Source organism: Capricornis sumatraensis, chromosome 6 (genome assembly GCF_032405125.1).
Source record: "Capricornis sumatraensis isolate serow.1 chromosome 6, serow.2, whole genome shotgun sequence".
Classification (NCBI taxonomy): Eukaryota; Metazoa; Chordata; class Mammalia; order Artiodactyla; family Bovidae; genus Capricornis; species Capricornis sumatraensis.
Window position 1 is genome coordinate 70,998,004 of NC_091074.1, and position 143,362 is coordinate 71,141,365.

At 43.7% G+C, this 143,362-nt stretch overlaps 4 protein-coding genes and 1 pseudogene across 5 annotated transcripts; 3 read left to right on the forward strand and 2 right to left on the reverse strand.

Annotated features, from left to right (window-relative positions):
• The first annotated feature begins 6,769 nt into the window (after positions 1-6,769).
• LOC138080644 (ribosomal protein eL22-like) lies at positions 6,770-7,137 on the forward strand (annotated as a pseudogene).
• Positions 7,138-30,624: 23,487 nt separating this feature from the next.
• On the reverse strand, positions 30,625-41,161 carry TRMO (tRNA methyltransferase O). Its single transcript, XM_068974549.1, has 5 exons — positions 41,086-41,161; positions 38,840-39,014; positions 37,848-38,005; positions 34,255-34,896; positions 30,625-31,037 (listed from the first exon to the last, which is right to left on the reverse strand). The coding sequence occupies exons 1-5, from the start codon at positions 41,159-41,161 to the stop codon at positions 30,778-30,780; spliced, it is 1,311 nt and encodes a 436-aa protein (XP_068830650.1). The 3' UTR covers positions 30,625-30,777.
• A 3,466-nt stretch (positions 41,162-44,627) lies between these two features.
• On the reverse strand, positions 44,628-55,375 carry HEMGN (hemogen). Its single transcript, XM_068973520.1, has 4 exons — positions 55,297-55,375; positions 53,345-53,443; positions 47,380-48,483; positions 44,628-44,734 (listed from the first exon to the last, which is right to left on the reverse strand). The coding sequence occupies exons 1-4, from the start codon at positions 55,373-55,375 to the stop codon at positions 44,628-44,630; spliced, it is 1,389 nt and encodes a 462-aa protein (XP_068829621.1).
• Positions 55,376-88,613: 33,238 nt separating this feature from the next.
• ANP32B (acidic nuclear phosphoprotein 32 family member B) lies at positions 88,614-112,675 on the forward strand. Of its 2 annotated transcripts, none has more exons than XM_068974052.1 (7): positions 88,614-88,964; positions 98,399-98,548; positions 101,498-101,620; positions 106,928-107,117; positions 109,777-109,880; positions 111,143-111,218; positions 112,175-112,675. In XM_068974052.1, exons 1-7 carry the CDS (start codon positions 88,911-88,913, stop codon positions 112,219-112,221), a joined length of 744 nt encoding a protein of 247 aa, XP_068830153.1. In that variant the 5' UTR covers positions 88,614-88,910; the 3' UTR covers positions 112,222-112,675. The 2 variants fall into 2 exon arrangements, with proteins under 2 accessions (XP_068830153.1, XP_068830152.1); XM_068974051.1 differs by having other exon boundaries at positions 88,618-88,964; positions 109,768-109,892; positions 112,154-112,672.
• Positions 112,676-125,852: 13,177 nt separating this feature from the next.
• NANS (N-acetylneuraminate synthase) lies at positions 125,853-141,730 on the forward strand. Its single transcript, XM_068974361.1, has 6 exons — positions 125,853-126,078; positions 128,970-129,185; positions 136,070-136,169; positions 137,157-137,311; positions 139,555-139,821; positions 141,521-141,730. Exons 1-6 carry the CDS (start codon positions 125,947-125,949, stop codon positions 141,728-141,730), a joined length of 1,080 nt encoding a protein of 359 aa, XP_068830462.1. The 5' UTR covers positions 125,853-125,946.
• The last annotated feature ends 1,632 nt before the right edge of the window (positions 141,731-143,362 follow it).

A 143,362-nucleotide genomic window follows, 5' to 3' on the forward strand; every position in this document is an offset into this window, starting at 1 on the left:
TTCTCTAATTTCCCAAGGCTCGTTAGAATTCGCCCCAGAGCTGTAACATTTATTTTCTTTCAAATTAACTTTGCTTGCAATTAAGTTTAAGAAACCAGCAACAAAAGGAGTCTTGGCCCGAGGTCGTTTACTACGAAAACGGATTAAGGAATCTTCCCCGGTTTAAGGGGAAAGATTCCTGCAGCGCTAGGGGAAGCGTTCCCACAGCAGAGGCCAAGGGGGTGTAGGAAGCTGCTTTCCGCGGCTGTGGATAGTGACGGCATCGGCTTCCTCAACTCGACGACCCGTGCGCCTGAAAGAGTAAGGGTAACCTCGCTGAAATGAACTCGTGAGCGTTTGGGCTGAATTCCACAGTCATGACATGAAGCTGCTGTACACAGTTATAGTTTATCCAGAACACTCATAAACATAATCTCATTTACTAAAAACTTTGTGAGAATTTTTTCATTAAAATCACGTTTTTATTACAAAATTGGTACACTTTCATTGTAAAACACACACACACACAACAGAAAGAAGAGTCAAAGTAACATTAATTCACCTAGAGAAAGCACGGAAAACACCTCAGTGAGTATCTTTTCTGGTTTTTGTTTCTCCTTTGCAAGAGGCCTGAGTCCCAACTTTTGTCACTGAAATACTTCGAAATCTTGACCGAGCTTGCACCAGCCTATGTTGCACTATCTACAAACCTAGGTGGCAGGTCCCCTTTCACCCTCACATTCTTGAACTCCTCTTTTGAATGCAGGATGCTGTTCTCCAAGAGCCAGTAGAAAAGCTGAGTGCAGGCTTGCTGTCCTTGCTCTTCTGCACAGGAGACAAAGGCTTTGTGCTCTAAGTGTGGGCCATAGGCTACCAGCATGGGCATCCCCTGGGAGCTCAACAGAAATGCAGACTCTCAAGCTCTACCCAGATTCACTGAAACACAAACTGCATTTCAATGAGACCTGAAGCGTTTCTCTGCCCTACTAGAGAGGCAAAGCTTTAGAGAAGTGTGGGGTGGGGGGGGGGGGGGGGGGGGTCAGTTGTCGATGAGGGGTAAAGTGTTCCATTGTTGATCAGAGACCCCAGAATAACTTCCAGAAGCTTCCTGTTTCTGAGCAAGAACCCCAACCAGAGATGGCTGGGGTAGAGCCCTTCACCTCCACCCTTGGGTATACTTTACAGTCTTGGAATTCTAAACTTTCGCATGCATCTCATGTTCCCTGTCTGATGGGTGTGACTGTGACAGTGACTTCAATCAGAGTGTATCTGAAACCATTTTGAAAGCTGGGGTGTCAGAGCCTGGCCAGGAACCCAGGCTCCTGACTCCCTGCTGAGCCACTTTGGAGACCTTGGGCTCTGATCTCTGTGTCCTCTAAGCAGCAGTCATTTACCTAAATACGGATTAAGCTTGGCAACTCTAACCCCAAGTCTGGGCTAGTTGGGGTTTAGGAGAAAAATAAAGCTCACTTTTCAGGACCCAACAGCCAGCAGGAATAGCTGAAGGATCCTCCAGTAAAGCAGTTTAAGGGTCCCTTGAACGGCCCAAGATTATGGGTGCCCTAGTGAATCCACCCGCCCCCCCCCCCCCCCGCTATCCCCACAGTCCCCCCATCCCCGCCCCCAATACACACAGCTTTCTAGAGAATTTAGTTTCTGTGCTCATCCTGTTCCTGGGAAGTACTGACTGCTGGGGCTGGCATGACAGAATAACTGGAGGTGGGGTGGGGCAGGGGAGGTCTCTGATGAAAAGTTTTTCAGACAAGGGGCATGTACCAGACTGGATTTTCTTCCCAGGATCACAGAGCAGCTTAGTGGAAGAATCAGGACTCTGATCTCAGTGCTCACATGAGTTTTTAATAATAGGAATAAATAGGAATATGATATGTGTGTATAGAACTTCTACAGACCCAAAGGGACACACGACTTAACCCAGATCTCATAGCTCTAAGTGTCCAAGCCTGACTAAAACCTATGCCTCCCTCAAGGGAGACTACATTTGATTATCATCCTCATAAAACGCAATGTGGAAATGGAGGTAATGGGGGGGGTGAAGGTGGGGGTTGAAGGATGGAGAAGGAGTGCAACTGGGTGGGGAGCCTCCATTGTATGCATGGGTAAAGTAAGCCTGCTGCTGCTGCTAAGTCACTTCAGTCGTGAGCCTGGGATCAGTTAAATACATAGCTTAGAACTACCCAGAGGGAAGGCAGTGTTGCTAGTGCTTTTCGGCCCAAACTGAGCAGTGAACTAAAGAAAAAGCAGGGCAGACAGGTAAGGCAGAAGGAGGATGGGAGGCCCTCCCTCTTCTCTCCAGGTAGAAGCCAAAGCTAGCAGAGCTCCTGGGATGGAAAGGACGACTGCTCTCTGTGGAGCTCCCCATACCCCTCTGCCAGCCCCACAACCCCTCTGAGAGCTGAGGCTCGGATTTCCAGCTCAGCCTAGAAGGGTTAACTGGGTGCAGAGGCACGCAGTCAGAGAGGCGCTGGGGATCAACTGTCAGCCCCTCCCAGGGTGAGGAAGGGACTGGGAGCCAGAATCAGGGTGGATCTCTGCCCTGGTCAGAACACCGGCTTATCTCACTATCTGAGAACTTGGAGCGGCTTCCCAGCTATGATTTTTCACGCATGGAGGCAATCAACAACCAGAGATGAAGTGTGAGAAGCACAGCCTCATACAGCCCAACTCTCTCTTCTGCTCTCAGCCACCTGTAGCCAGCCAAGCACGCCCCTGGATGCTGTTACCTCCACCCCTCATTCTGCCCACACTGCCAGCCTCACTTCCAGAAGCTGAGCTCCAGTCCTGTGGGCTCAGGCTCCCTTTCGTCTGTAGCAGAGAGCCCAAACTCTCACCTGGCATTTGGGGCCCTCCATGATCCTTATGCGAACCCTCTTCCTGGCCTCATCTCCCACAATTGCCCTTCCTACACCTCTAGGCTCCAGCCAACACCCCACTTGCTGTTCCTAGACAACCCTATGTGTTCCAGTCACCCCAAATTTGCTTTGATCATTACCTCTCCAAGAACCACCTAATCCCATCTTGCACCTCCAAGGACAAAACCCAGCAGGAGCCTCCATTATCCCTCTCCTGGATCACAGCATCAGCCTCACACACAGAGCTCCCTGATCCCTCCACTGCTCTCCTCACTCATTCCCCACAGCAGCCAGTATGTAACTCAGCTCAAACACGAATGGATCATGTTATTCTGTTGCGGAGGTCCCGACCTCAGGACAAGGGAATGAGATTAGAAGCATGGTGTGTTCGTGAGCAGCCCTGTGAAGGGTTTCTTTTTTAAAATTTATTTACTGATTTTTGGTTATGCAGGGTCTTTGTTACTGCAAGCAGGCTTTCTCTAGTTGCAGCAAGCAGGGGATACTCTTCATTGCAGTGGATGAGCTTCTCATTGCAGTGGCTTCTCTTGATGCGGAGCACAGGTGTATGGGTTTCAGTGGTTGTGACACACAGGCTTAGTTGCTCTGAGGCATGTGGAATCTTCCTGGATCAGGGATTGAACCCATGTCCCCTGCACTGACATCAGACTCTAATCCACTGTGCCACCAGGGAAGTCCAAGGGTTTCTTACACTATGAGAAAATTATTCTTAATATGAGCATTTTCAAAATGTCCCCCTCCCATGTAACACTTTCCTTTTATCCTAAATTTCATCCAAGCTTCATGCAACTACTCAGCATTGGGGTGTGCTCACGTTTTCTCTGTACTGGTGCTCAAAAGAAAGAACAGTGCCCTATCAAGGGAACTGGACAAACGGGTCTTTATGGTAGAGCTGAGATGCAGCATACTGAGGACAATTGAACAGTGGGCAACCCTGGACAGAAGTAGAACAATACGTTCTCTTTCTGGCTTATTCAATAAGAAGGTGTGCCAGATAATGATAGTTGTCTACCCATTCATTCTGCCCCCTCTCTGCTCACAAGACTCTGATTTTGTTCAGGTTGCAATTGGTCATGTGTTGTAGGGGATGTCTTACCCACTGGAGTGCCCACTGGCTCAATCTGGACTTGTCTAAGGTAGACATGGTGATGATTCCATCACTCCTGCCAGTGATTATTGAGAAACAGGCCCAGGATACTTTTCAGGCCAGTGAGATGCCCAGAAAAGTCTGCTCAGGACTTCTGGGAAATATTTCCTTGTTTTTAAAGCAACAGGGGGAAAGAAATAGCCATTTTCTTCCTCTTAATGTTGTTAGAGTGACTCCTTCAAGTGTGACAGACATGTTGGGCTCGGAGGGTACCAGCCTAAGAGAACAAGCCAACCTGCTGAGGATGGCAGAGCCAAAAGGTGGGAATAACCTGGGTACCTAGTGACATCACTGAGCTACTGAAAGATCCAACCCTGGAACAATTCATTATACCTGTGTGCGATAACAAACATCCTGCCATTTAAACCTCTTCTCTTTGGTCTCTCTGTTACTTGCAGCCAAATGCATGCTAACTAAAGAAGGTGACCCTTTTGGAGGCAGGAAAAAATTGATTCTTGGTTTTCCCATTGAGATTTCCTTTGCCATTCTATATTAAAAAAAAAAAAAAAGTACAGCTGAAAGGTAATCTAATCTTACCCCTTGATTTATAGAAGGAAAAAACAAGGTTGGGCTTTCTCAGTGGCTCATCAGGTAAAGAATCCGACCCCAATGCAGGAGACACAGGAGATACGGGTTCAACCCTGGGAGGGGAAGATCCTCCAGAGAAGGAAATGACGACCCACTCAAGTATTCTTGCCTGGAAAATTCCACAGACAGAGGAGCCTGGTGGACTATAGTCCATGGGGTCACAAAAAGTCAGACCCGACTGAGCACATAAATAAAGAAGGTGACTTTCCACAGCTGTACAAGGAGCTAACATCTTAGATCCTTGCCCAGGGCTCTCAGCACACCATCGCTCTTCCCCAGCTTCAAGTGGCTCAGCCATGGCACAGCTGACTAACATAGCTCTCACATTATCCATGAGTGGCTTTGTTCATGCTGTACTAAGAACGTCCACATATGCTCTCCTTTAGATCTTCACAACTGCCCTGGAAAGTAGCAGGTTTCAGGTGCATTTTTTCAGATGAGAAAAGTAAGGTCCAAGAAAAGAGGGCAAGCTCAAGGTCACAGACCTTTGTCTGCAAAGGATTCAATCCAGGTGTGACAAAGTTCACAGCAAAATGAATCAAGCATGTGAGGATTTGTGCTCCTTGGATATGGGAACCTGGAGGCTTGCCAGTTGGTTTGACTGCAGCTTGGGGGAAATCCTTTCTCGTTGAGTAGGGTGGATCCTCCACACGCCCCTGACTTACCTCCACGGGGCGTGTGAGGCTTAAAGATAAAGTTTGCAAAGTGTGTGGATCTGCTTGCTCCAGATCCTACAAAGCAGGATGGTTAGTGCCAAAGCTGAGGGGGACGTGGCTTTAAACGAGCTCTACCATCATGGGCCTCTTTTCACCCTCCTATCACCCCACCCTGACCCACCCAGCTTCAGCCAGGATGGTCCCACCAAGGCAAAGGCTGCAGGAGCAGGCCTGTGGTTTACAGAACACCTGGGAGAGGCTGTGGGCAGCTGGGTGATTTCCAAATTAATTGTAGGAGAAACCTAACAAAACAAACTGCAGGCTAAGCGTCCCGGGAGCTCTGCATGAGATTGACAGCCTGGAATCCAACAAGTACAATGCAGCGACCACAGACGGGAGGGCCTTTCCTCCTTGAGGGGAGGAGGGCCGACTTCCTTCCAACAGGGGCCCGTCTGGGCCTGCAGCCGGCCTGATAGGAGAGCAAAACCCCAGAACTGAAACAGGCTTTCCACCCAAACCCCAAACTATAATGAACATAAATGACTTTTCCGAAACACTACTACAAGGTTGGGTGGCCAGTGAGTTACATGCCCTGGCAGACACCTCGCTTCTCAGTAAGTGGCTTTCAGGTCTCTCTCTCTCTCTTTTTTAAAATTGTATTTATTTATTTATTTTGGCTGTGCTGGGTCTTCCTGCTGTTGAGGCTTTTGTCGAGTTTCAGTGAGCAGGGGCTACTCTCTAGCTGCAGTGCGTAGGCTTCTCATTGCGGTGGCTTCTCTTGTTGCGGAGTATGGGCTCTAGGGCATGAGGGCTCAGGAGTCGTGGTTCCCAGGCTCTAGCGCACAGGCTCAACAGCTGTGGCGCATGGGCCTAATTGCTCCGTGGCATGCGGGCTCACTCCCGAGGGATCGAACCTGTGTCCCCTGCATTGGCAAGTGGATTCTTTACCACTGAGCCACCAGGTAAGCCCTTTCAGGTCTCAGTTTGAAGATTTCCTCCTGAATCTATCCTCAGGAAACTTGGGCTGCCCCCCACTACACACAAATGCACAAAATGAATCTAGAGTCTGATATACTGTTAGTAAGGGTCAAATCTGAACACTGTTTGGTACTTTCCTATTTTCTGAGCAGTTGCCCATCTTTGTCACAAATGCACTGGTTCAAATCCTGGTTCCAGTACCTGTGCAAGTCCCAGCCTCAACTTCCTCAACAATAAAATGGGCACAACAATGCCTTCCCTCTCTGATACCAGTCACAATGGCTAACATTCAGTGAGCTGCAGTGGGGGTTGGGGCGGGGGGTGGCGGGCACTATCTGGTGGTTTCAGTCTCCACTCACTCCTCTGAAAGGTAGTGACCGTGAACTAGAACAGGAGGAGCAGTTTGGAGCCAGGCAGTTGGGGACCAGAACCTCTAAGTGATAATACTTTGCATCACGAGCTCCTGGGTTAGAGGAGCACTAGGCTAGAAGTCAAAAGACTCAGGGCTGCTCTCTGCACGGCCACCCTTCAAGATGGTGCCGAAGAAGGACAAAGGAAGCCCGAGAAGTAAACCTGGAAGTTTAATTTGGATCTTAAGCATCCAGGAGAAGATGGAATTTTTGATTCTGGAAATTTTGAACCATCTCTGTGAAAATGCTAAAATGAATGGAAAACCTGGAAATCTTGGGAATGTTGTTTGCACTGAATGCTTCAAGAATAAAATCATGGTTTTTTCTGAGAAACAGTTCTCTAAAAGACATCTAAAATATCTTACCAAGAAATACCTTAAAAAGAACAATTTTGGTGGCTGGCTTCAAGGGTTGCATCTGACAAGGACACTTATAAACCTCGTTACTTCCAGATTAGTCAAGATGAAGATGGATCTGAGTCTGAGGAGTAGTGAAACCATCCCTTATAGGGCTTTGCTTGCCAATAAAACAGATGAAGCATACAAGACAAAGAAAGATCCAGAAATTTACTTAGTTTATCAGTGAATGGAAAACATTGTACTCAATATGTTTCTAAATAGTCCATGGGTAAAAGAGAAAGTCTAGGAGTGGGGGGAGAAATTAAACATGGAAGTGAATGAAAATGAAAATACAGCATACCAAAAATTGTGGGAAATAGCAAAAATAAAATGCTGAGAGAAATTTATAGCACTAAAGGCATGCATTGTGAAAAAGGGAAAATCTCAAGTCAATAACCTAAGCTTCCACCTCAAGAAAATAGAAAAAAAGAATCCAGTCAGTAATATTACAATTGTATGGTGACAGATGGTAACTACCAGGGTCATTATTTTGTAACATACAGAAATCTTGAATCACTTATATACCTAGAACTAACATACTGTTGTAGGTCTATTAGGCTGGAAGGAAAGAAGGAAGGAATTGGGGAGGGGTGGGAGGGAGCAATAAAGAGTCAAAATCATTGAAACTGAAGACAGAAAAACAACAGAGAAAACCAAGGAAATAAAGAGCTAGTTCTTTGAAAAGATGAATAAAATGGACAAACCTCTAACAAAACTGATTAAGGAAAAAAGACACAATCACCAATATCAGGAATGAAATGGAAACTATCACTACTACCCTACAGATATCAAAGTATAATAAGGGAATTCTACAAAACAACTAAAAACACATAAATTTGACAACTTAGATAAAATAGACCAATGTGAAAAAACAAAAAATACCACAACTTACTCAATATGAAATAGATAATTTGACTAGCCTTATAAAACTCTCAAAAATATAGGAACAGAAGGGTTCTTCCTCAACTAGATAAGGAATGTCTACCAGAAATCTACAGCTAACATTATACTTAAGACTGAATATTTTTCCCAAAGATCAAGCTCAAGGCAAGATGTCCATTCTCATCACTCTTATTCAACATAGTACTGGAAGTTCTAACCAGGACCAAAAAAAAAAAAAGGCTAGAAATTAAGAGTTACATAGAATGGAAAAGAAGAAATAAAACTGTCTCTATTTTCAGATGACATGACTGTCTGAATTAGGCAAACAAAAAGTTCTTAGAAATGACACAAAAAAGCACAATGCATAGAAGAAAAAAAATTGCTAAATAGGACTGTTAACGTCACAAACATTTGTCTAGGAAAGACTTTGTTAAAAGGAAGAAAAGACAGACCACAAACCAGAAGAAAGTATTTTCAAACCACATATTTGACAAGAGATTCCTATCTAGAATATATAGACAAATCTCAAACTCACCAGTAAGGAAACAATCCAACTACAAAGTGGACAAAAGAGATATTGCATCAAAGAGGATACACAGATGGCAAATAAGCACAAGAAAAGATGTTCAACATCATTAGTCAACAGGGAAATGCAAATTAAAACCACAATGTAATATTGCTACATACCTATCACAGTGGCTACAAAAAAAAAAAAAGTGACAACACCAAATGCTGGCAGGGAGTTAGAGAAACTGGATCAGTCATACAATGCTGATGGGTATGTAAAATGGTACTGCTGCTCTAGAAAACAATTTGGCAATATCTTATAAAGCTAAATAGGTAACAGTCATACAATTCAGCAATTGCACTCATGGGCATTTATCCCAGAGAAATAAAGACTATGTTCACACTAAACTTCCTATGATAACAGCCTCAAAACTAGCCTCCTGACTTCTAGTCAAGGGCTCATTCCTCTACACCCAGATCCACAGCAGAACTGCCTTTAAGTTCCATTCTCTTGAGCATGACTAGTTTGTTAAATGTGACACGTGAAAGTCATTCAATCCAGTGCTGCCTGGATGTGCAACTCCAGGGTCACCATGCACATAGTACGATACTGTCAACTCTCATCTCAGATGTCTGCTTTCACTCCCAGAACATCCCCTTCAAGGCACCCTGACATCCAGGCCAACTAACCATGCCTCTTACAAAGCCAGGAAGGAGCAGAGTAGGGAAAATCTTGTCTACAATGGGTTCTCAGCTCAGCATGTCCACCCCATTCCTTCTACCCTTTGACAGTAGACAAATGGCAAGAAAGGAGATGGGACCTACTCAAGATGACCCACCAAGTCAGTGGCAGTACAGGACTCTGAGCTGTCAGCACTAACCTGGTGGCAGTGGGGCCCATCCACCCATCTTGCATGGAAGCAGCCCAGGGAATTAGCACTGATGCCAACGCCCCATTCTGGAGCTCCTGACACCTCTTCTTGGACCTAGGCCCTTTCAAAAGGAGCATTTCAAATGGAGCCATCAACACTTACAGAGGGTGGGTCTTAATCCATAGAGGATCACTAGCTTCACCCAAGTGATGGGATATCCATCGGCACCTCCCATTCTTCTACCAATTATCTATCTGCTAATTATCTCGGATTAAGACTTGACACGGAGCAACAGGGTCATTAAACACATATTTGCACGGCTTATTCATGTTAGTGGGGCTGCTCAGTCTAACTGGACACGCCCACAATGCTGCACAACACATTTACATCTGGATGGCTGTCAACAGCCAATAAAGGACTGCAGGATGTGTTTCCTTCCAAAGTGACTTGGCTCTCAGCAAAAGCTTTCTGCAGGCAAGCTGGGTATCTTGGCTTTCTGGCAGTACTGACTGAGGCTTAACTCAGAGCATGAATTCAATCACTTGTCAGATATTCATTAGCTCGAGCACTGTAGCAGCCACAACACTGGCTCCAGGAGATTTTACAAAGGTGAACGAGACACTGTTCCTGCCACCGCAGAGTTTACCACCAATCAGGAAAACAGATGTGAGCAGAGAGCTAAGGGCCCTGAGAGAGGGGAAAACAGCATGCTGTGTGAACACAAGCCCAGGAGAGATCTGTTTGGCCTAAAAAATAAAGGGAGGCTTCATAGAGGAGGTGGCATTTTCAGCACAGAAACAGATAGAGAGAGGAACTAGAAAAGCAAGGGCCCAGAGATGTGCCAGCAGAACGGGGTGTGACTCCGTGTGTATGGCACACGTGCCATAGGTGGGAAGGAGATGCCCTGGGTCGTCGTATCACAGAGGGCACTGAATGTATTGCTAGGGTTTGGAAATGTTTCTGCTGGTTATGAGGAAAATGGAAGGAATTTTGCTTTGGTGTGTGGGTGGGGGGAAGGGTGTTGGTAAACTTTTAATTGAAGTATAGCACACATACAGAGAAGTGCAAACATTTTCACAAACTGACCACACCTCTGTAAACAGCATCCAGCTAAAGAAAGAAATCATTACTAAAAACCCAATAGCCCTCCTTCAGGAACTACCCAATCACAAGAGAAAATAGTATCCTGATCTTAACACCATAGAACAGTTTTCCCTATTTTATTGTATTTGGCTTCTTTCACCAAACACAATGTTTTCAAGACTCATCCATGTTGCCGTATATAAAAGTAGTTTGTTTTTCATCTGTATGTTAATATCCCATTACATGAAGATATGATAATTATTAATATTAATGAGCATCACCTGGTTTCCAGTTTGGGGCTATAAAATTTCTTGCATCTGACTTCTGGTACTTTCATGGATGTCCATCTGTTTGATACATATCTAGGAGTGGAATTGCTGGGTCATAGGGTATGCATGGGCTTCCCAGGTAGCTCAGCTGGAAAAGAATCTGCCTGCAATGCAGGAGGTCCCAGTTTGATCCCTGGGTTGGGAAGATCTCCTGGAGGAGGGCATGGTAACCCACTCCAGTATTCTTGCCTGGAGAATCCCCATGGACAGCAGAGCCTAGAGGGCTACAGTCCATGGGATCAAAAAGACTCGGACATGATTGAAGTAACTAAGCACGGGACAGGGTATACATATGTCTACTTGAATAGATACTACTAGTCTTCTACAGTAGTTTTGTCCATTTACACACCCACCTAACACAGAGTGTAGTCCTTAGAAAAGGGGGAGCTGGCACACAGGAACCAGCCAGGAAGCCAAGCAATACAGCCCTGGGGAGGCATAATGAAATCAGTTGCAACAGAACTGGAATTTTAAAAGGCCGATAAAAAGAGGCACTATAGGGTGGAACACATCGGATATGGAGGCAAGGGAGAAGTGTACTTGAGAGAGAAAGATAAAGTTCCTGTATAGGGAGGGCTGGTTGGGTGAGGGGTGTTAGGTCTGAGGGCAGGAGAAAAACATCTCAGTTTGGGACACATCGTGTTGAGATGCAGGGCTGATGAGATGATGATGTCCAAGAAACTGCTGGCTACCTGGTCTGTTTGCTAAAGGATGAGATCAAGGCTGGAGACACAACATTAGAATTTATCATCACAGAGATAGTAATTGAAGTCAGGGGTGTGGCTGAGGTTTCCCAGGAGGGCTGTGTGGAATGCAGAGGAGGCTGAAGACCAGCCGCCCACCTTGAGGGGATGAGCAGAGGAAGAGGAACGAGAGACAACATCGCTTCCCTCTGAAACGCTGGCGGGAGCTCTGAGGCGTGACTCAGGCCCTCCGAGCCCCAGCAGCATCCTGGGGTTCGACTCACCAGCCACAGTTTCCTCCTGAATGAGCTTGCATCACTAACCTCAAGGCTGCGTTTCGAAATCCGCATCAGATTGCGTACCTCTGGCGGCGTCCTAGGAACAACGGGCACCAAAGACTCATAGCATCTCGGGGCTGGGAGTTCTCTTCCCACCACCACAACGGCTCTGCCAAGATGGTATCCAGCACTCCAGGCAGGAAACTCAAACTTCCCACGGCAGCCCATTCCACAGTTGAGCAAGTGAGACTACAAGAAAAACCTTCTCTTATAAATGCCATCTCCTGACACTGGAAGTCAAAAGAAGAGAAAACAGCAACCCTTCAATGGTGAGAACCCTGGATAGAGTAAGATGCAAGAGGCTTTGTATTCCGGAAAATCTTTCTACTAACGTGTCCATGACCACCTTCCTGTTGGGGTCATGGAGCTCCACTCCTCACCGGAAGCTGCAGTGATTTCACTACCTCTCACACCTGGGCTGGGTATGCGCTCATCCGCTGCAGGCATTCCTCTGGCTTCATCAAGCTGTGAGTCCTGCCCTGGATGGTGGCCAGGCTGTCAGGACTGAGGCGGTGCATGCCACGGCACAGATCCACCGGACTGGACACGCAGAGAGAACGAGCGGTGGCTGGCAGAGAGCGAGCCCACTGCGAGCACAGCGGGCACCATGCCATGCGGTTCAACATTTTTTTCTAAATATTTACCTGCACCCGCTCTGCGTGGGTCTCTGGAGAAGAAGAAGGAAGTCAGATAGGATTAAGAAATGACTTCCCCCATTCCCCGTCTTGGGGTGAGCCGTACAAGAAATGGGTATAAGAGACGAGACGGTGGCTGGAAAAAAAATTTTTTTGTTGTTTTGCTTTTAGAAATTGTCAAAATACCCACCTAAGCAACCTCTGCATGATCTGAAATATGGAGATTTGGTTTCTGGAAAAGACATTAAAGAAAAACTGCCCTTGAGCCTTGAAAGAGAGGGTCTCATCAGCCACTATTAACTGACATCATGAACCTCCAAAGTGTTATCCTTGGATAAATGTCCACCAGCTGAAAAGACATGCCTTTCTCCCGACTACAAACCATCCAGTCCATCAGACCACAGACAAGATTCTTAGGAATTTTCCAAAACTGGCAGACTTTGGAAGTGGCTAACTTCTTCCAAGTTGACAGAACAGGATTAACTTTCAGGTTCTACAGAATCCTTTTTCTTTCCCTTTGCTTTATATAGACACTCATCTTGCCTATTATACACTACACCCTCTGTTTTCTCAATACGCTTCCCATTATCGTCATCCTATTACTTTGACCCCCTATGGGCATGCTGCTGCTGCTGCTGCTGCTGCTAAGTCGCTTCAGTCGTGTCCGACTCTTCGCAGCCCCATGGACTGCAGCCTACCAGGCTCCTCCATCCATGGGATTTTCCAGGCAAGAGTACTGGAGTGGGGTATCATCACCTTCTGTGCCTATGGGCATAAGAATTGCCTAATCCACAGGCATGAAATTCCACCCAGCACAGTATATGACCTGTGCTGGGTCATACTTGTAAAAGTGGTATGGGGATGGCCCGTGGTCATGGGATGAATAGCTTGATAATCACCTAATGAAATTGGAAGCAGCCAGCCTCACAGAATACTGAAACGCCCTGCTAAAGGCACAACTGATGTACCAGGCAACATGCTGAAAGAACAGAGTGCCATTCTTCGGGATGCAGTGCATTTATTAAATCAGAGACCTCTATAGGTGAGTGCACCCCAGCAGGAAGGACAGGTGGCCTGGGAGGCAGCAGTGGCTCCACCATTAGGCCCAGTGCCCTACTGTATGCATCTTTGTGCTTCCCAGCCCAGCACCTCTGGGCTCTGCAGCGTCACGCCTGCTCAATCTCATATGAAGCTACCAGTATGGGAATATATATTACAGTTTAACAGTTGGACTTCTTGATTGGAACTTGTTTTACTAATTTTCTCATCTTCTTGATTGTGGTGGTGGTTTCACTGGTATATGCCTATGTCAAAACTCATCAAATTGTACATTTTAAACAATTTTGCCTCATAAATCTGTTAAAAAAGAAAATTTGATGATGTGAAATGCATGATCCCAAAAGAAAAAAAAATGTTGAGATTATTTCAATAGAGAGGGTGGTAAAAATGTAAAAAATAGATGAGAAAAATCAAGAAATCCTTCATGGAAGAAATAACCTTAGGCATGATTCAAAATTGAAAGAAAGTGAAAGTTGCTCAGTTGTGTCCAATTCTTTGCAACCCCATGGACTACAGTGCATGGAATTCTCTAGGCCAGAATACTGGAGTGGGCAGCCTTTCTCTTCTCCAGGGGATCTTCCCAACCCAGGGATCGAACCCAGGTCTCCTGCATTGCAGGCGAGTTCTTTACCAGCTGAGCCACAAAGGAAACCTGATTCAAAATTAATAAAATATATTTTCATGTGTAACTCCAACTACTGCCTTTAAAAGTTGAAATGCTTAAAGAGAAGGCCTCGCCTACTCTTCAAATCAGGATGGGTTTGCATATGCAGGTTTGGGCAGGGCTTTAGGAGAGGGGAACTGCTCTGTGTAGTAAGGGAGAAGCATTATAATGCTGGGAAAAGGGGAGGCACCTGGGAGAGAGGAGGGAGGGACCAGCAAGGTGGACACTGCAGGGGTGAAGGAGGGAGAGCTGAGAGCGCTTAGAGGTACACTAATGCAAAGGGATTTTGAAAGAAAGGGAATTCATCAGAGAGGATTTTTAAGTTGTTTACTATGGTGTATGTTTATGGGCCTGTCTCCCTCTGGTCACTCCCACACAGTCTTTTAAAAAAGGCTGCATTGCTAATTCTTTTATGTGTAAGTGGATTTTTCTGAGAATAATGAAGGGAGCAAAGGATGAGTTGTGTGTCTGTGTTGATGCAAGAGCAAAAAATTCCAGAACTGAAAGACCTTCAAAGTCTATGGAATTGATGAAGTTCAAGTTGAGATTTCCCAGGGGTAAAGAAGGATCCGGTTAATATCTAGTTCTAGGTGGAAGAAATAGGAAATAGCATAAGATAAATGATATGATGAAAATACGGAGTGGAGAGTAAAAAAGACCCAGAGAAGACTGGAAGAATTTAGAAAAGCTTGAGGGACTGCTAAGCTGAGAGGCTATCCCCCCACCCCCCAACCATCACCCTAGAGAAATAGAAGATGAGCCCCCAGCAGAAATTGAGGGTTTTTCTTTCCTGTGCCTCTTCCCAGTTTTCTAAATTAACTATGTTGGCCCAGAGAAACAACTGAGATGGGAACTCTCATGAAAGAAGACACTATCATCCTTGTGGGAGAGAGAGGCTAGAATAGAGACTAGTAGGGCCTTTGTCCAATACCCCAGACCATCTGTTTGGTGTTGTAACTGGCTCTGGGAAAAAACCCAACCATGCAATTCAGGGGCCATGGATAGGATTATTAAGAGAGTTCAGAAAAACTGAACAGTCCTCAACACTGGTTCATCAGTCATATTCCACCCCAATCCTACATCCAGGTGTCTTGGCCAAGCCTTTCCTTTGTGTTAGAGCTGATCTAAACAGCAATACTGAGCCTCTAATCAAACACTGAAGCCACAGTGCTGTCATGGAGCAGAACCTCACCTTCTAGAGCAAATCATGTCTGAGAGTTTGTCCCTTTGTTCAGGAGAGGTCTACCAATGGAAGAAAATCAACTGGGAACCCCACACAGACAAATTTTGAGATTTAAAAAAAAAAATATATATATATATATATAATCCATTTTATAAATGAAATAGAAACATAGAGCTCTGTTATGCAATGTAGAAAGATTTATCTGTGAATAATGATTTGCCTAAAGAGGGGAGAATAAGAATTGAGTCCAAGCCCCTCATTCTTTTCTTGTTTTTCCGCATCAGTGTGGAGGGAGGAAGTGGAACAAAGAGGGAGCATGTGGCAGGTAAGGTTCTGACTATTCAGTCCATAGCACTCGAGGGTTAACCTCAATCTCTCCTTTTCCTGAGACCCAGGTAGACATCCACAGTCCAACCCTGCAGCTCAACCCTCTTAGAAAACAAAGCCCTCATCGGAGAGAGTCACAGGAAGGAGCACACTTCGCTGGTTCCCTGCTAGGTCCGTCGGTGGAGCTGGCCAGTGGGTCTTGCCCACCAGGTGGCAGTGTGAGACACAGTGGAATGGATATCTATAGGCAGGCCTTTTGGGTCCTGATTCAGGACAGATTGTTTTAACTTTCTAAGGCTCAGATTCCTCCTAGAGATACACTTGACCTTCATCCCTCACAGCTATCCCATACCTGAGCCTGTCTATTGTTATCACTGATTGACCTTGCATGCTAATGCTTGAGGCCCTTGAAGTCTAGTCTCCCAAGAGCCTCCCTCAAAGGGCAGTTTTTTTCCCCCCAATCATTTATTCATCTATTCTTTGTTCCTTTGTTCATTTACACAAAATTTTCCCTTTAACAAAAACACCAAGTATCTGCGATACATAAGCCACTGAGCACAGAGCTGTGCTAGATTCAAAGATGCATCAAAAGCCTCCTCAATTATCTAGAAGACTGGTTCATTTGGTTTTGCTCAGTCTCCTATAAGATTCTTTGCTTCTTTCTTCCCTACATGTGACCAAGTCTTCTGATTTCCTAGGGGAATTTTCCAGAAAGGAGTGCACATGACAAGGGACCTGCTTGCTCTTTGGGAAAGCAGGTATTGACAAATCTCTTTTCTTGTCCCCCTCTTCCTAGCATGGATTCCGTGATTGCAGGGCCCCCGTGCAACAGTGCTTGACATGGGAGGGTAATTCTACAGGGAAGGGAATGTGAGAGGAACCCTCCTTAAGAAATAAAAGTAGCATCTTCAAGTCAGTGATATGGAGAATGTGATTCCTGCCCAGCCTGCTGAGCCCTTACATCCCCGTCCTGCTCCCAACCGTAGTTTATACATCCTGTTTTTGCAGCCACCTGGGCAGGCTTCTTGATGAGGACAGTTTGTGGAAGATCCCTGCTGGGAGCATCTTGACAGGGTGATTGTTAGCAGTCACCTTCCAATGTCTGGGAGGTTGGGAAGTTGCAGTGGCCTCTGCATTCCTTTGCCTTCCACGGTTCAAAGCCCTCGCCTCCCTCAGAGGTTCCTTGTTGCTGGGGAACTCAGCCAGCAGGTGTGCTGAGGTGGTAGCCTATCTTCCTCAGCCCTGACCTCCAAGGGCTCCTGGAGACACAAGTCACAAAACGAGCTCATTTCCGAATTATGGAGGAGAGAGAAGAGGAAGCAACTTACCAAGCAACTGAGGCAGACTACCAAGGAAATCTTCCAGGACTACTTCAGAGTCTCTTGTGGACACACAGGACACCCACAGGCTCCCAAGCCCTGTAGAGCATCACAGACAAACCACAGGTGCTGCAGTCCTTGGCAGTTCCCGAGTCCCAAAGCTCAAAGGGACTCTTTGCAGCAGAAATGGAGCCAGCTCTTTCAGGGTCTCCCCTCTCAGCATAGTGAGTCCCTGGGGCTACTGTCCTGGCCTTGGGTGGCTGGTCCCCACTAGTGTCTCTCTTTATCTTACTCAGTAGATTCCCAGTCCATATTCAGGCTAAAGAATCCCCACTATAGCCCCAGGCCACTCTGATCTTGAACCCCACCCCTAACTCAGGCCTACATTCAAACTCTCTTCTACTCTGTCACCCCAGACAGGAGTCACCCCTGCACAGTGTCCTTCTCTGAACCCCGGGATGAAGTACAGTCTCTCAGGCCTAACTCCCAGAGCAGCACCTACAGCATAAGCAGCTGGAACTCTTGGTCCACAGATCTCAGGAAAACTTTCATCCTCTCACTCCCAACATTCCTCAGTGCAACATGGCCTCTTTGCCCCCAAGTACCAGGCTCCATCCTAGCTGGAGAATCTCCTACTAGCACTGAGATCTGGGGGCAGCTTGAGCACCACCTTTCAAAGAGTTTCATCCAACACTGGGCCCACCTGGTACAGAGACAGCCTTGGGGCAAACTGGCAGGGAACTATGAACCTTCAGAGCCCTCTGTGGTAGGGGCCAAAGCAGCAAGGAAGAATCTTGGCCACAGGACACTGAGGGAACCAGGGAATTTCCATGTGAAAGTGCTGGCGAAGTGACCCACAAGAACCCTGGCATGTTGCCTGAGGAAGAGCTCTCAAACAGCCTAGGTTTTTAGAAAGCCACCCTGTGAGGAGTACAGGGTCTGACTCTGAGGAGACAGGAAGTGACTTGGTATGCCACCTGAGGATTCAAGGGAGAAATTAGATCAGAGCCAACTGGAAAACACCCTGAAGATGCACCTGGACAAGAAGTTGAGTAGATGACTCCGGCAGGAGCGCTATAGGTGAGTGTAGTTCATGGTGTGTGGCCACCTGTACACTGACTCCTCCTGGGAGTCAGGAGCACCATCTGAATGCCTCTTGGAAACTTTTTAAAATTACTTCTTTATTGTTTGTGCTGGGTCTCCATTGTTGCGTGGGGGCTTTCGTTGTGAGCAGGGGCTACTCTTTGTTGCAGTGCATGGGCTTCTCATTGTGGTGGCTTCTCTTGTTGCAGAGCACAGGCTCTAGGCAGACGGGGTTCAGAGGTGCAGCTTGAAGACGCTGAAGCTTGGGCTCATTAGCTGTGCAGTACGGGCTGAGCTGCTCTGCAGCACATGGAATCTTTCTGAACCAGGGATCAAACCCATGTCCCCTATATAGGCAGGTGGATTCTTATCCACTGTACCATCAGGGAAGCACCCTCTTGGAAGTTTTCCTGCCTGAGCCAGACGTTAGACAAGCACCAGAAGCCCAGATTATATGGTTTGGGGTACAGCAAAGTTAGGGCTTACCTCTCAAGCTCCTTGAATTCATAAACCCTTTAGCTAATAGAGACTCAATCATGGCCTCTTCCTCAGCCCACTTTTCTTTCTCAGATGCCCATGGGATGAGGGATGGCTAAGCTGAGGTAGAAACCCTTGGCAGGTCAGGAGACAAGCTGACCACAAAAGTTCAGCCCCCATCTTGGACAGTCCTCTCCCAGTTCCTCAGTTGTGAACAAGGAAGGTCAGATGGCCCTGAGATGTTGGCCGTGGTCCACACAGGACCTTAAGTCTAGGAGAAAAGCAGACAAACTTTTTGGTTTCTCATACCCATCATCATGGACAGATTGTGGCAGAGTGGGAATGTATGGGGGATGAGAGAGGCAGTATGGAGTCACTCCAAGTCAAATAATGGCAGGACATGACCCAAGAGATGAGAATGGAGTCATGTCCCAACAGACTCCAGTCACGGAGGAGCAGAGACCCAGAGGCAGAGAAGAGAAAGGAAGAGGTCTGGAGGGGAGCATCTTCTTTCTACTTTAGGAAAAGGATGTTGGAGATTAATTTAGGAATTCCTTTGAAGGCCAAAAAGTCCAGGGAAGAAGTCCAAGAAGACTGCAGCTCCTGAGCCACAACTGAAGGATGTCCTGAGAGCCAGTGAGCTGGGAGATGCACAGAAACTGAATGGACGTCCGAGTGGTCAATGGGGTCCAGTGACCGAGGAATTGTCCTCCCCCCTGCAGAGTGCTGGTTGCCCAAGATCTGGAACGGCCAAGCCTTAAAGAGTAGCTTGCTGGTGGACTGAGGCTGATCCTGGAGGTAGAGATGCAGAGCCAGTCTCAGGATTTTCCCACTGAAGTTCTCCTTGGCTCAGAGAGTCTGCCTGCTCCATTTCCTTCCATCCATAAGTCAATCTGAGGAAAGCTGCTATTTTATTTTAATGATACCATGTTCTCTAATTCACGAACACTGTACATCTCTCAATGCATTTAGGCCTTCTTCAATTTCCCTTCGCAAAGTTCTGTAATTTTCTGTGTACAGATATTACACATATCTTGATAAATTGTTATCTCTATTTCATATTTTTACATAAATGCTATTTTAAGTTTCCAATTGTTCACTGCTAATATAGAGAGAAAAAATTGATTTTTGTTTGAAATTCCTGGTGGTCCAGTGGTTAGGACTCATTGCCATGGGCCTGGGTTCGATCCCTGCTTGGGGAACTAAGATCCTTGTAAGCCATGTGGTGCAGCAAAAAAAAATTTTTTTACTTTTTTAATTTAAAAATTTTGGGGTTTTTTACCTTATATTCCGTATAACTTTTGTTAAACTCACTTATTAGTCCTGTGGCTTTTTCTGTTGACTATTTAGGACTTTCTACATAGATGTATCACCTGTAAATAAGGAAAATTGTATTTCTCCCTTTCTAATCTGTGTGCTTTTTCCTTTTCTTGCCTTACTGCATTAGCTAGTACCTGCAGTACAATACTGGATAGAAGTGGTATGTATAGACATCCTTGTCTTGTTCTTGATCTTAGTCTGGGAAGCATTCAGTCTTTCACACTAAGTATGATGTTGGCTGTAGATTTTTTTGTAGATGCCCTTTATCAGATTGAGGAAGTTCCATTCAATTCCTGGTTTTCTGACAGTTGTTACCAGATTGGCTATTTGGTCAAATGTTTTTTCAGCATCTATCAAAACAAGCATAGTTTTTCTTTTTCAGTTTGTAAATATGGTGAATTATGTTGATTTATTTAATGTTAAAACCAACTAGACATTCCTGGGGTAAGCCCTACTTGGTCATGATATATTATCCTCTAATATGTTGTTGTATTTAATTTCCTAAAATTTTGTTTAGAATTTTTGCAAATGAGAGATAGTGGTCTATAGTTTTCTTTCTTGTAATATTTTTGTCTGGTTTTGGCATCATAGTAATGTTGGGAACATAGAATGAGTTGGAAAGTATTCCCTCATTTTCAGGATTTTAAGAGCTTATTTAGAATTTTTTTTCCTTAAATATTTGATAGAATTCACCAGGGAAGTAATCTGCACCTGAAATTTTCTGTGATAAAAGATTTTTAACTATAATTTTGATTCCTTTAATAGATATAAAGGTGCTTCAAGTTATTTATTTCTTTAGTCAGTTTTTGTAATTTGTATATTCATAGTTTTTATTCATTTCATCTACATTTTTAAAATTGGCACAAAGTTGTTCATAATACTCCCTTTAAATATCAGCACAATCTATAGAGCTGTCACCTCTCATTCCTAATACTGTTAATTGACGTTTTCTTTTTTTCTGATCAGTCTAGAAAGAAGTTTATCAAATTGACCCAAAATAACTAGCTTTTGGTTTTACTGGTTTCTACTTTTAATTTCCTGTTTCCTTGATTTCTGCTTTGGGTTTAATTTTCCCTTTTTGCTGCAATTTATTGAGATTTTAGCAGGGAGCAGAAACAACTGCGTGGGTTCACTAAATGTTTATCCAGAAATCAGAGATGTGATTTGAGGGAGAGAGGTGGTGTACTTGGTTTTAGTTTCACTTTATGGTTCTTCCACTGGAGTTTATGGAACCACCATTTGAAGAGTCTTCTAGGCTAGAAGGGCTTCCCAGGTGGCACAGTGGTAAAGAAACTGTCTATCAATTAAGGAGACATAAGTTTGATCCCTGAGTTGGGAAGATCTCCTGAAGAAGGAAATGGCAACCCACTCCAGTATTCTTGCCTGGGATGTCCCACAGACAGAGGAGCCTTGGGGGGGCTACAGTCCATGGGGTCACAAAGAGTCGGATACAACTTAGTGACTAAACAACAATAAAAATGTTTCTGGGCTGGAAACCTTGGAGTTATTAGTGTTTAAAATGTTGTTTGTGCAGTCTGATAGACTCAGGATTTACGTTCTAAATTTTCTTGCTTTCTAACCATGAAACCTTGTAATTTAATGTCCTTGAGCCTCAGCTTCTCATCTGTACAAGAGATAACAGTATCTTTCCTTATAATGAGATAATCCATACTAATACTCTTAACTCTAGTACCTAACATGTTAGCTATTATTACTTTTTCATGACTTTCATCACAAAAATCTATCCTGCATTAAAAACCTCTTTTTCATTTAAGCATTTTGTCATGTTAACCCTCCTGCTAAATAAATTCCCGTCTTCCACTGCTCCTCTCAAGAGTGTGGTAGTTAAATGCATAAGCTAGCTTTTGTTTTATAGCAAATCATCCCCAAAACAGGGACATAAAAAAATGAACAAGTTTCCCCCTCATGATTCTGTGTGTTGGCTGGGCCATCTAGGCCAACTCAGAGTTGCATGATGTAGGATAGCTTCACTTATATGTCTGGTGACCAGTTTGGTGTCTGCTGAGACTCAGCCATGCGTCCCTAACCATCCAGTAGGCTAACCCAGGCTTGTCTGTGTGGTAGGATCCCAAGAGGAAGAGAGGGCAAGCTCTGATGGCCAAGCTCCTCCCACCACAGGACCCAGCAGATAGTCTGTCCATGGCTTCACTAATCAGCCCACTTCATGTTGCTTGTTTTCCCCCTTGCCTGTTTCCAAGCACTTCTTACTCGTGTTATCCTCCTATATGTAAGGTAACTTTGAATGTGATCTTTTATCTTGGCAAATATAGGATGCTGAGCAAAGAACTAAGGAATAAAAATCTCCAGCTCTGTCCCTGAAGTCTCTGGATAATCCACCTAACCCCTCTGGGAGTCTGTCCTGCCTTGGCTCTGCCAGTTCTCTCAGACCTCAATTCCTCCCCAACCCAGGTAGAGCCTGAGCCCCCAACCTGTCAACAGCCCTACTCCACCACCACCAACAGACTCAGCTCTGCCACCCGCCACTGCGCCAGCCTGCCCTTCCTCCTAGTCTGCCCCACTTCCACCTCCCCTTGATCTAAGGGAACAGCTAGTTCCCATTTCTTAGCCTTTCTTTCCTGCTGACTGAGCTCAGAATTCCCATCCTGACAGTGGGTAAGGGCCGGCCCTGGGGACCCAGGCAGAGCAACCCCCATCCATCACATGGCCTGTGAACTCACTAAATGCAAGTAGACGGAGAGCTAGTGGGTGTAGCTGACACATAAATGCATCCTGCAAGCGGAGACCCATTCCTTCTTCCAGACGGGATGAACTGCACAGGTTTGGCGAGTATGAGTCTAAGGTGCTCTCAGCGGCTCAGCCCTCTGCCAGAAACACCATCTGGCGCCTGTCTTCTGCCTGGTGGCACAATGCTTTATCCAGAACCTTGTCTCTGGGAGAAGAGAAAAGATCAGTGCATACCTGGGAACAAGCTGCCCAACCCCAGCCAGTTTACCTGCCCCAAATGGCTCAGCTCCACAGCTCATGTGTGACCTGAGTGGTTTCTGGTTCTCTGATCCACACATGATGCTCTAGGAGAAAAAAAAATTTACCAGATATTTTTGGGAGGGAGAGGACAAAGATACATAGTTTCACATTTGTATAACTGAACTTATTGAAGTCAGGACATTTTATTCTCCTTATGCTCCACATATAAAAACAACACATGCGAGACTTCCCTACTGGTCCAGTGGTTAAGAGTCCACCCACCAATGCAGGGGACAGAGGCTTGATCCCTGGTCCAGGAAGACTCCACATGCCGTGGAGCAACAAACCCGTGTGCCACAACTACTAAGACCAAGTGCTGCAACTACTGAAGCCCACTCACCCCAGAGCCCATTTTCTGTACCGAGAAGCCACCACAGTGAAGAGCCCACGCACCACAAACAGAGAGCAGCCTATGCTTGCTGCAACTAGAGAAAGCCCATGTGCAGGAACAAAGACCCAGCGCAGCCAAAACAAAATAAAAATTCTAAAATAAATAAAAATAATATGCTCATGATTAGGAAAAAATCTACAGTATACTGTAGAGAAGAAAGTGAAAAGTTCCCTTAGCCGCCAGAGAACATGACTCCCCACCAAGCAACCATTGTTAGCATACCTGTATTTATCCTTCTAGAAGTTCCTACATATGTGTAAACATGGATTTGTTATAATCCTGTTTTACATGTATGAATAGAACATTGTAACAGTTTCTATTTATGTTGTATTGGTAAATTTTCTCATGTGGCTATATGACTAAATCTTTCCAAAATGTACAGTCCATGATTTAGAAGCACGTAATAACTCAAAAACCTATTTCATAAATAATTTTTCTAGAACTCAAAACACCCTCTCAGAGAAATAATGTTCTAAGCCAGGGTCCATGAACTTCTGTAAAGGGCCAGGTGGCAAGTATTTTCAGCTTTGCAGCCCATGATCTCTGTCACTGGTTCTGTTTGAAGGGCTGTTTGTTTTTGTTTACAATCTTTTTAAAAAGTAAAGACCAATCTTGTCTCTTAAGCTGCACAAAAACAGGCTGTGGGCTAAATTGGGCCTTCAGACTATGGTCTGCTGTGCCCTGTTTGAAATACCAGTTAGGCTCCCAGCTTAGCACCCAGAAACGAAATCCACCCAAAATGTTGCTAAGATACCAAATGAGTCAATATATTTTAAATGGCTTTGCAAACCATAACATCCACACCACTGTGAAGAATTACAACACTTCTTCAGTGTTTAGCATATGGGTAATTTTTTATAAAAAATAAAATTTGTTAACATTGAATTAAAAAGTTTTATATATCTTGAATTGCATGAAGAATTAGTGAAGAATCTGAATAGAATTCCCCAGTTATTTACAAGGTAGAAGAGGTGGGGAACTGTATTACATACAATCCTACTGTTTTTGTCAACATAATGTAAATATACGTGGGCCCAAACTTGATTGGTTTGTGTGGCATAAGTTCATAGGCCAAGCAGCCCCCTCCATTAGTAAAGAAAGAGTGTACCACTGAGTTTCTGTCTCTTCCCCCAACTCCTGTGGGCACTGAGAAAGGCTTCTCTTGTGCTTGTCACTTACATTCACATCAGTTCAGTTCAGTTCAGTCGCTCAGTCGTGTCCGACTCTTTGCGACCCCATGAATTGCAGCACACCAGGCCTCTCTGTCCATCACCAACTCCCGGAGTTCACTCAGACTCACGTCCATCGAGTCAGTGATGCCATCCAGCCATCTCATCCTCTGTCGTCCCCTTCTCCTCCTGCCCCCAATCCCTCCCAGCATCAGAGTCTTTTCCAATGAATCAACTCTTCGCATGAGGTGGCCAAAGTAATGGAGTTTCAGCTTTAGCATCATTCCTTCCAAAGAAATCCCAGGGTTGATCTTCAGAATGGACTGGTTGGATCTCCTTGCAATCCCTCCCAGCATCAGAGTCTTTTCCAATGAATCAACTCTTCGCATGAGGTGGCCAAAGTAATGGAGTTTCAGCTTTAGCATCATTCCTTCCAAAGAAATCCCAGGGTTGATCTTCAGAATGGACTGGTTGGATCTCCTTGCAGTCCAAGGGACTCTCAAGAGTCTTCTCCAACACCACAGTTCAAAAGCATCAACTCTTCGGCTCTCAGCCTTCTTCATAATCCTACTCTCACATCCATACATGACCACTGGAAAAACCACAGCCTTGACTAGACGAACCTTAGTTGGCAAAGTAATGTCTCTGCTTTTGAATATGCTGTCTAGGTTGGTCATGACTTTTCTTCCAAGGAGTAAGCATCTTTTAATTTCATGGCTGCAGTCACCATCTGCAGTGATTTGGGAGCCCCAAAAAATAAAGTCTGTTTCCACTGTTTCCCCATCTATTTCCCATGAAGTGATGGGACCAGATGCCATGATCTTCGTTTTCTGAATGTTGAGCTTTAAGCCAACTTTTTCACTCTCCTCTTTCACTTTCATCAAGAGGCTTTTTAGTTCCTCTTCACTTTCTGCCATAAGGGTGGTGTCATCTGCATATCCACTGACCTAAATCTTGAGTTCTCTGTGAGTTGCACTTCTGGTAACTGACAAAGGCAAGAGAAGGCGCAGAAAGCAGAATAACAAGGATGCTGGAGAGTCGTTTGATAACTACCTAGATGAGGAACCTTATTTTTAACAATGGCCAAAAATCCTTACTGTATTTCATTGAGCTTTAATCCTTATGACTCACCTCTTTTCTGTCAGAGATGTAGAACTTACCTTAATAACTGCGCTTTATGATTACAATTGTACTTTCATACAAGAGAAGTGCAGACTACCCTGAAATACTTGGGCTGGCATTGGGAAAGAAGGCAGGAGAGGAAGGGAGCTGAGAAGGACCATGCGCAAGGAAGGGCCTGAGCTGGGGATGGTGTGCAGACAGTGAAGGCAGCTCCTGGTACATGTACAGTTTCAGGAGGAAGAGCCGGGGGGCAGGTGGCATAAAGTCACCTGGGTCCTCCAGATGGGGGCAGTTTGTGACAGTTCCCGTAGCAAAACATCCGAAACTGGCTAAAAGAAGTCCTTTAAAAGAAAATTCTGTAATGATAATAATAATAAAATAAGGCCTTCCATACGTTGGACTTTAAGCACCCCTTGATTCTCCTGAGTCTGCTTACCCAGTCAGGTAAGCCAGAGCAGACTGTCAGAGAAAGCATGTTGATGACGACAAATACAATTTAAAAATGACCTAAGTTGGACTTCCCTGGTGGTCCGGTGGTTGGGGAGTCTACCTGCCAATGCAGGGGACACAGGTTTGATTCCAGGTCTGGAAGGATCCCACATGCCTCAGAGCAACTGGACCTGTGGGCCACAGCTACTGAGCCCTCGCACCCTAGAGCCTGTGCTCCCCAACAAGAGAAGCCACTGCAATGAGAGGACTATTAGAGAGGAGTCCCTGTTCACCACAACTAGAGGAAAGCCCACGCAAAGCAACAAAGCCCCAGCACAGCAAAAATAAATCAATCTGTGAGTCTGTTTCTTAAAAGATAAAATTAAAATGACCTAAGTTTACAGACCACAGAAGAGTTTAGAAAATACTTTCCCAAGCATTATCCTTGTAACAACAACTCCATAAGCTCAGGGAGGTGGAGATGGGCTCAGTGACTCGCCCAAGGTCACACAGGTAGCACAGGGCAGAGCAGAAAGCAGTGCGTGAACTTTCTGAGGCCAGTCACAGAGCTCCCCACATCTCCCACGCTGTGGAGGTGCCAGGCACATCTAGTGGGAATGGGCATTTCTGCCCTTATTCTCCTCCCTCTTCATTTAGTGGTTAGATTCCCATGAACATCACTCTAGGTGAAGCACGCTGTGCTTATGAAGCATCTGTGTGTGTTAGTTGCTCAGTCCTGCCCAACTCTTTGCGACCCCATGGACTGTAGCCTGCTAGGCTCTTCGCTCCATGAAATTCTCCAGGCAAGAATACTGGAGTAGGCTGCCATTTCCTTCATCACTGAAGCATATGGAACCTCAAATAAAGCAGCAGGGTCAGCTGAGCATCTGCCCCTGCAAAGGGGAAGGTATGAGGGCCACGCTGGGAAGGGAGCCAACTGCAGGACCAAGTTGGATGACAGGGATGACATCCTCAGTGCTTGGGTGACCAGCTGTGTGAGCCTGAGCACATCATTTAACCCCTGGTCAATGTAGGGAAAGCAAACAGCCCAGTGCCAAGGACCCACTAAAAGTGTAGTAACCAATACAGATTTCATTATAATGGCACCTTCATCCTTTGGGACCATATCATAAAAAGAAAACTATCAACAAGAGCTTGATAAACAAATGGCTCAACAGTTCAGTTCAGTTCAGTCGCTCAGTAGTGTCCGACTCTTTGTGACCCCATGAATTGCAGCACCCCAGGCCTCCCTGTCCATCACCAACTCCTGGAGTTTACCCAAACTCCTGTCCATTGAGTCGGTGATGCCATCCAGCCATCTCATCCTCTGTTGTCCCCCTCTCCTCCTGCCCCCAATCCCTCCCAGCGTCAGGATCTTTTCTAATGAGTTAACTCTTCGCATCAGGTGGCCAAAGTATTGGAGTTTCAGCTTTAGCATCAGTCCTTCCAATGAACACCCAGGACTGATCTCCTTTAGGATGGACTGGCTGGATCTCCTTGCAGTCCAAGGGACTCTCAAGAGTCTTCTCCAACACCACACTTCAAAAGCATCAATTCTTCAGCACTCAGCTTTCTTCACAGTCCAACTCTCACATCCATACATGACCACTGGAAAAACCATAGCCTTGACTAGACGGACCTTAGTTGGCAAAGTAATGTCTCTGCTTTTCAATATGCTATCTAGGTTGGTCATAACTTTCCAAGGAGTAAGCATCTTTTAATTTCATGGCTGCAATCACCATCTGCAGTGATTTTGGAGCCCAAAAAACAAAGTCTGACACTGTTTCCACTGTTTCCCCACCTATTTACAATGAAGTGATGGGACCAGATGCCATGATCTTAGTTTTCTGAATGTTGAGCTTTAAGCCAACTTTTTCACTCTCCTCTTTCACTTTCATCAAGAGGCTTTTTCGCTCCTCTTCACTTTCTGCCATAAGGGTGGTGTCATCTGCATATCTGAGGTTACTGATATTTCTCCCAGCAATCTTGATTCCATCTTGTGCTTCTTCCAGCCCAGCATTTCTCATGATGTACTCTGTATAGATGTTAAATAAGCAGGGTGACAATATACAGCCTTGACATACTCTTTTTCCTATTTGAAACCAGTCTGTTGTTCCATGTCCAGTTCTAACTGTTGCTTCCTGACCTGCATACAGGTTTCAAGAGGCAGGTCAGGTATTCCCATCTCTTTCAGAATTTCCACAGTTTATTGTGATCCACACAGTCCAAGGCTTATGGGTTTCGCTAATTCCATCCTCCACACACTGGAATAATCCATCTCACACCTTAAGCCAACTACAATTTTAAAACGTAATAGATGGCACTCATCCTTGTCCTCTATATATATATGTGATTGACAAGAATCAGCATTCCCTGTGCGAGTTACTGTTATGAAGAGCTGGAGCAGATGGGGGGAAAGCCAAAATTACCTGAACAGCTTGAGCTCCTGGAGTTACTCTCCAAGCTAGTGAAAATTATCAGCTCTCAGGGCTCCCCCTACAGGCACCAGAAAACCAAGGCTAACCTGGAAGGTGGATGTCATTTGTGTCCCTTTCTTTAGAAAAAGTTCCCGAGATGAAAAGGATTGGAAGGTTTACTTCCAATGACTTCTCTTGCTGAGGGATGGAAGTTCATAACCTAGAGATATGAACTTCCTCACAACAGGACATTTTCTCATCTAGAGACAAAAACTCACACGGGGGACTCAAGGATTGGGGGTGGATAGAGGCTGCAGAACTTGTTATGTGAGAAACAGCTAAAAAAAAAACCACGAGAGGATGATCAGCCTCACCCTCTATGGCCCTGCCAGAGAGTGTAGTTATCAGAGAACAGATCTGATCTCATGTAAAGGAAGAACCATTTAATAATGAGCTACACAGGGCAGGGGTGAAGGGTCGTCACTGAGGGGCTTATGCAGGGAGAAATAGGCCAAACACTGGGAATACTGAAGAGACTGATGAGCTGGCAGAGAGCTAAGCTGGATTATATTTAGGGTTTTAGTTCTGAAACCCTGAGAATGTATATTAAAACCACAAACAATGGAAGAGTCCTCTTGCTAGGAAGTTGACTGGTATGGTCCTCAGAGTTATTTTCTCCATATTAAATATCAACATTTTGTGTTTCAAGACCTGAAAGTGAAACGGAAGTCGCTCAGTCATGTCCGACTCTCTGCGACCCCGTGGACTGCAACCCACCAGGCTCCTCCATCCATGGGATTCTCCAGACAAGAGTACTGGAGTGGGGTGCCATTGCCTTCTCCAGGGGATCTTCCCAACCCAGGGATTGAACCCAGGTCTCCCACATTGTAGGCAGATGCTTTTACCGTCTGAGCCACCAAGGAAGTCACTCAGTCTCAAAGTGATTTCAAGAGATAAGAATTCAAAATCAAAATAAAGGATGGATTGTTACCAATGTCAGTTTCCTAGTTTTAACATTATACCATAGTTATGTAAGATGTTACCATGAGAAGAAGCTAGGTGAAGGGGTCACGGGCCTCCGGCACTATTTTTGCAATTTCCTATGAATTTATAGGGCTTCCCCAGTGGCTCAGCGGTAAAGAATCCACCTGCAATACAGGAGATGAGGGTTTGATCCCTGGGTGGGGAAGATCCCCTGAAGGAAGGCATAGCAACCCACTCTAGTATTCTTGCCTGGAGAATTCCCATGGACAGAGGACCCTGGTGGGCTACAGTGCATCGGACACATTGAAGCAACTTAGCACACACATGAACCTATAATTATCTCGAAATAAAAAGCTTTTACAAATCAAATTAAAAATACTTCCCCAAGAGGTTCTAGGTAACCTCAAAGACAACCCAGTTTGTTTCCGGAATGCACTGTCATGAGCCACAAATGACTCTGCAAGTATCTACAGGCAGCAGGGCTCATTTCAAAATCATGATCAATCAGCTATTAAGATTTATGGTTATGATTAGGAAAGCCTGTGTCATGTTGACAGGTGTCTAATTTGGTTATGCTGATCATAAATCTTCAGCTATCTGGGATCACATTGCTAAAATCACCTGGGCAATACGTTCTTAAAGCTGCTTCCCGTGTGGTGCTCACACAGGAATCGTGTACAGACTTAATTACTCTACTTATCTGACTGCAATACAACAATATGCTTGTGTCTTCTTCCTCCACAACTATGGCTGGCAACAAGAACTGCATTCAGTTTAATCTCTTTCTACCACTGAAACCTCACTCACAGTAGTTCTCAGTGAATGGTCATGGAATAAATAAGAAATAAACCAGTAATTAAGTTATTTTTCTTGGACTTCTGAGAATGACTTGCTTTTCTGATACAAAGGCATCCAAAGAAAGCCTAAAGTCACCATTTTGGAATCAGGATTAAATATATACACATACGTGAGAGCAGGGAGCAAAGTCTCTAAAGATCTTTATAACAACTTTATTTTGATTTGTTAGTTTCTCAAGATATCATAACTCAGTTTGATTTAGAACAAAATAGAGAGATCGGGCTTTTTCAGACAAAAAAAAAACCCAGCATGAATGGTTGAACATATCCTCTAACTTCTGCCCAGTTTTACCAAGTACCAAGGACAACTGACTTCTTTCAGAAAACCCTGACATAGCATCACCTTTGGATTCTTCAGTATTAACTGATCAAAAGCAATCATGATATGGTGCTTTCTCCAAATTATATATCTCTTAGTTTATTAAAATACATGTTTTTCAAATAAATATTGTCAACAACCCAAATCACCAAATGTGAGAGATCACAAAGTGTCATGTTGCTTCCTTTTGCAAAGAAGGCACATCATTAGCTTGTACTGATAACCCAACAGCCACACCCAAGTCAATCAGGCTGTCTTACAGGCTCCATGGAGGATACTCACGACCCCAAAGACACTGGGGACTCCGCAGGCTTGCTCATCTGAACAGGCTCAGAAGCTGGCTTGATCCTTAGGACTTCTGCAAAACCATCACCAAACCAGCATGTGACGTGCGCTGTGTCTACTGTAAAGTAAAAAAGACGATCTTGGCAGAGCTTCCGTCGATATACAGACCGAGGATCAGCTGACAGCACAGCCTCGATGGCATGCCTTGCTTCCTCCGCTGACTGAAAGTATTTAAATGAAGCCTGACCAACACCTGCAACAAGAAGAACACAGCTTGGGAATTCTCTGCCGGTCCAGCGGTGAGGACTCCACGCATTAACTGCCATGGGCCCAGGTTCAATTCCTGTTGGGGAAGTAAGATCCCACAAGGCACACAGCCCCCACCCCCAGCCTCAAAAAGGACCCCATGACTTAATTATCAAAACCATGCAAGTCAAATTTCAGTACAGTGAGTTTCAATGTGGAGGCTGGCTGGAGCCTTGAATATCACTTGGAAATCTAATCATCATAAAGAATGTCACCTTCAAGTGGTACGGTCATTATATTAAATTTATGCACACGCAACCCAAATTCAAAATCTGCTGAGAAAAAAAAAATCATGGTGATAATTTTCCTTAGTCTCCTAAACAGGACAGCTGAGCTTTCACTTTTGTGCACCCAAAATGTCACTTTCCTATGCTCAATGTAAGTCAGTCACAGTCCTATCCAACTCTTTGTGACCCCATGGACTGTAGCCTGCCCCGCTCCTCTGTCCATGAAATTCTCCAGGCAAGAATACTGGAGTGGGTTGCCATTTCCTTCTGCAGAAGATCTTCCCAACCCAGAGATCAAACCTGGGTCTCCTGCACTACAGGCAGATTCTCTACCAACTGAGCCACTAGGGAAGCTCAACATAGACTTGAACTCAATTCCTTGTCATTTTCCTCTCAGAATGGAGGCATGGTCACTGAAAGGCACGGCAGTCCCAGCATTCTCAGAAGGCCACACATAGCCAGAGCACTGCCTAAAGGCAGGGGAGGGTGCCTCAGGCAGGGGAGAGTGTCACACACCCACAGGTAAAAGTAACAGCAGTTAGGGGTGTAGGAAAAATGGGAGAGCCCTTGTGAGAACAGTGAAGCAGGCAGACTAAGTTTAACACCATCACCGGGAAGAGGCTACCCCATTCCCCAGGTTTGTATGTCAGTAAACATAGGAAGTGGAAAAATTTCCTGTGTTTGTAACACTGTAGGTGTGTTATAATTTTTAAAAATACATTACATACAAAACTTAAATAAAAGATTAACTGTGACCTAATTTTTAATAGCTGCCACATAATATACATCCAAACGAAGACCAGGCTCTTCCAAGAAGGCAGGTGCTTTACAGAATGTTGTCCCTGTTCAAAATATCATCTGGAGTGGTAGTCGGGGGGTGGAGGTGCTGTCTTTATCCTTCTGAAAACAAATTCAGATTTTAGAAAACAGCCAAATATCACTCTGGACTATGTCCAATTAAAAAGTTGGTAAGTAAAGTCATGAAATACAATCTCTGGTCAAAAACTGAGGACTAATTATGCAGTGCTAAGATTCCTCTCTTGTATGGTACATGAAACAATTCTAAGGCCACTCTAGAAAGAAGAGTTCCCAAAACACCACACTTCTCAGTAACTGTTTCCCGTAGAAGCTCCAGGTCTTCGCTTGGCTGTTCATTTGGCACAGGTGCCCTTCCCTCACTTCCCTACCTACTTATGTTTCCAAGCTCAGCCCAAATACTTACCCTTTCCTCCAAGAAGCCTTCTCAGATTTCCTCCCCGAGGAGACAGAAGCCTCCCCAGATTTTCTGTTCCCCACGTCAGAATACATTCTGCTTCCTGTTCCCACAGCACTCCATTCCAGGGCCAATCCCTCCTCTCCACTCCAACATCTTTTTATCCTTTCTACACTCTAAACTTTCTGAAGTGATTTCTTATTTCTGTCCTGGCTCAAAATTCTGCTGCTATAAATCAATCAGCCCCCATTTTATAGTTACAGTTCATTATTTCTCTTTTTAACCATTTTTTAAATCAGTAAGACATCATGTAGCCTCTCAATGAACTGTAGTTTGAAAAACACAAAACTTTCCAAAGCAGGAAGCATTTCATGATAACCACCAGACAAGAGGCAAATATATGGTACCTTTTAGGCAGCACTGCTTTGTTCTTTTTTTTTCCTTTCCTTGGGAATTCCCTGGTGGTCTACTAGTTAGGACTCCGGAGTTTTCACTGCTAAGGGTGTGGACTTAATCCTTGGTGAGGGAACTTAGACGCTACAAGCCATGCGGGGTGTGACCCCTCCAAAAAAGAAACCCAAACTGACTTCCTCTTCCCACGACCTGTGCTGCTGTTTAGTCACTAAGTCATGTCCCGTTCTTTGGCAACCCCGTGGACTGTGGCCCACCAGGCTTCTCTGTCCAAGGGATTTCCCAGGCAAGAATACTGGAGTGGGCTGCTGCTTTCTTCTCAGGGATCTTCCTGACCCAGGCATTGAACAGGTGTTCCTGCATTACAGGTGGATTCTTTACCCATGAGCCATTAGGGAAGCCCCTCCATGAACTAGATGCAGTGATTAAACAATGTTCATAAAACTTTTAAAATAAAGAGATCAATTTAAAAATTAAATGTTCTGTTTAAACATAAAGCCTTAGGATAGAATGAGAAGCACAACCACCTAGTGGCACGTGAAATCTGACATCTCCTTGGCAACAACTAACTGGCTACTTCTTACTGGAACCATTGAACCCACTTCTTAATAGGCCCTTCCTTCATTCTGGACAGCTGCTTGGAATCTGCTTGTGGGCTTGAAAAACCAGATAACAATGTTTGTTAACATTATGTATTAAACAGGTGCCAAGTAAAAGACCTGTGGTGGCTCTTCTGCAGTGCTGGGACTTTACAGGGAAAATCCCGGTGGTAAGACACTCTTTCCTTCTTACTACTGGGCTCTGTGCCAAAGGCTGAGCTATTGGCCACCTGATAGTAAAAATAAGATGAGACATTTCTGTAGTCAGCGAGTGAAACAGATGAAAGAAAATCTACCTAAGTATAGAACAAGCACAACTTAGTGTCTGAATGCCATTTGAGAACTCCAAGAACTACTGCTACGAGTTGACAAGAGGCCCTATTCCTGGGCAGCAGCTGTCCTCAGTAAACACGTGACTGAGTGGCTGGGACTCTGTGCTGAACAGTTGCTGACTGAAAGCCATCAGATGACATTGTCCAAGTTTGATTTTATACTCCTACGTTTCTTTACAAGTCATAATGACCAATACTCTATATACCTGCCCTCAGAAATACCAATTTGGTCTATGGCCATACCACCCTGAACATGCCTAATGTCATCTTGGAAGCTAAGCAGGGTCGGGCCTGGTTAGTATTTGGATGGGAGAAACACCAAGTTCGCCAAATCTCCTAGCAAAGGCTCATCTGTTATTCACAAACAAGAAGTGGAAAGTACCTGGTTCACCTGAGCTGAGGTGCTCAAGGTCCATCTCTGCGTGAGGAGTAAACCGGACTTCCAGGTTGGCCACAGGGGCCTCTCTCACCCAGGCAGGGACCACACTGCAGTGGGCTGCACCGGCCACCCCAGAAGGAGCCTTGGGGGACATCTCTGGGCCATGTCCTTCTGGGACCACTGCTTCTTCCCCTCTCTTCAGCCTGCCATCTTCTTGCTCCTCTGAAGGGCTCTTCTCCTGGCTATGTGGGCCACTTTGCTCTTGTGCCACCCTGGGACCGGATTCTTCACCCAACTCTGCTGCTATCTCCCCCGGCTCAGGGGAGCTTTGCTGGGTGTTTGCTGCGTCATCAGACTCCGCGTTGTTTTCCCCTGAAGTTCTATGTTCAGGACATTTGAGTTTCTCCCTAGTGCAGTGGCTGGGCTGTGATTCCTTGTACCCTGAGAGCTGTTGCCAGTCACAGTTATCAGTCTTGCCTTCAGACTGGGACACGGTTTTCAGTTTATGTTGGTTATTCTGTAAGGTGAAGTCCCCTGAAGATTCAATCAAATTTTGCGGTGAGTCATAATCAGCTATGTAGGGCTTTATGTCTAGTACAGGTGTGCCATGAATCATGTCAATTCCAGAAAGGTAGACAGCTCCACCTGTAATGTAAAAAACATCTTAGAGATATTAACAATGAAGAACAGTGTAAATGACTAGAGATTCAATACCATCTGCCTAAATCTCACCAGGCTTAGTCACAATTCCCTCACGCACCAGGCTCTCTTACACCTGGTGCATTGGTACTTCTCTTTCTACCTAGAAACTCATTCTCTTTTTAACCTGTCAGACTGCTGCTTACTCTTCGAGGCTCTCATGTAATACCTCCTTTACAGAGCCTTTCTTGCTCTTTCAGACAAAAGTGTTCTTTCCTCTATTCTGCAGAGGAACCTGTGCCCAAACTTCTCCTGGAGCCCTTGTCACGTGCTCTGGCAATGGCCTGCTTAGAGTCTCTCCCCCTAGACAGTGAGTAGGCCTTTGAGCACTAGGTGGGGCCAGCTCACCTTTGCATCACTGGAGGTTTCTAACTTTGTTCCAAGTACATCAGAAAGATAGTTGCTCAGTCGTATCCAACTCTTTGAGATCCCATGGACTGTAACCCACCAGGTTCCTCTGCCCATGGAATTTTCCAGGCAGGAATACTAGAGTGGGTTGCCATTTCCTTCTCCAGGGAATCTTCCTGATGCAGGGATTGAACCCAGGTCTCCCGCATTCCAGGCAGATACTTTACCGTTTGAGCTACCAGGGAAGCCCAGGTACCTCAAAGTCCTCAGTATTACCTCTGTGGGACTGACGATTGTTTCTACTGCGGCAAACAGCATCTAAGGTGGCCCTGTGATGCTCATCACCTAGTGGTGTATAATCCCCTCCTCTTGAGTATGATTTGATATCACTCCAGTGACTATGTTATCTAAGACTCCTGCATTTGCTGCAGATTCACTTGACTCTTCTTGTGGGCTTGATGAAGCAAGCAGCCACGCTGGGAAAGTCCATATAACAAGGCACTGTGAGTGGTCCTTAGGTGCTGTGGGCTGCCTCTAGGAGCTGGAGGCAGCCACCAGCCAAAAACCAGCGAGAGGTCAGGACCCTCAGGATCACAACTGTAAGAAAGTGAATTCTGCCTATGACCAGAGTGGGCTTGGAAGTGGATTCTTCCACAGTCAAACCTCCAGAAAAGAACTCATTCCACATGACACCTTCACTGAAACTTGGTGAGACTCTAAGCAAGGACCCAGCTAAGCTGTGTCCCAACTCCCTAACCCCTAGAAACATCATAATGTCTTAAACATGTAATAAATGTGTGCTGTTTAAACTGATAGGGTGTGGTAATTTGTTGCACAGCAAGAGAAATATAATATTCCATCATATAATTAAGCAGACTATAAGTCACATTACCAAATACTAAGGGAAGGTCTCCTGCTGTCCCACTTACACTGCTGTTGTCCAGTTAGTAGACTCTGCTGCAGAGTCTTGACCCCGGGAAAACTGGTCCAATGAGAATCAAAGAACCGCATGTGATCACACTCGATCCTATCTTCATTTAAGAAAAACATGACTAACAAAGGACTCTGATTTCTAAAACATGCTTACTGTGAATGAACCTGGAACTTTGGAAAGAAGATTTTGGACTTTCTAAGTGATAGACTGTGCCTAATGACGTCTGCCAAAGACACGGGGGTACAAGTGAAAGTTCAAGGGATTTGAAGTCAGACAAACTCTTGTCTGGATGCCATTGGGGAAATTATCAAACATCCAAGACCTCAGTGCCCTCATCCACAACAGTCAGACTGCTACTCTATCAAGTCCACGAGCCACTGTGAGATAACATACATGAACATGCTTTATAAACTGCAAAGCACCGCAAAAACACTGGTTATCCTTATAATGTTTACTTATAAGAGTGTCTATAGGGCTGCTGTGCTTGTCTTCACCTCTTTGATTTGATCTTCCCCATTAGAATGCTAAGCTCCTCTGGAGGGCAGGGATTTTTATCTAAATTTGTTTGCCACTATATCCCCAGCACCTAGAATAATGCTTGACACATATTCAGTGCTCAGAAAATACATGTGTGTTGCACAATCATAAAATGTTCCAGTACTATTACCCAAGTTGGTTAGCCATCACTAATTGAGAAAACTCAAGTTGGATTGGCTTAGAATTTTTCTGGAAAACCTAACCAAGGCCCTGTTGAATATAAGCCAGCAAGGGAGTTCAAGCTCTCAGAAAGAACAAATGAAGTAATGGCTCCCATCTTTTTAGTCTGTAATGTACCCTTAGAGCCTTAGTAAGAGCCTCAAAAAAATATCCCACAGTGACTCCTTCTCCTTTGGCCATTTTACAAACAAGCAAGCTGAAGCCTGGAATGCCCCCCGATTTCCCTATACCTGCCACTCTATCTTCTCCCTCTTTCACAAATGTGCAGATCAGGCTGGAGGGATTTGAGAACCAGAAGCTTTCAAAAATGAACAGCTCAGTAGCAACATTATACACAAGCATGCAGTTAAAACTAATCGAGTATTCCACACAGGTTCTCCCGCTGACAGATGTTCAGTCTATGCAGTCTTCGTCCCAGCCCTCTGCCTCGTGTCTCAGTGGGCAGCAGCACTGCAGCTAGGGTGCTCGTTCATTCCTCGGGGCTGCAAGGAAGAAATGACCGACCACCCTGTGTGCTGACCATACATGCACATGCAACCAGTTGCTGTGTGTTAAACTTTGAGCGTGTCCAATTATTTTTAGGTCATTTTGTATTTACAGAATTTCAAGTTAGAAAAAATTTGGTTGCTAATTTAGTGATTGTGAAATCTTAAGAGTTATCTTGAAATAACTTCTGATAAGTGCAGTGACATAAACTAACTCTGAGCATCCTATGAGAGCTTATTTCAAAGTGTTTCAGTGCTCACATTCCTTTAATCATTTCATTCTCTTTAATATCTGGTGGGTCTCAGGGGCTAACACCATTTGTATTTCTGTGAGTAACAGCCAGTGCTGAGTAGTATGTTGATTTTATAAGACTTCTTTTGGTTAAGGAAAAATAGGTAAAAGTAGAAATTACCTTCTACTCTTTCCAGTTTGGCCAGGGTCAGTCCTATTGCATTGGGACGATGTGGGCTCCTTGTAGAGAAAACGCCAGTCTTTGCACCATTCAGCCTAGGAGGCTGTACTTTTGCCTTACAGCTCAAATGACCGTTTTTGTGAAAAACAAACAAAATCCTATTGAAAATAAACCAAGTTACTGAGTAAGAAAAGAAGACAAAGAAATTAATCTACCATAATGATATGGAGGAGGAAAAAACTGTAATCCTCACAAACTAAAACAGAAAGAATGCCTTTAATGGTATTAAAATATGATCAGTGGGGGAAAAAAATGTTGGGGTGAGGAAGAATGAACAGAGACAAAATTTAAGTGACAGCAAGTAACACTAGTGTAACACAGACCTTAATATAGCTAACATTTTACTTAAAAGTATCAAGATTTCTAGGGTTTCTTTTGACTTTTAGGAAGAGCAGACTTAATACTTCACAGATATAGAGCAAAGTCCACAAACTTTTTCCTTAAAGGAGCAGCTGGAAAATATTTTAAGGTTTGCAGGTCAACCAGTCTCTGCTATAAAAATTCAACTCTGCTACTGTAGCACAAAAGCAGCCACAGCCAACACATAAATGAATGCTCGTGGCTGTGTTCCCATTAACTTACTTACAAAAACAGAAGATGAGATGGGTTTGCTCCATGGGCCATAGCTTGCTGACCCCTGGTCTAGAAGACAGAATAATGACCCATGGGCAAAACTGAGGTCTACAGATTTCAGCTCAACAGAAGTCACCCACCACAATTAGAACAATTGCAAATGGAGTGTGCCCCCTCAGTGGATCCCACACTTCCCTGAGGGTGTCCAAGTTATGCCAACATTCACATTCATGCCTAATATGAATCCCATGCAATAGATAAGGGTGGTCTGGATGGCAGTCTCCAAGGGTACTTCCAACTGGAGTACTCAGAGACAAGTTCTGGTCCAGAGTACCATTTCTAACTAAAAAACAACTTACCAAACATGAGAAAACTGTTCTAAGCCCATCAAGGAATGTTCAGGATTATTAAAGATGCTTTTTCTAATCCTCAAACAAGCCCGTGAATGGCTACAAATGGATGGCTGCCTTGGAGTACCATTCTTGGCTGAGAAACAGGATTCCAAGTAACCAATTGGCTCAGTTAAAAGATTCCCTACAAAAGAAAATTAGGTAAGAAATCATTCATCAAAAGGTCAAGTAGAATGAAATAATGCCATCTGCAGTAACACAGACAGACCTAGGGGCTTCCCTGGTAGCTCAGCCGGTAAAGAATTCCCCTGCAATGCAGGAGACCCTGGTTTGATTCCTGGATTGGGAAGATTCTCTGGAGAAGGGATAGGCTACCCATTCCAGTATTCTTGGGCTTCCCTGGTGGCTCAGAAGGTAAAGAATCCACCTGCAATGAGGGAGATCTGGGTTCAAACCATGGGTTGGGAAGATCCCCCAGAGGAGCCCATGGTAACCCACTCCAGTATTCGTGTCTAGAGATCCCCAGGGACAGAGAGCCTGGCCAGCTACAGTCCATGGGGTGGCAAAGAGCTGGACATGACTGAGCAACTCAGCACAGCACAGATAGACCTAGAGATAATCATGCTAAGTAAACCAGACTTCATGCTAAGTGAGAAAGCCAAATACATGATATTGCTTATAGGTGGAATCTAAAAAAAAATGATAAAAACGAACTTATTTACAAAACAAATAGACTCACAGACACAGAAAACAAATTTACGGTTACCAAAAGGGGAAGAGGAGGATAAATTAGGAGTTTGGGCTTAACATATACACACTATTTTATATAAAACGGCCAAAAATGACCTACTGTACAGCCTGGAGAACTATACTCAATATCTTATAATAACCTATAATGGTTATTATAAAGAGAATGTATAAAAAGAATACACACATACATATAACTGAATCAGTTTGCTGTACACCTGAAACTAATACATTATATATCTACTATATTTCAATGAAAATTTTTAAAAATAAAATATAAAATTTTTTTAAAGAGAAGTCACAATTTCCTACATAATAGTGTTAACACAATGTATTAAAACCCACCATGATTATTTTTCTTTACCAAGCAGGCAAAAATAACAACAAAAAAAAGGTCAAGAAAAGATGTAGGGAGACGTGTTTTCTTTAACGCAATGACTTCATAATTTTAAAATCTACCAGATGTTTCCTACATGCGTGTATGCTCAGTCGTGTCCAACTTTGTGACGCCCCAGACTATAGCTGTCCAACTTTGTGATGCCCCAGACTATAGTTGGCCAGGCTTCTCTGTCCGTGGAATTTTCCAGGCAAGAATACTGGAGTGGGTTGCCATTTCCTACTCCAGGGGATCTTCCTGACCCAGGGATCCAATCTGCGTCTCCTGCCTTGGCAGGTGTATTCTTTACCACTGAGCCACCAGGGAAGCCTCTACCAGATGTCCAGTTCAGTTCAGTCACTCAGTCATGTCTGACTCTTTGCAACCCCATGGACCACAGCACGCCAGATGTTATACAACTATAAAACAAGATTCTTAAAACATTCATCAGTTCAGTTCAGTCACTCAGTCGTGTCTGACATTCGTTAAGTACATATAAATATCCTCATCATTACATATGCATTGTTATACCCTTTTAGATAATAAACTGGAAAGAACATGGGTGAAAGGAAAAATTCATGTTTAGAAGACTTACTATAATTCAAATTCTATGCTACCATAACTATGTATGTGACCTTGGTCAGGACTATGGAGTATTTCAAATAGAGAGAATAAGGTGCACAAAGTTAAATGACAAATTTTCTAGCATAAGAAGGGAACAAAACGGTTTGATTGGAGTGTGAAATACAAGGCAAAGAATAAAAGATAAGGACACGGGTTGCATATAAGATGCTTTTAATTGAAAACAACACAATACATGAAACGAACTAGTTTTGAGCAATAAAGGGAGTGCGTGGGGTCACAGTACACAGTAGTTCTTAGTGCACGTGGCTGTTCCGCCAAGACCTTGCCAACCTTAGCCACCAAAGAGCAGAGAGATGACATCATCCCGCTCACCTCAGACACATCACGTGGTCGCCTGAGCACATGATCCATAACTTCGCAATAAATACGAAAAACGACCCTTGTCCATTCAAGGTCTTCCAAGTCCCGTCCCCCCGCTGCAGTGAAAACGGTTCCCTGCTCCTGGAGGTCTTAACGCGCGCAGAACCGCCAGCCTCTTAGAAGTTACCTGTCTCCAGAGCCGGCTTCACACACCCGCACGGGGTCGCTGTGGCGCTAGGCCCGGACTCTTTCAAGTCGCGCATGGCTACGGGTCACACAGGAGCCCACCCAATGCGTTCAAACCTTCCGCTTCCGGTTTCCCTACCTGGCGCCTGCGTAGTAGCTGTGCCGGCGGATGGCGCCAAGATTGAGCACGCGCAGGGCGGGGGCGCTGGGGCAGTGAGGCTGCGGGCGGGGGATGTCAGAGGCTACCACTAGGTGGCGGTTAGAGGTTGGAGGCCTTATTCCGCTTCTGAATCTGTGTCTTGTGCTGTCTCGCACAGACCCGCTTCAGTTTTAGGGTCCAAGTTACCGCCCTTTTGGCCTTCCCTGGTGGCTCAGAGGATAAAGCATCTGCCTGCAATGCAGGAGACCCGGATGCCTGGGTTGGGAAGATTCCCCTGGAGATGGACAGAGGAGCCTGGCGGGCTACAGTCCACGGGGTCGCAAAGAGTCGGACACGACTGAACGACTTCACTTCACTTATCGCCCTTTCCATTGAGAACAAGTCGATGAAGATTTATGCATAAAGATACTCGAAATAATAAGCAACCTACTCATCCAACGCATGACGCTAATTTTTAAATAAAAAGAATATGTATATACAGTTATCACATAGCGAGATGACGGGATGTTAAGAAAATGTTAATACTTCTTGAGTAGTGGGAATACACAGATGGTCGTTTATACTTCTCTGTATGCTCCCAATTTTTCCATAATAAAAAGGATGCTTAGTCAGAAAAGAAACCCAAATAAACCTCGTTTCAAATCTAATGTATGTGTAGCTCTACACCAAACTAGGTAGAGATAAGAAGTGGGAACTATTCCTTGCGCTCCGTACCTCACGAGAACTGAAGTGAGAATGAAACTGAGTCAACGGCCATATACATTGGGATTGTAGTGGTTGTTTGGGGGAAGCTCTAAAAAGTTGAGGGCCTACAAGAATCAGTTTTCAGCACCTGCAATACCAGTTACCCCTGCAGCGCTAGCCTGGCCTCTTACGTTTGTGTGTTTGTGTGTGTGTGTGTGTGTGTGTTAGTCGTTCAGTTGTGTCCGACTCTGTGACCTCATGGACTGTAGCCCGACAGGCTCTTCTGCCCATGGAATTCTCCAGGCAAGAATGCTGGAGTGGGTAGCCGTTCCCTTCTCTAGGTCATCTTCCCCACCCAGGTACTGAACCCAGGTCTCCTGCATTGCAGGCAGATTCTTAACCATCTAAGCCACCAAGGCCTCTTACCTACTTACTTGTAACCTCGTCTCCCACCTGTACATTTATAAAGTTTCTCTGTATACTTAATTCTGCTTCTGAGTTTTTTATCCTGTTTTTTCTTGGGCTAGGGGAGGGAGAGAGACATATTGCTTGCAAAACAAATTATTCAAGATCGTAAAACTCCACAGATTTAAAAGTTTAACAACCATGAAAAGCTGTTCCTAAACATGTTCTAACTATTAACTAATAGACCACCATCAGAAAATAACCATCAGAAGGAGTCAAAGATTTAAAGAGAGGATTGTGGGTTTTAAAACAAAAACTTTTAAAACTGATAAAATTCATAACCCTACATGTCCTCTGATGGGTTTTTTCCACGTGAAATTTGAAAAAGAATACCTTTATTCTGTTTTCAGGAGGGAACAGTTCTGGGCAGCTATGAAACAAAAGTAAGTTGGGAACTGTTGAGCTCTTCGCACGATGTAAAACTGGGGCCGTAATGGCTGCAATTTTCCACTAGATGGGGGTGTTGCTAAAAGTGATAGTCGCTTTGTGGCCCAACAGAGGTATTTGCCTTCTTGGCCTTAGATACAATGAAAGTCACGCCAAAAATACGATACCAAGTGTGACATGTTCTGAAACGCATAGCAGACTTGGAGACACTGATGAAGTAGATTGTTACTTGATTTAAAGGAAAAAGTTCTCTTTATGGAAAGCAGGAACTTAAATATGTAGCACTTTCATTATATGATTTGCAATTTTTATTATCCTGTCTAGAGGATATATGATTATATAAATAACAATTATATGTGATTATTTGTAGTTTATGATACAATCTTTTCTCTAGAGGTAGGATCTGAGAATCTGCCTTAAAAAGAAACCAAACCCTAAATGATTCAAAGTAGGTATCTGCCTACACTTTGAGAAACACTCCTCGATATAATGATTCTTTTTTTTTTTTCTTAGTTGCAGCCTGGAGGATCTTTGTTGTGGTGTTCAGACTTAGATGCCCCGTGGCATATGGGATCTTAATTCCCTGACCAGGGATCAAACTGTGTCCCCTACACTGGAAGGCGGATTCTTAGTCACTGAACCACCAGGGGTTGTCCCAATATAATGATTCTTAATCTTTCATTTGAGTGAAGGATTCTTCTGAAAATCAATTAAAGCTTTGGATCTTATCACACATCATATTAGATTTAATATCATAAGATTCATTCATTTTAAAGAACAACCATTACACCCACAATGAGAGGAGGGTAAGCCCAAGGTAGGGCTAGATGGATTCTCGCCAAACTTTAATTCTGCTATTCCACATGGACCTGCATTAACTGTAGTACATTGCATGCAGTTCTTGAACATATCTTGAATTCACCCTTCTTTGTGTCACAAACAATAAAGCTGCTATCCTCACCTATAATACAAATCTTCTCTAACTTTCAAGGCTCCACTCGTGTAATTTTTTCAGGTCACTCTGGCAAAAAAGTGAGTATTCCTTGGTTGTATCTTCTATCCAAAGAGTATTAGCATTACTCTCTTCTTTTGCAAAATTTGTTTTCTGTTTTCTTCCTCCACAAGACTAGATTAAACTCCTAGTAGGTAAGGACTATGTGTTATAGGTCTTCTGCCCTCACAGTGCTTACCATGATGCTGTCCACACAGTTAAACATGTACTAATGATTTAATGTACATTTTGCACAATTACAATATTTTAAAAGTAAAAATAGAAAATCAAAATTCAAATATGCGAGTACATACATCACTCCAAAATATCTTTAAAGAAGTCCTAGAATGATAAGAATTGTTAAAATTATTAAATAACTAAAAGCTAACTTAAGCCTGCATAAAATTTTGATACTATTGTCACATTAATAATTGATCAAAGTTAACAAGAAATCTATATACTTCCCCAAATTTTAATTGCTCAGCCTTAAAAATGGAAAAAAGGAGGGCTTGATAATTTCCCCCAAGGGCAAACATTTCTTTGATTAATTCTTAAGGGGAGTAAAACTATTAAGTTTGTTCCCACCACTGTCCTCTCCCCAGATTACATACATACACATATGTGCACACACATACACACTAGCAGAATATTGTCTATGTGGTAGAGCCTGAGAAAAAACATTAATTCTCGCTTTCAGGTATAGTCTATATATCTATAGACTATATATCTATAGGCGGGGAGATACTGTTAAAATGTTAACGAGTATTGTAGAGATTTCTACCATATTTTGAGAAAATCACACATATGATGTACTAAGATGTGTATTTTGTTGGATGACTATGATGGTTGAACATTATTAAAACAAAACATAACTATAGATGTCATTTTCTGGGTTACTCTCCTGAGGCACATTTGTAATTTCTATTATCTCTGGTTCTTCTGCTTTTGGATTTTCCTTCATTTCTGTAAAATAAAAATTTTAAAAATATGAAAATAGATTCAGTGAACGGTATTGGGACAATTGGCTATCCATTTGGAGAAAAAAAACTACCTCACACTTTGCACAGAAACAAATCTCAGATGCATTAACAATTTCAATATTAAGATCCAATAAATGTTGTAGAAACATAGAATATTTCTTTTAATCTTAAGATTTTAAAAGCCTTTCTAAGCAGACCACAGACTAGAAGTCATAAAGAAAAAGATTGACAGATTTGTATCATTAAAAACTAAAATCATGACAAGTTTGGGTAACTAAAAACTAACATTAAAATTTTGGTCATATAGATGTCCAAACCTCTATAAACAAAGTTAAACCACAAACAACAAGAATAAAAATGTTTATGACTCAACTTATATGTAGGCAAAGATTTAATAACTATTATTTAAAGAGATTTTTAATCAAAAAGATAGATATCCAAAATATAAAATGAAGCAAGTATTCAAACAGGTGATTCTCAAAAGGAAAAACTTAAATTCATAATAATCTTAAAAGTAAGCCCGGTAGCATAGGTCATCAAAAAAAAGTAGAAATTAAAACAATTAGGTTGGTTGGTCTTTAAAAATCTAGCAGATAGGTGCAGATTTTTAAAACATAATCGTGTGCAGTGTTGGCAAGAGCATGGGGACTAAGCACTTACATAAATTCTTGGATTCTGTGAATTGCTACATTTGGGCTAGTCTGACTGAATGTATCCAGACTAAATGCTGGTACCCTTTGGCCCAGCAATTCAATTTCTAGGAATTTATCAAAGGAAGTAATCAGATCAACTTAAGCTTTCAGTGCCTTAGTTTCCTTACCTATAATATAGGGACATATTATTCATCCACTCGGGTTTCTAACATTGAATAAAGTAATTCACAAAAAATGTTTAATAGAGAGATTGGCAGATAGAAAGTGCTATAATAAATTTTAAACAACTGTTACTTCCCATGATGTTCATTGAACATTGTTATAATAGTAAAACTTGGCAGTAACCTAGGTGTTCATCATCATAAGGACTGGTTGAATAAATTGCTGTATATATAACATAATACTGGACGACTGTTACAAAGATGTCATTAGGATGGCCACAATATACATGGCATGTGAAAAAAAGCAGGTTATAAAATAGAATGTTATTGTACCATCTCATTTGCTAAAACAAAAACTTAACATTGGGGGTCAGAGATAGGAAGTGGTATCATAGGGCACTTTATAGTCACTTAGATATTGCTTTAATTTATTATAATGAACATTTATAATTATCATTATAGCAATTTTATAATCAGCAAAAAGGAAGACATTTCTACTTGTTTGGCAAGACAAAGAAAAAACAAGATAAGCATTAATTGCCAAAAAGCATAAAGTAATTAATTAATTGCCTGTCTTAACCTCACTGGGTTTAGAACAAAACCCTGAGAATCTGGTGCTATGTTGATTAGAGCCACGTCTCCAGCAGGGGACTCCTGTCAATACAGGTCGTGTTTCATATGTCTGCTTTTACTGTAATTTTAAAAAGGTATTTCCTCAAAACCTATATTGCTTGGAACCCAACTTAAGCCCAGGTTTTTATTGCACTCATATTTTAGGAGGAAGAGAAAATAAGCTACCAAAGGAATTTCTTTAGAAAACAATTCCCTGGGGATAGACTGCTAGGCTCAGCCCATTTTCTACACCAAGAACCGGACTGAACAAGGAGAGCCAAGGCTCTCAGTTATGTCCCTGCTGCTGCTAAGTCACTTCAGTCGTGTCCAACTCTGTGTGACCCCATAGACGGCAGCCCACCAGGCTCCCCCATCCCTGGGATTCTCCAGGAAAGAACACTGGAGTGGGTTGCCATTTCCTTCTCCAATGCATGAAAGTGAAAAGTGAAAGGGAAGTTGCTCAGTCATGTCTGACTCTTCACGACCCCATGGACCGCAGCCTACCAGGCTCCCCTGTCCATGGGATTTTCCAGGCAAGAGTACTGGAGTGGGGTGCCATCGCCTTCTCCATATGTCCCTGAGACAAGTAAAGTTGAATAAAGGTCACATTGTTTTTAAAATACTATGCTTTTCAGGGACAAATATTGAAATAGAAAGGTAAGCCTGTTAACTCCTATAACAACGAGTTCCCTAGTATCAGGATCCTATTTTATGTCTTTGTATCTTTCTCAGTACCTTGTACCATGAATTTACTTGCCTTTAGTTTGCCAGGAAATGTTAATTTTCTAGGAAAAAAAAACTTTATTCACCAAGATTTTGTGTTAATATAAATGTAATTGTCCAAAATATTTTGCACATAATTGACTCTACATAGGGTTCATTTTTCTTCACCTACTAAAGCTTCCCAAAATGCATAGTATGTATAGGTACCCACTATATACACTTATAGTTTCAATTATTTTCTTTAAATTACATGGAAATATACCAAATATATATCAGTTGAATGATAAACATTTTTCACTTAAAACTGGACAAAGACATCAAAGATACCTGTTGAGATAACTGGGATAACCCAGGATTGTCACAGAAGGCTATGAATCAGTGCTCCAAGGAAGAGATGCCTATTTGGTGCTCTGATTATGAACAGGAAGCAGTTAAGAAATGGCAGTGTCACTAACTTGACCCCAGTATGAAACCCATACCTTGAGGAGAAGTATAAACATCCTTAGCATCTTCCTGGTGTGCTTTAGGATCCTGGTCTTGGGGTCCACCTATTTCCTGGTATAGTTTGGGAAAGCATTCTTTAGGAACATCTTTGTCTTTATATGTCTTAGTAGAGAGGTCTTCAGGCCCAGGTGTTTCTTGGTAAATTTCAGGTGCATAGGCTTCAGGTCCAGCTGTTTCTTGGTGTATTTCAGGTGCACCATCTTCAGGTCCTGGTGTTTCTTGGTATATTTCAAGTGAATATTCTTCAGACCCAGGTGTTTCTTGGTACATTTCTGGGGGATATTTTTCAGGAACAGATGTTTCTTGGGTTGTTTTATCAGAGGGGGCTTTAGATACAGCAATTCCTTTATACATTTTATGAGAAAAGTCTTCAGGTTCAACTGTTTCCTGGTGTATTTCTGTAGAAAGCTCTTTAGGCACAGCCATTTCTTGCTGTGTGTTAGAAACAAAGCTTTCAGTCTCAACTATTCCTTGACCTGGTTCAGAATCGGGTTCCTCAGGCTCGGGTCTTTTCTGGTATGTTTCAAGAGTGGAGGCTTTGGGCACATCTGGTTTGGGGTGTGCTTCAAGAGAGCGTTCCTCCAGGTCAGTTGTATCTTCAGATGTTTTCGAAGAAAGGACTTTGGCTGCAATGGCTTCTTGGCATGTTTTAGGAGAGACATCTTCAGGCTGAGCCATATCACGGAACATTTTGAAAGGCTGGTCTTGAAATATAGCTATTTCTTGGCACATTTTAGGAGAGAGGTCTTCAGATTCAGCCCTATCTTGGCTTATTTCAGAAGGGTGGTTTTGTACCGCTATTGCTTGGTACTCAGAAGAATTTTCCTGAAGGATAACACTTTCTTGACCTACTTCAGAAACATGTTTCTCGGGCGCAACTCTTTGTGGGGACACTGCCGGAAGGAGAGCTTTGGTCACACTCCCAGGTGGCTCGATTTCCTTCTCTTCAGGTGCTGGTGCTTTCTCCATCATTTCCCTTTCTAGTTGTGATGGAAGCTCCACCTTCATTTCTGTATTTTGTTGTCTCTTTCTGCCTCTTTCATTTCTTTTCCCTGTTCTTTGCCGCTTGTGTTTTTTCTCTCTATGGAGAAATCAGAATTACTATCAAAAATAGGACTCCAGAATTCAAATAAATGTTTGGCAGTAACTGTTCCAGGACTCCCACTGCCTAGTGGCGTGACTTTGAACAAGGTACTTAATCTCTCCAGGCCTCAATCTCCTTGTGTGTAAAATGAAGAAGGAGTGCTAAATGTTCTCAATTGTCCGGAGAGGAAATGACACTTAGGACATTTTTGTCTTTGATGACTGGTTCAACAAGCACCTTCTTAGTGAGCAGTGTGTGTGTGTGTGTGTGTGTGTGTGTGTGTGTTTGAAAGCGTATACTTAAACTTTGGTTATAGAAAATGTATCACTGATGTTATAAATGAACAGATTGGCATTCTGTTTTACATAATAGTCTCTTTGGGTTTAGCCTGTGTGAATTCGTTTCTCTATGCCGGTGGGGAAAACTGATATGATTGTGTTGCTAAATCTGCAACGCAGCCCTGCTTCACATCTGTGAAGCCTGCAGGTGATGAGCCTGGCTTGCTCATTTAATACAGTATCTTGTGTAAAACAGGCTAAGAGGCTGCAGTGTGCGTCAAATGAGATGTAGTATAAGCCGGGTCCAAAGCTACAAAAACATGTTCTTGAGGTAAAGCAGCTTGGTGAAAAGGTGTGAGTGGTCATATTACATGTACTTTGAACTGATAGTTTAAGATCTAGAAGATGGAAAGATATGCATGAGAACTGGAGCCAATGACAAATTGTTGCTGCTACTGCTAAGTCGCTTCAGTCGTGTCCGACTCTGTGCGACCCCATAGACAGCAGCCCATGAGGCTCCCCCGTCCCTAGGATTCTCCAGGCAAGAACACTGGAGGGGGTTGCCATTTCCTTCTCCAATGCATGAAAGTGAAAAGTGAAAGTGAAGTCGCTCAGTCGTGTCCGACTCTTAGCGACCCCGTGGACTGTGGCCCACCAGGTTCTTCCATCCATGGGATTTTCCAGGCAAGAGTGCTGGAGTGGGGTGCCATTAGGTATTGCAAATATAACCAAATACAGAAGGCTAATACAGATGGATTGGTGGGGCGGGGTGAGGGGTACTATAAATAAGCATTTCACCACTTTCTAAACTTATTGAAACTCTCTGTTCCATGCTATCTGCCCCATGGAGCCTTCTCTAACAGGCCACAGGACTGAAATGCTCTCCATGCTTACCATTCCTATAGGATTTATTATGAGGATTATGCTTAATGGAGAAACCCAAATTCTTTTAGTAAACTGGACATTCTTTCAAGATGAAACCAGTGTTTTATACACCTCTGCAGTTCTCACAGTTCATGCACACTCAAAAAATGTATACCCTATTCTACTTTTGTTGTGTCTGAAAAATTCCCATAGTTAATTTTTTTAAGACTGTCTCATCAAAATCAGTTTGAAGTCAATATTTTAAAGGTTTATATTGTAATAATATAGTTTAAAAGAAATATTAAAAATAATATAGAAGGTAGAAATAATATGATGATATGAAGGTAAAAATGATAGCTCAGCATTTTGAAGTTTAAGTCCAAGTAACCAAGGTAACAAGATAAATTATTATAAAGTCCTTATTAGCAAATTTTTAAAAGATGATGTATAAATTTTTTTAATTTAAAACATTTTTAAAAACTGATGTATGTGAATTCTTCAGGAAACACTTATTATCCTAGAAATTAAATCCTAAATAATTTGTTATGTAGATTTCTATATGAGGGTGTCTGAGTAATACACTGTTTCATGTTCTTTCCAGTAGTTTCTCAAAAGATACAAATATATCTGTGTGGTCTAAAATTTAATCTGTACTCTTAATTATCAGCTGTGTGATCATGGGCAAGTCAAACTCTCTATGCCTCAGTTTCTTCACAGCTAAAATGGAATAAATAGTATCTTCCCAGTCTCATGTAGTTGTTGTATGAGCATGTAATAACTTACATGATGAATTGTCCAAATAGAAATCTGAACTCATATTAATATAGAATATACCATATATATATATGGTGCTTCCTCCATGTCAGGCACTGTTTTAAGTAATTTACTTATTCTGTTATCTCATGTAATCTTCACATAAACTTATAAGTCAGATACTATTATAATCTCCATTTTGCAGATGAGAAAACTGAAGCACAGTTTTCTGAATAACTCGCCCAAGGTGAAATGGCTGGGACATGAGGGAGCTAGTCTTCATATCAAGTCATCTGACTTCAGCCACCGGGCTCTTAACCATTACACTCTGTCCTTTCTCTCCGGAACTGAGGTTTCACTGTAGTGAGAACAGCCCTCAGCAGTCTAGAAATGCATCACAACAGCAAGGCCAGCCCTCTACCAAGAGGTTCACCTAGGTTCCATCCACTCCAGTGATTTCTTCAGCCTTGGACGCCTCCTCCAACCCAATGAGCACAGAAACCCAATTCTAAGAGCATACTGAAACCAGCCTCTTCCATTTCTTGAGTCAGGGCTCAGCAACCAGCTCAAAGGGATTGATACATAAACCTAAAGACCAATTTTTAAATAAACTGTGAGAAAAGCAAAGTGACAATGCACTGTTTCTCTGTAGCAGGTACTTGCTGCTGCTGCTGCTAAGTCGCTTCAGTCGTGTCCAACTCTGTGCGACCCCATAGACGGCAGCCCACCAGGCTCCGCCATCCCTGGGATTCTCCAGGCAAGAACACTGGAGTGGGTTGTCATTTCCTTCTTCAATGCATGAAAGTGAAAAGTGAAAGGGAAGTCGCTCAGTCATGTCCAACTCTTCGCAACCCCATGGACTGCAGCCCACCAGGCTTCTCCATCCATGGGATTTTCCAGGCAAGAGTACTGGGGTGGGGTGCCATCACCTTCTCCAGCAGGTACTTGGGAAGCCAATAATGACCAGAAGGTTGCTTGGTGAGTATGGAATTCAGGGAGCCAACTGGGTATTCTTCAACAGAGTCACCTGTCAGAGGACCTGAGTACAGAAGTTTCCTCTACAACATATATGCATTCCTGAAAAACCTCACTTTCTGCAAAATCATGCACTAAAAGTGACAGCGCTTATGGGAAGAAAAAAATTTAGTTGGGGCAAATGAGTCAAATCCTATGCAGCTGTATAACACTAGGATAAACAATAGTTGGTGCAGGGGAGATAACTGAGAAAGTCCAGACAGGCAGCTTTTTCTGCAGGGAGGCTGCCTCGGGGATGGTAAAAATGCACAAAAGCACCAGTGTGAATGCAGGCTTTCAGTGCTGAGATCATGCAAATGAGGATGATGCTCTGAGCCAGCAGGGCTGCCACAGAGTTGAGCACAGGAGGAAGTGCAACCTGCTATATGAGGAGATCTCTGCAGAGCTAGAGATGTCCTTCTCTGCGGAAGGAGCCTGGATGCAGGCTGAAAAGAATCCTGTCTACACAGCAGCCAAGTTGAAGGCTTTTTCCTTTCCTGCTGAAGTTTTTAATTCTACTCCCACCATTCTGGTTTCTTTTGACTAGGAAAACTAACACAACTTCCACGTTAAACTGATACCACTCTCCTATTTACGAATTATATGTGAGCTAACTGGTGTTACAGAAACACATGTTGTAGCAGAACAGACAATATTCTGTCCACAGTGAGAATAGGAACTTAAAACACCTGCATTGTATGCTTTTTTAAAAAATGATGCTTAGAAAAATGTATACCTATGTTATTTTTGCCACTGAAAACACATTTCTCCAAAAAAGAAGAAATACATAGCTAAACCTAAATCAAAATTTTGTAAAGGAACTTCCCTGGTGATACTGGATAAAAATCCAGCTGCCAATAACAGGGGACATGGGCTCAATCCTTGGTCTGAAAAGATTCCATATACAGACGAGCAACTAAGCCTATGCACCACAACTATTGAGCCCTTCTAGAGGTCATGAGCCGCAACTACTGAGCCCATATGTTGAAACTACTGAAGCCTGTGCAATTAGAGCCCGTGCTCTGTAACAAAAGAAATCACCTCAATGTGAAGCCTGTGCAGCACAATGAAGAGTGGCCCCTGCAACTACAGAAAGCCCACATGCCGCAACGAAGACCCAGCACAACCAAAAAAAAATTTTTTTTTTTAAAGAAGAAGAGTACTCAGATCAGTGGCACTCAACTGGGAGCAATTTTACCTCCTCTTCCCCGACCCCATGAAGCATTTGATAATGTCTGCAGGCATTTTTGGTTGTCATAACTGGGGAGGGAAAGTTCTATGGGTTTCTAGAAGCCAGTGATTCTCCTACCCACAGCTTTAGTGACCCCAGCATTGAGAAACCCTGGCTCAGATGGATGTTGTACTGTGGCTCTTCGGCTTTCCCTTTCCTACCTCCAAGCAAGCAATACCTCCGTTTTCATAGTTATATTCTACATGGAGCCATTAGATGCTGCCTACTGTATAGTCATGCTCATGTCTTCCCTCCCTGAGATTCCATACAGCTGACTTTGGACACAGGAACTCTCAGACTCTTCCATCACTCATTTACAGACAGTGCTTTGGTTTACTTCTTAGAGAGTTAACTATACTCATTAAAGAAGAATTTTACTAATAGAAAGCTTGGAGAACAAGCTTGGGGGTCTTCTCAATGATATCTCCTACTCCCAACAACAATGGTTACATTACTAAAGTGGTTGAACAGCAGACCTCTCTACAATATACATGATTTCATCACCTGGTCAAAGAGAGCGGCAATAAGACTGTTCCCATCACTTTACTAGCTGTGTGACTTTAGGCAAGAGATTTAACCTTCAGAGACTTGGTTTCTTTCTTTTTTTGGCGGGGAGATGAATATGGATCACAGCTCCTGATTTGTGGGATTGTTGGAAAGATAAACTATAGTGTATAAAAGTTCTCAGCATGCTAAGTAAATATCAGCCGTGATACTATACCGAAATTGCCATTGTGAAGTTTGCTTTTCTTGTGCTTCAGCTTTTCTTTTTCTGAGTTGCTCTCTGTTTCGCAAACTCCAAGTTCCAATGACTTCTGTAGGATCAAAATGAAAGTTATGAGAGATAGTGATGAATTATGGTGTTAACAGCAAAAGAGTCCTATAGCAAAATGATAAAATCCCCTTGAGTGTCTAAGTTTTTCTCCTACCCTTTTGAGGACAAGGACTATCTTGTATTTATCCTTGTGCCTCCTGAAGAATGCCTGGGAGCAAACATTCAGTCAACATTTTTTAAATGAAAAGATCAGTATTTGTACATAAATGTGCTATTAATTTCTTCAAAATAGTGTGCAAAATGTACAAACATAAAAGTAAAGAAAAAAACCAGCCATGTTCTGCCATCCTTAACATTAAAACCTGCTTCATTTCATTCCTTGTACTCATCTGGTGGTGGTTTAGTTGCTAAGTCATGTCCGACTCTTGCGACCCCATGGACTGTAGCCCGCCAGGCCCCTCTGTCCATGGGATTTTCCATGTATTCATCTAGCCCCTATATTAAAGTTGCAATGATTGCATACCGCAGTTTTACCATTTATTAACCATCAGAAATAAATTCCATCATCTAGTCCTCATAACTGTAACTCTAGTGACTGCATGATATTTGATCAAGTTGATGTATTCTCATTTATCCACTCATTCTACTACACTGAACATTTAGGTTCTTGCCAGTTTGTTTGTTTTGCTTTGTTGTTGTTGTTGTTGTTGCCACTGTAGATCAACTATCATAAGCATTTCACACACAGATTTTCTTTTCTTTTGTATTTTTTTCCTTTGGATGATGTTTCTCCAAGTTCTTTGGAATATTAAAGTTACTATCAACAACAGTTCTGTTGCCATCCAAGACTGTGAAAAGTTAATGGGTCTTTGATGTAGAACTTCTTACAGCCAGTGGAATGATTTCAAATTTGCACTGGGACCTCCCAAAGTGAACATACCTCATGGACCATGACACATTTTGATTTTAGAACAGCAGTCCTTAATGGTGAACTTGGATGGGGGAAAATTATACCTGTATTTTTACCAATCTAAATGCCTATTTCCTTCAATTATGAATGTAGATAACAAACCACAGTGGTTTTAGCAGAATATGACTTTGTCACAAAAAGAAATTATGGATTTTTTTCCATATCACATTAGTTATTACAGATACCTTAGAATATCATTTATTTGAGATGAAATATTTGATTTGATACAGTGGTAATGAGATCCACTCATGGATCTTATTATTTAATGTACCTGTAAATAAGCACATATATTATTATATCACAGTTTTTATTTTGATACTTTTATTAATATAATTGCTTCCTTTGTAATCATATGTAATTAACTTTATGTATTTAAAAAATTTAGTCTAAGAAGGTGTCTAGAGTTTCATCAGAAACCCAAAGGGATCCATGGCAAATAAAATGTTTAAATCACTGTCTTAAGGCCTAGGGTTCTGCAAAAGCAGCCAAAATGCTGCTTTAGGGTATATCCAAAGACTAAGATTACTCAATCAACAGAATAAACACTCATAGTTCTTGCTACTAATTGCCAGATAGCTTTCCAAAAGTTACACTATATTTGTGCTACATATATGGCTGTACTTGTTTTACCACACCATCCATTGTTGGGTATTTTCATTATCTTACATATATATAATTATTTATTTATTATTTAAATAATATATATAATTATTTATTTATTGTTTCCTTGTGTTTCTCCTGCTTACTAGAATCTTAGTGCTAGAAGCCAGCTCAGAAAGTTATATAGCCCCTATTCTTCCTTTCTAATACATGAATGTACCCACCCAATGATGCCCCTTTTTTGCCAGACCCATGCAAAGAGGACAATAATCATAGCCCAATCCTTCCCAACAGCCACTGTCTCTTAAGGTTTCTTTCATTACCTGGAACATGGGTCTTTTCTTGACGAGGATCAGGTGCCTGATGGAGCTTTGAGAGAGATTGGTCTTTTCCCAAATCCATCTTGCTGCAGTATCTTCCTGCTTTTGGTCTGACTTCCACAAGAAGCCTTTTTTAAAATGTCAAAAGTAACCAACAGTTAAAAAACACACACATAGACGAGTTCACTTGTCACTTGACTTCCCGCCTTAAAGTTTTATCTAGTTGGACCACAGCTGTTGGCTACTTCTACTTTCTTTATCATCCTGCACAGGTGTGAGCAGGGTCGTGGCTGATGCTATGTCCTCGTCCTCCAGCACAGTGGCTAGTCACACAGGCAGCCCTGCAGCCACAGGCTAGTATACCCCAGCTTCTGGCATGGCAGCCATTTGTCTCTGCCTGCTAAGAAGTGCTCGAGTCTGATGTCCCTTTTCACATACAGAGGTGGCATAGCATAGGAAGGAATGAAGTCTAGCACTTAACCAGCTCAATATCCTTGAACAAATCACTTCCCCTTTTTGCGATTCTTTCTTTATTTGCAAAGCAGGTAAATAATTCCTGACTTGTCCACCTCACATAGTTCTTGTGAAAGTGAATATAATGAATGTGAAAATTATAAAGATGTGAAATTAATCTTGCAATGTCTCCCTGTATGTGGCATTTTTTCACCTTAATTGTATGCAAAATAATGGAAAGTCTTGCTGTTAGACTTGGATAATAGACAAGAAGATATAAATTAGGAATTCAAAACAAATTTGAACCCTCTTCTGCTCACCAGATCATTCATAAGTGACTCAAGACAACTAGTGAAATCCTCTGTATTAATCCAGGGAAGGTCAAAAAGCATTGCTTAATGAAAGTATCAGCACATCATGTCACAGAAATTAAGTTGAAACCAAAGAAATCACCTGTCTTCAATTGGTCACCCCATTTGTGAAGGCAAAGGGGCACATAGCACCAGAATTGTTCGCCTAGGAAAGGAACACTGACTACCTCCTGATATGGGCAACTAGTCTGTGAGATGAAGGGTTAACAATGTGTCTGGAGTCAGATGTTGAGTTGAAGAGTGTTTGAATTCCAGTGTTGCCACATTCCCTAATTCAGTTACCTTAGGCAACTTAGTTTTGGAGCCAGTATACTCCCTATAATATGGGACAATATTGATATGCATCTCATGAGGCTACTGGGATGATTGAATCAAACAATGTACTGGACCTTCCCTGGTGGTCCAGCGGATAAGAATCCCTTCCCAGTGCAGGGGACATGGGGTCCATCCCTGATCCGGGAGGATTCTGCATACCAAGGAGCAACTAAGCATGCGCGCGACAAACTAAGTCTGCGCTCTAGAGCCCACCAGCCTCAACTACTGAAGCCCAAACACCTAGAGCTTGTGCTGCAATAAGAGAAGCTCGTGCACCCCAACAAAGAGTAGCTCCTGCTCACCGCAACTAGAGAAAGCCTGCACGCAGCAATGAAAATCCAGGGCAACCAAAAATAATAAATAAATAAGTAAATTTTTAAAATAATAAAAATAAAAACAAAACCTGGAAGTGTTAATTAAATTTAAAACAAACAAACAAACAAAAACAATGTACATAAAGCAGTTTATAGGTGTCTGGCATATTGAATACATGGTGCCTAGAATATCTAGCCTGCTTAATAAATGTTTACTTTTCAGGCAAGAATACTGGAGTGGGTTGTCATTTCCTCCTCCAGGGGATCTCCCCGACCCAGGGATCAAACCCCCGTCTCCTGTATCTCCTGAACTACAGGTGTATTCTTTACCTGCTGAGCAATCAGGGAAGCCCTTTAATAAGTGTTAGCTGCTATTATTAGTAATAAAAATATAGTGGCAAGATTTTGGTAAGTCAAGTCACAGTTTAAATGTTTTAAAGAAACTCAGAGAAAATCTGAAGGAAATTCTTTATGAAGAGAAAACCTTTATCATATGAATAGATGCCGTCCACATCCATAGACTCATAAGGCTTTAGCATCCCTTCCTAAACCATCTAGTCCCTCCTCCTATTTTATATACAGAGAAATTGAAAACCAAGGAGGGGAAGGATTCACCTGTCCTAAAGTTTCTTACTTATTGCTGTCAGCACATCTTACTGATTATAAGGTGGGTCATCTTGTCATGTTTGATCTTACCTGAGTAGGAAAATGTATGTGTGATGTGAACATATGAGAGAAGCAAGCTTCTTAAACACACTGAGAATTCTATAACAAGCACTCCAGAACTTACCACCAAAACTTAATGTGGAATTTAATGACCAGATTCTAAGCTCTAGCTTTAAGTTTCTTGGTTCTGCAGACTTTCTCATAAGTAAATCTCTACCTAAAAACTCAGACAGCTTCAGGGAGTCCCTATTTCAAGAAGTCCTAAAGGAAATGCAAAGTGTGATTTGTAATTTATCTCATGGTAATTTTTAAATTTTCAGATACGGGTTTTAAAAACTCAAATACAGGTTTAAATAACTTTGAAAATTATAAAATGAGAGTGTTTTATAATTCAAACAGGGATTTTAAATACTAGTGGCCTTATTTGAGATGTTTTAATTCTGACTGATTAGGTTATTTCTTATGATAATGAAATAAGATAAACTTTTAGAATACTTTTGGGGCACCTTACAGAAGATGCAAAATTACTTCTTAAATACAGTTATCCTTAAAGCTTCTAAGACCCAGTTCAGTGATTCAGCAAACCTTACTGAATGTCTCCTCTGTGCCATGTACTGAGCAAGCTGTCAGGCTGCAGAGGTGAACAGATGTTTGTCTCTGGGTCCTGTGTACTGTGGGCCCATAGAGATATGCACATCTTAATTGGAGGGAAATAACATTTAGACTCTCTACACCCTGCTTCAGCCTCCCCAGGCTGATTCCACCCCTGCTTCATGTTCTGATATCTAGAAGCAGAATGTGGAGGGACTATGTGAAGGTGGGGTCTCAAGTTAACAGTAAAATTAGGCAGCAATATTGGGTGGAGGGAGCTGGTGGAGGGAGTTTGGAGCAAACAGATTGGAAGTCAGGCAAGGTGTCTCTGGTGTGATAAGCAGGCCACAGCATGAACTTGTCTGGAACAGAAATAGCCACATAGTAAGTTCACAAGCCATAGTTCATTGTCCTTTCCCTCTGCAGTGAAGTCTAGAGTAGTTAGCGGAATGTATCACAGAATGTTAGGCATTAAAGACTGAATATTTTTAACAAATGCTGCCTCTTTCCAGAGTTATTTATATATCTACAAGATACCTCTCTCTAGACCACAAGTTCTCTGAGGGTGGAAACCACACCCGATTCACCTTTCTATTCCCAAGGTATAATATAGGAGGAGGCTTGGCCCAGAGCAGTCCCCTCACTCCTGTATGCAGTGCCAGCTTCATGGGCGTGCAGCCTGTGCAAGTACTTTACACACTCAGAGGGGCTGACGCTGCTGTGACTTAATTATAGTAACATCATCATTTGTTCCAGAGTTCTTTCTACTGTCAGTCACTCACTGGCCCTGACCCATGTGCTGAAGACATAGCAGTTAAAAGATAAATCTCTGCCCTTACAAAGCCTATATGCTAATGGGAAGAAGTCAACAATATGCATATAAATAAAAAGATGTATTAATATCAGAAGGTGGTGAGAGCTTCGGAGAAAAGTGAGCAGGGAATAGGAATGAGGATAGGATAAGGAATGAGGGAGAAAAGCTGCTGGTAGTTGCTATTTTAAATAAGGTAACAGTTGAGCAGAACTGGAGGAGACTGAGGAGCCAGCTAGGCAGCCCTCTTGGAGAACATATCAGCAGAGAGGCACTGGTGAATGGCCCAAGGTGAGGGAGTGGCAGGAGGTAGGTTCTGAGAGGGAGCTTATTGCCCCTTGTAGGGATTTTGACTCTGAGAGATGGATGATCATGGGATGGTTCTGAACAGAGGACTGATGCCATCTGATATATATATATACATATATATATATTTTTTTTTTGGCTGTGCCACCCAGCATGTAGGATCTTAGTTCCCTGACCAGGGACAAAACCCAGGCCCCCTGGAGTGGAAGTGTGGAGTTTTAACCAGGGAAGTCCTTGACATATTTTTAAAGGATTATTCTGTCTACTGTGTGAAGAACAGACCATGGGGACAGGGTGAGGAGGTGGAAGCAGGGAGACCAATTATAAGGATCACGCATAATCTAGACGACTAAGGCTTGGACTGTAATGGGAGTGGTGAAGAAGTGGTCAGACTCTGGAGTAGCTTACAAACTGGATATGGAATGAGCGATAAAGAGGCAAAGACAAGGTTTTGGTCTGATCGACCAGAAGGATGGAGTTACCATTAACAGATGAGGAAGACTGGGAGGAAAAGGGTTGCAGGAGATGGTCAGGAGTTTAGTCTGGGACATGCTGATAGACTAAGGAGAAAACAGCAAAGGAGCAGCCAGTGTGGGTGAGAATAACCAGGGAAGTGCAGTGTTCTGGAAGTCAAATGGAAAAACTGTTTCCAGGAGGGAGTGATCAACCATATCAAACTGTGGTAATAGGAAGGTAGAAGAAAGATCGAGAATTGTCCTAAGAATTTAATTAATTATGGACTGGAGCCCAGAAAAGTTAAGTGACTTGGCCAAGGACACACGGGCAGGACCAGTGACATAATTTACAGGGCCCAGTCCAAAATGAAGATACAGACCTCCTCCTTCAAAAAGTGTTAAAAATTTCAAGACAGCTACAGCAGAATATCAAATGCATCACAGGGTCCTACTTCCATATGTGCTTGCCTGAATCTTTGCAGCAAACTTGTAAAAGAACTGTTAGTATCCTCACTTTCCAGAGTATGGCACTGGTACTCAGAGTGTTGAGTGGCAGTCTCCGTGTGAAACCTGAGCCTGCAGCCTCCAAGTCTGGCCTTCTTCCTACTCAGACACTAGATATTGAGGGAAAGAACTGCTTTCCTGTCTCCTGACCCACGCGGAGCAAGCTTAAGTATTGAGGCCCTGTTCATGCATGTCAGAGGTCTGGTTGAACTGGGCAGATGTGGAAAGAGGGAAACATGCTGCTAAGAACTTCTGCCCTGGGACTCTTTATGACAGGGATGAAAAGGGAGCATTGGATACTACTCAGTGAGAAACAGGACTTGATAAAAAAGTGCCCCCGAACTCATGTAGTTTTAGGTCACATTGATAGAAATACAGAAATGAGGATGGTCACTTCACGTTGGCTTGTCATCCCATACATGGAGGGTTATACTGTGAAGACTGCATGAATGGGATTTGAAAGCATGTAGGAAAAAAAAGCAAGGGATTTGGGGCTCTACCATTTCCTGCTGGGTAACTTGAAGGGAAATTGCTCGATTCTTTCTGGTCCTCAATTTCTTCCCTTATAAAACAGAGGAAAAGTAATACCTCTCAGGGATTCTGGGAGGATAGAAGAAATCGTGAGAGCTTTCTATAAAATGAAAAGCAGTGTGCCGACAGACATGCCATAAACGCAGGCAGCATTAATAGTATTATTAGAGAGTTCTTATGATGCACCTGGGCATTTTCCTGAAGTGCTTTGGGGTGGAAAAAAGCAAAGAAAGGGAAGCTATCATATGCCTTTTTTCCCCTTAGTGTTCTTTCCTTGCTAAAATACTTTTTCAAAGCTTTTAAATTCTTTTCTAAGAGTTGATCAAGTTTTGTTTTCCTGAGTGGAGAGGGAGAATTTCTCAGTTTCCTCTTGTCTCATAGCCTGTTGATATGTGATAAGTCCCCTGTCTCTGCTGAAGCAGATGCTGCCGTACACATGCAGATAACATGGTCTCAGACTTTAGAATGGTTGTAACCTGACTTTCAGTCTAGTTTGTTTCGAATTCCCTCCTCTGGCCTCCTCCACCAATATTGCTTTCTACTTCTTAATGTATAGACGGTAAGCATCTCTGGATAAACACTGATGTGTGGTCATTTAACTGGGGAAGAACAATACTGCTCCCACCTTGATCCCCCATCACATCGCTGTCCTTACATTCCTGAACTTTGAGAACTAACAGTATACGCTCATGTCTACCGCTTCCTTTTCCCCACATCACTTCTTCTTTCCTTTGCATCTGCAATCTAGTTTTCCCTTCCACACATTGTTCACTCATAAGTCAGCAATGACTTCCAAATGGCCAACTCTGGTGGTCCCTTCTCAGTTCTCTCTATGACCTCACTGTAACTCGCAATTCCTCTGAACACTTCTGTCACTCTCTTCTTGGTTTTGGTAGTGATGCTCTTCATCCCCCCTTCCTCCCTGTCGTCTTCCTCCACACACTTCTCTTCCACTCTTCTAGCTGTGAGAAGTACTACTCAAGGATGACTCCTGGAGTCTCTTCTCTCTCACTCTTAGACAGTCAATCCAACTTTATACCTTTGGTTATTCTCTCTATGCAGATATCTTCTAAATAATTATCAGTCTGAGTTCTAAGATCACATTTTCAAGTGTCTCTTGAATATCATTTTTCACCTGAATATCCCACTGCACCTTAAACTTAGCATATCAAAAAGCAAATATATTTTCCCCCTAAAGCCAGGCTCTCCTGTGCTTTATTTCTGCCATTCTTAACTATTCTGCTACAGAAGAATAAAGAGCAGCACCACGTTCCTGGCTGTCCTGTTCTAACTGGCGATCCAGTTCAGAATTGTCTTTGCCTCTGCCCCTTCACTTGGCTTTTCACATCCAGCTGGACACAGTTCTGTGAGTTCATTCTTCTCAGTGTCCCATACGCCCATTGCTTTTTTCATTCCCCAAGCCATCATCCCAGTGGGGGATCTCAACTTTTCCTTGGAAGTACTGGAGAAGCTTCTTAAGTAGTTAATTTCCTTCTATCTCTCCTCACCTTCCCCAGATTGTCCTGCACAAACAGCCAAAACATTCCCCATAAAATAAAGCTGGCTCTGAGGGTTTCCTGGGTGGCTCAGTAGTGAAGAATCCACCTGCCAGTGCAGGAGACATGGGTTTGATCCGTGATCCAGGAAGATCCCACATGCCAGGAAGCAATGAAACCCGTGTGCCATAACTATTGAGCCTGTGCTGTAGAGTTCCATAACTGCAATTACTGAGCCCATGTGCCACAACTACTGAAGGCTGAGCGCCCTAAAACCCATGCTCTGCAACAAGAGAAGCCGCTGCAATGAGAAGCCTGTGTATGACGATGAAGAGTAGCCCCTAATCACCACAACTGGAGAAAAGCCCAAGCAGCTATGAAGACCCAGCACAGTCAAAAATAAATGAATAAAATTTAAAAAAAAGAAACTTTGGCCCTGAACTGGTCACTACCCTGCTTAGAAGCCTGTAAAGTCTCAGTATTACCTGTAAAATAAAGACTAAGTTTGTCAGCCTGGTATTTAAAGTCAGTTTCCCAATCCTCTCTCCCATTACTTTCCTGAAAATACCCAATGATCCAGTCAAATAGTGCCACTTGCCCTCCCATTTTGGCCTTGACTCTATCTAACACCCACAGTACCTTTACTCACACCTCCTGGCTGTTCAGTGCTCCTCCCTTGTGTCTGCGCATCCATATAGTGAGTGCCTCGATCACAAAGCCCTTGATGATGATAATGATGATGGCGTGCTGGTTACTCTACAAACCATAATAGGCAGCGACATGTTACAACATGTTACAGACACTTGAGATCACTTAATTCTTCTGAGGAGTATTATCCCCATTCCTCTGATGAGGAAATTATGGTTTAAAGAATTTAGATTACATGTCAAGGTCACATAAGCTCATAAATGCTGTAGTTAGGGCTCAAGACCAAAGCAGTCTGACTCCAAAGTTCACAGATTTAACCATTCATTCTTGTCTACTACCTCTCCTACACAGAGGTGATTTCTCCTTTCTGAGCTGAAGTGTCACTTGATCTGAGCCTCTTTATGATAAATATCATGTAATGTTTTTCATCTTACTGTTCACGTACACATATCTTTTCTATAATATTCATTCAGTAAACATTTATTGAACACTTACTTCATGCCATCCCCTTTACTAAGAACTGGAGAAGAAACAAACAGGAATCCTTTCCTCCAAGGAACTTAGGCTAGTTGAGGGTGGTAGACCGCAAGTAACTAAATTTAGAATATAATTCAGTGTGATAATTTCAATATCAGTATTTCAGGATGTTCTGAGAGTAGAGATAGAGTCTTTAATTTTGCTGTCATAGAAGTGGAAAGATAAAGATATTAAATAGTGCATCCTCTAAGCTGTAATTCTCTTTAATTGTAACTTCTTTGGAATGACTCTACACTGGTCAACAAGTAGAATTGGGAAAATGATGAGGTTCTATGTGCGTAATAGCACTACGTGTTTTCTTCACTTTACAATATTATTAACCCTTTCCCCTTTTATTATGGAAATAATAATAGCCAATATTTATTGAGTACCTGCTTGTCTTGTCCCAGGCATGATATCTTTACATATGATAATTCGTTTAGTCTTCACAACAGCTTTTAAGGCAGGTGCTATTGATATCTCTATTCTGTAGATGAAGAAACCAAAGCACAGGTATTGAACCTGTGCCCTAAGTCACACATCTAGTAAGTGCAAAATTGGGTGGTTTGGATCTGGGAGGCCATTTGCTTAACCACCTTACTGAACTGCCTCTCAATTCTACTCCTTTCATATTTAATAGAATAAGGCAGAAATATATTTTCTTTTTCAGTCCCTTCTCTCTTTCTTTCCCTTCTCCCTGTCCCTCATCCTCTCCCTCTTTCTGCAATTTGTTGACTATGTAATCTGTGCCCCCAAAGTATGTAGGGTGCTGGGAATACAAATCCAAATAGAAACCTCCATAGAAAATTAAGGGAACACAGAGGTGGGACATCCAACCAAGATGAAGAGATGAGGTCAAAGGAGTCTTCCCGGAATATGTGATCTCGAGCTTAGTTTTGAGAGTGAATAGGAATTTGCTACTATGACACAGCCAGGCTCAGAGGAACAAACACAGGCTCCAGAGTCAGATCTAAGTTCATTCAAATCAGGTTCTGTGCAGCCAAGATATTCCAGCATCAATTCCCTCATATATGAAATGGGTATTACTACACTTACCTTCCATGACTATTATGAGAATTAAGAATGATGACTCTTGAGGACTTCCCCCGCCATTCAGTGGTTAAGACTCCACCTTCCAATACAGGGGTGCAGATTCAATTCCTGCTAAGGGAATTAAGATCCCACATGCCATGCAGTGCGGCCAAAAACAAACAAATAAATAATTTTATAAAAAGAATGATGACTGTTGGAAAGCATCTGGCACATAGCAGACTTTCCTGCTCTGGCTGTCATTATGATTGTTCGTAATCTCAATAACAGTAAGTGAAATAGAACCATTAAATAATAAAGCTAAGTGAGGCATGAGAGTTATTTTATAGAGGGAGCCAATGTCATACAGGCCTAGTGGCAGCTGGAACCGGAATCCAGATCCTCTGAGAATTCTACCATTTTCCCTTTACCTGACTGCTATTCCGAACCCTTCTGTCTACAAGTCAATCTACCTTATCCCCTGGTTTGATGAAGTATTTCCCAAACTTTCCAACTGTTACATTCTCTCTTCATGATTTTTGCCGTATTCTTGTCATAACATCTTCTGTATTATTATTTATTTAATGATTTCTTCAAATAAACTTATTTTTACTGAAAGTGTTTAAAATGAAAATTTCATATCACCAATGTCAATGGAAAATCAACAATATCACCTGTGAAGTGACAGGTTTGTGCTATAACAAATTCTTCTAAGGCACATTCAAATAAACACTAAACTACTAAAGTAAAAGATATTTCATCTGAAATTTTCTGTACTACCCCAAGTGGAGTGAGTGCATACCACCTCTTGAGAAATGCTAGCTTATGCAATTAATCACTAAATTCTTTTTATTTCACAGAATTTCTAGATCATGTCCAAATTATCCTAAAACCAAACTTCCCTTTACAGTAACTCATTTATAATTCAAAAAGGACAGAGCAAAAGACTCAAAATCATTCCCTGTCCTGCCACTGACCCACTGTAATTCATATCAGCTACTCTCCACAGGGTTTCTAGTTGAACATTACCCTCTCCCATTTTTGCTCTTTCTTCATCCCTTCGAGTTTTTAGCTACTCTGGCATAGAATATGTACTAGTACCTAACACGATGCTTTCATCTTTTAGAAAATATTTTTTCATAATTTAAAAATATTAATTAACTTGGCTGTGCTGGGTCTTCATTGAGGCGAGCGGGGGCTATTCTCTCGTTGCAGCGCGTGGGCTTCTCATTGCAATGGCTTCTCTTGTTGCGGAGTACCAGCTCTAGGTGCACAGCTTCAGTAGTTGCAGCATGCAGTCTCAGTAGCTATGGTGCATGATCTTAGTTGTCCCGCCTGAGGCATGTGGGATCTTCCTGTATCAGGGATCAAACCCATGTCCCCTGCATCAGCAGGCAGATTCCTAACCACTAGACCACCAGGGAAGCCCCACATTAGTCTTCTTTATTTGGAAACTTCACCTCCCTGCTTCCAGCAGATTACATCCCCTGGGCTTGATGTTTAGAGTTAGAATAACCTAGACGAGTCCTTGAACTTGGCTGATGAATTGCAACCTTCCAAATGGTTCAGACCCAGTGCCTGCTGAGGGCCCAGCCCAAGGTATACATTCAAGTAAACGGTCATCACCTGAACCAGTTGAGGTAGAGGGGACTCTAGCTAGAACTGCTGCCACTAGATGGATATAAAAGGCAATTGCACCATTCTCACCTGTCAACTAGGCTCTGGCATTTCCCCTTAGAGGCAGCCGACCTTGCTCCCTTATTCTCTTGACACTTTCTGTTCCCCCTCCCTACAAGTCCTCTTCTGAATGAATTAGCAACAAGGATGTTTGCATACTGAACACTAAGCTAACTGATATTCTGCCACAATCTGTTCAACAAATGTTAGGCTTTTTTGTATTGTGTGTGTGTGTGTGTGTGTGTGTGTGAGTGTGTGTGTGTTTTAGTGACACTTTGGTTGTATTTTTAGCCAGGTTGGAGAGGGAAGAGAGGGAATTACTTGGGCAGGCAGAAAACATATTTCCAGGTCTTTCCTCGTTGGTATTCTCCTAAGCGGCTCTGAACACTCTCAACAGATGGAGCTCAAGATGTAATCAGATCTGATTTTATCAGCATGTATCCTGGGCAAGTTCAACGGGAGGATGAAGACTTCCTTTGTGCTTCTTTATGTTCTGTATTGTCACCCTCTATTGTTAATACTCTCATCTCATTTTAGGAAAGCCAGCCTTTCTCAGCTGTGATAGACACCAGTGTGGGAGTCATGTAGCAAAGTCTGATATTCCACTGGAAGAGAAAAGCAAGCAGTTCTGGCCCAGCGCTTTGTAAAGATTTTTTTACTATTATTAATTTTAAATTTTCTCATATTTATTTTTTTATATATGGTTGCACTGGGTCTTTGTTACTGTGAGCAGGCTTTCTCTAGTGTGGTGAGAGGGGGCTACTGTTTGCTGTGGTGCAAGGGCCTTTCACTGAGGTGGCTTCTTTTATGGAAGCTATGGAGCATGGACTCTAGGTGCCCGGGCTTCAGTGGCTGCACCACGAGAGCTCAGTAGTTGTGGTGCATGGGCTTAGTTGCTCCAAGACATGTGGAATCTTTCCGAATCGAACCCATATCCCCTACATTGGCAGGCAGATTCTTATCCATTGCGCCACCAGGGAAGTCCTGGCCCCGTGCTTTGTGACGAGCCCTCCCCTCCCCATCAGCAACAAGAACATCTTATTTTTAAGTGTCAGAATGTCCTTGGTAGTCAAGAGAGAAATTAAAACAAACCCCCACAGGATAACCATCTTCAGAGATATCCAGCAATATACCCAAAATTACCCATAGTTCTTCTATCTGATGGACTTGGTCTTCCTGATGAAAATAAAATAGGCTGTTACATGTTATTATTGCTATAGCCTTCATTACTGAAATTGGATACCATACTTCACTCCTCAGGAAACACTAACTAATGGGAGTAATTATCACCCTGAAGAGTATGTGGTGCAGCAGATAGAGCCTGGACTCTTGGATTAGAAGATAAGCAGGGTATCTATTTCCACAGAGCTGCTATTAACTTCTGTTTTTATCCAGTTCAGATGGGTGTACAATACTTTGTTCTCAAGCAAGGAGACTGGACAGAATTATCAGGCAGAATTTAAATAACTTGGTTCATCCAACCAAGACAGACTTTCCTTTCTAGAAAAATCCTACTCCTACCCTGATCTATGTAAAACCCCATTCCTGTATCCCTCTACCAAATATGGCACCCACAAGGATTCAGACATCTCTCTGAGGAGGAATGAGTACCACAGAAAGTGAAAGAAAGTGCAGTCGCTCAGTCGCGTTTGACTCTTTGCGACCCCATGGACTATAGCCTACCAGGCTCCTCTGTCCATGGGATTTTCCAGGCAAGGGTACTGGAGTAGGTTGCCATTTCCCCCTTCAGGGGATCTTCCCAACCCAGGGGTCGAACCTGGGTCTCCTGCATTGCAGGCAGATGCTTTACCATCTGAGCCACCGGTGAAGCCAATGAGTACCATGAACCTTCACTAGTCTAGTCACTTCAATTCCCCTTTAGTGGAAATTAAATTAAGATCTCAGTAATACATGGTGACAGTTCTGCTTTCTAGTCTTACATAGAAATTATTCCTTTAGCTCTATATTCCAGTTATCTCTGACAGAGGAAGTGAACAACTGGCCAAGTAATAGAGTTGCCACAGAGTAGGGAGTTAGAGTGGAAAGAATAGATTGATGACTAGGTGATACACTAAGTAAGAAATGGGCTTGAGACTTTTTGGTAAGTCAGACAGGGATGCTTAAATGGGCAGGAGAGCTATTTGTTTTGGAAATTACTTGCAAACTTATAATTGTACTATATGGAGTTACATGAACCTGGGACAGAGTAAAAAACAGTTCATAGAATTTCAGAGCTGGAAGAAATCTTTCATGTCATCTAGCCAAATTTCCCAAAAGATGTCTGAAAACCCGGTACAGACTCAATTTACTAGAAAATGTTTCTCATTTCAAAAATTTTCTCAAAGAAAACTCCACAGAGACTTTTACAAATAACCCCATGAATTATAGTTCTGATTATTACTTCACAATCAACCCTGGGAAAGTTGCTTCATTTTTGTGGGTCTTTGCTCAAAACATGCCCTTGGGCAAGTCACTTCACCTCTCTGGATATTAGTTTCCTTATCTATAAACAACAACCCAGTTCTGTCTTGCCTGCCCCTCAGGGTGGATAATGGGCTCAAGAAGATGATAGAAGTGCAAGGTCCTGGTAACCACTGGATAAGCTGTATTTTCTAAAACATAAGAAGCCTTGCTCCCAGCACCTTCACTCCCCTGCCAGTGACCTCCCCTTGCTAAGCAAGAGTAGCAATGTGTCATCCCTCTCCATTCTATTAAGATGTTTCTCCCCCTTGCCCATAATTCTTCCCCATAGAGTTTACCCACAGATATGTCCCTTCAAGAACATTCTCTAAGGGGCCCTGTGTCTTTTTCGCGAAAGACAATGATTGGACTTGTGCAGGTCACGGAGTCTGCGAGGGAACAAGTCGCATGCATACAGGGAGGCTTTCAGTGGGAGCAACTGCAGGCCTCCTGCTTTTCCATCCATCCTCAACTACCAGTGCCTCTTGGCCCTCAGCCTCTATGAGTGTGGGTGAACCCTGAGGAGCGAGGCAGCAAACCACACAGAGGATCCTCATAGCAGAACCTCATAATGGCACAGATGGTTGTTCTTTCTACCAGGCATTTAGTGTTTGTTATGAGTCAGGTCCTGTGCTTGCCGCCAGGGGTAAAAGATGAGTCAGACATGCTGCCCGCCCTTGAGACCTCACAGTTTAGCGGGAGAAACAGACTCAGGAGGGTTATGTACAGGCTATGTTATGACTAATGCCCCCACAGTGTTTGGGAACAACTGATGGATCCCTTGAGCCTGTCTGAGGGCAGGGTGGGCTTCTCAGAGGCGGTAAGATTAAAATCTAAATAAGGGTGTAGACATTCTCCAGGGGGATTAAAGGTGGTAGTGGTGAGGGCAGCATTTCAGACAGGAAGAGCTGCAAGGATACAAAGGCAAAGGGGTGTGAGAGGGCAACTTGGTTCTGGGTGCAGTAACAGAGGAGCCGGCATGTGTGCTACACATCAGAGATTGAAAGGACCTGAAACCCAAGGGCTAGCTGGGGGCCCAAGGAGGAGCTTTATGACATTGTGGGGTTTCAGGAAGGAGAATGTCATGGTCAGCTGAAGTTCTTAGAGCATTATGGGGGCTGGGTGAGAAAAGACAGAGAAGATAAATTTACTGAGGGTATTAGAGGAAGGGAGGATTCTAGACAGATTTAGAGGGTAGAATCGATAGATCTTATGAGAAATTCCAAGAGCAACAGCACAGGAAATTAAAAGAGAAAGAAGGCAGACTGAAAATTTTGTGAGGGCCCACAGGTAAGATGACAAGATATCTTGCATCAAGCAAATAACACTCCCTGATTTCCATTTCTTGACTGCCTGGCTGAGATGGCCTATGTAATGTTTATGGACAGGAGGTCAAAAGCTTTCATCACAAATATTTTTAAAGCTACAGTGGTGGAGTTAGCAGTCCTGGCTGGCTACGCCAGAGTTCCTCATCCTTCCCTTCCTGTCCCATGAGTCTTAGCCCCAAAGCTAATTGTTTTGTCCAGGAGGATGCCTTCCCCAGATAGAGAAAGGCCACGTTTTGGTTGCGCTGTGCTGTGCTTAGTCGGTCAGTCATGCCCGACTCTTTGCGACCCCATGGACGGTAGCCCACCAGGCTCCTTTGTCCATGGGGATTTTGCAGGGAAGAACACTGGAGTGGGTTGCTATGCCCTCCTCCAGGGGATCTTCCCAACCCAGGGATTGAATCCAGGTCTCCAGCATTGCAGGCGGATTCTTTACCATCTGAGCCACCAGAGAAGCCCATGAATACTGGAGTGGGTAGCCTATCCCTTCTCCAGGAAATCTTCCCAACCCAGGAATCAAATCAAGGTCTCCTGCATGGCTGGATTCTTTGCCAGCTGAGCTACCAGGGAAGACACACGTTTTGGTTAAGGACTGACAAAAAACTGTGCCGGGATCACCATACTAAGTACTGCCTAGACCTATGCATGACCACTAACTGTGTAACTCAGAATGCTTGGCAGTCTATAGCATACACTCACAGATCATACATGTGGTGAATTCCCAGAAGAAGCGATGTTTGAGCTGGGTTATGAAGGGGAAAGCAAAGAGAATACATTACAATGATATCCTACCTGTCTTGGTCCTTATTTATTTATTTATTGGCCACATCATGAAGCATGTGGATTCTTTGTTCTCCAGTCAGGGGTCAAACCAGCACCGTCTGCATTAGAAGCACAGAGTCTTAACCTCTGAACCACCAGGGAAGTCCCTAGCCCTTTTTAAGAAGTATATCTAGAATGTTCTAGACCGGAACTGTCCAATAGGAATTTCTACAATGTTGGGAATGTTCTTCTGTATGATCCAATATGGTAGCCATGAGTCACATGTGGCTTTTGAACACTCAAAATATGGCTAATGTGACTAAAGAACTGATATTTTAAATTTAATTTTTATGAATGGTAATTTAAATAGCCACCTGTAGCTAGTGGCTATTAAGTTGGACGGCACAGCTCTGGAGCCCACTTAGCAAGCTGAGATTCTGTTTCATGTGGTCTTTCTTTGCTTCACTCCTTATGCTCGTCTCTGTTCTCTTCTGCCTAGTCCCTCCAGTTTGATGTACTAATTGACTAACTCCTAACTTCTAACTTTGGTCCTGTTTCCTGGTTATTGATTTCCTCTCATCACAGCAGAGCCCTGGACTATCTTCCATGTGACTCATACCTTAATACCCACCCCAGCCTGTATTGGTGTGTTGGCCCAGAGAAAATAGCTTCAGAGAACCTGTTTTCCCATGCTGGGCCCTTCACCAGGCCTTATCCACTCCCTCCTGTCTTTTTCTGTTTCTTTTCTAGGTCGCTTTAATCGGCCAGCTAGTAACCTGGAATATCCTTCGGTGTTTTCCCTCCCTGCCAGCTTGAGTTAGAGTTGAATTGAGGTGTGCATATTTGGATGGGAAGGGAGAGAGACATAACTGGTTGAATGAATACTATGATTTCAGGTCTCTGAAAATAGGTGAAGAGCTCCATCCTGAGACCTCTCCTGGCAGGCATTTTAAGCTTTCATTTATAAACAGATAGCAATATCGATAGGTTGATTACACATGTTGACGGAAAGGATTGATTCAGGACACAAAAAAGGTTCTTGATAAACCAAAGCACTGGGCCAAATTTAACAAGATGTAACGTAATGGTGATAAATCGCAGATCCTGTTCTGGGGTCTAAATGGATAATTGCCTAAGTACCAATATATGGCTTAAAAGATTTGGTAGTTTTAACTAATCAGGAATCAGTGATGGATAATGAGAGAGATAATATACTCTGGGAAGCACTAATGGAATCATATCCAACAAGAGCATTCACATCCAACAGAGACCTACTGATTTCCACCCTGACCAGACCATGCCGGGATCGTTGCTTCAGGTTCTGAGCGCCTCACCGTTTTTATTTCAAGAGGGGACACTGACAAGTTGAATCACCACAGTGGTAAAGGGGCTGGTAACCTGTCCCATAAGGACCTGGGGCAAATGAGCCTTACAAGAGCAGAGCGTGGGGACAGTGTCACCGTCCTAAGTCTCTACAGGATAGTCACAGGACAGAAAGCAGACATGGTTTACATTGCTCCAGAGGGCAGAGCAAAAACAGATGCGTGAAAACTCGAGCAGATTTCAGCTCAGAATGAGGAAAATGTTTCCAATTGACAAAACTGTGATTCGGGTGGTTTAACCTCTGCAGACGCGAAGTTTGTTACAGACCCTGGAGAAACGATGTTAAACAGGCCCCAAAGCCAGTCTGCTCAAATATTGATCATCTCCGCAGTGATGGATAACTAATTCAAAATGTGTAGGCCCTGTATGTGCTAACCCATTTAGCTTTCAGGTTCTATATTAAGTGTCACTTCTCTCATTCTAGCTCAGCATTCTCAGTAAATAACCTTGGCTCCTTGTATGTGGGAAACAGGTTTCAAGCACGGAGTCTCTAGCACCAAGCAAAATGGCAACATAATTTTAGCTCCTGAGCAAAATGGGTCTCACAATAGCATCAGTTTGGTGTGCACATTAACATTTGAATATGCTGTATAATAAGCGTGCTAATTACTCTGAGAAGAACACTTGAAGAATAAAATAAGCTTTGATCATTAGGGGAGAAAGGGGCTAGCAATTTACGGCATGGCTGCTGCTTGATATTCAAAAGTACATGACAGCTCTCATCGCAGGTAACAGGTAATTACTGTGATTATAAAATGTAATGACAGTGGCAGGAAGTGATCAGAAGTTTATTGGAAATCAGTTTGTGGTACAGTTTTTTAAAATCACATTTAGATTTATTACTCATAAAAATGTGTCCTCATTTGATGGTTTGGTTCCTTCAAGCAGTTTGAACATGAATCCACTGTTGTTACTAATCTCAGCTTTGCAGGAAGTAGCCAAGTTTTTGTTGTGAAGCTGAGGTGGGGAGGCCTCAGGTTGGATATGGAGACATGACCATCACTTTGTGCTGGGACAGAAGCTGTCATGGGGAGCTGGCTGACACCCCACACCCTGGATGACCTAGACCAGCAGTTCTCAGAGTCTGCTCTGCAGACCTCTGGGGAATCCCAATACTCTTTCAGGGGGTCCATAGAGTCAAAATTATTTTCATAATAATCTTAAGATGTTAGTTGGCTTTTTCACCATATTGAAAGACTTCAAATTATATGACTCAACTTATATAAAATCTGTGTGTGTGTGTGTGTGTGTTAGTCGCTCAGTCGTGTCCGACTCTTTGCGACCCCATGGACTGTAGCCCACCAGGCTCCCATGGGACAAGCCCATGGGACTGTCCATGGGATTCTCCAGGCAAGAATACTGGAGTCAGTTGCCATTTCCTGAGAGGCATCTATAGAGACTGCTCTGTTACTAGTCTCAGCTTTGTAGGAAGTGGCCGAGTTTTCATTGGAAATGAGAAGCTGAGGTGGGAGGCCTCAGGTTGGATATGGAGACATGACCATCACTTTGTCCTGGTAAGGAGTTTCCAGGGGTTAGGGGAGGCCAGAAGGGGGAGTGACTGCTTAATGGGTACGGGGTTTCCTTCAGGGGGGAATGAAAATGTTCTGGAACTGAGTAGTGGTGGTGGTTACACAACTAAATGCTACTAAATTGTCTCTTTATATACGGTTAAAATGGTGAATTTTGTTATATTTTACAACAATTAAAAAAGAAAAAAAAAAGGAAAGGTTGCACATTAAAGGAAACATGAGGGGAGTTCCCAGGCAGTCCAGTGGTTAAGGCCTCTGGAGCTTCCACTGCAGGAGGAATGGGTTTGATCCCTGGTCAGGGAACTAAAATCCCACATGCCACATGGCACAGCCCCCCAAAATAAAATTTAAAAAAATAAAAGAATCATGAGAGCTTCTTTCCATCCAGAATATTAAAGCTGCTGGAGGGTTTTCTAACCCTGGAAATTCTCTTGCTAGGTCTTTCAATAGCTGTAACTCTGAAAGTATGAAACATTTGTCCTTATTTCCCTAACATGCTAAGCCCTTCAAAACTACTTCTTTGAACTTTGCCTAATGCTAGTCTATACTTGAAATATCCTTTCTCTCAACCTAGAAGGCTACTACCTGTTGTTTGAAGTCCATTTAAAATGACATTCCCTTCAACTGCTGAAGCCTGCATGCCCTAAAGCCCACGTTCCACAACAAGAGAATCCACTGCAGTGAGAAGCCTTCACAGTGCAGCAGAGTAACTACCCCCAAACCCCATGCAGCAGCAAAGACCAAGCAAAGCCATAAATACATAAAATTATTATTTTTTAAATGCCATTCCCTTGATGAAATCTTCCTGGGCCTCCACCCCTAACCCCACCCACCCCAGAAAATTTGGTCCCTTCCCCCAGTCTAGGTTCTTACAGAGCTTTGGTCGTGTTCCTTATGTGGTACTCCTGACATAAGATCTTTTCACCTTGTATCACAGTTACAATACATAACATCACTTTTTGTCTCTCTTAAAAGGTATTTCTTAACAGTATCTTCTTCTTATCTCTGAAGCCCAGTACACACACACACACACATACACACACACACAGAGCGCTCTCCAAATATACTAATTAATAACTTTATGTTAAGTACTTTTCAAAAGGCTTTATAAACATTGACTAATTTAATTCTTATAACTTTATATACATTTTATAGATGGTTAAACTGAGGAAAGAAATACTTTTGGACATGAAGAGATGTTAAAACAGCAAAACAGTGTGATAGCAAAACCACATGCTGGCATTTGGTGTCACACGTGGCTCTTGGTTGGTGCTCAGTAAATGGCTGTTTCACTTGACTGTGAGTAAAAAAGTGTTGCCTGCCACATCAGTAAACAAAGGATGTTGCAGCCATCAAGTTAGCACCTTACAGCACCCCAGTGGTGAGCCCTGAGGGAGCTCAGGATACAAACCAGATGCCAGCTATCAAGCCAGCAGCCTCTGCAGCCGCTCGCAACCGTCTGCCCTGAGGAGACTCAGGATAGGAAACCCCAGGGCACTGGTCGCAGGAAAGCTGGGGTGCCTATCAAAGGAATTATTTCACTGAGCCCAGACTTCTGCATCTTCCCACACACAGAAAAGTATTAAATTCATTAACTTGAGTTGTCTGGTTTTCTTTAATTAACAGTAATATTTTGGACTTCCCTGGAGGTCCAGTGGTTAAGACTCTGTGATTCCACTGCAGAGGGCATGGGTTCCATCCCTGAACATGAGTTTGAGCAAATTCTGGGAGATAGTGAAGGACAGGGAATCCTGGCATGCTGCAGCTCATGGGGTTGCAAAGAGTTGGTCACGACTTAGTGACTGCACAACAAATCTTTTGAAGTTCCGACTACCTGCCCTTTGTTGCAAATACTCCTGTATATCCTAGCTCCTCCTCCCTTACCTCCTCAGAGCAATCTCCGTGATATCTGAGAGGCTGTGTCTTGGGCTTAAAGCTCTGTTTTGAAATAAAGCATAATTCTTTTCTTTTTTTTTTTAGTTGCTCAGTTGTGTCCAACTCTTTTACGACCCCCATGGACTGTAGCCCGCCAGGCTCCTCTGTTCATGGGATTTCCCAGGCAAGAATACTGGAGTGAGTTGCCATTTCCTTCTCCATAAAACATAATTCTTGACTTTTAAGTTGTGTATATTTTTCAGTTGACATGACAAAAGAAAAAATGGCTAATAATATTAAGTAAATGAAAGAGATTCATTCTTGTGACTTGTTAAATATTTCCATATATATTTTAGACCTCATAGCATGTGAGACCTGGGAGAGAACTTGGTTGTCTCCTCATGCAAGTTGGAGATGGGGCAGGGGGAACTCCAAGGTGATCCGGTGGAAGAAATGTAGATCTGTAATACAGATCTGGAGCCTAAGAGGAATAATTAATAAGTGGGGAAAGGGGAGTCAGAGGGGTACCTATATTTGGGATGTGGATCCATTTTATCTTGTCTCTATTTCTTGAATTCTGATTAGTCAGATATTGGACCTTCTAGACTGATCCTTTGGTTTTATTTGTCCTTTAGTATATTTCATTATCTTTTTGTTCAGTTTCTGGGAAAATTTTCCCAACTTTATCTTTAAAGCCTTTTGAGGATTTGGGAGAGTGTGGTGATAAGCGTATGAGTTAAATTCAATACTGTTTTTGTTCACTAAGTTGTGTCTCTTTGCAACCCCAGGGACTGTAGCACTCCAGGAATCCACCATGACTAACCAGAAATCCTTCTGATACCATTTTACATCTTGTCTGATTATCCAGTTGACTCTTGAACAACACAGGGGTTAGGGTTGCCTATCCTTCCTAAAGTTGAAAATCCATGTAAAACTTTAGAGTCAGCGCTCCATATCCAATTTGCATCCATGGATTCAGTGAACCTTATATTGTATACAAATGTAATTCATATTTATTGAAAAAAATTCACATATAAGTGGTCCCACACAGTACAAACCCACACTGTTCAAGGGTCAAGTGTGTATTCTTTGGGGGACGAATGATAAGAAATAGGAAGGGAGAAATATGATGGGAGCATAGGACTAGTGGTGTCACTGTGCGTTCTGAAAGGTGTGTTCTTCATCTTTTACATGGTTAGTGGAGATGCACTCTCACCTGGGCCTGATGTCCCCATGTCCAGGGCCACTCCAAGCCCACGTCTCCAGAGAATAAATTTCTGGTCTTCTGCCATTTGTCCACTGGCTTCCCATTTGCTAAACTGTCCCAGAGGGTATAGACAGAAAAATAAGTGAATAGAGAAGGAGGTCCAGAAATAGACTTAAGAATATGAAGAATTTAGTATGTGGTACAGGTTACATTTCATATTCATTGAAGGAAAGATGGTTATTTAACACATAGCTAATCATTAAAAATAAAGAAAATTAGACCTTTACTTCAAGCCATACATTAAAATATTAATCAATATAGATTTCACATAAAAATGAAACCAGAAGTATCAGATGAAAATATATGTGAATACTGATATAATCTTGGGATGGGAAAAGCTCTTATGACATGAGAGCAATAAATACATAAATTAATTTTATCTTAAATAAAAATTAAAAAATTTTCATCACCCTTACCAGTGTGTATATGTGTATGTTTATTAATACATACATACATAAAATTTTAAAAGCAAACAACAAGTGGGGAAAAATAGCTTGAAGATGAGTATCAGGCTAAGTGTTAATATTCTTAACATATATGGAGCACTTGTTAATAATTTTAAAATACCAACAGGACATAAACATGTAACTTACAAAAGAAAGCAAACAGCCTTAAATACTTGAAAAAAAATTCAGCCCCATTAGTTATACACATAAGTACAAATTAAAGTAAAAATGATATATCATTGTCAACTTGCCTAATTGATTAAAATTTTTTACAGTTTTATTGAGATATAATTCAGATACCATAAAGTTCACTTCTAAAGATGACAATTTAGTAGTTTTTAGTGTATGTTCAGAGTAGTGCAACCATCAGTATCAAATTTCAGAGCATTCCTGGGGACTTATCTGGTGGTCCAGTGGCTAAGACTCTGCACTCTCAATGAAGGAGCCTAAGTTGGATCCCTGGTCAGGGAACTAGATCTCACATGCATGCAGCAACTAAGACCCAGCACAGCCAAATAAATAAATACATTTTTTTCCCCTAAATTCCAGAGCATTCCTGTTACACCAAAAGAAATCCCACACTCAGTTTTGTCTGACTTTGCGCGAAGCTATGGACTGTAGCCCACCAGGCTCCTGTCCATGGTGTTCTCTAGGCAAGAATACTGGAGTAAGTTGCCATGTCTTCCTCCAGGGGATATTCCTGACCCAGGAATCGAACCTGCATCTCCTCCATCTCTTGCATTGGCAGGCAGGGTCTTTACTGGGAAGCCCTCTTTGTACACGGGTGCCAAATCAAATCTTGCAGACAGTTTTGGGTGAAGTAGCAAAGGATAGCTTTAGTGCTTTCCCAGACAAAGGTAGACACACAAGGTTTCTCCCTCAAAAACTATGTGTCCCCCTCCCAGAGAACTTGATTCTTGCTTTTTGTAACAGTGGGTCAAAGGTGGGGTCTCTGACAAGATTAGGGTGTAAGCTGGTCTTGCACTCCCTGTCTCAGTCTCCTCTCAGGTGGTGGATCTCCTAGTCCTAAAGAGCTTCTCCGGTCCCTTTAATCTTGCCTCAAGTGATTCCTTGGCTACTCCTCCCTTGATTAGCAACTGTTCAAATCTGCCCTTTGGAACTCATGGAAGGTCACTCAGACTCATGGCTGGAGTCTTGACTATAAGAAATGGGAGACAGAAAGGTCTTTGTGCTTGGGAGTCCCACAAGGCCCCACTCAGATTCATTAGCAGTCACTCCCGATTACTCCCAGCCCTTGCTGACCACTAATCTATTTTCTGCCTCTATGAAAAAGTGAAAGTGTTATTTGCTCAGTCGTGTAGGATTCTTTGGGATTCTGTGGACTGTAACCCACCAGGCTTGTTTGTCCTCACGTAACCCATGCACGCTCCTCTTGCATGGAATTCTCCAGGCAAGAATACTGGAGTGGGTAGCCATTCCCTTCTCCAGGGGATCTTCTTGACCCAGGGATCGAACATGGGTCTCCTGTATTGTAGGTAGATTCTTTACCGTCTGAGCCACCAGGGAAGTCTGTATGGATTTTCCTATTCTAGATACTCCATATAAGTGGAATCACACAGTCATCTTGTCAAAGTTCTTTCAGTTAGGATAATATTTTTACAGTTCATCCATGTTGTAGCACGTATCAGTACTTCATTCCTTCTAATAACTGGAAAATAATCCCATTGTATGTATATACTGCTTTTTGTTTATCCATTCATCCGCTTATGGACATTCGCGTTGTTTCCAGTTTATGACAATTATGAATAATGCTGTTATGAACATTCATGCACAAATTCTGTAAGGACATATATTTTTATTCTGTTGGGTGTATACCTAGAGGTGATATTGCTGCCTCTATGTTTAACTTTATGAGGCACCTCCAAGCTATTTTCCATAGCAGCTGCATCATTTTACATTCTCCCCAGCAATGCACAAGGGTTCCAATTTTTCCACATCCTCACCAACACTCATTGTCCATCATTTTAATTACAGCCATCCTAGTGGGTGTGAAGTGGTATCTCACTGTAGTTTTGACTTTCATTTCCCAAATGCCTAATGATGTTAAGCTTCTTTTTGTGCTTATTGGCCATTTGTATATTTTCTTTGGAGAAATGTCTATTCAAACTTTTCTGTCCATTTTTAATTGGGTTTTCATTTTGTCATTGAGTTCTAATAGTTCTGTATTCTGGATACAAATCCCTTATTAGATGTATGATTTACAAATATTTTCCCTCATTCTATGCATAGTCTTTTCATTTTCTTGATGGTGTCATTTGAAGCACAAAAGTTTCAAATTTTGATTAAGTCAAAATTATTTCTTGTTTCCTTTGGTTTGTTGTGCTTTTACTGTCCTATCTAAGAAAGCTTTGCCTAATCCAAGGTCATGAAGATTTACTTGGTTTCCTCTGAGTCTTATAGTTTATATCTGTGTGTGTGCTCAGTTGCTCAGTTATGTCTGACTCTTTTCAACCCCTTGGACTGTAGCCCACAAGGCTCCTCTGTCCATGGAATTTTCCAGGCAAGAATTCTGGAGCATGTTGCCACTTCCTACTCCAGGGGATTTTTCTGACCCACGGAGTAAACCCTCACTTCTTGCGTCTCCTGCATTGGCAGGCGGATTCTTTACCACTACACCACCTGAGAAGCCTCTTATAGTTTTAGCTTTCGTATTTAAGTCTATGGTCCATTTTGAGTTAATTTTTGTATTTGCTCAACTTCATTCTTTTGCATGTGGATATAAGAGAATTGATGCTTTTGAACTGTGGTGTTGGAGAAGACTCTTCAGAGTCCCTTGGACTGCAAGGAGATCCAACCAGTCCATACTAAAGGAAATCAGTCCTGAATATTCAATGGGAAGATTGATGCTGAAGCTGAAACTTCAATACTTTGGGCACCTGATGCGAAGAACTGACTCATTGGAAAAGACTCTGATGCTGGGAAAGATTGAAGGCAGGAGGAGAAGGGGACAACAGAGGATGAGATGGTTGGATGGCATCATCAACTCTATCAACATGAGTTTGAGTAAGCTCCAGAAGTTGGTGATGGACAGGGAAGCCTGTCGTGCTGCAGTCCATGGGCTTGCAGAGTAGGACACGACTGAGCGGCTGAACTGATATCAGTCCAGGCACATTTTGTTAAAAGACTATTCTTTCATGTTGAATTGTCTTGGTACCCTTAGGTCTTCCACCTTGTCATTAGGTGAAAAATGATAAAGATTTTTAAAGATAATATCCAATTTAGGCAAGAATGAGGGGAAGCATTACACACTGTTGAGGAACAGCTTCTGAAGGGTGATTTGCCATGTATATCTGATTTGAAATATATATACTGATTCAGGAGTTGTACTTCTAGGAATTTATTTCGAGGAGATAACTGTAAAAGGATGTATGAATCAACTGTTGCTCAGTTGTGTCTGACTTTGTGACCTCACGGACTATAGCCTGCCAGGCTCCTCTGTTCATGGGATTCTTCAAGCAAGAATACTGTTTTGGGTAGCCATTCCCTTCTCCAGGGTATCCAATGGTGAACAACTGAAGTAACATAAATGTCTATCAGAAGATGAGGTGAATAAATTGTGTTACAGCTGTACAATGAAATATGATGCAGACTTTAAAATGAAAAAATGATTTATTGACTTGGAGCAATAACTGTGAGTTACTGCTAAGTGAAAAATAAAAGCATGTTACAAAGCACCCTTTCTAGTAGTATTCCACTTATCTATTTTACATATGCATCTACATTCATAGAAACAGCTCACTGTTAACAAGAAATGTTAACAGTGGTTGCTGCTAGGTAATGGGATTTTAGCTAGCTTGTATTTTCTTCTTTATACTTTTGGTGCTTTTTATGCATTTGCACCATGAATATGTATTGTCTTTATATTCAGAAAGAGAAAAGCTATTTTCATTTTGCAGAAGAATGTCCTCAAGGAATATATATTGTAGAAGATTATTCAGTGGCATGGAAATATGTTCATAATATGTTAACTGAAAAAAGCAGGTTATAGTATCATCCCACTTAAATTTTTAAAATGTAATATACACAGTATTTCCTAGGTACTATGATATCTTTTTTCACCACTATTTCTGAAATAAAAATGTCTCTTGCAATCAATATGAATATTTAATGTAGTGGTTTCCCCCCTCCCTGCCTGTCTGCAAAGCTGTTATTAATGAGATGATCCTTCTGGCAATCTGAGACCTGAGAAAGTGCCATATGCGTGTAGAGAAAAGACTGGAGGAATAGACACCAAAACGTAAGCAACGCTTAGCCCTGAAATGAGATTTTAATTTTTTTGTTCAGCATACTTTCAAAGTTTTCTGTAGTATGTGCATAAACAAACATAAAAGAAATCAGGAAACTGGCTGCTCCACTTTTCAAAGAAGCAGAGTGTGAGGGTATTTGGGACTTTGGGCCTTTATGAAATAAGAGACTAGCAAATTAGGGTCACACGCACCACCTCAGTAGTGTCAGAGTCTGAAGTAAGGGAGGACTACCTTGCGCCCATCAAGGGGCCCGGGCTGGGCAGGAGCTGGTAAAGCAAACTTTAGAACAGATGTTAGAGCTCAGTGAGCAAGAGCAGGGCTCTTGGGTCAATCTTAGTTCTGTGTGGACAAGGAAATCCCTAAGAGGTACGAGAGAGTCCAGATGGTGGGGACGCTGGCTAATTATGGATGAGGATGCCCAACACTATGAAGCCACACAGATATTTTCCAAGAGTATGTTCCCAGTCACTCAAGAGAGACCAAGGCTGCATGAAAGAGAACATGAGTCCACCCATCTTAAAAGTCAAAACTTACACTGGTTAGGGAATTCCCTTGGTGGCCCAGTGGTTAGGACTCGTCATTTTAACTATGGTGGCTCAGGTTCAATTCCTGATGGGGGTACTAAGATTCCACAAGCTCTGCAGCACAGCCCCCTAAAAACAAAACAAAACAAAAAATACCTTATATTGTTTTGAGGTGAGCCCTTCCCTCAGCCAAAGGAGCAGAGTAAATACAGGAGATGAAGGGCATGGAGCAGAAGTGGAAGATTAATGGCCAGAGTAGAACTTCAATAGCCCCTCAGGAGGCCAGCAAGCTCTGGGCCTCTGCTAAGGAGAAGGGAGGGGTGAGTATTAACTCATTGCTGCTGCTGCTGCTAAGTCGCTTCAGTCGTGTCCGACTCTGTGCGATCCCATAGATGGCAGCCCACCAGCCTCCTCCGTCCCTGGGATTCTCCAGGCAAGAACACTGGAGTGGGTTGCCATTTCCTTCCCCAATGGCTCAGCTGGTAAAGAATCCTCTTTCAATGCAGGAGACACAGAAGACATGGGTTCGATCCCTGGGTTAGAAAGATCCCCTGGAGAAAGAAATGGCAACTCATTCCAGTATTTGTGCCTGGGAAATCCCATAGACAAAGGACCCTGGTGGGCTACAATCCATGCAGTTGCAAAGAGTCAGACACGACTGGGCACATAAAGTCATCACTTATCACAGTAGGTGAAAAAACAAGTATCTAATGTCAATATTGTTTTAAAAATATGTATAATAATAGAAAAAAGTTACAAGGATATACATCTTAATGGTGGATATGTCTCAATAGTAGGAATCTAATTTTAAAATTTTTTCTTTAGTTTTTTTTTAACTTCCTCTCCACCTCCTCCTTGAGCATGTAAATCTTCTTAAAATAGAGAAAACAAAAAGGATTTTCTAAAGCAGTTGTAAAGACTAGTGGATCAAAGTAGTGAGAATGAATACAGTGAGATTTTAATTACATTGAAATCCAGGTTCTTACTAGCTATGTGAGCTCTACTTGGCTTTGCTAAGCCTGTTTCCTAAACAATGAAATGGGATTATAAAGTCTTGTCCCAGCGAGCTGTTGCCAGGATGAACTGAGATGCAATGTACACGAAAAGTCCCAAGCACAGTACTTGGCATAAAGATAGTGCTTAATAAATATTAAACTCGACTCTTGGTGGTCAAAGCTCTCCCTTGCTGCCCCCGGAAGGCCAAGCACCTACAGCTGTTTCAGAGAGCAAAACGGAATCTGGCTCTCTTGGCAGGGCCCCTTACTGGACCTGCAGCTGCCTGCACACCTGACACTCTCCCATCTTCTTTTTCTTGCCATCTGGAGATGAACAGGATCTCATTCCTTAACCCATTTTCACTCATTTGCCTTCCTTCTCTGTCTCAGTGTCTCAGCTGTCTTTCGATAGTATTTTTGAGTACACATGACATTATTTCAACGTAACACACAATTGCAGGGCACCTATGTTCTAAAGATGGCCCCAGGCTCCTGCTCTCCATTCATATCGTCCAGAAATATTTGTATGAGCTCATAGTCTCGCTGAGAATTTAGATCCTTCAACAGCTCCCACGTGTTGCCTAACTGCTATAAAAGGCACACACACCATGCTGTAGAGACTCAGAGGGTAGACTTACCAGTGCATGCACATGTGTATGGGAGAGGAGGGAAAGATTGGAAGTATTTAGGATTTAAAGAGTAATGATCTCTTCACCCACATCTGTTTCATATAGTCTTTCCTAAAGAGAAAAGGTGTCCCTTCTGCTAAACTAGTTTCAAGGCCAGTTAGGCCAATGCCTATGTGGGGCTCTTTCCTCTCATCTTCAGATTTGTTAAAGTCTGTACATATACTTAAAGTTTGTGGAAGGCTCTGGTCATGTGATGACGTTGCTGGGATGGAGAGCAGGTCCAAGGAGTTACAAACTAGCTCAGAGTGTTCTCAGACATTTTGGAGATAGTTGGAATACATACATTCTGATTAACAAGCAGTTTTAAGACTCAAAGGAGTGCCAAAACAAGGTGTTATTTGATATCTGTATTACTTATTGGACAAATATTAACATCAATAGAAATAAAAAGAGATTTACCCATAGTTCAGATTCCCTCACAAACTAAGATTTTTTCTCTTTTCCTTATTCCCTTCTAGTCGTTCCAAATCACAAATTCATGGTCATGATAATAATTGGGCCTTAGATGCAGTTTAACATTCTACTTCTTTCTCACAGCCAGATGCATACGCAGAATGATGTTAAGTACAGCAATATCCAAAACCAGGGCAGTGTGACAACAGCCCCTTCAGGCCCGTGGACGGACAGTCCAGTGGAAGACGTTGGCAGGGCAGTGAGACACACCCTGTTCTGCCTGTGTTATTTATGCCTCTGGCAGTGAAGCCCCTGACAAAGAAGCATGTCACTGGAACACATGCTCTTTGTTCACAGAGGTGCATGCCAGCACCGGCTGTGTCGGAAGGGACAGTACTGGGTCTGTAGTCTCTCCTTTGGCTCATTTGCTTTCTTTTTATTTGCTGCACATTGTGGCTATGTTTATTAATTACTTTGTAGCTTAATCTCATAAAACACACATTTATCTTTTGAGTCCTCATACCCTTCAGTTGGGCTTCCCTTGTGGCTCAGCTGGTAAAGAATCTGCCTTCAATGCAGGAGACCTAGGTTCAATCCCTGGGTTGGGAAGATCCCCTGGAGTAGGGAATGGCTACCCAATCCAGTACTCTGGCCTGGAGAATTCTATGGGCTGTGTAGTCCATGAGGTCACAAAGAGTCAGACGTGACTGAGTGACTTTCACTCACTTCACTTCACCCTTGAGCTGCCCATAAGGAGAAGATAAGGACCCCAAGATTTTGCCCTCTTTCTGTAAGGACTGATATCACCTCCCCCATGAGCTACCCAGGTTCTACTCTAGCACAGAGCTGCCACTTCTCCTTCAGCATCTCCCCTTTACCTACAAGATGGCACCTGCGGCCTCTGTTTGATATTAAAGGCTCTCTACAGATTGTACCCAACCTACTATTCCAAAGCAGACTCCCACACTATATGACTTCACTCCAGACTGATGGTGTACCAGAAGAGATGAGGCCTTGGAGTCAGGCCCATCCAAGTTCAAACCCTGGCTCCGCCTCTTGTTGGCCACTTCTGCATCTGTAAAAATGAATAAAATACAATCTACTCGACAGGGTAATCTGAGGATTAAATTAGAAAGAACAGTATTAAGCCCTAAAAGTGGATGCTCAACCATTGCTTGTCAACACATGTAACTAATTTGCCAGCTTCATCTCACCGGCCCTGTGGTTCTCATAAGCTTACAGTTACAGACTTCCTGTGACATCCTGAAGAGCACTTCCCTCATTTCCCTCACTCATAGAGATGTCTCTAAGGCTAACATTTTAAAGACTTAGGAAACAACATACTGGAATTTTTTTTTTTTTTTTTGCTTTTTTCCATAATCCTTCTAAAATTTTTTTGCTTTGGCACTTTAATGCATCTGATGTTTTTAAAATTGATACAGTTTTGTTTGCCACTAAATGAATTTAGGTTAAATGGAAGAGCGCAGTCTTTCTTAACATTAAGAAAAACTGAGGTTAACGCACACAATTATGCTTTTCTCTATTCATAAATTGTTCTCAATCTTGGAGGCCCTCGTCTATACTAGAATTAAGATGGTATCTGATCTGACATGTGACGTATTTACTTATTTTAAGCGGAATGTAACCTTACATTACTTCCTGGAGGTCTGCAAAGCCGGCCTAGGGCTCTAACCCTGTCTCTCAGGGAGTTCTCAGAGGCAGCCCATTACAAAGGCTACCTGCCAAGCTTCCCCGAAATGGAGCCCATCAAGAATTCACACATCACAGGGGTGCCCTTAAAGATAAAAGTATTCGGGGAAACTTTGTAACTCCGAGGCCCCATTAGAAATGCTAATTGCTGCCTTCGTTAGCCTATATTTATTTTTTTACAAATAATACAAATATTTATTAGAGAATTATCTAGCTTACTTTCAATATACTAACATTAAAAGAAAAGAGAAATAGAAAGCAGAGAAAACATCACCAAATTGGGTTTTGACCAACATCCTGACTTAAATAGTACTGAGAAGTCTCATGTCGCAGTACATCTGGAATCCCAACTGGGAAAAGGTCCCAGGCAGCAAGTCTGCTCTATGGGTAAAACTTTAAAGATTGCAGTTCAGGGTTCCCATTTATAATCCCAGGAGGGCTGCAAACTGATATTATCATCAATCTGTGACCAAATCTGGTTTCATGTTAATACTGTTGGTTTTGTCATGTAAAACTTGGAATGTTGCTAAGCCTGGGGCTTGGCTGGCCAGGCCCCCTCCAGGGGCTCAACAATCTCAAGATCCCTCCCCCATCTTATCTATGGTGCTGCAAGTCTTGCTTTCAGAGCAGGCAGTCACTCATAGTCACTCACTGTCAGGACAGTGTCCAGGAAGGTTGGAAGCAATGTCAGAGGCCTGCTTTGTCTCTGAAGCCTAAACAAGACTATTTATTTAATTTCCCAGCAGATGCAAAGATTGCTCAGACTCATCAACTGATCCTATTCATCTCAAACTTGAAATATGATTATAATGATGATGATGACTTTCACCATTTCCATTATATTCACAAACATCTGCTCTGTTGATTTCTTTCAAATTGAATGATGAAATTGTCACGCGAGTGTATGTTCCTCGGTTCTTTGTCTCGTCACAACAAAGATTTGGAGCGACGGACATTAAAGCCCTCGGCGCGGCACAACTCTCGGGTCTTGGACAAACTGTTATAGCTCTTAGGCAAATCAGTGTTACAGCTCTACTTTATTTAGAAGATAGCAGGAGAGGCCATCCTCGAAGCGTGAGGGCATGCCAACCCAAAGACTTGAAGAGAAGACAGTGGAGGAGTGTGTGGGGGAAGAGAGGGAGAAGGAGGGAGGGAGGGAGGGAGGGAGAGAAAGTTGGCTTCTCCTTTTATGTTTTTGCCTCCACCTGGTCCTGCGCTATGCAAATTGCGCTTAGCCAGGAGAGCTGTTTGTTCTACCTGAAGTCTTCACTCTGGTCCTCAGACCTTCCTTGTTTTTTTAGCCACTGCCATTTTGGACTCCTTTTCCCTATTCTACCTACCTAACAGTCCTCCCTCAAGAGATGGGAGGCCCAATTCTTTGGGAATAGGGGCGTCGGGGTCTTTCTGGCTACTTCCTGCTGAAATGGAACGGCGAGGGGTATTGGGCCTCCCCCTCTTGCTAGTCTCAAGCCTCAGAGTCCTTATACCAGTGTCCATCTAAGGGTGTGTGATATTTTCCGTGGTCGGCTGTAGTTTTATATCTTTGTTGAACTGGCACTGCATGTTGTAGCTTGTTGACCTTAACTGGAGGTCTTCTGGGATCTGAGACTGGGCCACGTGAGCTTTCTGCTGAGTTTGTTTTTCACTGTCCCGGTTTCCAGCACGATGGGCCTTCCCCTGCACTGGATTTTCTTCACGTTCCGCCTCTACCATGGGAGCTTCGCTGAATTGGGCTCCTGCTGTGCCTGGCCTCTTCCGCCTGGAGGTTGTTTCAGCCAGGTTATATCCGAGTCACAGCACCATAAATGTCTCGCGAGTGTATGTTCCCTGGTTCTTCGTCTCATCACAACAAAGATTTGGAGCGACAGACATTAAAGCCCTTGGCGCGTCACAACTCTCGGGTCTTGGACAAACTGTGTTATAGCTTTTAGGCAAATCAGTGTTACAGCTCTATTTTATTTAGAAGATAGCAGGAGAGTCCATCCTCGAAGCGTGAGGGCATGCCAACCCAAAGACTTGAAGAGAAGACAGTGGAGGAGCGTGTGGGGGAGGAAGAGAGAGGGGGGGGAGAGAGAAGAAGGGGGGGAGAGAGAAGGGGGGGAGAGAGAAGGGGGGAGAGAGAAGGGGGGAAGAGAGAAGGGGGGGAGAGAGAAGGGGGGAGAGAGGGGGGGAGAGAGGGGGGGAGAGAGGGGGGGAGAGAGGGGGGGAGAGAGGGGGGGAGAGAGGGGGGGAGAGGGGGCGGAGAGGGGGGAGAGAGGTGGGGGGAGAGAGAGAAAGACCGCACGCACGCGGGAGAGAAAGAGAGAAGCCTATATTTAAATGTTAGAAAACCCAGGGAGATCCTCCAGGACTGGGGGACTCTCGGCTCCTCTGTGGTTTGGGCAAGCGGCCCGGGCTACCCAGTCCCGCCGGCTGCGAAGGTCGACTCCGCCCGGTGCCACGCGGTGCAGCACCAGACCGCAGCGCTCCAGCCGCCGACTGGGGTCTTCGCAGCACTTTCAGACCCATCCGCCCAAACAGACGCGGGGCTCGGGAGGCTGGCCGCACACGGTGCGGAGGCGCGGAAGGTGAACCCGAAAGCCCTTGTCCCACGCTCTCTACACCTTTCCCGCCTTCGCGGGTGTCGGGCTGGCCTGGTCGAGTCTTCGAGGAAGAACTTGGTCTTAGGGACCCCCAAAGCCGGGCAGTAATTTACTGCCCCCAACCCTCCCAGCAAACGTCCAAGCGAGGGGGTGGAGACCCGCCTCCGGACGCGTGGAGGAGGGACCCCCACGGTCTCAACTCGGCGGCAGGCGGGGAAGCCCCCAGGCGGGTCTTACATCAGCCACCCCACGTACGATCGGAGGGCGGGAGTAAGTCGCTCCAGTCCCCGGGGCTGCGCCTTTCTCCCTCTCCCACCCCCAGCCTCCGCCCCTCCCGCCGCGCCTCTTCCCCGCCCCGTCCTTGGTGCACAGCGGCTGCCGAGCCGAGCGGCGCCGCGCGGGGCCGAGTCGAGCCGAGCAGCCACCCGCGCCGCGTCGCCGGTTTAAGCGCAGTGCGGGGCCGCGGCCGGGGGCGGCGGTAGTGAGACCAGAGCTGCGCTCCAGCCCCCTTTTCCCTCCATGGTTTCTCTCCGCTCCCGCGAGTAACTTGGCTCCGGGGGCTCCGCTCGCCTGCCCGCACGCCGCCCGCCACCCAGGACCGCGCCGTCGGCCTGTGCCTCGAGCAGACCCCTTCCGACGGCCCTCGCTGCGCAGGCTCGGACGCCTCTCCCCCCTCCGCCCCCGCCGCGGAAAGTTAAGTTTGAAGAGGGGGGAAGAGAGAGAAACATGGACATGAAGAGGAGGATCCACCTGGAGCTGAGGAACCGGACCCCGGCAGCTGTAAGCAGACCCCTTCGGGCGCCCTCTTCCCCCGATGACTTGCATGTAATGGTGGCCACCTGCGGGGCCCGGACCGCGGGTCTGCCGGCCCCGGCGCGGGGAAGAGCGCAGCTCGCGGGCTCGGACGGGGGGGCGGGCGATGAGGGGGGAGCCAGCGCGCGGGGATTAACTCTTTGGCGCCCGCGGGTGCCCGCGGCCGTCCGGGGAAGGCAGTGGGGTAGGGGAAAGCAAACTTTGAGCTCCTCGCCCGCCGGGGTCCTTTCCCTGAGGAGCGCGTGTGCGTGTGGCCGGCAGCGAGGGAGGGAGGAGGGGATTGTGTAACGCTGGGAGCCATGTTTGCAGGCTCCCGGGATGCGCGGCCAGGCGGAGGTCCGGCCTGCCGAGGAGCCGCGCGGCTAGCCGGAGCCGGGCCCGCTGCGGGCCAGGTTGGGCTCCGCGCGCCCCAGGCCGGCGGGGGAAGGGGCTCGGGGTGGGGTGGGGAGGGAGGGTCTCCTCAGGCCAGGCCTCGCGGTTGGCGCCGGCCGGACTTGGGCAGGGGCCGAAGGGCAAGTAGGGGGCTCCTCGCCTCTACGGGGGACGGGAAGCCCCCTGGGCGCCAGGGGGCTTGAGCGGGTGCGGCTGGGCGCGCGCGGAGCGGGGGAGGGGCGAGTCCGGGCGGCGTAGGTGGCGCAACCGCCGCCCCTCCCCGGGCTAAGTTTGAAAAAAGGACGCGGTTCCCGCCATTTTTCAAGCCTAAAAATAAAACTTTCTCCCCCATTTCTCTCGCTCCCTTTCCGCCCCCCGGCCTTCCGCGGTCCCAGCTTCCCAAAGCGGGCGTCGCTCGGGCGAGCCGGCCGTTGTGGCGTAGACGGCTTCTCCCTCCCCCCGCGCCGCGGCGGCGGAGTCCGGGGGCCCCTGCCCGGGAGGCTGGCCCCTCGGTGTGGGCGGGCGGCGGCTCCTCGCGTCAGCCCGGGCGCGCCACGAGCCGACACAGCGCCATGTTGGCTAGCACTCGTCTCCCTCCGCCGCGTGAGCCAACATGCTGGCTCGGCCTGCCAGGCCCCGCTCGTCTGTCCCGGCGGTGGCTGTGGGCCGCCGCTCGCCGGGCCGAGCTTGCGGCTTGTTTGGCGCCCGCCTCGCCAGGCTCTGCTCGTTCTGGCGGGAGCTGCGCGCTCCGGCCGCCGCCGACTCATCTCTTGGTCGCACTGCCGTCCCCTCCCCCCTTCTTAAAAGGGCAACGCCAGGCGGCCGCCTCCGCCCGAGTCGGGCGTCTAGGGGGTACTGACGGGTTTCGGCTGGGCTCGCGGGCCGGGAGGCCTCTGCCCCCGCACGTGCTACAGGCCGTCGACCGAGGCCAGCACTCGCCTGCCGCGGCGGGTGGGCCTTTTAAGAACCGTCTTTCTTCTCTTCCCCGGGCCCTCCTCGCGAACTAGAGCAGCTTCCTGCGGCCCTCGCCGGGGGGCCGCGCCTCTGCCAAACCCCCTTTTCGGGTGAGTGGCGTCCTCTGTTCCTAGGGCAGCCCAAGGGAAGTCCTTCCATCTCCGCTCGGGCTGACGATGGGCTCGCTTCGTGCAACCGGAGAGTTGTGGGTAACAAGTTGCCCACTTGTGGAGATTTGTCAACCCGACCTTCCCTTGTGCGCACGAGGTTTTGAATCCGAGGTCCCCACAAATGAAGTGTGGGGTAGTGGCACCTCGTGGCCTCCCCACTCGACCCTGGAGGACCTCGAGGGGTGAGCGTCTCGACTCGGTCCTCCGAGTTTTAAGGTTGAGGTTTGACCACGGTCGTCCCCTCCGTCCATCAGTCAGACATTTTGTTTCAGCCACGTGCTAGTATCCTGAACTGTTAAGCTTCTTCACACCGTAAAACTTGCAGAATTTTGATCTCATTTTGAGGCGTTCTCATTTAATTTAAGATGTTTGAATTATTACTGCGTAGTTCCAAGTCAGTAGAATATGGAGGTATTTGATTTAGCCAAATTTCCAAAAGAAAATACACAAGAATCTTCACAGTGCCTTCAAATGTGAAAAAAAAAAAAAAAAACCATTTGAATTCTTCAAGTGTGCATAAAGCACTGTTAAAATACTCAGCTAAGAGCACCGTTGTTCCTTCTGGGAAACACAATTGGGCTGGTTGTATATGGATTTTTTTGAATTTGAAATAACTAATTACTGCTTTTGAAAATACATATACATGTGCATGTGTTAATTTCTCAAGAAACTTAAGCCTTGCCCTTTTGCCAAAAACAGCCTAAAGTGGTGTGGCTATTTAACTTAAAAGGTTAATTTTTCAGTTGCACTGCTCACATATCAGGTACTCAAGCCACAAGTGACTTGGCTACCTTATTGGACTTCACTCTCCTATTGTAATCCACTGGTTTTATTAAATAAATACTTGTGTACCAACAGTATGGCAGGGCCTGGAAAAGCAGTGTGAACAAGGCAGAGAGCAGCCTCTTCCCTCCTGAAGCCTCAGAACCCGGTGGGGCCCGTTGCATTGTGCAAGTTAGGGGCCTTGGGAGAGTGTCATGGGAGCCAACCAGGATTGTGGGGTAAGAATGGCTCCCCTAGGGACTTAAGAGAGACTGAGTAAGCCTTAGATTTTTTAAAACATCAATTTAAAAATGTTTTTTGCACAAAAGCATCACTCTTAAGGTAAGTGAGAAGTTACAAAATGATTCTAAGTCAGCTAGTCACGTGGCTCCATGTCTTGTGGAGCCAGCTGTTAAGAGTAGGCTTGACCTCTGGGATCCTGTAGACTCTTTTCATCTGGGAAAAGAGGAAGAATTCTGTCTCTTGTAAACCTATTGGTTTAGGACAAGAGGCTCTTAAATGCGCATCAGTATATTCCTTGGTTGACCTTGATGTCATCGAGTGAGATAAAAGACTGTGGAGGGTAAGTGGAGTTTGATCTGCAGTGTTTTTGTTTGAAGATCAGATGAGCTTTTTTTTCCTATGAGTACGGCTTCTTTGTTTTAATTTTTTTATTTGGAAGTTTGAAGATGACCCTGGTAACACTTTACTGTCTTGTGTTCTTTAACTAAAATACATAAGACAGACCAAGAGAATAGGTTCCATTTCACCTGTTACTAACAGGTGTGCTGTTTACCTAAGGGAGTGACTCATAAAGAAGTACATAATTGAGTTTTATCTGAGTCCAAAACACCTCTTTATATCAGAAGTTTGTTCTCATAGTGCAAAAATGGCTTAAAATGGCATTGTAAAGTAATCTTCAAAAAGAATAGTGATCAGTATTTTAAAATACAGGCAAAGGGTAAGAATTATTTTATATAAAATATTGGTGTCATCAGTTGTTTCATTGAGAGCAAATTGTATAGCACTAGAACATACCAGGTACACCACAGAAATTGATTGGTACTGTCAGAAGTGGAAGGCGACACATGCAGTAATGAGATATTGATACAGTCTGTATCTAGATCTGGAATTTAGATATATTCCAGAATTGGAGGAAAAATGTCTTTATGTGAGGCTATCATTTTCCTATTATGCCAGACATGCACCTCATTAACAGTGAATCTAGGGACATCTGTCCTTGATCTTCCAGTCTGTTCAGAGTTAGAAAGTCATGCAGTTACCGTGGTTTACAGTCTGTGCGCCTGGTGGGAACACTGGTAGCCTGTATGCTAAACTGAGACATTTCATATTCCACAAATAAGCATACTTTTTCCTTAGTCCCAAGATACTGACAAAAATATTTTTTTAATACATAATGTGAGGGAACTTCCCTGATGGTCCAGTGGTTAATAACTCCATGCCTCCAATGCAGGGAGCATGGGTTTGAACCCTGGTCAGGGAACTAGATCCTGCATGCCGCATGGCAGTGGCCTTTTAAAGAAAAAAATCTATAACATGCGAAAAACCTTTTTCCCCAACTTTTGGCATTTATCGTGTCTGTTGTGATTTTAAACTCTAGGGCTTATTCAGATTTGCTGCATAGCAGCCAATTGGATTCTTTTTCTTGTATTATATAGAATATATATTTCTTGTATTCTTTAGTTTACAGCTTCATTGAATGAAAAATTAGATACAGATAAGCTAAAAAAAATAGATATAGGTTAAAAACCTAAAAAAAAAAAAAAAAAACCAGGAATCTCACACACAGGCATTCTACCAATAAGATGTTCTGGTACAGTCCACAGGAAAAGTTTTTTCCGAACTTGGATCTTGCTATTAGCGAATATAATATCTTGCTAAAGTATAGTAAACATTTATCTTGCATTGTTAATGTCTGCACAGATCATAATTTAACCATCCTCATTAGGTGGTTAGAAAGTTTTTTGCTGTTTTAATTAGTATTGTAAGAAACATTTTGTAATGTGAATCTCTGCCAAATTGCTTTTTAGAATGATTCTCTTTTTTACCTACCCAGTAGTAGGATGAGTGTTTCCTCCCTTCATATAGGCAGTTTTGCCACTCAAACATATTTCAGTACTACTAATGTTCTATTGTCATTTTGCAGACATTCTTTTTAAAATAGTAGCAGGGTGGAAGGTCTGAAGGTTGTTTAACTCAGAAGGATGGGAATTGTCCAGGGTGGCAAGAGTTACTTTCCATGTGTTTGGATTATTTCACTCACTAAATAATTGATAACTTAATGATCTTTAATTCTCCAGATTGTCTTTCCCCCTCTTAATAACTGTTGTAACTGATAATTGGGGAAGGTCACTCCAAGAGTAGCTAGGTAGCTCATTCAATAAAGAACCTGCCTGCAGTGCCGGAGACGCGGGTTTGATCCCTTGGTCAGGAAGATCCCCTGGAGAAGGAATCGGCAACCCACTCCAGTATTCTTGCTTGGGAAATCCCATGGACAGAGGAGCCTGGTGGGTTACAATCCATGGGCTCCCAAGAGTCAGACACAACTTATCGACTAAACCACCACCAGCCAGGGAAATAGGAAATGAGACTAAGTGGGGAGGATGAAAGGAAAATTCCTTGATCTCCTCTGTGGCTCCTAGCCCCAATCTCTGTAATTTGGCTACCATGTATTTCAAATTTTTCATGGGAAAACTAGAGTATTAGCTTTGCTGATAGCTATAGAAAACAAGTTGCATAGGAAATAGTGTGGATTTTTGGTTTTAATTCTTAAGTGTTTACCTTAAATTCGTGTTTGAGGAAAAAGAACTAATTTAGTTGGAAAGTAAGGGATGAGGAAGAGTGAATTTGGCCCCCAAAGTTGTCATGTATCTTCGAGCCGAAGACCAAATAACTGTGCCTTGGATCAAATAGTGGTAAGTGGTACACACAGATTACAAGTGCCTGCCAACATTCCCTCCTGGGAGGGTTTGGGACATGAGGAAAACTAGGGCTGTTTATCCTTGATTTGAACCTCCCATTTATTCTCGGTCTATATCAGGAGGCAGTGACGACATATGTCCCCCGTCCTGTACACCCTCCCTTGAAAGGTATTCTCGATCCTGTCACACTCAGGAAGGACTTCAGGGAGAGGGAAGGCCTAATCTCATATGCTGCTGACATAATGCCTGAGAACAGACACCTTTTCCCCAAAGTCCTGTTTAGAACTTTAGGCTGGCTAGAAGGGTGCTTATGGCAGGCTTTCCAGGCCTGTCATCCTTGGGCACAAGCCCTAAGTGAACCCTCCTTTGGTCTCTGCTTTCTGCAGTAATTTCCACTCTGCTGTGTGCTTTTTTGTGGCTCATCTTCTTGCTGTGACTCTGGACTTTGTTCTGGGGTTAACACATTTTTTTTTACTACATCCTTAGCCTTGCTGGAAAAGTTCAGAGACATGACTTAACTTCTGAGCCATACAGCCCTTCCCTGTAACTCACCCCAATAAATTGTTTCCTCCTACTCATGGAGAAAATTAAAGGTCTCAGGTATGTATTCCCTGACTTCTTTTCACTCCCCACTTGTAAACTTACCAGCTCCTTTTCTTAATCCTATCTCTTCTCCATCCTCAAGAGAGTGGAATGACATCTCATTTTTAATCCGTCTCTTTTATGATTTGTTGTAAACAAATGAGTTTGTTTGCTGATTACCTTTTTATGACTTGTCTGCTTTTTTGTCAGTATTTCTTTTGGGGTATTTGTTTTTTTTTCCTCAGGGTAAAACCAATATACTCAAGAAAAAGGTAACTATATGCATATACCTAGAATTTCCATATATCAAGAAAGGTAACAGAAAAATCTTGAGAGAGGTTGATTGTCATTTTAAGATAAAGAACTTGTAACTCAAAAGATTCTAATATTTGTTTTTTCACCTAGCAATAGATCGTGAGGAGATAATTCTTATTACAAAAGAAATTTCATATAAAAAGATAGCATGGCACTATTTATAATAGGGGAAGTTGGGAAACATGTTCAGTAGGGAGTATGGTAATTTATTTTACATCATACCTTTTAATTTCTTTAGCCATTAAAAAGTATAGTTGTTAATAAAGTAATATTGTTCCATGTTACTGTATTTAAAATATACAAAGACTGAAAAAAACCCCCACAATATTAAGTGACAAATAGCAACATGCTTTGCATGTGATCATGCCTATCATCAGAAAGTAGTTTCTATATCCAAGTTTCCTGTTTCATCATTTCCTCAGTCCCCTACAATCCTGACACAAGCTCCTATGCCAGTTTTTCTGTGTTTGACTGTTGTAAATACTCTTTCATATTGGAACATCCAGTTCAGTTGCTCAGTTGTGTCCGACTCTGCGATTCCATGAACCGCAGCACGCCAGGCCTCCCTGACCATCACCAACTCCCAGAATATGATGGTAACTAAAATAGGTGTGACCCTGCCATCGTGATGCTTGATGAAATTTAAAATCTAGCACTGACTCTTTTTAACCTTAATTTTTTTTAATAGATCAATAATCTCATTGTAAAAGCGTTAGATAAGATTATGGAAAAGTTCTCAGGACAGTCACTTTTACTCCCTGAGAAGAATATAAGAAGGTGAATGTGTGACAGGTTACATAAATGAAAACATTTTATGTATTCATCCCCCAGTGTCTCCTGGAGATGTCTCTCCTTGATGGACAAATTACCTAATTTTTTAAATCCTCCCCCTTGCCCCAGTAACTTTTTTTTTTTTTGCCCCAGTAACTTCTTATGCCTAATTTCATAAGCCTTTCTACATGTTTGAAACTAATGCTTCACCTTTGGGTACTACCATTACTAATTCTTCTCAAGTTTCCTTTGCAGGATCCCCAGGATTCCATCCTTGGTTCTCTTCGTAGGAATTCCATCCTTCCACTACTCTCTGCTCTGATTACTTCCAAATACAGAACTTAAACCTTGAACTCCAAATTCTCTTGTCCAACTCCCTGGGGATACTTTGACCTGGACTTTTCATGAGAACCTTAAACTTGATATCCTTTGTAGTATTCATTACATACCTGTTCCCCTCTCCGTGCCCAAAGCTGTTCCTTCTTATTTCCATTCAGTTGCATAGTTCCCATTTCTTTAAACCAGAACCTTAATTCCTCTCCATCTTCTTTCAGACCCAACAATTCAGTTTGCAGATTTGGACCACTTTAACATCTTTTTTCCCCTACCAGTTTCTCTTTCTTGATTCCTATTCTGCTGTTTGCTTCAGCAGACTTGTTCTCTTTGACTCTAATTAAAGTGGAATTTTACCAGTTGAGAAAAACGTCCAAGAGGTGATTTCACCCATGAGCTGGGAGGCAAAATGGTCATCTAAATTGCTCCTTATTTGGCTTTTGGCATATTGGTGTCATTCTGTATAACATTTTTGGATTCTTTGTCAGATATAGTCATAGAAAACCCCCGAATCAAATGGAAACATTTAGTTATATTGCAATATACTGCTTAGGTTGGTGGGTAGTTACAGTTGGCTTTTTTTTTTAATGATTTGTTGGTTTTCCTTTTTTTTAATGCAAAAGAGATACATGTTTGTAGAAGATTTAGCACAGGCAGGAATAAAGTAAGTCACAAAGGTCCTTGTCATTCTCCTACACCTTTTCTCAGAGGTTATTTTCTCAGCTTTCACTGTGTCTAAAGCACTACTTTCTACAACAGTTCTACTTCACCTTGAGGAAACTGAGGCACAGATAGGTTAAGTGACTTGCCTAAGGTCACAGAGGTTGTAAATGGCAGGGCTAGAAATTGACCCTAAGCATCTGTCTCTGGTGCCCAGCTCTCCTCAGTTTACCTTAAGTTTTCAGATAGGCTAATTTTTATCAGAAGAGGGGAAGACTGTCCATAAAGAGAAAAGTGGAAGGAAGGGAAGAAAGAAACAAAAAGATGTAATGGGCCTGTGTGCATCTTGAGAGCAAGGCTTCTGAAGAGGAAGTAGAGTAATAGCGAGTGAGAAGTTGTGGCGTTGTGGGTATCCCTGACTCTCTTAAATCTGTTTCCTTCTCTTTAATTGGGGGGAGGGGGGTATGGTGGTAAAAAGAATCATGAGTTAATTCTCCATAAATGTTAGCAATTACTAGAGTAGTATCTTTGAATTTTGTGTGGGAGGATAAAGATACTAACTCCTATTTTCATTTTAGAGCTATCAGCATCTCATACATGTTTGATTGCTCATTAATGCCATTAAATGTGTTAGATTCACTGCAAGAATGCCTTTGGCAGTTAAAACTTATTTGCATCCGTGTAAATTTATCAAAACGTGTTTAAAACTGGGAAGTGTCAGAGTCAACCACAGAGCAAGAATGGCAATAGAGATTAGCATGGTAGATATTTACACAGTAGACTTTATTAAATAATCAGTATTCAGAATTTTCACATGTGATACTCTTGGATGGGTTTGAATTCTGAATTTCAGGACCTCTAAAGGAGGAGATTTTGTGGCCTGAAAAAGGAATCTAATAGCTAACTGTTCTCTTCCCTAGAAATATCTTTTTTACATAAATAAAACAAAATGATCTTGGTTTTGAATTAAAGAGTTCTTGCATCTTGGTCTTTTCTTAGTGTCAAGATAATCTTAGTAAGGATTAATAAGACCAGAGGTAGAAGTGTTAGTCCAGAAACCTGTGGCCACAATCTCTTAGTGACCTTGCTGGAAAAGTGAAGTTTTCGTCCTCTTGTGTCAGTCTCCTGGGCCTTGTGGCCTAAAGGAGTTTATGGGTGGGATGGACCAAGAAGGGGGTGGGTATTTTCTCCTGTACTTGTAGTTAAAGCGCCTCTTGGAACAGACTTGGGAAAAGGACTAAGGGGTGGGGGGGTATTGTTTCTTTACTTAACATCTTAAGAGCTGTAGTTTCTGTCTGGAAAGTAGAGTTAAAATCTTTATTTGTAACCATGGTGTGACATTTCACCCTTGATATCTATTAGATTATTGTTATTAAAGGCTTAATCATTTTTTTCATTTATTTATAACTGATCTGGGTCTAAGTAGAGGCTGCCCCTATATGTGAGTGATTTGTTGGGTATTTATGGTTGGAGGTTTTGCATTGTTCTTTGTTTTCTGTATGTTTTTTAAAGCTTTTCTTCCCTGCTTTGTCACCCACAGGTTCGAGAACTTGTCCTGGACAATTGCAAATCAAATGATGGGAAAATTGAGGGCTTAACAGCTGAATTTGTGAACTTAGAGTTCCTCAGTTTAATAAATGTAGGCTTGATTTCAGTTTCAAATCTTCCCAAACTACCTAAATTGAAAAAGGTAAGTGCTTTCTCTTTTAACAATAGAAGAGAACCATTCTGGGGAAGGGAAAAATAAACAATTCTATCTGTAAGGAAGCATTTAGTGTAGGAAAGACCACATGGCCTTTGTAACTGGGCAGATCTGGAACTCACCATTCCATCCAGCTCTATCATTTCCCTGATGGTGAATCTTCTAAGACTCAGTTTCCTCACCTGTAAACTGGTAATACCACCTGATCTTGCAGAATTGCTATGATTGGAAATAATACATGTTGGATGCTCAATAAATAGTTATGATGAATAATTTAGTACTCAATAATTGTTATGGATTTGTTGCTATAATGTAACTACATTTTGTTTTTAGTATGCTCCGGTTTAGGAACCATGGGTTCCTCCTGCTTTTCATGTTTAATGTTGATTAAGGGAAGATTTAAGTAAAGACCTTTCAGATTTGTAGCCTATGATATTTCAAATCCATTATGTAATTCTTAATGACTAGGGAATTTAAAATGTGTTGTGACTGACTGAGAATCCATTTAAACAAAACTGCTATATTTCCCTTGCCTAGTTAATGGTCCATTGTTAGGGCTTTATTGGTCTAATTATAAACCAATCACTATCCTGTCTAACACTGTCCACCCACCCCCCTGCCCACAAATAGCCACACACACCCATCCCTGCCACGCACCAAGAAAAAAAAATTCTCAAGAAAAATGTTTTTTTGTGTCTTTGCACATTAACCTGTCACATAGCCTCTGCCAGAACTGAAAGAAACTAAAGATCTTCTAGCCTTGTTTATAGGCACAGACCCAGCAGTAGACCCAGACAGGTACAGCAATTTCCCTAAAGCCACCCACAGAAGCGGTTTAGTACTAGAGCCAAAACTAGAACCATCTCTCTTATTTGCTAACCCACTACCTTTTCCATTACATATGAAAATGTGTGTGGTCTTGGCGGTGTTGCAGAATTCTCCACTGTTTACCTAATCTCTTTATTAGGGGGTTTGAGTTGAAGCTTCATCTAAGAAAGATACACATAGAAAACCGAAATGAAATTTAGGCAACAGATAGGTAGGCTGTTCCTATATGCTTGCTTGAATCTTGAGAGGGACTTGTTTTTTTGGTTAAATACATGAATTAAAATCCAGAAGTTCTATGTGTTTTAAATGCTTAGGCAGTCCTCATGAGTTTCAGGGCAAGTCTGCTATTAAAAAGAATTCTGTTAAATTTGTAAATTTCTTTTCTTTTTTCTGATAGGTATCTGCTTTAGAAGTTCAAGTGTAATCCATTTTTGTTTATGTAGATTGTCATGACGTTGGAAACTCTGTTGGCATTTTACCCTGTATCTCCATAAACTTGATACTAGCAGATCCCTACTAGGTGTTCTGTGTTCTCTTCTGCTTTTCTAGCACCTTGGTACATTGTCCTGAATTACTGTGGTCTCTGTACTGTCATACTTAATTCAGAAAGCCACAAGAAGCAGGTTCTGAAAGAAATGTCACGAGTTTCCTAAATTACACATTGATTTCATTTCAAAACAAATATGCCACTAAATGTTTTGGCAGATTGCCTTGTTATCTCTCCTCCCTAAGATACTCATGTTGAAAGGTTGTGAATATTATATATGTCGATATTCCAACCACCTAAGAGAAATTTTAGGTATTTTACTGGACTGCCCATCAGAACGGGCAAAAAAATGTATTGAAATGTTGTATTTTTCTCTTCTGAAATGCTTAAAAACACCTAAACAGACTTCTTGTCTTTAAAACTCTTCCTTTCAGTGAATATTTAAAATTTTAAGAGTTCTGCTCTGCATCGTATACTCATTTCATTGCATGCCAGACTAAATTACAGAAGTTTTCATTCTATTCTAGGTACCTAGTATAGGGAGGAGCACACTGAAGCTAGGCTCCCGGCTGCAAAGCATAGGCTCACCACTGTAACAGCTGTGTAATCTTGGGCATGTTGCATGGTCTGTTCTTAGTTCATTTTCCTCATCTGTAAATGGGGGTAATAATTCTACTTACCCATAGGGTGATTGTGAGATCAAATGAGATCATGGATTTCTAGTTCTTCGAGCAATGCTGTAAGTACTTGGGTACTTAACACTTAAGTACTATGTAAGGATTAGATACAGTTACCATTGTTGTTGGCAGTTAAAGTAGAATTGAAACCAGCTGTCTGGCCTTAGTTCTCTCATCTGCGAAATAGAGTTTGAATTAGATGCTCTCAACGGGCTTTACTTTTCCAGGCTCCGATTTCTTTCCCTGTAATATTCCATGGTGAAGGCTCATTCCTTTGTTGGCATACCACTTACCACTCAACTTGACCTGCAGCAGAGAAAATAGAATTCTTGTAAAGGCTAGTGATAGATCTGTAAGAAGTGTCCTCTGGGGAACTGGTTTCCCCAGCCCTGAAGCTATTGCCCCATTCCCTTTCTTGAAGTCACGGAACTTCTTTAAAGGCTTGTACCATTCCTGTAGCCTTCAGGGCAGCATTCCGTGGTGGCTTCCAGATGTAGAACCCCATGGCAAGTCAGCACTGTATAGAAACAGATGAGGTTTCAAGTGGGCATCACGAGTTTTGCTTGACACAGAGAATAGCTGCTTAGAATGCATTTACCTTTCCTGGCACATATAGTGTATGGCAACTTCACAAAGAATTCTAATTTGTTTTGACCCACTTCTTAGGTTAGAAAATGTATTCATTGATATTAGGGGCCAAACTGTTAAAATTGGCAGCTGATTAAGAGAATGCAACTCTCTCATCCTTACATGTCTCTCCTTCTCTGAAGTGTTCCTAGGATCTGTAATTTGGGTTTAATCAAACAAAATGAACATACGTGCCCTAATAAAAAAGAGGTCATTTGATCTTGGTAAGTGTTTGAGAACTGTCTTTGTTATTTCTAACACTTTAATGATACCTGTTTCTCTGTGTGTTTGTGTGCTGTGTGGGTTTTCTCTTAACAGCTTGAGCTCAGTGACAATAGAATCTGTGGAGGTCTGGATATGTTAGCAGAAAAACTTCCAAATCTTACACATCTAAACTTAAGTGGAAATAAACTGAAAGATATCAGCACCCTGGAACCTTTGGTAAGTAATTGAGAATTTGGAAACCAGGACTTATTGGTCATTTTCATTTTCATATTTCTTTATTGTGAGGGAAATAACTGGAAATAATAATTGAGAAGGTGGTGGTTTTTTAATAATACTTTTTATAGAAGGAGTCCAGAGTAAAAGATCAGAACCTTTAGTTACATGTGTTCCTGTGACTTTCTCCCTCCCTGTTAATTGTGGCCGCTAACTTCAAAGGGGAATTCTTTTCTTTTTTGTTCTTTTTAAATGTCATATATTGACTATAGCCTTAAACATTTATCTTAAAAAAATTTTCCCCAGACTGGCCGGGCTATTCTATACTTTCATAGAAAAGGCTGTCTATATTGGGTTGGGCATCTGATCTGCTGGAACAGGCCAAAGGCAGCTCCAGTGAGTTTTAGGTCTTCTGATTCACAGTTTTGAGCTCCAGCTGGCTCTCTTTGCATGGGAACCCCCAAATTCTCCTCCTCTTACATGCTGGGATAAATTATGGAAGTTACATTTAAGTGCCAGTTGGGTTATAGACTTTGTTGTGTGACCTTGGGCAAGTTGCTTCTTCTCTCTGGGCCTCAGTTTCCTCCCTTAAGAAGCAGGAAGGATAGTGATCCCTGCCTTCCTTACCTCACTTAGGAGTTCTGAGAATAAGGTAATGTACTTTGTGAAGCTGTGCTGATGGGGGTCTAGTTAAGTGGAAGTTATAGTGACCAGAAAAGAGCTTACGAAACAATGCTGGGGGCCTGTTGCTCTCCTTTGCTCCAGGAATTTTGCCTCCCCCTTTTTTCCCCCTGTTTTAGGTACACTCAGATACTTGGGCTCCTTCCTTTCTCACTAGTTCTGTTTTCTTCCCAGTTAATGGTGGGTGGGGGGATGGCCCCACAGACTCTTTTCTTTTGATGCCACCTGGAAATTCCTATGATTTCAAGATTGTTAACTGACTTTTTCCCCTAAACACAACATTCTATTCACAGACATAGAATTCAATTTTAATGAGGCTGATGAAACTCAGACTTGTTTCATATCACCCAAAGAAGCCTGTGGCAGCTCTCCTTTTTTCTGTTTTACGTAAAGTCAGTATTTCCATTGGAGTTAACTTGTGGACCTTAATTGGGAGAGGGGCTAGTCAGGAGATAGGAGCTGTCTTTCAGGATCCAGCAGAGCAGAACTCAAGAGGAGAAGACATCCTTCTGCTGTCTCTTATCTTTTCTGACATCACAATATATTAAAATATTTGAACTTCTTATCATTTGCATAGAATATTGATATTTCAAGGGAAGATAAGAGTTAAATTATGACTTCCTTTAATGAAGATTTCCTGATGGAACTAATAGAGTTTTTTTCTCTCCTAATCAGTAATCGAGGCTGTATTCCAGTGTAAATTTAATCACTGCTTACCAAGACCCTTTGTTTTTATGTTTTGTTAAGTGGACCGCATTTAGCTCATTTCTCATAAATGCTGGGAGCTTGTTGCTCACCTTTACTCCATTTTTTGCCCCTTTTTTTCTATTAGGTACACTCAGACACCTGGGCTTCTTCCTTTTTCACTGTTGTTTTCCTCTGAGTCAATTCCCATTTCTTGTGTATAAGCAGACTTTTATTGCAGTTTTCCTTATTCAGAGATGTTAACATTTGCCCTTTGTATCCTCATGTAATGCAGAGCAGAGAGAATGTCATTTTAGAAATGAGGAGACTGCGTTTAATTACACAGCAGCTTTAGAATAAATGGTGAGCAGGAATTCAAGTCCAAGGCCATTCTTTCCACTGCCCTTGGAACCTGTTCTGTTTTTAACCTGTAAATTTACTCCATACCCCAAAAGATCTAAACTGGAATTTCCAGTGTTAAATTAAGCCCTGATGGTCTCCCTTCGATCCCATGGGCTATACTAAACCTTTGTTGTGTGTTTAATGACAGCCCTGTCAATTCACAGTAACTGTAAGCATAGGAACCCCTTTTCCCTAGAACAGAGTACCAGGCCATACCTTTCCATGCTAGATCACTGGCCATGGCCTAATTCTCATGGCAACCTTAGTCTTCTTTGATGTTTCATCAGAAGCTTTTATCAGTGTCCTAGCATTCAGAGGCAGAGCAGAAGCAAACATTGTGTAGGAATTGTTTGCATGAGTGTTCCTGACCTGATAAGTGATTTATATAGTAGGACCCTTTGGCAGTGAAAGTCTTAATCCCCTGAAACAGTGAAATATGAGAAATAATCATTATATAATATTTACCATTTTTGGAGGATCTACTGTGTGCCATACATGGTAGTGGATGCTTTATGTACGTTATCCATTAATAATCTTCAACATTTCTACAAAACGGATAGAAATAACATGGCCCTTATTTTACACATGAGGAAGCTGAGGCTTAGGAGAGGCTGAATCCCTTGTCCAGAGTCACATACTTGGCCTGCCAGTGACAGAGCCATGGCACCGCACACCCAGGACTGTCTGGGGAAGGCAGAGCTCCTGCTATTCTCCTGAACTTGCTGTTCCAATTCCTGGGGGTGCTAGGTGGGTCTCCTGAAGTTAAAACTTCAGGATAAATAAAACTGTAGGAGGAGGTGAAGGGGGGAAGTGTTGGGTCCATTTTAACTTCTGAAAGTGTTCTTCAGTGGGGAAAACACCATCTCATCCTCATCAACCACATGCATTTTGAACACCGTCTACGTTGAGCCCAGTTCTTACAGTCAATGCAATGATTGTAAATGCCTCTGCTTACTACAGGGACATTAATCGAGAGACAAAGAAGGCATCAATTCAAACTTCCTTGGACACCTTTTTTAAGAGACCTGGGCCATCCAAACCATCCCCCAAAGCCCTTCTAAATTCTAAGAAGGCAAGCAAAATTATTGTTAATAAAATGTTTACTGTTTATTATGGCTAGCCTATTAGTTTTAGGCCAAATTTCTGAAGTGGTAGAGTTGTGATTTTTTTTTTAAAGCAGTATTTACATATTACATTGGGATCCTGAGTAACCTGTGTGTAGTGTATTTGGGGTCTTAAAGCACAATTTTAGAGCTTTAAAGTTCTAGAGTACTCCAGTTATTTGGGGTTTTGTTGTTTATTTGGTTTCACTTCATTTCTAGCATACTGTTCGACACGTCCAGGTTATTCATAATGGTTCTGTTCTGAAGAAGTAGCAAAAAGTGTTATAGATTCAGAGTTTCAGAAACTGGAAAACCTTGGAGGCCCTGTGTGCTAGGCTAGTCAAAGGAGTTAGAAAACGGGCTTGGAACACTGTTGAGCATGATCAGGAGTTGTATGTATTTTAGCACGTCCATTCCTAGGAAATAATGTTGACCAGTAAATGGCTTGTTCCTTTGAGCGAAGAATTTTATACTGAGCCTCTGTGGGAAAGCTATCAGATTTACTCATGGTTCTATCTTAAGGGGTATAGTGGCAACATATTTGTGAAGAGAAAAGTTTCCCCAGTTACCTGGTGTGCTATTTCAGCATTTTTTTCCTCTTTGGCAAGAAGTCATACCTGGACTTCTGGGGCTCAGGCTGTCCAGTAGGGAGCCTATTCTGAAAGCTACATGTTTCTAAAAGTCATTCTCCCTACAGTTAGGACTGGGGACAACTTTCTTAAGACTTCAGGTACTAACTTAATAAGCACATTATTGGATCCACAAACTCTTGGATAACTGCACATTGGTGTTTTGAGGAATACATTTTCCTGTTGCTATAACGCTGTTCTGTGTTCCCTGCCTGGCTCTGTGTTCCCAAGGGCTGTTCAGTGAGAAGAAAGCCAGTGTGGGAACCTATTTGATAAGGAACATGAAGGCTTGTGAGTGCAGGGGTCAGCAACCCTTGCCACTACAGGACCAGGTAGTAGGTCTTCTAGGCTTTGTAGGCCGTATAGTGTCACAACTTCTCCACTTTGCCATTTTAAACATAAGAAGCCGTACGTAATACAAAAACAAGTGAGCGTGCTGTGTTCCAGTAAGACTTAGTTTACAAACACAAGAGGCAGGCCAGAGTGGGTCAGCCAACTGTCATTTGCCAAGGTCGGCTTTAGAGCAAAGATTTTTAAGTCATTTTGTAACTCCCAGCAATTACACAGATACTTCAAGTCCTGAAGACAGAGTTTTGTTTGATTTCTGTGTCTTCCCAGGTGCTTGTGAATGTTGAAGTAGATTTCCCAATAAAGCATCAGTCTTTCAATAACATTTATTTTTTGCAATTTACTTCATAAAGAGATCCTCTTAGTAATATTCAGAGAATGCCAACCTTTATGTATTGACTCGGAGCCATTAAAAAATTAAGTTTATGAATCCATATATCTGTGTTCCCCACCCCCACTCCCTATTTTAAAAGGCCCCAAGCCATATAGTTGTCCCCATTTTGTGTTTACTGTATCAATTTGTTCCTTTGTTTCCTCCCTGTGAGGGTCTGTTGTCACTTTCTGTTGCTATCTGCTTACTTGCCTGTGATACTACCTCTGCCCTCCTGATCTCTTAATTCACCCTTAATCAAAACTTAATAGACCTGGTATTGAAATACTGTATACTGAGGTAATAACAAATGATCTGAGTAGAATACACAGATATGTTCCTATCAGTCTGGCTGCTCAGAAAACTTCTTGGGCCAAGTTTTTAGATCTTAACTATTTTAGATAATGAAACAGGTTTCAAACAAATGAAGTATTGCAACAAAACTTTAAGGTATGGTAAAATCAGAAGAATTTTGTATCAGGAAGGTCTGGTAATACTATCAGTCTTTGCCCCCAAAACTAAAAAAAAAGACAAGAGTGTAAAGTTTCTCTACTTTCCAAGTTTCAACTCTGAGTTCCGCTTGTTTTCCCCCAGCTTGCATTAACTCCTGTCTTCCCGGAAAATACTTGCATCCCCGCACCTTGTGCTTTACTTTGTTCCGTTCTCGAGTGTTTTGCATCTGTGTCCCCAAGTAGAAATGTCAGGGACCTTGATGCTGACTGAATTGGTATGACTGAGAAAAATGTTTCCCCTATTATCCTACCACCCCAAAAGTACTGATTACTTGATAACCCAGCATGGTCTTATTGGTCATTTGATTACTCACGTCTCTGATTTGCCTCATACTGTATTAATTCATAGTGCCAAAAGGAAACAGTTCTCTGAGAGGATAGAGGTAGAAGGGAAGACTAGTTAAAAATCTAGTGACCAATCATAAAGGTTGCGATGGACTTGAGATGTTTTCTTATGTACAAGGCTGAATAGGTAGTAGCTTATTGAATTCAGAGCCTAGAATTTTACCTCTTTAGGAGATGGTTTTTGTTGCTTATGTTCCTTTGGTTTAGGAGGTATGTTTCTTGATCCTTTTCTTCAGAAAAAGTTGGAATGTCTAAAGAGCCTGGATCTGTTTAACTGTGAGGTTACTAACCTGAATGACTACCGAGAGAGTGTCTTCAAGCTCCTGCCCCAGCTGACCTATCTGGATGGCTATGACCGAGAGGATCGTGAAGCCCCAGATTCAGATGCCGAGGTGGATGGTGTGGATGAAGAAGAGGATGATGAAGGTGAGTCAGGGCACTGAACGCTCTTGCTATCAAGAAAAATAATCCATGCACGTAGGCCTTCTGTTAAATTTGGGGTTCTTAGGACGTTGAATCTGCCTGCAATGCGGGAGATCCAGGTTCAATCCCTGGGTCGGGAAGATCCACTGGAGAAGGAAATGGCAACCCACTCCAGTATTCTTGCCTGGAGTTTCCCATGGACAGAGGAGCCTGGCAGGCTGCAGTCCATGGTATTGCAAGAGTCGGACATGACTTAGTGACTAAACTACCAGGACTTTGAAGTCTTCAAATGATTCAAAATAGACAATGGTTTGTTAGCTAATTAGTTTTGAATTTGGAGCCTAGAGACCATAAACTGCGCTCCAACCCATTGAAGTGGTTTATGGTTTACTAGAAGGACCATTGCCTCAAGCCTCTTGCCTTTCTCCCAGCACTTCCCCTTTCTTGACTACTGCCTATTTATCCTTGCCATCTCACCTTTGTCAGCACTTCCGGGAAGCATTTTGTGCCGCTGGAGTTCCTGTGTATGCCTGAGCATTCCCTCGCTTACCTTTCTCATACACTTGTTGCTCTGCTATTCTTGTCTGTTCTGACTTTGCTGTGATTATCATCTTATCTGTTTATTCACAGGCCCTTGCACTTAGTGGGTACTTCATACATGATTTTTATATTCAAATATAAATATCTTTCCTACTTTTGATATATAGCTAGAGTTTTAAAAGGTAATGATTTGAAAGCACTGTATGTTGAATTCCATTTTCTGTTTGATAAAGGAGATAATCTCTGGCTATAAAATGGGATTAGAATGTACTTTTTACTTTTGACATTTGATCAAGGTTTTTCATCCTGTTCCTTTAAGAATCTTAATATATTTTGTACCCAAACTAATCCTCCTGCTTAGCTTGTGCTTTCCTTACACAGTGACTTATTTAGTAAGAGTCACTCTTAGGATAAAGGTTTTTCACCTGAGAGGCTTAGAGGAAGCAGAGCTATTAGTTATTACATCAGTCAGCATGAAGAAAATTTACTTTCCTAGAATTCCTCATGTTGCTGGAATTCTCAGTATTACTATATTTGAAGTATTAGTTTTGATATCTCTTTAAAGATAGAAGTTTATAAGGCAGAAATAATCAAGAAAAATGAAGAACACCATCAGGAACCTTGGTTACAATCTGTGGCATAGTACTCAGGAAACATTTTACAGTTTTGTTTTGCAGCAGATTTGAGACAAGGCAAAAAGACAGGGGATGTTAGATGGTAAAGTGAATAGGACACTGAATAGGATGCTTCAGCTTGTTCCAAATGTTCATTTCACTTAGTGCCTTCACTGCTGGTTCTCTGTTTCTCTTACAAATCAGTCTGGTATCTATTTAAGTTCACCATAAATGGGTAGAGCAGCCATTTGTATGCAGAAACCTGAAGGGTGAAAGGCAGTTCTTAAGAGCAGATCAGTCAGGTGAGTATTTGAGAGTTTCCTGCATGCCAGGCTGTAGGAAATAGTTTTAAGAAGAAACAAACATGGTTCCTGTCCCCTTGGAGCTTACTGTCCATGCTGCTGCTGCTGCTAAGTTGCTTCAGTCGTGTCTGACTCTGTGCGACCCCATAGACGGCGGCCCACCAGGCTCCCCCATCCCTGGGATTCTCCAGGCAAGAACACTGGAGTGGGTTGCCATTTCCTTCTCCAATGCATGAAAGTGAAGTCGCTTAGTTGTGTCCTGACTCTGTGCGACCCCATGGACTGCAGCCTACCAGGCTCCTCTGTCCATGGGATTTTCCAGGCAAGAGTACTGGAGTGGGGTGCCATTGCCTTCTCCAGAAATGTTAAGCAATCATAATAAATAATCATAAGTGAGCAAAGTGTGTGGTAATGGAGAAGGACCCAGGTACTTGTATGAGAGCATTTGAGCTGAGATTGCGGATCTGGCCTGAGGAAGTGATGTTTAACTGAGACTTGAAGGCTGAGCCAGTGTTAGTCATACAGGAAGGAAAGGGAAGAGGCAGGAGAAAGCACAGTGAGCTCCAGGAGAGGTAAGAACTGCTTGACTAGGGGCCTGCACCAAATGCAGTAAAGATACAGGACACGGGTGCCTGGCCACCACCACTATCCCCATCGTGGAGTTGTTATGGGTGTTCTCCAGGTTCCTGATTTGCACAGCTGGTTTGTGGTGGAATGGGTTAACGTCAGAGAAGGAGGTTGGTGGGGGTTTTTTGGTTGTTTGGGGTTTTTGTGACTTTGTACTAATGGAGAATTCGAGACATAGACAAAGGTAGAAATAACAGTAAAACTATTATGTTCCCATTACTGAGTTTCAGCTGTGATTGCTTCATGCCTGATCTTATTTTATACACATGCACTCCTACCCACTTCTCCCCTCCCTTATTTTGAAGCAAATTCTAGACACTGTATCATTTCATCAGTAAGTATTATAAGGTACATAGGACTCCTGGCCTCTGGATTTTATGGATCTCAGGTCAGAAGAACTGAGCCTCAGCAGCTTTTGAGGAAAGAGGTGACTGTGGTTCATGGTTTTTGCTGGTACTGGTGTGGCCCAGCATTTGTCCATGGGCCAACCCACAGCTCTCTGCCACCTCAGTAGGTATACCTTGTGAGACACACAGGGTGTTTGATGTGTTCCTTTTGGACTGTTTTCAGAAGGAGAAGATGAGGATAAGGAGGAGGATGAAGATGGTGAGGAAGAAGAGTTTGATGATGAAGAGGATGATGATGAAGATGAAGATGTAGAAGGGGAAGAGGATGAAGATGAAGTCAGTGGGGAGGTCAGTGCACCTCTTGGCTGCCCTGCTTCCCTCTCGTAATTAAAATGTGGGTTGTTTAAAAAAAGTCTTCTGAAGAAATTAGTATACTTGTAAATAGACTAATAGTGGTCTGACTAATTTAGCTTTTGTCCCCCTTTTAGTAAATATTAATACTAAATGGAATACTGAGTGCTAAACTAGACAGTGCTTGGCTCTGCAGAGTAAGTTTTGACCCTTTAACTTTGGGAGGCAGTAACAAGTTGAGTATTCATTCATTAGGGTGAGAAAGCTGGGAACATCGAGAACTGATGAGATGTCCTTCCTTTTGTTGTATTGAAATGAAAGGTATCTTTACCAAGTCTAAACTTCTTGTATATCCAGCTTAATGAAATAAATACATTAGGTACCTTCTGTGATAAACAGTTAAGAATGCAAAGTTGAATAAAAATGTGGTCATACTCTGAAGGAGCAGGGAAAGGGGTCTAATTTATGGGATATGTAGTAATGACAGAATCTCTGAGGAGCTGAAGAAGAAGCCATAGCTATCCTTCTAACCATAGCAGGATAGGAGAAAGGAGTGACTTTGATCCTAATGGGGATTTGTAAAAACAGGCCAAGAAAATTAGATGTCATTTAAAAAAAAAATGTTCTTTTATAGTACAAATATAAGACTGAGCATTTGTATAGTCTTGCAGGTGGCTAATGAAATTAAGTTTCTGAAAGAAGCATTTTATTTAAAAAAGGTCGGGGGTGGATATAGAAATATTTGTCCAGGGACTACTGGTGGTCCAGTGGTTAAGAATCCACCTGCCAATGCAGAGAACATGGGTTCAGTTCCTGGTCTGGGAAGATCCCACATGCCTGGGAGCAACTAAGCCTCTGCACCATAACTACTGAAGCCCACAAGCTCTGGAGCTCATGCCCCACAAGAGAAGCCACTCAGTGAGAAACCCGGTGTGCCGCAACTGGAGAAGAAAAGGAAGCTCTATCCAAACCTGCTTTGAAGTTGAAGGTTTTAAAATTAATTCTAGAGTTATCCATTGTAAGTTGTATACTAATGAAAAACGTCTGGCAAATAAAATGCTTTTGAAAAGCAGTTTAAGAAATTTTTTAAAGAAAAACCAGCAGCTCTCAGTATCTTAAATAGATAAAAGTAACATTACAGTTTTCTCCTTGAATGAACTGTTAAGTTTATTGACAATTCTTATTTTTCTTTGTACTTCTCATCTGGGCAGAATTAATCTAATGGTATGCTGTTTACCATTATTTAGGAAGAAGAATTTGGACATGATGGAGAAGTTGATGAAGATGATGAAGATGAGGATGAGGACGAAGATGAAGATGAAGGTGGGTTAAGGCATGCTCTTTGGTCCCCCTCAGTTAAAGATCAAGGGAAGTGTTCATTAATACAGAATTTGAAATCATGGAGAAGAAAATAAAATACCTTTGGCCCTGGTGGTCTCAGAGGCACGGATAAAAGGCCTGTGTGTGTGTGTGGCTCATCCCCTGCTCTACAGCAGGTAGTAATGCCTGTGAGGGAAGGAGGCCCTGGCCTCACTCCCTGCATGTTGTGTTTTTAGACCCCATCATTTGTGTTACTGTTAGGCATGAGAGTCCTATGTTCAGAATTTATTCATTAAAGAAAAAAATTTTTTTAATTGAAATGTAATCTTTGTAGGATAGATAAATAGCATCGTTCCAGTTTTCCTTTCCCCACCACAATTAAAACCAAAGAAACCCTTGTTTATTAGAAAGTAGATTTTAACACTTGTGTAAGTTTCAGAGCGCTGGATTGTTTGCTGCACTTGAGTTTATACTTTCCAGCAGCATCTTTGCTCTGTGCTCATCTCAAAACTAAATTTAGTTTGGATACAGCAGTGATCCGGGCCTGGTCTCTGCCTTCAGGGAGATTTTAAAAACACAGTTTAGTGCAGATTTAGTTAACTTCATAAAAATAATCATATGAGTTTACTAGTTAAAAAGAATGATATGAAAGTCTCGGTGTCTCAAATACCTAAAGTCTAAGAAATCTCTTAAGTTAATATGAACTACAGTTTGAGGCTTGCCATATTCTAGGCTAAGTACTTTGCACTGGTTCACTTAATCCTCAGAATAACCCTATGGAGTCAATGCCATTGTCCCCATTTTACTAGTGAGAAAATAGGCTTAAGGAGCTCATCTCCTAACCATTAAATTCATTGTTGTTGCTTCCATTTGCAACAATTAGGCAAACTATATATGCCTTTCCAATTGTCTCAAAGTGAATTTTTGTTCTCGTACAGAAGAGGAAGAAAGCGGGAAAGGTGAAAAGAGGAAGAGAGAAACAGATGATGAAGGAGAAGATGATTAATAAGACCCCAATAACCTGCAAAAAAAAGAACTGTTCAGTATTGGTTGGACTGCTGACATGGATTTGGTAGCTTTTTTTTTTTTTTTTTTTTTTTTAAGAAAAATAAAAGGGTAGCTGTGATACAAACCCCAGGACACCCACCCACCCAAAGAGCCAAAGAATAGTTCCTGTGACATTCCACCTTCCTCCATTTAGTCCCTCTTGGAAATCCACCACCAAGCTTGGGGACTTCACCCCAACAAAATTGTAAGCGTTGTTAGGTTTTTGTGTAAGACTTGCTGTAGCGTGTATAGCTGTGATTGGTGAGTCAACTGTCCGTGGCTACCAGTTACACCAAGATTGTAACAGCATTTTTACTTTCTGTACAACAAAGAAGCTTTGTAAATAAAATCTTAACATTTTGGGTCTGTTTTTTCATGCTTTTCTTTTCAAAGACTTTTTTTTACATTAGGACATTGTGACAACTGGCAAAAAAATATTTTTAAGAATTTAAGTGAAATAAACACATTCCTCTTTGATAAAGCCTAGTTGTATGCTTACATTTGTAAATTAAGACTTTGTAAGCCTATGTTTAAACACACTAAAGAACTGGTTTCTTTGGTGTTTTTTTTATTGGTGGTTGTTAAGAAATACACAAGTGTGTAGGATCTGTGAGCATTTAAACCTAATCCTCATTCTTAATGACTCTGGGAGTGAATGAGGTAGACTTCTGCAAATGATGTTTGAACTTCAGTGCTGTGGAACCCCCAAAAGGCAGTGAAAAAATCACGTTAGGTTCAGATAATAGATGAGTTAAGGAAAGGAGGGCCGTATAAACGGAGGAGAGTCCCAGGCCATCTGAATTGTAGCTCTGGCTCTGCTGCTGGTTTCCTGTGTGACCTTACGTTGCCCTCTGGATTACCTCCCAGTCTATAAAAGCGAGGGGGTGTGACCAAGTGGCTTCTGAAAGTCTTTTGCAGCACTGATGGTCTCTGACCCTCACTGACAGGAAGGTCTGAAGGAAAAAATGAGCTTTGTGCTAAGGCTGAAACACATAGGGGTTGACTGACAGGTGAACAGAGTACGGTTTGTTATCAAGACAGGCGTGCTAAGGAGGAATGACATGTGAAAAGCTTGGCTGGGAGTGGGTAGGCACTGCCTGAGGTCAGCTCAGCTTTTTTTTTTTTTTCCTTCTTTGCAGAAAGATGGAAATTTGCTCTCTTACAGATCTTAAAAGGATTTGGAGGAGGAGTAAAATACTCTGCAGTCTGTGTGCAGTGGTTCAATACACGAGTGACTGTTGTCAGTAATTTTTGTAAGTGCAAGATCTGAGGATTGTTTTGGTAACTCTTAGCTGTAAGCTCCTGGATGAGTGGGTTTTTACACATGTAAAAGCAATGTTAAAGATTGGAACCTAATCTGAATTTAGTTCTAGCAGAAGTTACATAGTGTCAGTGGAGCCCCCGATACTGGGAAAGATTAAAGGCAGGAGGAGAAGGGGGCGACAGAGGACGAGATGGTTGAATGGCATCACTGACTCAATGGACATGAGTTTGAGCAAGCTCCCAGGGATGGTGAAGGACAGGGAAGCCTGGCATGCTGTAGTCCATGGGATCACAAAGAGCTGGACATGACTGAGCGACTGAGCAACAACTAGGCTTTAGAGTGGAAGTTGCTTTTTACAAAGGAATATCAGGAAAATTAATTTCTGGTTTGACATTTTCCCCAAACACAAGGTCTTAATCCGTGCCCTGTGGCACACCTTCAATACATTATGAAGTGATTTGTACCACCTAAGCGTCCTTAGGTTTTGCATATATTGTCAAATAACGAACAGTAACTTCGGATGACTTTGTTTTCCTGCTTTTTCAAGTTTATGGAACTTTTTGATATCTTTCAAGCTCCTGGGATATGCCAGGCTCTCCTTGGCTGGGCAAGAGGGAGGGGATTGGGATAGAGACAAGCCAGCCCTTGGATGCTCACCAGAAATGTAAGGAAGAGAAGACACGTGGGAGTGATGCTTACCAAGACTTAGAACAAGTGGTCCAGTAAGAGGGTCAGTCAAAGATAGGAAGGGTAGCTTTCAACTGGGAGGATTAGGGAAGTTCCCTAGAGAGGGAAGTATTTGAGCCACACATGCGGATATGAGTGACTAGAAATACGAATGGAGAAAGGAGGGAAGAACGTGATGGACAGAGGTCACAGGTAGGGAGTTGTGTACGCTTGGCTTCAAATAGGCAAGTTGGACTAGAGAATGAAGAAGAGAGGAGTGGCAGGTGAGACAGGAGCAGTGATTTGGGACCTTATCCCAGGGGGGCTTGAACGGCAGAGCTTTTCTGTGCGTTCACTTTACAAAATGTCATTTTGACCTATGACCTGTGGCCAGTGAGGATTTCTAGGGAACTATCAGACCTGCTTTTCCTTGTCTTAAAATGAAATTTTCCAGAAGCTTGTAACGTGCAGACCTCTGATAGGGCCTTGAGGCCCAGGTACTCTCAAATAAAGACTTAAACTTCTTGAGAAACAGGCTTTTTGGTGATGAGGTCACAGAGCAAACCCTGTTACTGGAGTTCTGTCCTCTGAAGGAGACGTTCATGGAGTGGACTTGCTCCCAGCTTTTGCAGTGAATGTTTTAAACATCTGAGCTGGGTGGGAGCTGTGATGGGCTGGATAACTGGTCCTTAACCTGTTCCTGCAGGGGTCTCTCCCACACACAGCTGCCCTCCAACCAGAGTAACGACCCTGTTCTGTGTGACATGGAATGTCATGATTGCGTTTGTCTTTTAAAAACAAAGGAAGGGTTAGGGACTTCCCTGGTGGTCCAGTGGTTAAGAATCAGCTTTGCAATGCAGGGGGCGTGGATTCAATCTCTGGTCAGGGAACTAAGATCCAACATGCTGCAGAGCAGCTAAGCCCACATGCCACAGCTACTGAGTGAGCCTGTGTCCCACCAGTGGGAGATCTCACATGATGCAACTAAGACCTGAAGCCAAATAAGTATTTGGCAAACCAAGTATTGCTCCTTGCACATACGGGGAAACCGGTGTGGGAAAGCATCAAGGCCTGGCCCAAGGCTTCCTGATGAAGTAGTGAAAGAACCTGGCCCAGTTCTCAACTCTGCTCTTCCCTTCAGTTTACTCCTGCTGTAGGGATCCAGGCCCTGAAGAGTGAATGACACTTCTGAGGGAAATGCAGAGCCGTGTGTGTAAAATGCTAGCCCACGCTCCTCATCACCACCCCGGGGGCTCCACCCAGTATTCATGCGAGCAGAGTTAGAGTCGTTTTCATTTCTGGCATCCTATTTGGGCTGCATCACCCTCCCATCAGAGAAAGATGAGACAGAACCACGTGGCTCTGTCCCTAGGCTATGACCTTCCCTTTTCTCCAGTCCTGTCAAGTTGTGCTGACATCAATTTTAATGAGACTGGTGATACCAGTGTGTTGACAGTTTATAAAGGGAGTCAAGTTACCAACTGACTTAAGCTTCACCTGCCAAACAGTTGCTCTGCAGGAAAACCACCAAGATTGAGGCAAGTGTAGAAGTTCTTTCTAGAGCCAATTAGGTCAGCCTCGTAATCTCCAAGTATATTACAACTTGTTCCAGAGGTGTCAGAAGGGCATTACAGAGAAAATGACCCTTACTCGTTAAGGGGACTTGACCCAGACCAGCTTGTGTATGTTCGTTAGAACACTGCTTCAGTGGAGATGTGGTGAGGGAAGCCTCAAAGAGAACCCAGAGATCTGTTCTAGCCCCAGCCTAGCCACTAGCTGGTATTTGACTCTCCTGAGTCATTTCCCTTCTGGGAACCTTCAGTTCCTTGACTGGAAATATGGAGCCCAAGCTTAAGTGAGTTTGCAGCCCTGATATAGCTATGTACATCAGAATGAGGTGTATACATATATATATATATACACTCCAAGTTCTAACCAGCAATAGACATGATAGTAGTTACTCAAGCTGTTACTCCCACTTACCCTGCCTTCCTGAGGAGCAGGTAAGGATTTGGGCTGGTGGAAAATAAGAAAGCTGTGCCTTAGGCTGATGGAGTAGAAGGGGATAGACCTGTAGCAAGAGGTCAGTGAGGAGGTGGTTACAGTTATCGGGACAAGTGTGCATGAGGGCTGCACCGCTAAGACTGATGGTGAATGAGGTGTCTTCCAAAAACTGCAATAGGGATACTAGTAAATCCATTTTACTACTGCGGTGTTGGAGAAGACTCTTGAGTCCCTTTGGACTGCAGGGAAATCAATCCAGTCAATCCTGAAGGAAATCAACCCTGAATATTCCTTAAAAGAACTGATGCTGAAGCTCCAATACTTTGGCCACCGGATGCGAAGAGCCAACTCATTAGAAAAACACCCTGATGCTGGAAAAGATTGAAGGCAGGAGAAGGGGATGACAGAGGCCAAGATGGTTGGATGGCATCACTGACTCGATGGACTTGAGTTTGAGCAAGCTCCAGGAGATGGTGAAGGACAGGGAAGCCTGGTGTGGTGCAGTCCATGGGGTCGCAATGAGTCTGACACGACTGAGCGACTGAACAAGTCAGACTAGTCGGTCTGGGGAGTATCTGGCATTATAGACTCACCTTAGCATGTGCAGGATGTGTATCTGCCCCTGGGGGGCACTAATGTTCTGAGTTGGAGGGAGGGAAACTGTTTTCACAGGTGTGGAACTCCAGGATTTAGAGGTGAAGAGCCTCCAAAGTCAAGTAGCCAGTAAATAGCCAGCCTGGCTGGAGTTCCAATCCAGCTCTGCCCAAATACACAGCTTCTGCTGATGGCTACATGCTCCTCCTTAGGGCTGTCTGGCTCCTGACTCTGTTCTAATGAGAAAGTTAGTGGACCTATTTCTTCTCAATCTGGAGCAAAGTAGATGCAGGCTAACATGAGGTTCAGGGCAGAGTAAGAACAGAGCTAGTTTTCAGAATTGGAACCATGAAATGCTTTAGGGGTGCGGGCAAACTGAACATTCTACAAATACAACAACCACTCTCAATCATAATACTTCCACACTGAGAGAGTCAGCCCTGCCATATACCAACTCAGTGAGCCAGCCAAAGACGCTCTGCTTCTGGGAACTCAGTTTTCCATTCCTAAATTGGGGCTGCCCTGCACACTCTGCGTTAAGTTAATGAGTGTGAAAGTGCTGGACACCAGGAGGGGTAATGTGGAGAACTGCTGGGAACAGCCTACACCATGGGCTTCTCTCAGTGGCAGACTAGGCTGGCCTATACACAGCCAGGGTTCTGCACAGCAGTGCACCAAGGAGCTGCTGCAGCAGCAGCAAGTGGGTGAGACGTGGGCATCCTCGGGCACTGGAGGAGTCGGAGTGGGTGACAGGACCCTGGGGAAGCAAGTAGTCCTCAGGATCCCAGCCAGCCCCCAAGGAAGGGAATTCCTTGACTTTGCCCATTCCAGTGCTAGGTCAGGACCCTGCCTTGTCCCTGACCTGTCATTTCGTTCCCTGCCTGCTGGGACACCAATCCACTGTTACCCTGTTTCTGTAGCCACCTGGTGCTCCCTGCCTGTCGACATCCTATTCTACACCCTCTCTGCCAAGCTCAGGCCTGACTTGTCCTAAGCCCCACTTCTGACACAAGGATGATGGTCCCAGGTTTTCCATAGTATGCTGCCGTTTGCTGAGCTCACATCCATTATCTTGTTCCAGAGAGGCAGTGTGAGGATTCCTACCCCATCTTTCAAATGAGGAAACAGTCAGGGTGACTGTTGCAAGGCCCCCAAGTGCAGAGCACTTGTACTTCTTTCCTTGCCTTGGACTAATCGAGAGGAAAAGGCCAAGGGTGAGCCAGTAAGTAGACTACAGGACCCAGTCCACTGAGCTTGGGTGAGCTCATCTCAGAGGATCCCTCACGTGGATGGGAACTTCTGAAACTCAGAGCGCTCCACAATACAGGTGCTTCAGCAGGAGGGAGATAGAGGGAGATGGAAGAAATGAGGCTGAGGAAATCCAAGTTCCCACATCACGGGCCACTTGAGGTCTCTCAGTGTCCCACCCAGGACCCATCCTCTCCAGGCTGCTCAAGGGACCTCAGCACAGTTGTGCTCTCCTGACGCCACTTGGGAACTTTCAGTGACTTTCTGGCACCACACCCCAGTTCTCCTTCCCAGCCTTCCTTTCCCTGGTCCCCACACACCCTGCTAGCCAGCTGAACACTCCTGTGTGCTTCGCCTTGCTTGTGCCGCCTCCTCTGTCTGCACTCTTCCTCCATCTGCGTAAGCAAACTGATCCCAGGAGCTTCCCTGGTGGTCCAGCGGTTAGTCTGCCTACCAGTGCAGGGGACACAGGTTCCATCTCTGGTCCTGGAACTAAGATCCCCCATGCCGTGGGACAACTAAGACCACGCACAGCAACCACTGAGTCCTTGTGCCTCAACTAGAGGGAAGCCCACGTGCCCCAGCAAAGATCCTGCATACTGCAACTAAGACCCCATGCGGCCAAAAATAAATATTAAGCAGACAACACAAGCCAAAAAAGACCCATCCCAATTTCAAGAGCCAGTGCAAAGGCATTAGCCTCCCCAGTGACCTCCCTGCGTACTTTGTTCAGTGACTCTGATGGCTTCGTTCTCACTGCCCTGACTCCCTCCCCTGCCTGGAAGTGAGAGCTCTGGGCTGTAGGCCTGAGTCCCTTTGCTGTGCCTCCCACACCGGCACTCAGTGCACATCTCCTCAGTGATTTTTACCCACGTGTATTAGCTTCCTGGGGCCGCCGTAACCACATGCCAGAGCCTGGGCGATATAAACAGCGGACATGTGTCATCTCACAGTTCTGGAGGCTGGAAGTCCAAGGTCAAGGTGTCAGCAGGGTTGGTTCCTCCTGAGGGCTGTCAGGGAAGGATCTGTTCCAGGCCTCTCTCCCTGGCTGGTAGATGGCCATCTTCTCCCTGTGTCTCTTCAAGTGGTGTTCTTGTGTATGCGTTTGTGCACAAATTTCCCCTTTCTATAAGGACATTTATCTTGGATTACAGCCCACTCCAATGAACTCAACTTAATTCATCTGCAATGACCCTTTTTCCATGTAAAAGGTCACATTCTGAGGGACTGGGCATGAGGCCTTCAACATATGCTTTTAGGGGAGGGATCATAATTCAACTCAGAACACCAAACACAAGAACTGTGAAAACCTCTGGGCAGAGAATGGCAGTCACGTGCTGAAAAGCCCCCACTTGGGTATTTGGACTTTTAAGCAATGCGATTAAAAGGTGGACCTGGGTGCTCAGGTTTGGAGAGGAGAGTCAAATACAAATTTTTTGTGGACACATTTTTTTATTTCTCTTGGGAATATATTTAGGAGTAGACTTGCTGGGTCATATGGTAATGAGATGATTAACCTTTTGAAGAACCACCAGACTGTTTCCCAAAGTGGCTGCACCATTGTACATTCCATCAGCAGTGTATGAAAGTTCCAGTCTCTCCACACCTTTATTTGTCTTTCTGATTCTAGACATCCTACGGAGTCTGAGGTGGTATTTCACTGTGCCTTTGATTTGCATTTTCCTAATAGTTAATGACATTGAGCAACTTTTCATGTGCTTGAAATATTGGAATATTATCTTTTAACACATTAGGATCAATCTGGTTGGGCTTGAGTTGGCAGTATCACATAGTTGAAACCGGGTTGCTATAGGGTGTTCTGGCATACTGGGGTTGTTTCTAGAGATGGTTGTGAATTGAGCAGGCAACCACGTAAGCAGTCAGACTGGGGTTGGTGATGAATATCTGGGAGTTACCCATGAGGGTGTACATCCTGAAGCCCTGTAAATGGATGATATTCTCAAGGACAGCATGAGGGAGAAGGAGTGAAAGTTGTTAAAGTTTTGGGGACTCTTGGAAGTTAAGAGTGAGAGGACGAAGGGGAGACAACAGATTTACTGTTTGTTTGTTTTTTTTTTTGGCTGCTCCGCACAGCTTGCAGGATCTTAGCTCCCTGACCAAGGATTGAAACTGGGCCACCACAGTAAGAGTACCTAGTTTAATCACTGGACTGCCAGGGATTTCCCTAGACCCACTGCCCTTAACTGGGGTGGTAGGGGGGTAGGACCTTCCAGACAGTGGGGTATGGTAGCGGGTGAGGAGGAGAGGAGGCTGGTGACAGGCACAGACTGTCAAGATGAGATATGAGGACGAGGATGGTCCTCCAGGCCACAGGCAGTGGAAGCAGGCCAGGGGGCAGGAGCTCAGGACGAGACTTCTTTCTCTCGAAGTCTCTGGGGCGAGAACTCTGGGCAAGCAGGTCTCACATGGTTCTCACCACTGCTCTCTGGTGGTGGTGGTTTTCATTCAGCAGGAAGTTGAGAAGGAACAGGGCTGGGAGTAGAACCCTGGCTTCGCTTATTCCAAACACTGTGATTTTTTTTCCAGGACACTATACTGTTTCAACCTCCTGTGGGGGCCAAGCTTGCAAATAGATTATTATCATGTGGGAGGAATTTGGGGTGGGGTCTGACTTCAGTGTTGATCCTTCAGACAGACCCTTCCTGACAACCTGTGTGAAAAGTGTCCCCCTGTTAGTCACATACAGCACTCAACTGCTTTCCTTCATGCCCTCCTTATGACAGTTCATGATTTTATAGCAATGTGTGAATATAGTTTACTTTTATCATAAACTACATTTACTGTAAAATGCAGTTTATAGGAAGAGGCCCCACGCTCTTTGTTCCCCATTCTATTCCTGGTTCTTGGCATGGTGCCTGGCATGCAGCAATCCAAGAATCATTTGTTGGAAGAGTGAGTGAGGTAGCATTTGGAAAGTGGAGGCAGGTATGGTGTGTAACCCAGGTCAAAATCCTTCCAACAGAGATAGTGTGAAGTGACTTCCACCTCCCATACTGCCCCAGGTGTGACAGTGGGCTTGTTTGCTCAAGGACAGTATAAAAATGATGCTTCTGTTCCAGGTATAAGGACCAAGGTTGAGGAAGCAGGAACTGGGTGTAAGTCAGGGGGTGTCCATCAATGGTGCCTATAAATGGAGCAACTGAGAGAACCTTGGGAGAAGCAGACTCTTTGGCCATTTGACACCAGGGTGGCTGGGGGTTGGGGAGCTTGGGTGGATTAATACTTCACGTCTTCCTCAGAAGAACTTTCCAGAAAGCTGACTTCAGGGAATGGTCGTGTTCACCTAAGAGGCTGAATGCAGCTTGAAGAGTAAATATGTGAAGTCAATTATGCCTCAGTCTTCACTGTCATATTTCCTTTCCTGTGCTTAGCCATTCAGAAAATGTTTATCAGCACCTATGAATTGTTAAGTTCTGTGTTTGGTGCTACGGATATAAGAGGAAACAGCTGAGGCTCTGCTCTCAAGGAGCTCTTTGTCCTGGAGGACTCAGTTATAATACAAGGCTCCAAGCCACATAAGGGCAGAGGCCTGGTCTGTCTTGTTTGTTCACCATAGCGTCCGTAGAACTTTGCCCTGGGTTTAGCACTGACTAGGCACTCCAGATAGTTCCAACCCAAAGGAGCTCACACTCTATAGAGAGAAAGACAGACAAGAGGCAGTTCTATAAAGGAGGGAATAAAGAGGGTCTTGCAGGAACATAGAGAAGGCTGTTGGGGAGATCAGAGAAGGTCCTGAGAGGAAGTGACTTCTACCCTGAAGGACTTGCAGAAAGCAGGGGCTCAGCATGGTGGGTGTAGGGAAAGAGGGAGTGTGCAGGTTCAGGAAACCACCTGTGTCAAGGGCTGGAGGAGAGAACACGATCCTTTAGAGGAACTCAGAATAGTCCACTGTAACTAGAACATGGAGCGGTGACAAAAAATTAATCAGAGTTCTCGGTTGGAGGAGGCTTTGCAGGAATGAACTTCAGGAGGGGCCAAGCACAGCTGAACTAGCTACTGAGGTCCCAGGCCCCAGCATCTCAGTTCTAGGAACTATAGCCAATCCTTGACCTTGACCCTTATGACCCAGCACTCTGGGTGCCCTAGTTTCTCCAATGCTAAGTTCTTCCTTGCCCTTTCCTGCAAAAAAAATAAAAAATAAAAAATAAATCCCTCATTGGTTTTGTTTTTAAGACCTTCCCACATGTCCTCATCCATTTCGACAGACTGAACACTGACTCATTACCCAAGCATGGAAACTGGCTTTAAAAACAAGAACAAGAGTAGAATAAAAATTGCATCTTTTCCTCCTTATTTGTGGTAAGTACTAAATAAGTGTGTATTTTAATGTACTGAAAGTTTTTCTTTAACCACAAGTAACATTAGCCCAACTTCCTTTCATGGTATCATATTTCTAAATGTGACATCACCTTTTTTTCTTTAAACTTAACTTCCACTTATATATGAATTATGCAAAACCATAATGGTTTTCCAAGTCAAGTGACTGAGTTACTTTAGTGCTGGGTTTAATTTTCTCTGTAACCAAGGCCTGTTGCTCAACCTCACCCAGCTGTGAAAGGCCATTTAAACTTGAGAGACCTAAAGCACGTGGCCTCTAGTCTAGACATATTGCAGATGAATGAACCCGGCTGCAATCTCCTTGTTCGTTGGTTACTTTCTTGCTGTCCATCCAAGCTCCTCAACCCCAGCCACTGAAGACCTGCTCTGGTGTCAAGTGGCCGAAGAGCCTGCTTCTCTCAAGGTTCTCAGTTACTCCATTTATAGGCACCCTTGATGGTCACACTCTGACCCACACCCACTTCCTGCTTCCAAATGTGCACTTCTTTGGAACCCCTTAACTTTAGGACAGCTGCCCCCACCCCCAGCCCATTTTCCAGCTGCTTTTTAAAAAATATAAAATTGCATTTATTTATGTGTGGCTGTGCTGGGTCTTCACTGCTGTGCAGGCTTTTCTCTAATTGCAGCAAGTGGGTTTCTCATTGCAGTGGCTTCTCTTGTTGCAGAACACAGCATCTAGGGTGCATGGACTTCAGTAGCTTTGGATCATGGGCTCAGGAGCTGTGGTTCCTGGGCTGTAGAGCATAGGCTCAGGAGTTGTGGCCTATGGGCTTATTTGCTCTGAGGAATGTGGGATCTTCCCAGACCAGGGATGGAAACTGTGTCTCCTGCACTGGCAAGCAGATTCTTTACCACTGAGCTCCTAGGGAAGCCCCTTCCATCTCTTTTAACAACTGAACTTTTTCAAGAAAAGATCCATTTTGCCTCCTCTGTTTTTCCATCATCCCTTGGCCACCAAATCTGTTTTCTCTAGCATTCCCCCTGCTCCCATGTTCCCCACCGAGTTCTTGCTCCTCATTCTCATGCGCTGCTCTGGGCCTTCAGCTCTGTGGGTCTCTCCTTCTCAGGACACACCCTGCTTCTCTGTCCTTCCAGGGCAGCTGCACAAGGCTCAGTCCTCCACTGCTCAGTCCTCTGCACACTCTCTCCTTCAGGAGTCTACCTAGTCAGTCTTTCCTCACTCAGAATGGCTTCTGGATTTCTATCTCCAGCCCAGACCCACACTGAGCCTCAGAACTGCCTCTCCTCCTACCTAATGAACAGTTTCACCTGTATATTTATTAATATTTATTTACTTTGTCTATGCCTCGTGGGACCTTCAATCTTCTGTTGAAGCATGTGGGATCTTTAGTTGCAGTGTGTGGTATCCAGTTCCCTAACCAGGAATTGAACCTGGGGCCCCTGCATTAGAAGCCTGGTCTTAGCCACTGGACCACCAGGGAAGTCCCTCACCTGCATATTTATACCAAGTGTCCCAAACCTACCCTTCTCCCTTCCATCCAGAAGTGCCTCTTCCTCTCCCTTCCGTTGTTGTTACTTTGCTCATTAGTTCTGGAAGTCAAGCGGAGAATCAAGTTTGCTTTTTCCTTCAAACTTATTTCTCAGTTTTGTTTGCAACTCAGTATAGGGTATTGCAATACGTGAACCATGAACTTCCAGATGTTCAAGCTGGTTTTAGAAAAGGCAGAGGAACCAGAGATCAAATTGCCAACATCCGCTGGATCATTGAAAAAGCTAGAGAGTTCCAGAAAAACATCTGTTTCTGCTTTATTGACTATGCCAAAGCCTTTGACTATGTGGATCACAATAAACTGGAAAATTCTGAAAGAGATGGGAATACCAGACCACCTGACCTGCCTCTTGAGAAACCTATATGCAGGTCAGAAAGCAACAGTTAGAACTGGACATGGAACAACAGACTGGTTCCAAATAGGAAAAGGAGTAGGTCAAGGCTGTATATTGTCACCCTGCTTATTTAACTTGTATGCAGGGTACATCATGAGAAATGCTGGGCTGGAAGAAACACAAGCTGGAATCAAGATTGCTGGGAGAAATATCAATAACCTTAGATACGCAGATGACACCACCTTTATGGCAGAAAGTGAAGAGGAACTCAAAAGCCTCTTGATGAAAGTGAAAGAGGAGAGTGAAAAAGTTGGCTTAAAGCTCAACATTCGGAAAACTAAGATCATGGCATCTGGTCCCATCACTTCATGGGAAATAGATGGGGAAACAGTGGAAACAGTGTCCGACTTTATTTTTGGGGGCTCCAAAATCACTGCAGATGGTGACTGTAGCCATGAAATTAAAAGACGCTTACTCCTTGGAAGGAAAGTTATGACCAACCTAGATAGCATATTCAAAGCAGAGACATTACTTTGCCAACAAAGGTCTGTCTAGTCAAGGCTATGGTTTTTCCAGTGGTCATGTATGGATGTGAGAGTTGGATTGTGAAGAAAGCTGGGCGCCAAAGAATTGATGCTTTTGAAGTGTGGTGTTGGAGAAGACTCTTGAGAGTCCCTTGGACTGCAAGGAGATCCAACCAGTCCATTCTAAAGGAGATCAGCCCTGGGTGTTCATTGGAAAGACTGATGCTGAAGCTGAAACTTCAATACTTTGGCCACCTGATGTGAAGAGTTGACTCACTGGAAAAGACCCTGATGCTGGGAGGGATTGGGGGCAGGAGGAGAAGGGGACGACAGAGGATGTGATGGCTGGATGGCATCACCGACTCAATGGACATGAGTTTGGGTAGACTCCTGGAGTTGGTGATGGACAGGGAGGCCTGCGATTCATGGGGTTGCAAGGAGTCGGACACGACTGAGCGAATGAACTGATAGAGTATTGCAAGAGCCCTAGGCTGGAAGGCAATCCAGGGTCCTAGTCCCAGCTCCACCGCGGCTTTCTGGATAGCTTGTGGACAAGTCAGTGAACTTTTTGAACTTGTTGCCTCTCATATAATAGGACCAGCAACCACTTATCGAAAGCTTACAGGCCAAGTACTGTGATCACGGTGATCTATACGCTATGTCACGAACCTTCGGATGTAGAGTCTATAATTTTTCCAGTTCAGAGAAAGAGGAAAATAAAGCTCAGAAGGGTAAGGTATTCATGATCAAGAGCAAGGGTAGGCGCCAACCAGCTCTGTAATTATAACTCCAGAATTCATTCTTTCCATCACACCGTAGGGCGCATTCTCTTCACGCCCAAGGAAGCCAGCCTTCAGCCTCCTTAGGGAAACGTTTGCTCACCGATGCACGCACCCTACGACCGTCAGAGGTTACGCTCGCGGCTGTAAGCCATACTCCAAGCTCCAGGCAAGCCTGCTGGACTTCCTCTTTCCGCCGCACCGCTCTCCTAGAGGGTGGCTCCGCCCCCTAATCTGATTGGCTGTCGGGAGCGAGGCCGTGCTTGGGGGTTGGCTGCCCGGCGGCCAAGGACTGACGTGGCGGGGCCGGTGTGTGGGTCCCGCTGGGCTGCGGACCTCACCCACCGAGGAGGTGGCGGGCCCCTGACTGCTGGTGCAGCAGGGAAGCGTGAGCCGCCACCATGCCGCTGGAGCTGGAGCTGTGTCCTGGGCGCTGGGTGGGCGGGCAGCATCCATGTTTTATCATTGCCGAGATCGGCCAGAACCACCAGGGCGATCTGGACGTGGCCAAGCGCATGATCCGCATGGCTAAGGTGAGGGGGACAGTCTAGACAACTCGGGCACTAGCCCGGGGCCGGGGGGCGGGGTAGGGAAGGGCCTGGAGGAAGAGCGGCCTGGGCAGGGGTGGGGCGGGGCTGCGCAGAGCCCGAATCATCCTGGCTCTGCCTCTCGGTGCCCTGCATCCGGCCTGGCGTCCAGCTCTCCAGGTTCACTTCCAAATGTTTCGAATCCTGTTCTTCATCTCTTTGCCACCCTCCTGATTTGTTTGCATTACTACAATTGCCCCCTAACCCGACCTCTCTCCCCCCCTTTCTGGTGGCAGAATGATCTTTCTGAAACACAGATTGGATGAGCCTTCAGTGGCTATGCACTGCCACTGTAGAGTCGAAACCCTTTAATAAAGTCTTAAAGACTTTAATGACCTGACCTCTTTCAGCCTATCATTTTTTAAATCTCTGACATTTTCTGCGACAGTGAATTACTTCAAGGAAGTTCCTGAAAGTTGCCGTTGTCTCTCTCATTCCTTGTAATTACTTCATAGAGTTTTGAGAATAAAATAAAGATGTAAAGCTCTTAGTACAGTACTTGGCAAACAGGACTCAATACATGTTAGCTACTAGAGATAACGATGTTAATGAACGCTCATGCCCCCTCTTCTCTTGGATGCTCTCTCCAACTCCTCCTTTCAGAGTTGGGTTCCCGTAATTTTTCCCATGGGATTGCATTGTCAGGGTCTGTTTAAACTCTCTTTGTTAAACTGTGAGTGCTCTGAAGGGGGGACCTGTCACATTCTTCATTGTAAACCCAGTTCCCAGCATAAGATCTGCACTGATTCCTTGGTTTAGAGGTAGTTCACTAAATCTTTTTTTTTCCTTTCACTTCTCTTCAGCCAGAGCTGTTCTGTCATTCGTAATTAGGTTTTCTTTTACACTTTCAGGACTAACTCTGCTTTTATGGAACCCTACAGAATCATAAAGATACTTTATTTTGGGACTTCACTGGCAGTCCAGTGGTTAAGACTCTGCTTCTACTGTAGGGGATGTGGATTTGATCCCTGGTTGGAAAACTAAGATCCTGGGGGCCACGTGGCCAAAAAAAGAAATACTTTTATTTAAAATTTTTATTTATTTTTTCGTTGAAGTATAATTGATTTGCAATAATATTAGTTTCAGGTATAGAACATAGTGATTCAATATTTTTATAGATTATACTCCTCCATTTAAAGTTATTGTAAAACAATAGTTGTATTTCCCTCTGCTGTACAGTATATCCTTGTTGCTCATTTATTTTATACATAGTAGATGGTACTTCTCAATCCCACACCCCTTTCTTGCCCATCACTCCTTCCCTCTCCCCACTGGTATCCATTTGTTTGTTCTCTAGATCTGTGAGTCTGTTTGAAACCTAAGTGTCCATCAACAAATGAATGGATAAAGATATAGTATGTATGCACAATGGAATATTATTCAGCCATAAAAAAGAATGATATTCTGTCATTTACAACGATGTGAATGGACCTGGAGGATATTATGCTTAGTGAAACAAGTCGGAGAAAAACAAATACTGTATGTTATCACTTATGGGTGAAATCTAAAAAGTAAAATATACTTTTAAAGAGTAACAATTGCTAACAATTTTTAATGCTTAGTGGGTCAAGTGCCTTAAATGCATCACCTAACTTTCAAATTTGATGCAAAGGGTGTGTTACACCTTGACTTATTTGGCAGTTTGCTTTTTTGCCAGTAGAGAAGCAATAAAAGCTTGAACAAAGAAACAAAAAGGTCACTTTCAGTCTAATGTTCTTTGAATTTCTTTCTAGCGTCAAGTTCTGACTGTGCCATTTTGTGGCTTTTCCAGGAGTGAAAGTGCCACTCTGAGCACAGACATTTCTGGAGCCCAGGTTTCCAGCAACGTGAAGACCTGGGTGTCTACAGCAGTGTCAATGAGCTGAGACTTGAGAGAGTTTTCCTTATCTTTCTACTGAGTGGCTTTACAAAAAACAATTTTGAGAGCTTGGAGGCTAACTGGCAATAAAATTATAGCTTTTATAGTCAGACAATCCAGCTTTTATATTACAGCTTCTGTTCAGTAAAGCTGGGGCATTTTTAAATTTTTTTGCTTGCCGTTGCCCCAGAACCTCTTGTTCAAACAAGATGCCATACAGAAACCACATGGGCAAAACAGCTAACGCCACCCCCATCAGGGGCTCCTCAGAAAGTTACAGGCCTTGGAGCTGTTCCACACGGCCATTTGTACAGACAGAGAAACTGAGGCCAGAGATAGGGAGTGACTTATCCAGGAGAGTCAGAGTTAAGGCAGATTCTTTTCCCCCTAAATTCTGGTCCAGTGCTCATATCCTCTGCTGAGTTATACAACTTAAAATCTTGATTGTTTAATTAATTATTTTAAATATTATAATGTAAAGCAAAGTCCCCCCTGCTTTTTTTTTAAATTGCATTTTAAGAGGAAAAAACAGAGGGGAACCCCTCTCTGCAGCCTTTATTCTTCTTTTGAGACCTCCTTGCTTCTGTTTCTCTTCTTTGGGAGTTCTTAAGAGCTCTGTCATTCGATGTTGGCATTTGTTTGTTAAATATTTGTTTATTTACTTATTTGTTTGGCTACATCAGGTCGTAGTTGCTGAGCCTGACTGAGAGAGTGAGTGGTCTTAGTTGTGGCATGCAGGATCTTTTAGTTTTGAGGTATGCGGAATCTTTAGTTGCGGTATGTGGGATCTGGTTCCCTGACCGGGGATTGAACCCTGGTTCCCTGCATCTGGAGCATGGAGTCTTAGCCACTGGACCAGCAGGGAAGTCCCCTTGATGTTATTTTTAAAGATAATGGTTCAATAGCAGTTGCCCCAACATTTCTCTTCTCTCTGAGAGCCCATGACCGAAAATTAAAGGAATCCTAATATGTGTTGCAGGAGTGTGGGGCCGACTGTGCCAAGTTCCAGAAGAGTGAGCTGGAGTATAAGTTTAATCGGAAAGCCTTGGAGAGGCCGTACACCTCAAAGCATTCCTGGGGAAAGACATACGGGGAGCACAAACGCCACCTGGAGTTCAGCCACGCCCAGTACAAGGAGCTGCAGAAATATGCCGAGGAGGTTGGCATCTTCTTCACTGCCTCTGGAATGGATGAGGTGAGCCCTCTGCCATTTTAGCAGACCTAGGGGACAACAGGTGGCCTGGTGTCTTGGTGTCTTTGACTTCAAGCCAGCTGCAGGCCTTGCTCACTTTACACTGTTTTGTGTTTTCTGAGCTAGAGTTCCCCATAACGTTGACCAGGTAAATGTCCAACCAAACATGAGGCCAGGGGGATTGGAGGCCCAGTGAGATTTGGAGGAAAGAGAACTATGGTTCTCAAAACAGGCTGTCTCTGGGAGTAGGGGGCAACCACCCTGGCAACCCAGAGTCCCTCAAGCCCCTGGGAGATCCTATGGGCCAGTTTGCTCCCCGTGGCCTAGACTCAGAATCAGGAAACTGCAGTCCTAACAGGGTCCTCCTGCTGGGGCGACACTGCATCTTGCAGAAGGGAGTGGCTCCCAGGATGGCCGTGCCCACATCCTGGAAGAGTCCAGCTGGTGCCAGGTCTCAGGTTCCATCTGCTCTGTGACCTGCCTCAAGACTCCTTCATGGGCTCTTTTTTCAAATATAAAAAAATTTAGTTATAAAAATGATGTCACAGAAAGTTTAGAAAACATGAAAAAAAGATGAAAAACTGACTCATAATCTCTACATGGCAGCTCCTTGTACATATTTCCTCCTGAACTTGTTTTATATACCTGGTTGTTATATTTGTGAATGTTTAGTTCTGTGTTTGCTTCTTCCGGTTAATATTATACCACAGCTTTTACCCATATCCTGGTTTTCTTTCTCAGCTTTATTGAGCTATAATTGACATGTAACTCTCCATATCTTTTGCTGAAAGTTATTAATGGTGGTGTAGTATTTCTTTTGAGGATTTATAATATATGTGACCATTTCTTTATGTTTGAACATGAGGTTACTTTCAGCTTTTTGTGCTTTTAAATGATGCTGAGATGACCATCTTTCCGTGTTTTGAGTTTCCTTAGGATAACTTTGCAGAAACGGATCAGTAGACGAAACTTAACATTTTTAAGGCTTTTGGCTTGTGATTCTTTTAGTCAGCTAGGGTATTTGAAGAGACTCCAGTTCCTTCTGTAGGCCTCTGACCTCTTGTGTTACTGTTCCAACCCCAGGCTGTGTCTGTAAATTAAGTCAAAAGAAGCATCACTCTAGTCTAGACCATTAGTAGATTAAAAAAGGAGGGGAAGCAAAGAACCTAGATGTCTGGGAAACTTGACAAGTTCAGGGATCAGTTCCGTAGCCCAGATTCATTCTTTAATTGACAGCACATTCATAAGCGTGACATTCTTCAGATCTAGTTGTTCATCTAATAATCATAATTTCCTACATCTGAATTTGATGTTATAGTTTATGAAGCATCTTCGCTTACAGTAACATATTTTATCCCTGCTATGTCCCATTTTACAGATGAAGAAACGGAGGCTCTAGGGGCTAGAAAGTCTATGCGATGTCGCACAGTTGGGAAATGGGTCTTGAGGGCAGATCTGACACCTTTCTGGGGTTCCCCAGCAGCCACCCAGGTGCCGGTCCAGGCATGTACAGCTTCCCAGAGCTCAGCAGAGCCTTTGGGCTTCCCCCTGTTCTTTACCGCCCTCCATGTTGGTGGCTGGAGAGTCTTGGACCCAAGTCGCCCCCAGGACAAGGGGACTGATTTTTTCTTTTTTCTTTTTTCTTTTTGGCCTCATCATGTGGCTTGCAGGATCTCATTTCCCACCAGGGACTGAACCCAAGCCAAGGCAGTGAAAGCACCAAATTCTAATCACTAGACTACCAGGGAATTCCCAGGGATAGATTTTTTTTTTTAATAACAGCTTTATTGACACATCATACAATTCACTCAATTAATTTTAGAACATTTTTATCACCCCAAAAGGAAGCCCTATGCCCGTTAGCAGTCATTCCTCAATTCCTTCAATTCTCCCAGCCCTAGGCAACTTCTAATCTGCTGTCTCTCTCTATAGATTTGCCTTTTCTGGGCATTGTATATAAAAAGAATCAGACAGTATGTGGTCCTTTGGGTATATATATATTTTTATGGAAATTCAGTGTTTAACTTCTTTGAGGAACTGCCAGACATTTTGAAAGTGGCTGCCCCATTTTACATTCCACCAGCAATGTATGAGGTTTTTGCCTCTCATTCCTGGTAAGTCCGGGTGGAGGTTATATACCTTCTTTGTGCTTCTGTGTCTTCAGCTGAACTCACCTTGCAGGGTTGTCGTGAGGATTAAATGTGATCACCCGCAGAAGGCGCAGCACACAGCCAGCGCTCAGCGACATTAGTTACAGTTGAGGAAGCGGCCCGGGCTGAGGGTCAGGAAATCCAGGTCCTTGCCCTGCTCTGCCGAGTTCATCTCCATGTGAGCTTTTCGATTCGCTTCCCCGCTCTGGGGCCTCCATTTCCCTTCGCGTGTGAAGACACTGCCCTCCAAAGGCTCTCCCTGCTCCTTTGTCCCGAGTCAGCATAGACTCTGGCAGGGTCACTAAGGTGACTTGGACCTGGAATGAGGACTTTCCTGTTCAGACTGTTTCCAGACACCTGAGCTCCCGGATGTGGGCTCTGAAGGGAGTGCCTGGCGTCTGCTTGCAGCTGGGCAGCCGCTGCTCAGGAAGTCACTTCTTTAGGTCTTTTGCTGCCAGGTGGCTTTGAGGTTAAGAGTCAGGAGCACACAGGGGAAGGAGAGGAGTCTGGGTGTTGGTGGCTGGGGCTGCCTGGTTTCCCAGGAAGCAGTTTGGTGTGTAAATTTGAGCTCTGCAGCCACACTCAGGTGCTGACACTGTCACTTGCTCTGTGAGCTTGGGCTGGTCACATAACCTTTGAGCCGCAGGTGTCCATCTGTGACAATGAGGTAATCAAGATGCCCACCCCACAGCTACAGTGAGGACCTGGTGAGATGAACCTGGGGGCTTGCAAGATTTGTATCCACTGACTGACAGCTGTTCTGTTGCTTAGAATCCTTTTCTCTGCTTCACACTTAATGGGGCAGGGAGTCTTCTCTGTCTTAGGAATGCCATTTGCTCCCCACTGGTGTCCTGACAGACCAAGGCACAGGCAGCGAGGAGAAATGTATTTTTTTTTTTTTTTAGATTTATTTATTTTTGCTGTGCTGGGTCTTTGTTGATGTGCACGGGCTTTCTCTAGTTGCGGAAAGCAGGGGCTACTCTTCAAGGGCTTCCCATTGCGGCATTCTTAAGAGCCTTCGCAAGAGTGCCATTTGCTTTGCCTGCCAGGTCCCTTTTTGCTGAACCAGCAAGTCCTGTCTACCCGGCTGTTCGAGGTGGGTTGGTCGCTTGTTCCGTGTTTGTCTAGCAAGCAGCTCTGAGAACTCACCCTGCTGACTTCCTCTGGGCAGTAGGCATGTACTGAGTGCCAGCTTTCTCCTCTGTGTGTGCTCTCCTAGTGCGTTCTTTATGTGCTGAGGAAAGGTTAAGGCATGGTGGAACTTTATGAAGACCAATAAAATACCAGGGCACCTGGTCAGAAGCTGCACAGAGGCCTGTGGAACTCGACTGAAATGAGCAGAGTGCCTTTGGTTGAAGTGGAGTTTTGTTGAGAAAGCAAATGGGAGCCATGACGTAGAGGCAGCCTTTGGAGGACCCATTCCAGCAGAGCCACCCTTCCCTCCTCGTGCCTGCCTCCACAGTGCCTGCCCTCGTTCCTCCAACACCCCTGCTCCAGAGCACCCCTGCCTGTGTTGTGGTATACTCTGACTGGGCTGAGGGCAGGCCAGGCCTTTTTAGGCCCCATGCATCCCCGCCCTCCATCCTTTCCTCAGCCTGGGCAAGCCCTCCGACACCTGTTCTCCCAGCTCATTGTCATAGATCCAGAAATCAAGTGGAGTGGAAGCAGCTTTAGAAAAAGCCCATCCCCACTCCTGTCTTTTCTGTTACCCCTTAGATCAGCAGGCTCCCAGATTTCTCATGGGATACATTGTGGAAAGGGGGTTCCTCATTAATTCATTAATTTAGAGTCAGAGTCCCTTCCCCAATTAAACAAGGGTTCTGTGCTGAATACGTGTGGGAAACACTAGGAGTAAAACAGCTAGAGGTGTGTATTCACTAGGACCCTCCAAGGTGAGGTCTTACAGTGCAGTGTTTCACCCAAACCAGTTTGCTGGTAGGACCCTTTGCTCTGTGTGTAACCCCTGGATGCCTAGGGAGGGCCATACTCGATTGAGTTTCTTTCAGACAGGCTCAGAAAGCCTTTGTGATGTGGGGCAGAGGAGAGGAGAAGTTATGAGGCTGCCTGGCTACGTTGTATCGATATCCCGTAGATGGAAGGGGGACTGAAAGCAGCATAGAGAGAGGAAGCCAGGAAGTCCACAGAGAGAAAAGCAGCCACTGGCGCTGACCCAGCATGATGAGGCCTGGGCCCAGTAATACTGCCTCAGCATGGAAGGTGAGCATCTTCCAGGTAACTACTGAAACTGGCACCCTTTGCAGAAATTAATCCAAAATGGTAGTTTTCTAAGTGGCCACTAGGTGGGGCTGGCTCCCTAGGAAGGTTGCAAGAAACCAGTTGCACCTTTCTCTGCCAACAGGAATTTACCCCTTTGCTCGCTTCAAAATTATAGAGCTCCATGCATATTTTCCTGGAGAAGGAAATGGCAACCCACTCCAGTATTTTTGCCTGGAAAGTCCCATGGACAGAGGAGCCTGACAGGCTACAGCCTACGGGGTTGCAAAGAGTCGGACACAACTGAGTGACTTCACTTTATGTAGATTTTACAATCAGCATAGGTAAGCTTTTGCAAAGCATTTTCCCTACATTTGGCCCCTCCTTGCCCCTACGTGCCCTGCGCCTCTCCTGATTGGGCTCATTCATCTCTTTATGCCCCTGGGGACTCTGATCATGAGCCATGCTCTCTCAAAGTGGAGTATTAGAGATGAAATTTTGCCTAGGATTTTCCCTCTTAAAATAGAAAACACTCTCTTCATCTGCCAGATAGAGTGGGGAGGGTGGAGACACTAGACTTTATTCAATAAATATGTTTAAAACAAATGCTTTTCCGTTTCATCTTAGGGCTGGTTAATAGTATGAGAGACACATACACAGGAGAGAATGACATAGAAAACTGTGGAAGGGGGAGAGAAAGACAAGAAAGACATAAAGCAGAGGGGAGGAGGCGGTGGCGGCTTAGCACCTTGGAGGTGAGTGGTGCTTTGGCCATCCTGAAAGGTGTCTCCTAGACTGAGGAGAGTGCCATCTGCGTTTGGTCTGTTCACTGGCTGGTTAGTCACTGTATGTCTCTCCAGCAGCTCTGCTGCTGCTAAGTCACTTCAGTCGTGTCCGACTCTGTGCGACCCCATAGACGGCAGCCCACCAGGCTCCCCCATCCCTGGGATTCTCCAGGCAAGAACGCTGGAGTGGGTTTCCATTTCCTTCTCCAATGCATGAAAGTGAAAAGTGAAAGGGAAGTTGCTCAGTCATGTCTGACTCTTCGTGACCCCATGGACCACAGCCTACCAGGCTCCTCCGTCCATGGGATTCCCCAGGCAAGAGTACTGGAGTGGGTTGCCATTGCTAGCAGCTCTAACCCCTACTACTTACTAGAGGAAAGTGATTCTCTGAGTGAGGCCAGTGATTAGAGTAGCTCATCATCTGCTGGGAAGATGGGAGAAGGCTCAGGCAGTACTGGTTTGATTCAAAGAATCTGCTGGCAAGAACTTCCCTGCTGGTCCAGTGGTTAAGACTCACCACTTCCAATGTAGGGAGCACCAGTTTGATTCAATCCCTTGCTTGGGAACTAAGATCCCACGTGCTGCATGGTAAGGCCAAAAAAAGAAAAGAAGTAAAAAAATAAAGAACCTGCTGGCAGAATGACCTCATACTATTCCTTACCACCCCCAAACCCTTTGGATTCCCATGCCAGTAACCTTGCTCCTTGCTAATCTAAATATGTTTCACAGAGCAGTAACAGTGGTATTACTGAGGAGCTTACAAGAAATGCAGACTCTTAGGCCCCACTCTAGATCAACAGAATCAGAACTTGTATTTCATTCGTCCAAGATCCATGGCGGGTTCGTGTGCCTGTATTAAAGTGTGAGAAGCACCGACCTAGCTAACTTCCAAACTTACTTCTGAGACTTGGCCAGCATTTTAAGATAGATGGAACTTAGATACTGGGAAATATTCCAAGGCATTGACTCTCCCTACTTCTGATTTTCAACTTCAATTAAAAAAAAATTGTAATGAAAAGTAATTTGGGAAGTTTTGGTAATTGTACAGCAAATTGAGATTTTACTGTTAAAATTTGTGGTCCACTAATTCCTTCAGCAGGCATTTGCCGACATTTGCCAGTTTCCTGAGGGTTATTGATGAATCCCAGATAAGGACGGTAAAGGGCCCTAGAGAGGTAGCCTCAAACAGTCAGATTGGTTTTTTCTGTGGGCAGCATAATTTGAGGTCTGAAAGGGCTTGGGTTTGATGAGCCCTGCCAGCTGTGGATCAATGTATCAGGGCTGGGCCTTGAAACACTTCATTTCTTCTACTTTTGGCAAGGATTGAAATGGCCTCTTTTTCTGGCTGTTTGGTCCTGAGGCAAGGATAAGGCCTTTGAGGGACACTCACTTTCTCAGTGCCTACTTATCTGAGTCAAGATTAGGTCATGACCCTTTCTTGTGTGTTCACTGGGCCGCAGGCCACCAGGGAAGGACGGTCTGGCCAGGGGTCTGATTCTTTCCCAGATTCTCATAGACAGTGTGCGCCAGGGTGCAGTCTTTGTTGGATGAGTGGATGGGTGGCTATGAGTGAAGGAATGTCTGAGTTTGAATGAAATGACTGCTAACGAATCTGTGTCTGCTTTCAAGTTTCTGGGCAAGAGAAGGGGTGTGTCTATTTGTAGATGGCTCCTCGCCTGTCTTAAGGACGGTGATTTTGAACTGTGGTGAATGTGAGCTCCCCCTTTGATTTTTGTAGATGGCAGTTGAGTTTCTGCATGAACTGAATGTTCCCTTTTTCAAAGTTGGATCTGGGGACACCAACAATTTCCCGTATCTGGAAAAGACAGCCAAAAAAGGTGAGTATTTAATTTTCGTCATACAGTCTGAGTCCAGACTTTTTGTGTTTTTACACCATTGGTAATAACCCACTAAAGGAGTCTCCTGAAGACAGATTTTCCAATCAGCATATACTCCCACTTTTTCATGTGCTGAGTTGAAAGAAATTAAAGATATACAGTTTCTATAGGAATTTTTAAAGATTTCTTTTTTTGATATGGACCATTAAAAAAAAAATCTTTATTGAATTTGTTGCAGCATTGTTTCTTTTTTATGTTTCAGTTTTTGGGCCATGAGGCATGTGGGATCTTATCTCCCTGACCAGAGATTAAACCCATACCCCCTGCATAGGAAGGCGAAATCTTAAGCCCTGGACCACTAGGGAAGTCCTCATAAGAATTTTAATATGAAAATTATTTTTAATTTCTAATAAAATATTTATATAAAATGAAGGATATGACGGTATAAATAAAACTCCTTAGAGGCAGCTCTGACTTTGAGAAGTACTCTCTAGGTATATTAGAACATCCAGCCTCTGCACATCAGAGCTTGTACAGTGGTTCTACAACATGAGTGATCTCATATGGTCCTCATGTCAGTACCGGGACTGAAGCAGGTCATATGATGCTGATGCTTTCTACTTAGCTCATAGCCAAGAATCTGAGACCATACAGGTAGGACTTGGCAGCTCAAGGCCTCACCCTCTTGAATCTGGGGCATGCTCACCCTACCACGCTGTGCAACGTCTTAACACAATGAGATGCTCATCTTTCTCTAAAGAGTGTCAGATTCCTCTTAATTTGGTTCACTTTGCCGCACAATAATGTTGTGGGGTTAAGGGAGTCTATGTTTCCTGTGGTTGAGGACAGAAACCCACCAACCTCACCTGTGCTCCCCCACTGTGTAAGAGTTGTTTGCATGATGAGACCAACAGCAGGGGCATGTTTCAGGGAGAGTTAGAACCCCTGAAAATAAAGTGATGATGGTACTGGTGTTGGGTCCTTCAGGCCGCCCAATGGTGATCTCCAGTGGGATGCAGTCCATGGATACCATGAAGCAAGTCTATCAGATTGTGAAGCCCCTCAACCCCAACTTCTGCTTCCTCCAATGCACCAGTGCCTACCCGCTCCAGCCTGAGGACGTCAACCTGCGTGTCATCTCGGTGAGCACAAGGGAGGGCCCTTGTCTGACTGGGTCATTGGCTGTGGGAAAGATGCAGCCAAAATTTTAACCAGCCTTGACATGCTTTGTAATTGGGACATCCTTCCAGTGTCCTGGCCTGGAGAATTCCATGGACTGTATAGTCCATGGGGTCGCAAAGAGTTGGACATGACTGAGCGACTTACCCTTCTACTTGATAGTCTTGCTGTTCCAGAATCAAATTAGAACCAACTATGGTGTTAAGCAGTCAGATACATTCTAAAGATTATAAATTAAATTTTCTTAACACCAATCTTAATTTCTCTCATTATAAAATTTAAGGTGGAGTCCTTCGGGGGTTTTTTTGTTTTTTTATTTGTTTTTTTGTCGTTTTAAGGTGGAGTCTTTGTAATTGGCCATATACATTTTCTTTACCTGTGTGTTTTGGTCATTAGGGGTCCCTTTTCTGTGAATTGCTGGCTTTTATCTTTTCTTAATGAGTTATGGATTTGTTTTTGTAAAATACACATAAAATTTGCCATCTTAGCCATTTTTTGGTGTCTAGTTCAGTGGCACTAAGTATGTTCACATTGTTATGCTACCATTGCTATGTCCATCTGAAGAACTTTTTCTCATCTCAGAGTCATATCATATTCTATACTCATTAACACTGAGTGCCATCCCCCCGACCCTGCCAGCCCCTGGCAGCTGTCATTTTATTTTCTGTCTCTATGAACATGACTACCCTAGGTTTCTCAAATAAATGGAATCATACAGTATTTGTCCTTCTGTGTCCATCTGCTTTCACTTAGCATAACGTCGCCAAGGCTCATCCATGTTGTAGCATGTATTAGCATCTCATTCCCTTTTAAGGCTGAATAGTTCATTGTATGTGTATACCACTTATGGTTTTTCTGTTCATCTGTTGAGGGGCATCTGGGATGGTTCCACCTTTTGGCTAGTGTGAATAATGCTGATATGAATGTTGGTGAGCAAATATTCATTTTTCTTCATATTGAATTGTAGGAGACCTTCTTGAAACTTCTGGTTTTTCCTGTTCTGTTATTTACCAGCTCTCTGATATTTTAAGTACAGTATTTGACATTCTGAGGTTTTCTCCCCCTGATTATGTAAGCTCTTATACATTTTTCTAGAGAGTCTTTCTATTTAACTTTTTAAAAAGTAATCTTTTTTCGAAATGACATGGCTGTCTTTTTAACTAAAGTTTTAGTCCCTCCCAGTTTTGTAGTCTTTTCTCCATTGCTCGCTCATCTCAAAATCATATTATTTTTAAAATTAAAACATGATTTAAGAAAAAAAACTCAGCCTTGACGTATATAACATAGAAAGTGAACATCGTCTATAATCCCATCCCACAGAGATTACCATAATTGACAATTTAGTGTGTATGATGCCAAATATTTTCCTCAGTTTTCTTCCTTTGTAAAGCGTGGTCCTGTTTCCCTTCCACCGTCCCCGCCCCAACCCCTCACCTCCCTGGTATGCTCATGTCCTTTATCCTGAGAGCAGACCATGATCAGAGTTAAACTGCCAGCCTGCCCCCAACCCCTACCAGCCCAGCCCACCCCATCACGGCAGGGTGAGTACTCTGACCCACAACCTGCACTTCCTTGCCCATCACACACCCTTAAGCCTGGTTTCTGAGGCCTTTGCCACTTAGCCGTCCTAACCTTCTGTTAACTCCCATCTCGGTCTTTCTGCTGTACTTAAGCCTTCTGGTCGCCCTCCCTGACAAGGCTCACTCGACTTAGCATGTCTTTTGTTGCATCCAGTGAATTATAGATAACCAATTAATTAATTATTTAACATTTCCACCGAAGGATTGAGATTGGGCTGTTTGTATTATTGATGGTGATCTTTGTGCATATAGCACGTTTGCTTTCAGTAGCTCAGCCTAATTAAATGCGACAGATGCTTTCTGAGTGAGCTTGGGCATTTGGTTATAATTCTGGTGTTATTCCTGGTGGTTTGCACAGTGTGACACATTCTTCAGACGTGTTCCTGATAAGAGCAGCCATTAGTTTTGAGCCTTCACAGTGTGCTGAGTGCCCTCCACATGCTCACAGCAGCTCCCACCAGCTACTGTCATCCCCAGAAGGAGAGGCTCCAAGAGCCTCAGAGACTTCCTGGAGCATCACAGATAGTGAGAGGCTCAATGGGGCCTCAGATCCAGCAGCCTGACTCTGGACTGTATGTGGAAAGCACCACACTATGTAACTTTCTTTTCCTTTTTCTATTTTAAAGGAATACCAGAAGCTCTTTCCTGACATCCCCATAGGGTATTCTGGGCATGAAACTGGCATAGCGATATCTGTGGCTGCAGTGGCTCTGGGGGCCAAGGTCTTAGAGCGTCATATAACTCTGGACAAGACCTGGAAAGGGAGTGACCACTCGGCCTCGCTGGAGCCTGGAGAGCTGGCTGAGCTGGTGCGGTCTGTGCGCCTCGTGGAGAGGGCGCTGGGCTCCCCGACCAAGCAGCTGCTGCCCTGTGAGATGGCCTGCAACGAGAAGGTGGGTTCTCCTGGCCTGCCAGGTGCCAGTGTTGAGAGGAGCCATGTGGGCTTACCTGAGAGGTAATGGGAACCAGCCCTACCTGAGCCCAGAACAGTGGGGTGATGCAGGGATGTTGCTGTGAGCCCCTGAGGTTTTTGGAGTTCATGTTAGCAGCGGGAGGAACTTTTTGAAGGAACTTTAGCTGTTCCTCTGGTTCGCTGGCATCATATTATGGTTTTCCGTTAAGCCTGTGGCCCCAGCACTGAAGACCCCGCTGGGGTCTGGGGCCTTATGAGGCATGTGGAGAGGTAGAGTCTGGGGTCCATGTTGTAGGTAATCCTAGAGGCATGTTCAGGTGGAGGGATTCCATGAGGCGGGGGGAGGAGGGCTGTGAGAAGTCAAGGAATCCCTAAGCACGGGGAGACACTGGAAGCATGGTGCAAGGGTTCTCATGGGCTTGCTGGAGGATGATGCACACATTCCCTTGGGAGCCCTTGGAGCGAGCTGTGCAGCATTAACGTTCAGAGTGGACGGGGGGAGGCCAGCAAACTCTGCCTGGCACAGGGGCCATCAGGCCTTCCTGGAAGCCATGGCCTAGACCTGGCTCAGCCTCTGTGTTGGGGCTGCCAGGGAAGCAGGCACTCACTCCTCTGATGCTGCAGGCTGTTTGGGCCGAAGCCAAGATGCCACACCAGGCCTGCTCCAGGAGGGTTGTCTTTTATTCCAGTGGGGCCTACTTGCTGCTCTCAAAGATGTATATACACTGGAAAATTAAAATAACAGTAAAAAGAAATTAACTGCCTTATAGAAGAGAGGAGAAAGCTGGCTCAGAAACTGGAATAAGAGTTTCAGCAGCTGAGCACTGAATTTGGTTCTGAGCATCCTGGCTCTGTGGGTAGACAGTGAGACACCACAAGACGCAACATCTGATAATCATCTGCCAACAAGACCGTGTGTCCTGACATAAATTCCAGAATGGATTCCTTGGCCCTCACCTGGAAGATGCAGAGTTAGATAATTTGTGGAACAGAATTTATAGACCAGACCTTAGAAATGCTGGTTCTGAGCTCCAGGTCTCCTTCATTCCCCTCGTTGCCCAGCCTGTCTGCCCCTTCCATGCTTGTGAGCCCTCCGTATTCCTGTTGTACTGAACGAGGAGGCCATAAGGTTTGTGCCTGTTGAGCCATGGGCCAGGGGTCAGGGATCCCAGGTTCTCCTCCTGGCTCCTTGCGACCTTGGCTAGCTTACCTGCCCTCCATACACCTCCGTTTCCATGGGTTTAAAATGTGATACGGAACTGGATGATGACAAAAGTAATCACCATTTTTATTTACCAAGTCTGTGTTCCAGGTAGATTACGGGCATTATCATCACTAATCCTTACAGTCCTCCAACAGGATAGAGGCACTGATATTTCCCATTTTACAGAGACTCTCAGCCTTGCCTTGTCCCCAGCTGCCTGGGATTCGGGTCTTGCTCTCTTTGGCTACATAACCTGAGTCCTTTATTGTAAAGGCCACCCCTCTGAGTCTGAGTCCACCCCGCGCTGGCCAAGACCCTGCTGTGTGTGAGCTATTGTTCTAGGCACTGAAGGGGAAAACAGACTCCCTGCTTTTCCAGTACCTTGTGTGAGAAAACTGATGAGGGACCCTGGGGATAAAACAACATGCACTAGTTATTTGTGTGGCTGGCACTGAATCTTAAATTTTATCCACAGCTGGGCAAGTCTGTGGTGGCCAAAGTGAGAATTCCAGAAGGCAGCATTCTGACACTGGACATGCTCACTGTGAAGGTGGGTGAGCCCAAAGGTTACCCTCCTGAAGACATCTTTAGCCTGGTGGGCAAGAAGGTCCTGGTCACTGTGGAAGAAGACGACACCATCATGGAAGAATTGGTAGAGAATCATGGGAAAAAAATCAGATCTTAAAATAAAGTGCCATTCTCTGAATTCTGAATTGCCTTGCTGGTACCATCATGTGCATTTGGGTGAGGTGGGGCAGGATTGCTGGTCTCTGGGGATCCCAAGACACCAGACATTTTGGGGCTAGGCCTGGGGTCAAGCCCGTTGGAGGGATACAAAGAGCAAATATAGGCAGCCTCTGCCTCAGGTTGGAGAAGGCAATGGCACCCCACTCCAGTACTCTTGCCTGGAAAATCCCATGGACAGGGGAGCCTGGTAGCCTGCAGTCCATGGGGTCGCTAAGAGTCGGACACGACTGAGTGACTTCACTTTCCCTTTTCACTTTCGTGCATTGGAGAAGGAAATGCCGACCCACTCCATTGTTCTTGCCTGGAGAATCCCAGGGACGGCGGAGCCTGATGGGCTGCTGTCTATGGGGTTGCACAGAGTCGGACACGACTGAAGCGACTCAGCAGCAGCAGCAGCAGCCTCAGGTTGGCTGGCTCAGAAGGGGCAGTGGGCTCAGAAGCTTCTCATCATTGCCCACTGCAGAGGGGTGAACGCTAGCTGTATGGGCCCTTCCTTTCAGCCTGCCTTCTTCTGACCTGCAAAGCCAACCCTAATGACCCCAAATGTCCCTTCCTTCCGGCTCTCTCCCCTTATCTCCTGCCTGCCCCGGGGTTGAATCCAATTAGCTGTATAGTGATCACTTGGCATTAGAGAAGAGGGGGTTGGTCAGTGTCTTCCAGGCAGAGGAATGAGCAAAGAGAGGGAAACGGCATTTATTCCTTCTTTCAACAAGTGTGGACGGCTTGCCACGTGCCAGGCCCTGCTCTGTGGCCTGAGGAGGTAGGACTTCCGTTCTGATGGGGATGAATGCCTCATAAACCAGGAGCACGGGAAGTAAACCACAGTGTGTTAGAAGGTGACATGTGCGGTGAGGCATGTGAGGGAGATGGGGAACGGGGGGCTTGGCGTGTTTGCAGCTTCTGGTGACTTTTACGTATGCCAGTGATGCTAAAATCAGCCTTCCCATGCTCTGCAGTGAAATTACACCCAGCTAACAAAATAGCCTCACTGCCGGACTTCCTTGAACTACAGCATGAACCTTTCACAGACATTCCGTATCATATTCCTCTCTGTTCTTTTGAAACAATACTGAGATTATTTTCAGATTCTTAATCTTTGTTTGTATTTGACCTGGTTACTGTAACTCGTGTTTCAGAGTGTCTTGGAGTCTCTCTTCAAATGTGTGAATTTGCCTTCTGAAGATTCTTTACTTGTGAAGATAGGGCCTCCCTCTCCTGTGGGTCCCAAAACAGTTTCTGGAAAGGCACCTACCTGCGTTTGTATGTGTGGGTGGGGTGGGGTGGGACTTTCGGGTCATACGAGAATCCATAAATTGACATGCTAAGAGCTACAGTGTGACAGCATCCATTTCTGGCTGCTGTTTACTCCTTTCACTTCTCCCTATAAACTATCATGAGTAGATAATCAAATTTTCTGATTCCATAACCTTTTCTTCTACAAGAGTAGAGATGACATTAAACTAAATATCTGAGACTTCCTAGTAAGAGACTTGATATGGCAGCAGACGGATGTGTTCCAGGGCCTGGAAACAGGATATGGGTCTGAAAGGAAAGGAGGGAAGAGCCTCGC

What these genes read in the sequence shown, in the direction of transcription:
- TRMO (XM_068974549.1), bottom strand. Translation starts at nt 41,161, where the DNA reads ATGCGCGACTTGAAAGAGTCCGGGCCTAGCGCCACAGCGACCCCGTGC. An exon ending in CAAACTGGAAAGAGTAGAAG is followed by an intron (nt 34,897 to 37,847) that starts GTAATTTCTACT and finishes TTTACATTACAG; the next exon opens with GTGGAGCTGTCTACCTTTCT. An exon ending in CCTCAGCTCAGGTGAACCAG is followed by an intron (nt 31,038 to 34,254) that starts GTACTTTCCACT and finishes TTCTTGTTGCAG; the next exon opens with GTGTTGGTCAGGCTTCATTT.
- HEMGN (XM_068973520.1), bottom strand. Translation starts at nt 55,375, where the DNA reads ATGGATTTGGGAAAAGACCAATCTCTCTCAAAGCTCCATCAGGCACCT. An exon ending in AGAAAAGACCCATGTTCCAG is followed by an intron (nt 53,444 to 55,296) that starts GTAATGAAAGAA and finishes TTGATCCTACAG; the next exon opens with AAGTCATTGGAACTTGGAGT. An exon ending in ACAATGGCAATTTCGGTATA is followed by an intron (nt 48,484 to 53,344) that starts GTATCACGGCTG and finishes TTCTCCATAGAG; the next exon opens with AGAAAAAACACAAGCGGCAA.
- ANP32B (XM_068974051.1), top strand. Translation starts at nt 88,911, where the DNA reads ATGGACATGAAGAGGAGGATCCACCTGGAGCTGAGGAACCGGACCCCG. An exon ending in TCAGCACCCTGGAACCTTTG is followed by an intron (nt 101,621 to 106,927) that starts GTAAGTAATTGA and finishes CCTTTTCTTCAG; the next exon opens with AAAAAGTTGGAATGTCTAAA. An exon ending in GGACGAAGATGAAGATGAAG is followed by an intron (nt 111,219 to 112,153) that starts GTGGGTTAAGGC and finishes GTTCTCGTACAG; the next exon opens with AAGAGGAAGAAAGCGGGAAA.
- NANS (XM_068974361.1), top strand. Translation starts at nt 125,947, where the DNA reads ATGCCGCTGGAGCTGGAGCTGTGTCCTGGGCGCTGGGTGGGCGGGCAG. An exon ending in TCAACCTGCGTGTCATCTCG is followed by an intron (nt 137,312 to 139,554) that starts GTGAGCACAAGG and finishes TCTATTTTAAAG; the next exon opens with GAATACCAGAAGCTCTTTCC. An exon ending in AGATGGCCTGCAACGAGAAG is followed by an intron (nt 139,822 to 141,520) that starts GTGGGTTCTCCT and finishes TTTTATCCACAG; the next exon opens with CTGGGCAAGTCTGTGGTGGC.